The 144,179-nt window shown below is 37.6% G+C and overlaps 1 protein-coding gene across 1 annotated transcript; it reads right to left on the bottom strand.

Moving 5' to 3' along the window:
* Nucleotides 1-28,680: 28,680 nt before the first annotated feature.
* On the bottom strand, nucleotides 28,681-121,817 carry SLC15A5 (solute carrier family 15 member 5). Its single transcript, XM_007194804.1, is given in 10 exon segments — nucleotides 28,681-28,828; nucleotides 35,165-35,273; nucleotides 56,885-57,016; nucleotides 66,376-66,564; nucleotides 84,449-84,635; nucleotides 96,284-96,504; nucleotides 105,042-105,211; nucleotides 117,191-117,392; nucleotides 117,395-117,412; nucleotides 121,457-121,817. Coding segments are annotated over 10 exon segments (1,737 nt in total).
* Between the last annotated feature and the right edge of the window lie 22,362 nt (nucleotides 121,818-144,179).

The raw sequence follows: 144,179 nt of genomic DNA, 5'->3' as shown, positions 1-144,179 counted from the left end.
GTGTTAGTTTCAGGTGTACAGCAAAGTGATTCAGTTATACATATACATGTATCTATTCTTTTTCAGAGTCTTTTCACATATAGGTTATTACAGAATATTGAGTAGAGTTCCCTGTGCTATACAGAAAGTCCTTGTTGATTATCTATTTTATATATAACAGTGTGTATAGGTTAATCCCAAACTCCTAATTTATCCCTCCCCGCCCCAACCTTTCCCCTTTGTAGTTTAGAAAAAAATCAGGTAGTATTTCTGTCATTGGAGTTAATTCAGAGACACTGATGTGAATGATTAAGATTCAAAGGCTTTTATGAGCTTTGTCTTGGTTGAGAGTGATTCTAAACTGCTGAGAGTTTTGATGGTTCAGGAGTTGTGTCGATGAAGAAGTCATCTAATCAGGGTCCATGGCCAAGGCACAACTCTTGTCAATTGGCCTCAGCTAGCCCACTGAAAGCCATATTTTGCAAAAATAAATTCCCCCACATTGGGACCATGCAAGATGCTGCACGCAGCAAATTACAGGTTGTGTTATCTTTAAGATCCCTGGACCTAAGACGCAGATATGAGTTAAGCAAGAATTGGGGTATCACTGATGTTTTCCTTTTATGGAAACTAATACTGTATCTTCATTATAAGTTAGGTATTTTTACTCATTCCAGAAATGCCAATTGAAAAAAAAATGCTCAATTTGAATCAAAATAATGCCCTTGAAATTAGTTTTCCAGTTTTGATAATAAGCTTGACTTTATCTATCCAGACTGTTTCCCCACGTGCCCATGTTGTCTAGCTGTTTGTACTTTGGAAGAACACTAAATAAATAAGGAAAGGGTAGGAGTAAAACTGCCAAGCAAAGTTGGCTTTTCTGAGAATTGAACTGCAGTGTAATTAGCTCTAACTAGCTGAGCTAACCAATCACAAGAGTCTAAATGGAGCTCAGCCTTTGTGAGTATCAGAATAGGATCCTCTAAGGAGCTTGCTTAGAGCACAGTCTTGTGCTCTAACACAATTTTCATGTTAATTGAGGTTTCAATTCAGTGGATCTATGGTAGGACCCAAGAATCTGCCATTTTAATAAGTACTATTGGTGATTCATCCTCAGATGGTTCTTGGGCCAGACTTTGAGAACCAGTGGTAAATGATACCTGAATCATTTGAATTCACTGGAGACTAGTCAGGATGCTGTGAGGAAGGAAAGCTTTACTTTCTTTTTAGGGGAAGAGAGGTGATAAGAGGCAGAGAAACTGAAGGGGAAAAGGGGACAAAGAGGAAATGAAGTTGGCCAGGTGTCTGTAGTATTGCCTGCCACAGCCGTACATCCTGGGAAATGTATGAAGACCTTTTTTCACCATTAGATAACTACTACCCATTGTCCACTTAGGACTGTGGACCACACATAGTTTGGAGGGTAGTGGGCCCAAGAGCATGGACTCTGGGACCAGCCTAAGGTTGACTTTTGGTTCTGCCAATTATTAGCTGTGTGACTTTGAGAAAGTTACTTAATCTCTAAGTGCCTCTGTTTCCTCATCGCTAAAATGGGAATAATAATACTACTTATGCCATAGAGCTGTTGTGAGGATGACATGAGCAAATACAAGTAAAAGTACTCTGAAAATGCCTGGCCCTTAGTAAGTTATTGGCAAAAGTTAGCTACTACTACTCTTCGAATTCCATGCTTGTCTGGGAAGGAAAGGGGATACAAGTGAAGTTGGAAAATAAAGCAATAGGAAGAGGTCACTCAGAATAGAAGGAAAAATGTAGAGCTTGTGAGGCCTTAAATTGTTCCAAGCCTTTTGTGACTAGACTTTAGTTATTTTAAGATAAGATATCTCTATCTTGTAAAACTTGTCTGTCTTTGAACTTCTACATTTTCAGTATTTTCTTTTTATTTTCATTTTGCTTGGCTTCTTAGGAAAGTCCTGTATGAAAAATTGTAGTGTTGATGTAAAGGAAAGAATGCCCTAGAGCATGAATTTTTCAACTTGAGGGAGTTTTTGAAGTAAAAATTTGACCATATGTACTTAAGTGTATTTATGGATATAAGGTAAAAAAATTCCCCACTGAATTCTGTGAGAGTACTGAGACACCAAAAAGGTTAACAATCATCCTCTGAGAGCCAGCTTACCTGTGGCCTCTTCCTGACCCCACTTTCTATGCCCCTAGATGAGTGGTTTTCAATCAAGGGCAGTTTTGTCCCCTTCTCTGGGGGCATTTGGCAATGTCTTGAGATATATTTGGTTGTCACAACTACTGGGTTCTACTGGCATCCAGTGGGCAGAGGCCAGGGATGCTGCAAGATATCCTACAGTGCTTGGGGTAGCCACTTAAAACAAAGGATCGTCTAGCCTAAAATGTCAACAGTGTTGAGGTGGAGAAACCCTGCTCTAGGGGTAATTTCAGCAGAAGCCGGCTGAGACTGAGGGCAGATCTGGTGAGGCTGGGCGCTTAGTGAGATGTGGCAGAGCTGTGGACAGGGCACCACTCCTTTCCTTCTGCGCTGTTCCTTTAGCAATAGCATGGGCTTCCTTTCAGTGTTAAGCCAGATGCCAGTGGCAACTAATCTTTGTTTATGTCCAGAGGTATTCCTACCAACACTCTTCTTCGGTCTTCAAGGCTTGGTACTTTGGGGTACACTTCCGCCACGTCGAATCTTAGTACATATCCTACTCATAGGTCAGGTGTTAGGCTCACTTAGAATTTGGATATTTGATTGAGAAGCAGGCAAATTTGAATTTCTTTTTCTATTGCATAGCCTTTATCAGGGGAGACATTTCCTCACTTGGGTAATGGAGTCCCTATAATAATTAGCATTAATTGAGATCCAGGTAGGCAGCTTTACTAGAAAGGCTGACAACGAAATCACTCATGGTGATGACCTAGGGGACTGGTCTTGCAGGTCCTCATTCACTCACATGAATGAAAAAGAGGGAGGCAGAACTGAGTGAGATTATTAAGTTAGTTTTCAGGAAGCATATTCAGTATAAACAACCAGCAAACTCTTTGGGCTAAATGCTGTGAACCAAATACACACACACACACTTCTCTCAAGGAGAATCTGATCTCTACATAATTATGGACAGAGATCAGAGAGTTAGTAAAATTATTCTTTGAATAATACATAGGTTCTGTCTAGTGGCCTGGGGACAAGATCACCTGTGTCCCAGTTGTGTCCCTAGAGTGTCTTTGTGTGACTCTTAACTTTTCTTCAGTTTCTCCATCATTAAAATTACCTAAACCTTTATTGTTTTCTGTTCTGTGAAAACTCTTCTGTACCTTTGGAGAACTACATTTGGAGGTGAGGCCAACATCAGAGCTGTGAAATTTAAAGAATTGTGAGTTCATTAGCTTTCTAGAATTATGTCCTAATTTTCTGGGGAAATAGAGAGGGTCTGTGAGAGAAAAGATCATTTAGACAAGAACATTCCTTTTAAATGGGTCACAGATGAGAAAAAAAAAATCATTGTAAAACTGGAAGAGCCAAGGTACCTGCTATGGAAAATAAGATGTAAGACTTTGGCTTTGTCATATAGACCTCAGGAATAGATGCCATTCAGAGTTCACAGGACTTTGACAGTTTCTCTCTAATCTTTCTCATGAGAGTACAGAATAAGAAGTGGTCTGGATTATATGAGGGCAAATTTTCCATAATCCAGGACAAATGTGGCAGATGCCAAAGCTTTAAAAGTGTCAGTAATCTTTTCCCTGTTGTTCTTGTGATTTTTTCCATGAGGAAATAAAACAAAGAATTATCTGGATTCTAGTTCCAGCTTTGTCACTCACTAGCTGAAAAAACAGTTTCCTCAAATGCCAAAAAGAAGGAACTGTACTAGATGACATCAAAATTCCCATTCAGAGCTAAGTTCCTATAAAACCTGTCTCTGTGATGTGTCAAGAACACTGCATTCAATTTCAAACAACTCTCTATCACAGAAGTTTCTATGAGAAACAGTAATATTTCTGTAAGCTTTACCTCCAGAACTCCCCGATTCTGAACAAGATCTCAAGCTCGGACCTTATCCTGACCAAATTCATCATGAGAATTAATTTACTGCTAGTGAGTTCCAAGCTTGAGTTTAAGCTGCTGTCACCCTAGACAGCTGGACACGTTCACTCCTTTTGACAAAACCAAGACAGTGAGGTCATCCGCCAAGAGCCTGTTTGCACAAGGGACCTGTCAGCATTATGTATTCTCTGTCCAGGAAAGAAATTCTTGGAGAAGAGAGTTCCAGGTACCCAAGCTTGCTGAAACAAAACCCTTGAAAGGTTTTGAATTTGAATACATAATGGTGTCCATTATTTCTGTTTTGCTGTTTCCACTAATACCTCCACAAGACCTAAAAGTGCCTGGCTAGTCTGCTTTGGTATTTGTGTGGCAGAGAGGAGCACAAAATGGGCAAACCCTTTGGCAGGGGAAAAAATGTGGCTTCAGCAAGCTGAGGGCTTCAGCATATAGAATCCCAAAGCCTCTATCAGAGTTACAATGTCAGGAGCTGTCAAGATACCTAGGGGCTCTGACAAGGGTGTCTGGCAGTGTTGGCACCTGGGGGGTCTTGGAAGTATCGGGAAGCAGAACCCTGATGGTTGGTGGCCTCACTGCGAGGGCACACTGCAGCTGTGCCAGTGAGATCCTCCTGAGTGACTCTTCAGGGAGTATGTGTGTGGGGAGAGGTGTGACACTGCAGTGGGTACTTACTCCATATGGGGTGGAGAAGGCTCTTCCATGAGAACTTGCGAGGCCTCCCTGGGGCGAGATTTTGAGTAGGGCAGAAGCTCCAACAATCACAGGTCCAAGGGGAAATCACACAAACATAGTGTGTAACTATACAACTGTGTATAAGCGTGACCCTGTTTTCACTCTTCATCCTCTACATCTAACAGCACCCTCAGTCCCCAATCTCCTCCCTCTGACCACCCTCTCCCCACAACTGGTGTCTTAAAACCCACTCAGTCAGAAGTGAAATATCATGAGAAGGTCTGAATAGAACAGAGCTACTAAAACAGCTGCAGTGCTGGGTACTGCTGCAGTGTTTGGAAGCAGTTCTTATATAAAAGTTAGGAATACAAGTGATTTTGGGGGGTCCAGGATACCTTGATGGTAAATTTGGGATGATGCTGGGAAAATGCAGGGAAAATGCTAAAAGAATTATCCAAATAGACTCTCCTGGAACAGAACTTGTACACATACCGTAACTCCTTGGAAAACAGCTACAGCATAAGGTGTGCTGTACAACCTTACCTGCTGGTCCTAGCTTGGAATAGAAAAATAATCAACCTAGGTTCTGTGACCTTTCCAGCTCCAAAATCATTGCTTAATTGCACTAAGCTTCCTACTCTGACATCCTAGATCGTGGAAATAGTCTCTGACTTTTATTTTAGTTTTGCTTCCTGGCATCCATTTACCCTACTTTTGGAGACTGTACCCCAGTTTTCCTCTGAAGACTACTCTATTCCTGATGTTCTATCCATGTGCTTCATTCCTAGGAAGTCCTCTCCATCTCCAGCTTCAGAGATGGGCAATGGGATAGAGCCCTGGGTAGCCGGAGAAGGATATTGCTCTGGTCACAGTGATTGGTTCAAAAATGGGCACCTGCTCCTTTGGAATCTATGAGATGTCCTGAGACAATAGCTAGGACTTTTGAGAAAGAACTCTAGCTAGCTTGTTTTCTGCAGCCATCAGATAACCATGAAATAAGACCCTGGCTGAGAATAAAGCTGACATGGAGGCGAGTAGAGACAGATAACAGAAAAAGAGACACTGAGTTCGGATGCTATCATGAGCTTTCCATAACATCATATCCAGGGACCAGGACTGGTTTCATGGGTATATGTCCTATGTGGTTGCACAGGGTCTCGTGTTCAGAAGGGCCCTGTGCTGCGATTAATGCGCAGCTGTTGCTGTTCTCAAACATCTTAACATTTTATTTTTGAACTTGCGTTTTGTAAAGGAAGTCTAATGGGACAATGGGTCATGCAGGTGAGCAGAGTAGTACAAGTAACATGTGTGTCTGCCACTCCCTGCTACCCCGTTTGCACAGAGCATTCACGATGACCCAGAAACACAGAATTCCAATGAACCCCGCCATGTGTGGAGGTTCATTGAGACTCCAAGTGAGTACAAGGTGAGCCTGTCAGGTCGCTGGCAGGGTAAGCGGGATGCTGGCACTCCTGAGAAGCCATACTTTCCCTTTGAATCAGAACTTGCTTCAAATGCAGAAAGAAGGCAACTGCCTTGCAAGAAACACAAACGAACAAAGAACCCTGGCAGATCCTCTCTTTTTTGAGTGCTACTTCCATGTATGAGTCAACCATTTATGCTAAAAATGATGACATCGAAGGAAAAGGAAAGAAAGGACAACCTTCAGTTCCTTTTCCTTTCTGTCCTTCCACACTCATCAATAAATACATACAGGAAAGAGAGTGTCGGTAGAATGTGTGTGTATCAAGAAGTAAAGTAAAAACAGTTGAGTTAGTTTCTGCAGCATTTCTACCCTTCTGATAACAATGGTCTACATATGCATCTAAGGGGTATGAAAGATGAATTGTGCAATTTGGGTGATTCTGCATGTGAATTAAGTGCTCTTATATTTGCGTTCGAAACTGCCATTGTACAATAGAGAGATAAATGGTAAAATTCATGCTAATAATTTAACATTTTAATTTTCCTTTGCTCGGAATCACCTAAAATAGCAAAAACAAACAAACAATCAAAACCCAAAACCCCCAAACAACAAATCACCAGAAGTCAAAAAAAGAAGAAGGAAGAAGGGGAAAAAGCCTAATGTTTTAGTATCTTTAGTGGCACTTTTTTCCTGCTTTTTAAACCAGGGTACCACATTTTCATTTTTCACCAGGCCCCTGCAAGGGCTACTATAATAAAACACCAGACTGGGTGGCTCAAACTATAGAAATGTATTTTCTTATAGTTCTGGAGGCTACAGACCCAAGATGAAGGTGCTGTCAAGGTCGGCTTCCTCTGAGGCCTCTCTCCCTGGCTTGCAGATGGCCACCCTCCTGCTGCCTCTTCATTCGGTCCTCCCCCCTTGCATGTGTACCCTGGGTGTTTTCTTGTGTGTCCAAATTTCCTCTTCTTATAAGACCAGTCAGATTGGATTAGGGCCCACCCATGTGACCTCATTTAACCTTACTTACCTCTTTAAAGACCCAATTTCCCAAACAGTCACATTCTGAGATACTGGCAGTTATGGATTCAACCTATGAATTTTGAGATAATACAATTCAGTCTGTAACTAGACTTTTCAATGGCATAAGCCCATAACTTCTGGTTGCTTTATGTAATTTAGGTTGGCTTTATTTTTGTCACTTAGGGTTTGAATCTGAGACGGCTTCCCAATGCAACCTCTCAGGTCCTGCTCCTCAATATTCTGTTCTCCATGGACAAAATATTTTTAATGCTGTTAAGAAACTTGGAAATGAGGGAAGAGAGACAGACAAAGTTGTCATGAAGTACAACTAGATGCTTATGACAATATACCTTCACACTATGTCCATGAAACCTGAAAATATTAGTGGCAGTGGAGATCAGGTATCAGCCCTTTCATTTTCACAGAAAATAGAAAGGGAGCTTGAGGAAGTCCAATTAAATCCACAGAGCTTGTGAGCAAATACTAGGACCCACATCTCCTATGCCTAGATCAGAATTCTTTCCATCCTTCTCCATGGTATTTACTTCAATTATCCATAGTACGGAGATAAAGGGCATAATTTTGATCCCCGAATTAACTCACCTGTGTGATAAAAAATTCACCTCCTAGGTGATCTTTGACTACAAATTTTTTTTTTTTTTGGCTGCGTTGCGTCTTTGTTGCTGTGCACGGGCTTTCTCTAGTTGCGGTGAGTGGGGGCTACTCTTCGTTGTGATGCACAGGCTTCTCTTTGTGGTGGCTTCTCTTGTTGTGGAGCACGGGCTCTAGGTGCGCAGGCTTCAGTAGTTGTGGCACATGGGCTCGGTAGTTGTGGCTCACGGGCTTAGTTCCTCTGCAGCATGTGGGATCTTCCCAGACCAGGGATTGAACCTGTGTCCCCTGCATTGGCAGGTGGATGCTTAACCACTGCGCCACCAGGGAAGCCCCAGCTGCAAATTTTTTAAAGCAAAGTATTGTTTGAATGAAATATGCATCAATATACCAAGATCCCTGACTAAATTCAAACTGGCAAAATATATATGATAAAAGACTCTTTTCTCATTTGTAAACAAAGTCTTTTATAGAAATAATGCAAATAAATGCACTTTTCATTCAGGAAAAATTCACAAATGCTACAGTCTAAACTGGGATCTTTGTAGATGTGACTTCATTTCCAGTATGTGAGAGGTAATCAATAATTATAGAAGGAAACTTCTCTAAGGCAATATTGGGCTTCAGAACCAGGACTCAGATTTGAAATTTAGAACACCCTCTACCTATCCCTGGAGTCAACTACACGTTCAGGGCATAGTCTTTGGTCTCAAGAATGAACAGGGAGCAGAAAAACACTATTTTATTTGCACAATTTTCTAAAGAGGAATCACGTACAGGGTGGATGGATATTTTTTATTTATTGAATGTACTCAACATTTCTCATTGGTGTCTCTGAGCAGCAGAACTAAGATCAATAGAAAGGCATAAAGGGATAGCCTCATCCACCAGAGGGCAGACAGCAGAAGCGAGAAGAACTACAATCCTGTTCCTATGGAACAAAACCACATTCACAGAAAGATAGACAAGATGAAAAGGCAGAGGGCTATGTACCAGATGAAGGAACACGATAAAACCCCAGAAAAACAAGTAAATGAAGTGGAGATAGGCAACCTTCCAGAAAAAGAATTCAGAATAATGATAGTGAAGATGATCCAGGACCTTGGAAAAAGAATGGAGGCAAAGATCGAGAAGATTCAAGAAATGTTCAACAAAGACCTAGAAGAATTACAGAACAAACAAACAGAGATGAACAATACAATAACTGAAATGAAAACTACACTAGAAGGAATCAATAGCAGAATAACTGAGGCAGAAGAACGGATAAGTGACCTGGAAGACAGAATGGTGGAATTCACTGCTGTGGAACAGAATAAAGAAAAAAGAATGAAAAGAAATGAAGACAGCCTAAGAGACCTCTGGGACAACATTAAATGTAACAACATTCGCATTATAGGCGTCCCAGAAGGAGAAGAGAGAGAGAAAGGACCAGAGAAAATATTTGAAGAGATTATAGTTGAAAACTTCCCTAACATGTGAAAGGAAGTAGCCACCCAAGTCCAGGAAGCACAGAGAGTCCCATACAGGATAAACCCAAGGAGAAACACACCGAGACACATAGTAATCAAATTGGCAAAAATTAAAGACAAAGAAAAATTATTGAAAGCAGCAAGGGAAAAATGACAAATAACATACAAGGGAACTCCCATAAGGTTACCAGCTGATTTATCAGCAGAAACTCTACAAGCCAGAAGGGAGTGGCATGATATACTTAAAGTGATGAAAAGGAAGAACCTACAACCAAGATTACTCTACCTGGCAAGGATCTCATTCAGATTCGATGGAGAAATCAAAAGCTTTACAGACAAGCAAAACTTAAGAGAATTCAGCACCACCAAACCAACTCTACAACAAATGCTAAAGGAACTTCTCTAAGTGGGAAACACAAGAGAAGAAAAGGACCTACAAAAACAAACCCAAAACAATTAAGAAAATGGTCATAGGAACATACATATAAATAATTACCTTAAACGTGAATGGATTAAATGCTCCAACCAAAAGACACAGGATTGCTAAATGGATACAAAAACAAGACGCATATATAGGCTGTCTACAAGAGACCCACTTGAGACCTAGGGACACATACGGACTGAAAGTGAGGGGATGGAAAAAGATATTCCATGCAAATGGAAATCAAAAGAAAGCTGGAGAAGCAATACTCATGTCAGATAAAATAGACTTTAAAATAAAGAATGTTACAAGAGACAAGGAAGGACACTACATAATGATCAAGGGATCAATCCAAGAAGAAGATATACCAACTATAAATATATATGCACCCAACATAGGAGCACCTCAATACATAAGGCGACTGCTAACAGCTATAAAAGAGGAAATCGACAGTAACACAATAATAGTGGGGGACTTTAACACCTCACTTGCACTAATGGACAGATCATCCAAAATGAAAATAAATAAGGAAACAGAAGCTTTAAATGACACAACAGACCAGATAGATTTAATTGATATTTATAGGACAATCCATCCAAAACCAGCAGATTACACTTTCTTCTCAAGTGCACACAGAACATTCTCCAGGATAGATCACATCTTGGGTCACAAATCAAGCCTCAGTAAATTTAAGAAAATTGAAATCATATCAAGCATCTATTCTGACCACAATACTATGAGATTAGAAATGAATTACAGGGAAAAAAACGTAAAAATCACAAACACATGGAGGCTAAATCATACGTTACTAAATAACCAAGAGATCATTGAAGAAATCAAAGAGGAAATCAAAAACTACCTAGAGACAAATGACAATAAAAACATGACGATCCAAAACCTATGGGATGCAGCAAAAGCAATTCTAAGAGGGAAGTTTAAGCTATACAAGCCTACCCCAAGAAACAAGAAAAATCTCAAATAATCTAACCTTACACCTAAAGGAACTAGAGCAAAAAGAACAACCAAAACCCAAAGTTTGCAGAAGGAAAGAAATCATAAAGATCAGAGCAGAAATAAATGAAATAGAAACAAAGACGGCAATAGCAAAGATCAATAAAACTAGAAGCTGGTACTTTGAGAAGATAAACAAAATTGATAAACCGTTAGCCAGACTCACCAAGAAAAAAAGGGAGAGGACTCAAATCAATAAAATTAGAAATGAAAAAGGTGAAGTTACAACAGACACCGCAGAAATACAAAGCATCCTAAGAAACTACTACAAGCAACTCTATGCCAATAAAACGGACAACCTGGAAGAAATGGACAAATTCTTAGAAAGGTATAACCTTCCAAGACTGAACCAGGAAGAAATAGAAAATATGAACAGAACAATCAAAAGTAATGAAATTGAAACTGTGATTAAAAATCTTCCAACAAACAAAAGTCCAGGACCAGATGGCTTCACAGGTGAATTCTATCAAACATTTGGAGAAGAGCTAACACCCATCCTTCTCAAACTCTTCCAAAAAACTGCAGAGGAAGGAACACTCCCAAACTCATTCTATGAGGCCACCATCACCCTGAAACCAAAACCAGACAAAGATACAACAAAAAAAGAAAATTACAGACCTGTATCACTGATGAATATAGATGCAAAAATCCTCAACAAAATACTAGCAAACAGAATCCAACAACACATTAAAAGGATCATACATCATGATCAAATGGGATTCATCCCAGGGATGCAAGGATTCTTCAATATACGCAAATCAATCAATGTGATGCACCATATTAACAAGTTGAAGAATAAAAACCATATGATCATCTCAATAGATGCAGAAAAAGCTTTTGACAAAATTCAACACCCATTTATGATAAAAACTCTCCAGAAAGTGGGCATAGAGGGAACCTACCTCAACATAATAAAGGCCATATACGCCAAACCCACAGCAAACATCATTCTCAATGGTGAAAAACTGAAAGCATTTCCTCTAAGATCAGGAACGAGACAAGGATGTCCACTCTCACCACTATTATTCAACATAGTTCTGGAAGTCCTAGCCACGGCAATCAGAGAAGAAAAAGAAATAAAAGGAATACAAATTGGAAAAGAAGAAGTAAAACTGTCATTGTTTTCAGGTGACATGATACTATACATAGAGAATCCTAAAGATGCCACCAGAAAACTACTAGAGCTAATCAATGAATTTGGTAAAGTAGCAGGATACAAAACTAATGCACAGAAATCTCTTGCATTCCTATACACTAATGATGAAAAATCTGAAAGAGAAATTAAGGAAACACTCCCATTTACCATGGCAACAAAAAGAATAAAATACCTAGGAATAAACCTACCTAGGGAGCCAAAAGACCTGTATGCAGAAAACTATAAGACACTGATGAAAGAAATTAAAGATGATACCAACAGATGGAGAGATATACCATGTTCTTGGATTGGAAGAATCAATATTGTGAAAATGGCTATACTACCCAAAGCAATCTACAGATTCAATGCAATCCCTATCAAATTACCAATGGCATTTTCACAGAACTGGAACAAAAAATGTTAAAATTTGTATGGAGACACAAAAGACCCTGAATAGCCAAAGCAATCTAGAGGGGAAAAAAATGGAGCTGGAGGAATCAGACTCCCTGACTTCCGACTATACTACAAAGCTACAGTAATCAAGACAATATTGTACTGGCACAAAAACAGAAACATAGATCAATGGAACAAGATACAAAGCCCAGGAATAAACCCACGCACCTATGGTCAACTAATCTATGACAAAGGAGGCAAGGAACTACAATGGAGAAAAGACAGTCTCTTCAATAAGTGGTGCTGGGAAAACTGGACAGCTACATGTAAAAGAATGAAATTAGAACATTCCCTAACACCATACACAAAAATAAACGCAAAATGGATTAGAGACCTAAATGTAAGACCGGACAGTATAAAACTGTTAGAGGAAAACATAGGCAGAACATTCTATGACATAAATCACAGCAAGATCTTTTTTGATCCACCTCCTAGAATAATGGATATAAAAACAAAAATAAACAAATGGGACCTAATGAAACTTAAAAGCTTTTGCACCGCAAAGGAAACCATAAACAAGACGAAAAGACAACCCTCAGAATGGGAGAAAATATTTGCAAATGAAGCAACGGACAAAGGATTAATCTCCAAAATATATAAACAGCTCATGTAGCTCAATATTAAAAAAACAAACAACCCAATCCAAAAATGGCCAGAAGACCTAAATAGACATTTCTCCAAAGAAGACATACAGATGTCCAAGAAGCACATGGAAAGCTGCTCAACATCACTAATTATTAGCAAAATGAAAATCAAAACTACAATGAGGTATCACCCCACACCAGTTAGAATGGGCATCATCAGAAAATCTACAAACAACAAATGCTGGAGAGGGTGTGGAGAAAAGGGAACCCTCTTGCACTGTTGGTGGGAATGTAAATTGATACAGCCACTATGGAGAACAGTATGGAGGTTCCTTAAAAAACTAAAAATAGAATTACCATATGATCCAGCAATCCCACTACTGGGCATATACCCAGAGAAAACCATAATTCAAAAAGACACGTGCACCCCAATGTTCATTGCAGCACTATTTACCATAGCCAGGTCATGGAAGCAGCTTAAATGCCCATTGACAGATGAATGGATAAAGAAGAAGTGGTACATATATACAATGGAATATTACTCAACCATAAAATGGAACGAAATTGGGTCATTTGTTGAGACGTGTATGGATCTAGAGACTGTCATACAGAGTGAAGTAAGTCAGAAAGAGAAAAACAAATATCATGTATTAACGCATATATGTGGAACCTAGAAAAATGGTACAGATGAACCAGTTTGCAGGGCAGAAATAGAGACACAGATGTAGAGAACAAATGTATGGACACCAAGGGGGGAAAGTGGCCGGGGGGTGGGTGGTGGTGGTGTGATGAATTGGGAGATTGAGATTGACATGTATACACTGATGTGTGTAAAATGCATGACTAATAAGAACCTGCTGCATAAAAAAAATAAGTAAAATAAAATTGAAAAATTAAAAAAAATAATAAAATAAAAAAAAGATAGGCATAAAGTTGCAAGATGGGAATGAAAAATGAGATTATGAGTAATGCTTGTAAAAATGCAAAGATACCTGTGTGAGAGGCAGCGGAGGAAGTATGACCCAGACACTCTCAAGCTCCCCTGTCTTCTTGTGTGACAGCACTGATGTCATGGCCCTCTTGAGAAAGCCCTTTCTAAAGTGTGGAGAAATATATGGCATGTGGAGCTTGAGACAGTGACAGAGAACGTGCAATTGCAGGAGAAATGACCGTTCAGTCAAAGTTGAGATTTTCGTCACTGCCCTAAATACCTAGGACTTTAAAATAATGTGTCTGTGGGACTTCCCTGGATGTCCAGTGGTTAAGATTTCACCTTCCAATGCAGGGGGTGCAGGTTCTATCCGTGGTCGGGAAGCTAAGATCCCACATGCCTTGCGGCCAAAAAACCAAAACAGAAAACAGAAGCAAAATTGTAACAAATTCAATGAAGACTTCAAATAATAATAATAATAAAATAATGTGGCTGCTTTTTTGGGTTGATTCTTGTTTTCCACAAATATACTAATACATTCAAATGAATGTTTTCATTCGAAATAGTCACCTGATAGTACATGTATTACAATACAGTAGCCATTGCTCAAAACATCTTTGCCATTGCTTATTTTTGCGTATATTCAGAGCTAATAAACATACGTCTGTTGAATTTTGGAAACTACCAGAAGCCTGCAAGTGCCATGTTTGGTAAATAAAACCTTGATTTAAGTGGATCATTTTTTTCTCTTTCTTTCTTTTATAATTGATAATCAAACATGGAGAGTAAATATAAACTAATGAAATTGATTTTCTTGTATGGTTTATAAAATGATGCTGAAGGCTTATGAAAGAGTTGAACAATGACAACACCATAAATAGAACCTCCCAAGGTGGCTATTCTGAAGGGTCCAACGTTCAAGTACATTTGGCTATGTTTGTAAACACACACTCACACACACACACAGCTTGTGTACAGGTGGCAGTGTTTTCAAGTGTCTTGGTTGTGTGGAAAATAAAACTTTATTTTATATAATTCAACTAAATATGCGTTCAAAGACACTATTACTCTCTGGTTATAAACAACACAATCTAAGTCAATTCTGAGTTTTCCCTATTTCTGGTTTAAACTCCATTAAGTCATAGTTTCTCCTTCTTCATGGGACTAATCTAAGCTCATAGCACAGTCTCATAGCAATAGTGATGAGACAGTACCTACTCCTTGGTCTTTACCTGTCCTGCACTTGTCTCTCCTGAGATAGACAATTCTCCCATTTGGTCCTCCACGCTGCTTTGTGCTTCTGTGACCCCTCATCGTGACCGCAAAGTGCATTTGGGGACACTTGTTTGCTCTTTCTCTCTCCTTTCTTTCAGAGCTATAACTTCTGTATCCTGAGAGTTGGGGAAGAGGGGGGTGCTGGAGACTTGCAGATATCTTGGGCCCTCTGCCCCAGACATCCCATGAAGCCATTCATCTCTGCTGCTGCCTTGCTTTAGTGCTATAAACAATAACAAAAAGCCCTGTACAGATACGCCTGGCACACAACGAGGATCACTCTGAATGTTTGTTGATTGGCTGACTGAATGTATGCAGATGCTGTCTCCCAGACTTCCAGAAGAACTCAGAGTTCTTTTGGATTCCCCAAATCATCCCAGAATTCTATTCTGTTCTCCACTCTCTTTGAAACTAATCCTGGGATGAGAGTGGAGAGAAGAGCCTGAGGCCCCTTCTATGAGACCTCTTAAAAATAATTCTAGATCTCCAAGGACTTCATGTATCTACACAATCACTTGAGGAGGCTGCCAAGTGTCCCCTCCCCCATTGTTTGGTTATATTATCCTCATCTTTCAGGGTTTAGATGAGACCTACCCCTTGATTCTTCCCTAGACTGTATGCTCCATGAGGGATCTTCTCTGTCTTCCTCACCTTTGTAATTTTAGGTACTATACTGGGCATATCAGCAGTCAGTACATATCTTTGAAATAATGTGAATATGAATAGTTGAACTATTTGAACCAGGCTATTTTGACATTTCAGAGGGTTGCTGGTGTTTTCTAGATTTTGCTAGTTCAGTTATCTCAGAAGAATAGAAGTATTGTCTTAGCTCTGGGTGCATCTTTGCAAATCTGGAGATAGTGGGTTAAGAGGGAGAGGTTACTATTCCTAAGTAAACATCCCTTATACAGCCCCCAATATAAGGAGATAATTGGGTTTTAAGATGTCATTTATCTAACTTTTCAGATAGATGGTTAAAAATTTTTTTCTGCAGACATTTAAGGTCCTATTAGAGTGCTCTGGGACAACTTGAGATCTGACAAAGTCAGTAATCACATGTAAAATTTTGGTTATATGACCAACAGTCGATTTCTTACTGTTCAGATTCTTCAGTGACCATAAATCACTTTGAAAGGAAGAGTAATCCTCATCAACTAGTAACAGGGAAATCTCCAAAGGACACTTTGCACATTGAAGATTAGGAATGGCTGGTAAATCTTTAATGGACAATTGGCTCCACTGTTCATGGGTTTATGAGAATACCAAACTAACTAAATTGAAATGTTCTGTATTCTGCTGAGAAGGGTCAACTTTTCTCTTCCTTTCTTCCTCCCTCCCCCTCCTCCTCCCTTTTCTCCTTCTTTCATTTCTTCCTTCCTTCCCTCCTCCCTCCTTCCTTCCTCCTTTCCTTCCTTCCTTCCTTCCTCCCTTCCTCCCTCCTTCCCTCCCTTCCTTCCTTCATTCCTTCCTTCCTTCCTTCTTTCCTTTCTTCCTCCCTTCCCACCTCCCTCCCTCCTTCCTTCCTCCCTTCCTTCTTTCCTTCCTGCCTTCCTTCCTTCCTTCTTCATTTCTTTTTATTTTTCTTATTACATTTCTAGCTACCATGTCTTTAGTAAACTAGTTTTGCACAGAAGTAATTCCACCTATGATCGGCACATGTGAGGGTGAGAAGAGTGCTTATTTCCACTTGTTTAAACCTCATCCATATCCAATTCAGCTGTACCTAGGAGCTAAATTTTTTAGGGATGAAGAATAAAGTCCAAGGAAGATACTAGTTGTCTGGGATTTTCTCTGGACATATGCCTTCCTTCTGCAATCTCTCCAGAAATGTAGTATTTCTTTTGGTTTACTGTTTTCCTATGTGGAGGCAGTTCTAATGTGTTCCACTGGCCTTTCCAACCATAATAATCCTCAATCTATAGGAGAGCGAGCCAATGTGGAAATTGTGCCAGCTGCTAAGTATGTCTATTCCAATTATGCATTCTGGAACTGGGTAAATAACCACAGGGTGGGTTTGGGAACACACTGGACCCACTGTGAATTAGACTTGAGCTAAAACTCCATTGATCACCTGGCCTTCATAAGTCCCTACTCTGACTTCTGGGCCATAGTGATGTTTTGGGTCTCCTGGAATCAGTGTCAGTTCAGAGCCAGTATCCAGTAGTTCCCAAAAGGTTTGATCATTTCCTTATCCCCAGTGTACAAGTACTCTGGTAAAAGGCAGTAGGTACCTTTTGGGGGGGCCTAGGAGGAAAATTAACAGTATATTTCTGTAGTGTACTGGGGTCCTTTCTCAAGGGGACCTTCCCTGCACCCACTTCATCCAAGTGGTTCTGGGTCTGTAAGGTGGCTCAAGCCTGAAAATTGTTCAGATGGCTGTGACTCTCTGTTTTTATGATTCAGATTAAACTTGTGTCCACTTGACCTAGAACTTTTCTGCCGATACACATTAAGTAAGAATTTAGCATCTTATGTCTGGGAACACAATGATCAACTAACCAGTGCCATAGGTCTGCATGAGTCAAGCTATGCTGATTGCTACTTTGACTCTGCTGTCCATTATGGTCAGAAGGCTCACCCTGCCTTTGGTGGTGGAGTGCTGTCGCTTGGCCTCCGTCACTCTGGGATCCAATCACTCCCATTGCATTTAGGTTTCCCAATTCAGTGACTGCAGTTCCCAGTGTAAGGTCTGGCCTACACAGAAGAGTGATCACAGAGTTCTTCAAGGATGCTGGGACTCCATCACTAACTTATTTCTCATAGTATTGGTGAAAGGTATGTCTTCCGGGCCCTTCTAGTGTGGGTGAGTAGGTCTTAAATGACAAATACACACTAACATTCCAACCTCTCTAAGCCTTTGAATCCCTTCCTATACTTTAAACCAAGGCAGGTTGGGATTTTCCAGTTTGCTCATTGTGGGCCACTCTTTGGTCCATGTTTCAGCCAACCAACTGAACAAACTGTTAGAACCCTTTCTAACTCCCTGAGCTGTAATATTTAATGTATAATCTGGTTTAGTGAAACCATATTAATAAATTCTGCCTGATCCAACTTTGTATTTCTTCTACCTTTATCTCATATTCGTAGTATTCATACCCACCCATGTTCCCTGTTTTCCTGACTGTATAAATGAGAAAACTCATGTCGTTCTTCTAGAGTGTAGTCCATCACCTCCCCTTTAGGAGTCTACTAGGACTTGAGTCCAGTTACAGGTCTAGAGGCGAAGAGGGATGTAGGGGTGGGTCCTGAGGATACTCAGCATTGTCTTGCTTGGCAGCTGCCTCAGGGAAAGGCCCTAACAGTCTCCTCAGGCAATGCAGGGTGAATCCCCTCAGACCGAGATGGAAAGGTCTGGAGAGGCTAGTTCCACTGGGGGTGGGGGGTGGGGACACCTCTTCCACTGACAAAGACTCATCAGAATTTAGAGGCTCCATGTCTCCAGCTCCCTCAGGGTCTTCCCACATGACCCCACCCCAGCTTCCAGGATCAATGCCCTGACGTTAACAGTAGACACCGTGAGAAGCTAGGAGTTCAACTTGCATTGTAATTCATTCACAGGATGATTCTGCATTGATTTTCAAATTTTCAGCCCTGCAGCTACAGGAAACAAGAGTCTCCTTCAGGACGTACAAAGAAACTCTTAGGTTATTTATATGGTGCTTGAACTGGGAATTTAGACCCCTGAGTTCATCCTTTTCTTACACTACTTTGTCCAGCAACATTAGAAGCAACCAGTCAATGTCATTATATTCATTCGCTTTTAAAAAATGAAAGTATCATATGTGGTACACAGAGTTACCTAGCTTCTTGATTCTTATAAGTGGTTGATTAGGAGTGCCCAATGAAGATGTTTTGCATATGTCTATTGCCAGATCATGCCGTGGATTGTCAGCCCTCTCTTTACTACCAGAAAGAGTCATTAGCAACTTTAAATCTAATCACATTAGAGAGCCAATTCCATAAACTCTGGAACCAATTCAGAAAACTCATTCCTAATATTCCGTTCTTCTAGAACCACACTCAGTACCAAAACCTGTATTAGTCAGGGTTCTCCAGAGAAAAAGAACCATTAAGATATACATGTGAAGATTTATTATGAAGAATTGGCTCACACAATTATGAAGGCTGAGAAGTCTCATGACCTACTGTTGCAAGTTGGAGACCCAGGAAAGCCAGTGGTATAATTCCAGTCCAAGTCTGAAGGCCCGATAACCAGGGGAGCAATGATGTAAGTCTCAGTCCAAGGGCAGGAGACCAGTGTCCCAGATCAGTAGGCAGGTAAGGAGGGAATGAATCATCCCTTCTTCTACTTTTTGTTCTATTCAGGCCCTCAGTAGATTGAATGATGTCCACCCCCATCGTGGGGGGACAATCTACTGAGTCTACTGACTCAAATACTAATCTCATCTGGAAACATCCTCATAGACATCCATAGAAATAATGTTTAATCTGGGCACCCCATGGCCCAGTCAAGTTGACATATAAAATTAACCATCACAGTTTCTTTCCATCTTATATAGTGTTTATCTGTATGAAGCTCTAACTCATTTATAATTCAATTATGAGTACCAAGGAAGAGGAAACTTGTTAACTGTGTATCTGGAGAAATTCCAAATTCCATGAAGACTTGTTACGATGAATCAAGGGTCTTTTTCTTCTCATAAATGAGATTTCTACTTCTCCATCTCTTCTAGTGCCCAAATTGGAAGAATTTAGGGTCTGGCATCAAGGTGATTGGTATTAATGCATAAACATTTTATTTAGAGTAAAACAAATAGGAAAGACTAAATGCTTTTTATTTTTCTAAGAGTGAGAAATAGAATATTAAATAATATATATTTGAGAGTAGTTCGGGGAATATAGAAGATATCCAATGAGTATTTGCTGATTGAAGAGGAGGTAAAAATAGCAGGTGACTAATTTATATTGACTATCATCATGTCTCAGGGTTTTTGCCACATGCATTATGTATGTTGATGTACAAAGTCCTGTGAAGTATATGTTCTTACTCTATTTTGCAAATGTAGAAACTAAGCCTCAAGGAGATTAAATAGTATGTCAAAGGCTGCCCAGCTACTGCCTGATGGATACTTAGTTCAAATCCAATTTTGCTTGATCTCAAAGCCTATGTATTTTCTACCCTACCAGCATCTCCAACATATAGCAAAGAATACCAGTGCTGAGAAGTATTCTCTGAGCAAAGGACTGAGTGGCCACATGAATTTAGAAAACACTGAATAGCAAATGCATTTCTTAGCAATTCCCAATATATATAATAAAGCTTCTGAGAAGTCCTGAAGACATGGAACTAAATTGTTTGTTAAATCCAGCATTTGACTACGGAGGCTTCTTCCCTAATAATTCTTTGGCGAATCCATACTCCACAGAGCCAGACTGAGTGTCAGAACTCCTGGAAGCTTTACCAGCTAAATAGGTGTTTCTCTGTGGGCAAATTGCATCACCTTTCTGGGCCTAGATTTCCTCATTTATAAAATAAAAATTTGGTTAGAAGTTCCTTAAGGCCCTTTTAAGTATAAATGTTTGATGACTTAGATTCATTTCTTTTTTAAAAAAATAAAACAGTAATAAACATTTACTGGGTGCTTACTATGTTCTTGTTGCTTTACATATATTATCTTACTTAATCCTCATAAAAACCTTGAGGTCGTAACTGAAATACCCATTTTACAGTCGGGGTCACTGAGACTCAGTGAGGCAGCATATCTTGCCCCGCAGATTAGAACTCTGGCATTCTCATGTCCATTTCCTATATTGCCTTTGAAGCTTTCCCTTGTAAAACACTTGCACTGTGGGCTATGAGTTTTTCTCTGGCTTCTTCCAAAACCTTTGTATTATTCCATCTTCTCTTTTCTTTATCCAAATCCTCATCCATTTTGAAGATCCAGGTTATACCTCCTCAGTAAAACATTGTCCTATCACCCCAGCCTATCAAGATTTCTTCCTCTTCTGGATCCTTATTTTACTTTCAGTTAAGGTGGAAATTAATTGTGTGCTGACCTATGACATCTTTCATAGTATTGTGTCGAGTTGCTATTAAAATATTTGTTTAATTTTACTTGTTCACATCTAATGTCTCCAACTAGATTCTTAAACATTGGATTCATTTCTATATGAACAAAACCCATCATGCCTTGTGTAGATCACCAACAGGGTGTTAGAAACCTCCACTCAACTCCCTACACACACCTCAAATTCATTATGTACAAACATGTTTACAGCCTTTCCACCATCCCAGTCCCCCATCCTCCTGTATTTCTTTCTTTAGTCGAGTGGCATTAACAGTCACTTTGTTGCTTGACTCAGAAACCTGGTGATGATCTTGGGCACTTTTTCCTTTGTCAACACCACATCCAATCAGTACAGCTTAGTGATTAAATGTGTGGGCTTCCACGTTGGACTCTATGAATCCTAGTTCAAATTGTGGGGAAAATGGGTAAGTACCTTGCCTTCTCTCTGTTTCAGTTTCCTAACGTACAAAATAAAGACAATAATAATTCCCAGATCATAGAGTTACTGTGAGAGCTACCTGAGGTAATTAAATGCCCAGTGGAAATCCAATAAATGGTTTCTTCCTATTATTCTGCCTTTGAAGCTCCTATGTTCTTCCCCTTCCCATCCCCATCCTGCTATCCGAACCTCAGACCTCATTATCTCTTACCAATATTCACTTACACACATTCACCATCCTGAGCTAACTTCTGCCTAGCCCCTACCAATGTATCCTCTACATTTTTTTGACTGAGTGTTCTTTTTGAAACACAAATCTGTCATATTATTCTGCCCTTGAATCTTGTGCTCCAGTCAAACAACTGCTCCTGTCAAAAGTCCAAGCAACTTGCAGTTTGCAGAATAAGCTGTTCTGTTTCACGCTTTGCCATGTTGCCTATGCTCCTTCCTAACGTTACCTGAAATGCTCCTGCCTCTGCCCTTTGTTTGTCTAACAGACATCTGTTCCTCTTTAGACTAAAAATGTCCACAGCAACATTCGGGGTCCCAAGTGAATTTCTAGAACCTTGCTATTTCTCACGAAGAGATGGAGCCGGTTTCCCCTCTTTAAGTCTAAACAGGACTCTGACTGCCTCAACAGATAGAATGCAGTAGAAGTGATTCTGCATAGCCCCTGGCTAGGTCACAAAGACAGTATTGTTTCTGCCTGGCTTTATTTCTTTTGGGGGATACTTGCCCTGGGGTACCAGCCATCAAGCTTCCAAGAAGCCCAGAGTAGCCCATATAGAGAGACAACATAAAGAAGTGTTTATGGAGAAGCACAGTAACATCAGCTACTGACTCTCCTTCTGTACATGTAAGTATACGTATATGTATATGTAAGTATACGTATATGTATATGTAAGTACATATGTGGAGATGTAGATCTCCACGAAAATCTCTGTCTTCATGGACCACATATTCTCTATTACCTTGTGGCCACATGTAGGAAATAAAGATCCTGTAGTAAAAGAGGTATCTTCAGTGAAGCAAGAAGAGAGGAAAGTATCCTTGTAGCCTGACTAACTCATTAATGTGAAAAATCATTTACGATGTAGCGTGAATCAGCAGAGAAAGCTGGAAGGAGAGAAGCCCTTGGATTTTTTCCACCTGCTCATCTAGCCAGTGAACTTCGGGGACAGTTATGCAGTCAAGCGTCCTGGTAATTTAAGCCTTCTCTTGTGAGCTGCATATGGTGATCTGGGCCGGCCGTCTGGGATGCGACTCCTGCTCTGAGAGTAACGATAAAGTTTCCAGCACTCACTGTCATTGTGAGAGGCAGACTGTTGTCGAAGTGTTATTATTAATGAGAATTACCACTGGACAGCTTGAACTAGAGGATAATTTATTCTCCGTGAACTTCCAATTGCAGTAAAACGGTTCATTCACTGCCACACTTGTCCGTCTTGTTTGTTCCTGTCTTTCAGGCGCGGTTGGCTGCAAAGAAGTAAGGCAGAACTGTACAAGCTGCATGAAGACAGAAGTCTGCATTTCTGGAGATACCGTAGAAACTGGTCAGGAAGGTTTCACTCGTGTAAGAGAGGTGTGGGAATGTGGTAAGAAGCATAGGGTCTGCTCTAGGGGGGTCCTAATCAATTCATGGGAATCCAGGCACCTACACTGTGCAGTGTATCACACCAAAATGGGAAATCAGTGTTTCCAGATGGCCTCTCACTGCTCTGGCTTCTGAAGCTCACACTTCCTCTCTGGCATTTCTGACAGAGAGCTCTTTCTCTTATTTTAAAATTTAGCATATTCTCTCGACTTGCCTTCTCATTTTGCTTCCAGAGATTGCTTTGGGAAAATGAAAACTGACATGATGACGACATGTGTGCTTTCTTGGTAGTTTCTTCAATGTTATGGTGACTTCCCCCTGATTTTTGCCAAATTTCTGCCTCCTGTTGATTCCATTTTTCTCCTTCTTTTATCCCTGGTAGGAGTGTTACCTTGCTCTTTGCATAAATGTCATTAAATGTGCTCCTGACTTGCTCCTACCATGGTAATAGACACTTGTCATAGGCTCTTGACTCATTACTGTATTTATATGAGACTTGGTCACTTGTGGTTTAGCAAGCTTAAGCAACAACCTGATTCCCAGCCAGTAAATGGATTCAAGCCTGTCTAAGATGGGTGATAGATTAAGGTTTGGTTGCTATTATTATTTAATAATTAGTAAAGTCTCTGAGTAGACTAGTGACGATGTATCACTTGGGGAAAAGATCTTGGCTGTCAAATAGCATCCATTCTACTGTAGACAACCTCAGTGGGACACAGAGCCAGAGAGAGAGAGAGCGCGAGAGAAAGAGAGAATGAGACAGAGAGACAGAGATAGGCAGAGAGAGACAGAGAGGCTGGGTCTTGTCATCACGATCCTCGATTATCTTTGACACTTCCACTAAGCTCACTGGAGAACAGGGCTGGAGGAATCCCAGGAATGTCTGTGGAGAGGCTAAGGAAGTGGAGAAACTAGTTGACCTAAGGCTCCATCTTGATCTAATGATGACTGTCATTTGAGGAACAGACAGCTTACGTTGTGATTTAAGGAACACCCTACAAGGATCCCTACAACAGTTTTGAGATAGAAGTACCCACTCACTACCATAGAGTCTGAAATTCTGCCCTTAGAGTCATGCCTTTGGGTGTAAGCAGGAGAACAATAATTATTCACAAAAAGGGAGGGAGGAGGCACTACCTAGGGGTGTTAAAAGTACCTGTTGTTTCCATCAGCAACGACTGATGGAAGAAGTCACATTCTTTTGTGTTGGGACAGAAAGAGACTGAAATCCCTTGGGCTAAGGCATTGTCTTCCATGGAATTGCCCTGAGAATACATACAAATCTATTGTAGACAACAGCTTTACTGAGAGGCAGTTATATAGAGAGGGCTAGCCCCTGGAATTTGTAATCAGGATCCCTAGGTCCAAATTTTTACTCTGTCTATGCTGCATGTATAACCTTTGGAAAATTATTTATTTTTTTATTTTTTGGCCACACCGCACGGCATGTGGGATCTTAGTTCCCCGACCAGGGATCGAACCCGTGCCCCTGGCACTGGAAGCACAGAGTCTCAACTACTGGACTACCAGGGAAGTCCTTGGAAAGTTATTAACTCCTTTGTGCTTCATGTTTCGTATCTGTAAAATGGGGTCTACAATTGTACTTGTAGAGTTACTGTGATGATTAATGAGTTAATATTCAATAAAAACACTTAGAACAGTGTCTTATACTCAGCAAGTACTACAGGAGTCTTCACAAATATTAGTCACATTTTGGGGGGTGAATTTCTTAACCCGTTCTTTCCTAAGCAGTTTGGAATTGACTATAGCACATCTGAGGGCATTTTGTTGGAAGGGGAAGGAAAGGATGCTTTTGAGCCCAGGACCCTCCTTCCCGACCCCAGTGTGGTCAGTCTGGGCAGGTCTTTTCAGCGGGGTGCTTCTGACAGCCTAAAGTCCAGATGAGGTTATTGCCTGGCAACACAGAGGAAGCTGAGGGCAGGGTAAGAGATGTTAAAAACATGCTGTTTTGGGTAACCATTTTGTCAGAGTCTCTGACCCCAACGTGGTCTTTCTTTTCATTCTTGTTCCCTTGTGGATTATATAGAGAGCATTTCACCTAAGTGGCTGGGGATGATCCAGTGTTGGTGACATTATGAGTGTCATTTGTAGAAGGGGCTGGCTCTTTAGAGACAGAGGGACCAAGCTTCTAGTCCTGTGACATCCAGTATCTCTGTGACTCTTGATAACTCAGTGTCTCAGAGCTGCAATGTCTCATGTACAAAATGGGCATGCCAAAATGTGTCTACTTCCCAGGAGTGGTGCCAACCAAATGTGACGATCCATGTGACAGCAACTTGTAAACTGTAAAGGGTTGTTATTATGAGTGGGTCCTTTCATTTCCCTGTTCTCTACAAGCAGACCTGAATGTTAGCAGCACCTGTGTGCTGTCATCACTTGGCTGTTGATTTCACTTAAGAACCTTGCCCATAAGCCTGTGACCGGTAATTGTATGTCAGCTTCTCTAGCAGTGGCGAGGGGCTATGCCCACCGCCGGACTGGTTCACGGTCCTAATGCTGAAGCTCTTTGCTCATCCAACAAGGGATCCTGACAGTTTTCAGAAGGGGTGATTCTCCCTCCTTCAATTTGTAAATCACATAATATTAGTAGGAGACTTTTTGGAATCATGAGCTGTATTTTGGTGATACTTGGTGATACTGTTACTCTGATAGTCAACAAAACACTTTCAGAAACCAAGAGAATTAGAGGTGGGCCAGAGTGGAATGAATGCTGTGGAATGAATGCTATATATCAAGATTACCTAAAGGAGATATGAGAGAGAAGGGATTAAGCTGAGTAAAGAGATGAGGGGTAATATCCCAGAAGCTTGAAAAAATTTACCAACTCCCAGGAGCAGATTTCTGAGTGTTATTTTAAAAAGTCCCTCTGATGGAAACATTTTCACTAGCAAATTTACATAATAAGAATATGGTTTTCTTGGGGCTTCCCTGGTGGCGCAGTGGTTGAAAATCTGCCTGCCAATGCAGGGGACACGGGTTCGAGCCCTGATCTGGGAAGATCCCACATGCCGCGGAGCAACTAGGCCCGTGAGCCACAACTACTGAGCCTGCGCGTCTGGAGCCTGTGCTCCGCAACAAGAGAGGCCGCGACAGTGAGAGGCCCGCGCACCACGATGAAGAGTGGCCCCCACTCGCCGCAACTAGAGAAAGCCCTCGCACAGAAACGAAGACCCAACACAGCCAAAAATAAATAAATTAATTAATTTAAAAAAATATATATATGGTTTTCTTAATTTTGTATACAGGCTCAATGCAGTGACTTTTGGCTGCATTGGATTGAAGCGTTACAAGAAAAAAAGAAAGAGGAAAGAGATGTGGACATCAGTTATGGGCAGAATCAGCTGGGGTCAGATCTGTGCTCTGCAGGTCACAGAAAACATTTTCAAGTGCCTTGCCTTTCAGGTCTCCACCGTGGACAGAAATAGAGCACAGAAGATGCTTCTTAGGGAAGACTTCATTTTCCCAATCTTTTACAACTGAAAAACGGAGCAAATGAGTGGCTGGGTACAGACCCTTGACACCAAGTGACTGGGAGTCAATGGAACACTGCAGGGACACAGAACTTCGCCAGCCAGTGAGCACATTACTGGAGAAATACAGTACAGAACCCAGCAGTCTCCGGCAAACAACGCATCCCTTTAAGTTAATTGGTGTTACAGAGAAGCTGAAATGCTCCGCTTATTTACAAAGCTACAGATTTATGTAAAGCAAAACCAATTACACTTAATGCCTAAACTATTCCAGGTGCTCAGTGATAATGTTGCTAAGCACTAGACAAGAAACTAGTGCGTGAATGCATCCTGTTTCCAATGGAAGCGCGTGTAGTTCCTGCAATTCAGCTAATCATGGGCGTCAGCCCCGATGGGAGAATTCTAAGCTCTTTTGGTGTTCGCTTAGGGTCATCTTTATAATTCTGTAGCTCTCTTTTCATCTCTAAGGACGAGTGAAAGCGTAATGAGCACCTTTTTCTATTATGATGTAGAAATTAAGGAGAGGAAGGCAAATTTGGGGCGGGGGGGTGGAAAACAACAAAATAAGGCAAACCCTTTTTCTAATGGTGAGAGGGACCGTTAGAGCTTCTGACTTGTACTGAGACGAGATGTTTAAAGGTTTCTTGATCTTTGGGGTGTTCATTAAACCCAAATCGCAAACTTGGCATTTAACGTTTTGCAGCAAAGAAGGATTCTAAGGCAGATCAAGGATTGGCCTCACTGTTTCGTCAGAGAACAAATGCTGAAAAAAGAAGGATTCGAAAAAGTTACAGGGCAAGAATTTTTGTCTATAAGAGTTTGTCTTTTCATTTGTCCTCAGAACAAACAAACAAAAAATAGTTTGAGTAAGAGAAACACCTGGTGCTTTACAGCTGTTCTTTTGCAATTAAAAATGCATATCACACCTAATCAAGATGTGTAAACCTTTTATTCTACAGATCTAAAATATTTTAGGTCACAAGGGAGGTGCTTAACTGCAGAATCATTTGCAATCAACTGATAAACCCCCCTCTCCTATCCAGCTTGAACTGTCCCGGAAAGCAGCGGTGCTCAAATTTCAGGGAGAGTAAGAAGACTTGGGAAGGTTTGTTAGAACTGCCGATTCCTGGAAAAAGGTTTGGGTTAAAGCAGTCTGTGGTAGGGGCCAGAAACAGTTGCCTGAACCAGGGGGTCCTTAACAAAACTTTGACAAGCACTGCTACAAAGATTTGGGACACTAGTTGTATTTGCCTTTTTTTTTTTTTGGTTTAAATGAGTTTTTTTCACATTTCTTTGCTTATACGGGAAATATCTCTTTTAGAAGATAATTTTCTGAGTGCGTCTGAACTGGTAACAGTGGAGACTAAAAGACATCCTTTGGACTAGGGAATCTCTTTATGCATCCCTGATTGATTTGATCACTTGCCCTTCCCCCAACACTCATTTAACCTTCCTTAATTTTCTTCTTTCCTTCAATCGCAATAACTCCATCATTTACATTTATATTACAGTTTCTTCAGTATGTGAATATTCTCTTTTTGTTAAGGACCTCTATTTTAGTAATGCTGCTGTTTGATTCAGAGAAAATTTCCTTAATTCATAACTTGATAGTGTAATAGCAAGATGAAGTATAGTGAAATTGTGTATAGGTTTATTATTTACTCTGACATAGACAGTATATGATCACTATGCCTGGCATGCAGTAAGTACTCAATAAATGCATTGAAAGAAAGAATGTTAACATACTGTTATTTTGATTCTAAGGACACATGAAAACTTAAAAATGTCATATAGGTTGCTTTTAACAGCCGAACCATTGTAAAAAGTTATAAAATATTGTAATGTATAGGAAATATTAACTTTTTGTTGTCATAATTACTTAGACTTTGAAATTACTTCATTAATTCAAAGGCATAACATGTTAATACAAAAGCGTAATAGTCATGACTAGAGGAGTCATAATTAGTCTTTGTAAAGTACACAGATAATATTCATAAGGCCACCCTCATACATATTAGCTCTAAAACTAAAATGCATAGTGTCTAGCCGAAGAAAACAGTGAATACTCTGCTCTTAAGACAGGTTGAGTCAAACAGAGTTTCATAGGGCTGTTTCCCAAAGATCAATACTCAGAGAAAATTCCTGTGTACTGCCATGAAATTTCAGGGACTTTTCATGGAGGGGAAGTGTTTCTTCAAGATTACTTCCACTGATGTTCTGGGCATTAAAATGATTTAGATTACAATATCTAAAAAAGAAAGAAAGAAAGCTTTTTTTAGGACCAGATGTAGATGACTTGATAAATCATTTGCCTTCCCCCTGTGCTTGTCTTCCTTTTATTATAGGTCCATAGATACTGGCACAACAGTGATGATTATTTAAGAGCACTGCTCACCAGAACAGTCTTTATAAAATGACAAAAGGAGCTTTAGGACATATTAAGGTGTCTCATGAGGACCTTTAGATGGCGCTCTTTTACAACCTGCAGTGAGTCTGACAGTGAGAGAACTGGAAAGTCTGGAATTATCAACCTTGTAGATTTCGTGGCGGCAGGACTCGAAAGATTTATCAGATGCACTGAAGGTTTGTAAATTCGGTGCTGAGACTGTGTGGAAAACACCACTGTCAAAGAAAAAGTCCATGAACATATTCCTAAAATGTGTGCCCTCTCTCCTTGACTCAAGAAAAATCTGGATTTCCCATCTTCTAAGTGCCAGGCAGCATGCTACGGCCCAGTGCTGACCCTAACTTACCGAATTCTCACTGTAACCCTGGAAGGGTGGAACCATCCCCATTTCACAGACAGAAATACTGAACTTCTAGGAGGTTAAATAAGTTGCTTAAGGTTTGTATGAGTAATAGTTGGCAGAGCCTGGGTTTGAAACCAGAACTCTCTTATTCAGAGTCCTGGCCTTTTCCCTCTATGGCATGCTGCCTCTAAAGGCAACTTATTTCTTAAATGTTTTTGAAGAAGTTCCAGGAAGAGAGGAATTTCAGACTGCTTTATTCACTGCTGTATTCCTAGTACCTTGACCAGTGCCTGGTACATAGCAGATGTACAATAAATATTGGTTGAATGAACAAATGGTCAAGGGCCATAAGTTCAATTTTATCAAATGCACCTAAGTCTCTGAGGTCAGACATTTTTTCTTTTTTCTGATTTGTGGAAGTTTCCAATGCTAGAGAGTTTTACCTTCTTTTCCTTCTTAATATATTGCTAGCGATAACTGTAAGAAAAGGATATGCTTGAATGACTGGTCATTTTTCTCTGATTTACGTCTCTTTCAATAATCATTGCAGGTTATGCACAAAAGATTACTGGTATCATTAACAAAATAAGCACAATGATATCAACTTTATAAGATGTGTTTTACAACATTGGAGGGACAGTGGTGTCAAGTTGTAATAACAAATACGCTTCTGCTCTCTCCCCCCATAAGCATCTGTAATATCCTTTATTTTAGCATTTGATGTAGGATGCATAGTTATAGTAAGGACTGTAGAGGTGTTTGTATAATACTTTTCAGCAAGGAAAGACATTTCATCCACCTACTTCCTTCACCCCCAACCTGGAGAACCTCAGGTGTGTCATGTCACCATTGCCCTATTTCAGATTTGATTGAGGAGGACTCTAATATAGACGGAGGCAGAGGCAGGGGATTGTTTGCCTTTTTTTTGGTTTTTTGTAGTAATGGAAGGTACATCTGGACTGACATTCATGGAATATTCCTAATTATACTCAGTTAAGTGTATCCTACTGACCCCTACAAGATTAGTTTGGTTCTAGGACTTACACCAGGATTGTCGCACACTAATATAAACTTGATGGTAGGATGCCCTCAGGTGCTAACACAAACCTAATTCCACGTGTATGTTAGTGAGGCTGCTGTTTCATCATTAATCCACTGGTCTCAAGATCTTGGGGTCAGGAATAACTTGGGACTGTCCTATTCTTGATAGATTTGTCACCAGTATCTGGCTCTGAACAAATACACCTTTGGGTTTGGTAAAAATTGGATTGTGATTGGAAGTATATTAAGATCAAACACCGTCTGCCTCATAAATAATATGTTTCAATAATGCTGTCCCTGGGATGTCTGTGTTTTCTCCTGTTTCTTTGCATCCTTATTGTTCGTTAGTGTTTGACAGAAACAATCAGTATAGAAATAAGCTGGAATCATGCACTTCTCACTGCAGTGATCCGATGCCTTGGATTCCAGAGAGTTTCTTGGTTAACCCTTTTGGTTTGGCCCCTTGGATCCCAGTGGGAAATAGCTACCCAAGGTAATGCGTGCCTTTGAACTAATGTACTTGGTTCTAGCTACTTAATCTCTGCAGGCAAATTTTCCAGATTCTCCTTTCTTCTGAAACATGACACACATTCTTTTCTTGTGAAGGCTGATCAGCAGGTGGTGGTGGGTATAGTTAGTTGACCTGAAGGGACTGGGTTCCTCCCCCACGAGAGTTAAGGGGCCGTCAGGGAGCAGGAAAAGGGCTCCTCTATGGCACTTAGAAGCAGCATAGTCTAGGAGAAAGTGTATGGGCTTTGGAGACAAATAAACTAGGGTTTGAATCCTACTTGTGTGAACTTAGTCAATTTACTTAGATTTTCACTTTAGTTTTCTTACTTATGAAGTGGAATGGTACGATCTCCATAACAGGGAGGGGGACAAACCTGCTGCTTAAGACAGAAATGCTCAACACAAGGAAAATTAATTTCTTTCCTTCCTGCTTTGTTTCACCCTCTCTTTTTCACCTTCCCTCAAAAAGTATGCAGGAGAAAAGAAAGTATACAGGAGATGGAGAAGATTTGGTAAGAATCCAATTTCTTTCTGAATAAACCCTACATTATCCCTTAGTTCCTTTCATCTTTGGTTCCTCCAACCTCTGGTTCTTTGTATTTTTTATTCTTGCCTCCTTCTCTGAACCCCAACTCCACCATCTCTCACTTTACAGTAACTCACTTGCTCGACAATCACAGAAGAACCATACTTAAATATTTTGAGTACTAGATGCCAGCTCCATGTAGACCAGTACTTTGTTTTCTTTGGTTTTATTTTTCTACTGCTTGGAACAATGCTTAACATGTTGGTTAAATGAATGGATAAATGAATAAATGAATCAGTCCCTGAGCTAGTAGGTTTTTGGTTCCAGCACTAGTTCTACCTGAATTCAGCCCACAATCATGGTCATCTTAGCCATATCTCAGCATGAGTCTAGGTAAAGAATAAAAAGAAGGGAGCATAAGACAACATATGAGGCCATTATTATTACTGCTAACACTTTGGCCATTTACTCATCTTCACAGCAACCTTATGACACAGTTACCATTCTTATTATTTCCTTTTTACAAAGTAGAAATTGAGGCTTAGCAAGGTTAAACAGCTTAAAGTTTGTGCAGCTAAGTTGTGGGACTGGATTCAACTGGGCTGCCTCTGGAGACTGCCTTTTAAACTACTTCATGAAAGACAGGGTCAACTCTTACAGTGGGAGAGTAACTGAAATTGAGAAACAACGCAGTTTTGTGAGAATTAGTGGATGGGCACCACTCGTGTTTGGAGGCGATGGACAGAGGGGAGAAAGGTCTTGCCTTCAATTTCAGTTTTTGTTGCCGACACTTTTTGCTGCAAAGCTAGGGACATTTCTGTTGAATCCTTCTGCAAGAATTGACTTTCTAATTTGGTTTTCAATCTAAGAATGAGACAGGCATTTTAGGGAAATTATGCATCCTGGAGGGTCACTTCGATAATATACACTTTGGAAGGTAAGAAATTTTAAAATTCAGGGAGCCATTAAGACTTTTGATTTTGTCATTAATTCTGTCTTGCATGAGGTTTAAGTGCCTCTCTTATATTGGACCATAAGCTCCATGAAAGCAGGGACATAGGTGACACTAAATATTTACTGATACTGACTTTATGTTCTTCTAACTTATTACAGTGCCTATCACATGACTGATGTTCCAAAAGAGAATTATTAGATGAACAAAAGAATGATTCAGGCAAGGAAAAAGTGGCAATAGATGAGATACTAAATAGATAAATGAATGAAAAGAAGTGAGGAAGATAAAAATCTGTTTAGTTCCTGCTATGTGGCAGACATCGCACTTGGTCCTTTATCAAAATTCATCTCCCTACAAAGCCCACAGAAGGTTGGAATTACTGTCCTTATTTTACATGTGTGAAAACAGAGGCTCAGAGAGGTTAGAGAATTTGCTCAAAAGAACACAGCCATCCAAGAATACGTCAGTGAGAGGGAGACAGGCTGGCAATGGATGGATGGTAGATAATACATATTAAGCCACTGAATGATCTCAGGTGACTGACTGGCTAAATGATTTTGCATAGTTTGTTATTGACCTTGAAATGGTCACTGCTGATTTAAAGGCCTGAATGGAATCCAAATCTTAAGCATCATTAGATTTCTAGCTATTTGTTTAATGATATTTGCTTTTAATGATAATGACTCATTCGTTCTTATTATCGATATGGTTATTTCTAATTCTAAAATGGTGCTATGTGGTGGAGAAAAAAAATCTTGTTTTAGAATTGAGCAAAGAACTATTTTATTATAAGGACCAATGGAAAAAGTGAAGTCTATACTTGCACAAAAACAGAAATATAGATCAATGGAACAGGATAGAAAGCCCAGAGGTAAACCCATGCACATATGGTCACCTTATTTTTGATAAAGGTGGCAAAAATATACAATGGAGAAAAGACAGCCTCTTCAATAAGTGGTGCTGGGAAAACTGGACAGCTACATGTAAAAGAATGAAATTAGAACACTCCCTAACACCATACACAAAAATAAACTCAAAATGGATTAAAGACCTAAGTGTAAGGCCAGACACTATAAAACTCTTAGAGGAAAACATAGGCAGAACACTATGACATAAATCACAGCAAGATCCTTTTTGACCCACCTCCTAGAGAAATGGAAATAAAAACAAAAATAAACAAATGGGACCTAATGAAACCTAAAAGCTTTTGCACAACAAAGGAAACCATAAACAAGACAAAAAGACAACCCTCAGAATGGGAGAAAATATTTTCAAATAAAGCAACTGACAGAGGATTAATCTCCAAAATTTACAAGCAGCTCATGCAGCTCAATATCAAAAAAACAAACAACCCAATCCAAAAATGGGCAGAAGACCTAAATAGACATTTCTCCAAAGAAGATATACAGATTGCCAACAAACACATGAAAGAATGCTCAACATCACTAATCATTAGAGAAATGCAAATCAAAACCACAATGAGGTATCACCTCATACCAGTCAGAATGGCCATCCTCAAAAAATCTAAAAACAATAAATGCAGGAGAGGGTGTGGAGAAAAGGGAACCCCCTTGCACTGTTGGTGGGAATGTAAATTGATACAGCCACTATGGAGAACAGTATGGAGGTTCCTTAAAAAACTAAAAATAGAACTACCATACAACCCAGCAATCCCACTACTGGGCATATACCCTGAGAAAACCATAATTCAAAAAGAGACATGTACTGCAATGTTCATTTCAGCTCTATTTGCCATAGCCAGGACATGGAAGCAACCTAAGTGTCCATTGACAGATGAATGGATAAAGAAGATGTGACACATATATACAATGAACTCAGCCATAAAAAGAAACAAGAGTTATTTGTAGTGAGGTGGATGGACCTAGAGTCTGTCATACAGAGTGAAGTAAGTCAGAAAGAGAAAAACAAGGGCTTCCCTGGTGGCGCAGTGGTTAAGAATCTGCCTGCCAGTGCAGGGGTTCGAGCCCTGGTCTGGGAAGATCCCACATGCCGCGGAGCAACTAAGCCCATGAGCCACAACTACTGAGCCTGTGCGTCTGGAGCCTGTGCTCCGCAACGGGAGAGGCCGCAACAGTGAGCAGCCCGTGCACCGCGATGAAGAGTGGCCCCCGCTCGCCACAGCTGGAGAAAGCCCTTGCACAGAAACGAAGACCCAACACAGCCAAAAATAAATAAATAAATAAATAAAAATAAATTTTAAAAAAAGAAAAAGAAAAACAAATACCGTATGCTAACACATATATATGGAATTAAAAAAAAAAAAAGGTTCTGAAGAACCTAGGGGCAGGACAGGAATAAAGACACAGACGTAGAGAATGGACTTGAGGACACGGGGAGGGGGAAGGGTAAGCTGGGATGAAGTGAGAGAGTGGCATTGGCATATATACACTACCAAATGTAAAATAGCTAGTGGGAAGCAGCTGCATAGCACAGGGAGATCAGCTCGTGCTTTGTGACCACCTAGAGGGGTGGGATAGGGAAGGTGGGAGGGAGACGCAAGAGGGAGGAGATATGGGGATATATGTATATGTAAAGCTGATTCACTTTGTTATAAAGCAGAAACTAACACACCATTGTAAAGCAATTATACTCCAATAAAGATGTTAAAAAAGAAAAAGTGAAGTCTAAATGGAAATTTCTTGCTCTGAATATCTGTTAAATTTCTCTAATATGCTAATTGGTCCAGTCATGGAATACAGGATTCCCATTGGCTCAGTGATGGCTCCCAGATCACTGTTTCATGGACTCAGAAATTGTTCATCTTACCACACACTTACTTACCTTTGTGAAACACTCCAGAATCCCAGGACGTTCAACAACGTTAATGATGCCAAGAAGAAGAAGAAGCTTTCTAAATTGCCTTTGTTTAATATGTTTGGAAACCAATTGCCTGTTTGGAACAAATGTAATTGTTATTCAACTGTGGAGTTATAAGTTTCTGTGAATATTTTATCATGCCACAATTCATAGAGCTTTATTCGCTTGAATAATATCTACAAAGCAAAAAAGCACATCTGAAACTCATAGTTAAAATTCATTTAATTCTGCAATTAACAGTAAAATAATAAGCAAGGCAGGCCAAATGTTTTGAAGGTCAAAAAAACTTGATTTGCATAACACAACATAGGTGTCAGAAGAACTGGGTTATAAAAGTAACCCTGATTATGCTATTAATTTGCAGGAACCACATTTGTCTTTTTCATCCTTATATGTCTAATATCTAGAACAGTGCTTGGCACTCCCATAGGGATTGTTTGATAAATATACATTCAATGTATGAAAAATATTTACCATCACCAGATAGCTGGTTGCATGTGCTAATTGTAAGGCTAGTGAGATAATAATATATGTAGATGTCAGATATTACTTTATTTTGATAACTTAGATAAGATAATCCAGTGTTACCTTATTATAATATCACAGACCCTATCGGTCAAATACTTGCAGTCTCCGGTTGATGTGAAGATTTTCTTTTAACCTGATGAGTAATCCCTTCAGTTTAATACCCCTAAGTAAGGAATCCTCACTTCCTTTTGATGTCCAACTGAGTATATATGAAACTAATTAGGATTCAGGTAATTTCTTTTACTTTACTCCTAAGTTGTGACTTTTGCTTTGATCTTTGCTAGAACTCTCTTTTCATATCTACACCTATGTATCTATATCCATATTATCTCTATGTGTTACACACACATTCAATTTTTTTTCAGTTGGTTTTGAGATATTATTATTAAATACATTATATGAAATACGATGTATTATATCATATATATTATACATGCAGCACTTATTTTTTACACAATACTTTAGAAACAGCAATGGAATCTTAGTATTAACAAATATATCATACATATATAGCATTACAGAAGTTTAAAAGATTGATTAAAAGGTAAAATCTATCTTCAGAGAGAGAACTTAAATTCAATTGCTGTTCTGAATGGGCAGAATATTTCCCCTCAAAATGTTATGTATTATGAGAGCAGGAATGGATCATCTGTGAGCAGTCAGATGCCAAGGTTCTTGGCACTTCCTTGCTTTTTTACAGGAGCAGCTCCTACATTGGGTTGTGAGCAATCCGTCTACATTCCAATAGACTTGATTTTCAGTGTCATCTTTCGCACATGGGTTATGGGTTGCTTCCTGAACTAGAATATGGTTCTTGGCCTCTCCCTTGACAGTGTATACTTTTAAATGGGGTTTGAATTAAATGCTCTGTTCAAGGTTGATAGTCAGCAAGTGCATAAGCATGACAGCTGTGAATAATTGTGCCATTTCCCATTTAAAGCTGCTTCTCTTCTGTCATTTAACTTCCCAATGACTATTATTATGGACAACCATGAAAATTAGCTTGTGTCCATTATAGTCTGGGACCTATAATGAAATCTGGTATTGAGTTTAAAGCTATATTGTAAGTTCTACTTCCCCATTTTATTAATTTGTGTTCCATTACAATAGAAATTTATGGTTTTATTGCTATATTGACATGCTGCCTTTATCTGATATTTAGCAGAAATTTCCCTGAATGTTTCCCTCTATGTCTGTCTGTCGGGTATTGTGTAACCCTCTTAATGTGTGTTTGTGTACAGAAACTAAGCATATGATTGTACTTGAATGGGGGAGTCAGGGTAGAAATGTCAAGGTACGGTGAGATAGCATCACACTTATTTTCAGGAAGAACTAAGCCATCCTGCTAAGCCTATTCAAACAGTCCTGTTTCCTTATTTCTCTTGAATTAATATCCCACTCATATTTTTGTCCTTTTCATTTCACATAAGCACTTTGCATGTCATGCGATTATACCATTTTATCACCGTGTTTCTCTGGCTAGAGTAAGAGGAGTTTGCACAGAGTATGCAAAGCCTCAGAATGAACATGGCATTAATTCTTCCCAGAGCATGCATTTTGGTCCATAACAAGGAATTGGAAAGACTATCTTTATTCTATAACAAAGTCAGCTGAGGGAGAAGAATATCAATTTTGTAAGATCTTTAAAGGTAAAACATAATATTTCCAAGAAATTGTGCAATTACAGCGAATACCAGCCTATCAGGAGATGGTGCTAGATCCCCCGGGCATGCCGGTGTGCTTGTGCCTCTGTCACTGGGCATGCTGGGGTGGGCACGCATGAGAAGCACTGTGACTTGGCATTATGTGCATGTGGGGTGACAGGAGGATGTCCTACTAGAAAAGTTAAAGGCAGTGGAAATTGACGAGTAACACAAGATATTTTGGGAGCGGAATTATTTTAAAAATAAAATGAAAGAGTGCCATATCACCTGGTCAGACTCCTGATGATACTCCTCTATTTCTTCTTTATTTCCTTTTTAAAAATTTTTATTGGGGTATAGTTGAGTTACAATGTTGCATTAGTTTCAGGTGTACAGCAAAGTGAATGTTGTACATATACATACAGCCACTCTTTTTTAGATTCTTTTCCCATATAGGCCATTACAGAGTATCAAGTAGAGTTCCCTGTGCTATACAGTAGATCCTTATTGGTTATCTATTTTATATATAGTAGTATTCTTTCTTAAATACCACTTTTGTGTTCGGCTTTCTTCCTAATGCTGAGCTCATTCCAGCCCCATATTTTGGCCTTCTTTAGCTATAATTTAATATTGACTGTATAGCTAATTTACATGGTGAGCTTTGTGGTAAAGAGAACCGTCACCTGAATTGATAACATGGAACAAACACTAGCATCAAGTTGGAGAGAGAGATTCTTCATGAAGCTTAAATTTGTTTTATATGTATAGAGAGACTGTGTCTATGTAAAGAGATAGCATTGGGTATAAAAAGATATACCCAATGGAAATAGTATGGGCTTTGGAATCAGAGAGACTTTTGAAGTCTCTATTATTTAATAGTTTTGTTGTTGGGCATTTGCTCCACTGGACCCCTTCAACCTTGGTTTCTCCTCTCTAAAATGACAGCAGTACCTCTCTCACTGAGCTGTTAGGAGAAGTAAAAGAGATAATAGAAGTCAAGGGTTAGGCACCCATAAGCATTAGGCTATCACCTCTCCCCTCTTTAGAGATGCTCATACAAAATCATGTAGCCTGAGCTTGATCTTGGGCCCATTTCCTGTTAGATATTTCTTCATGTTCTGTGTGCCTTTTTTTTTTTTTTTTTTTAATCATTATCCCAGGACTGGTTGTAAAATGTTCCATTTAACATTGTCAGTTGACTCAGCTCTTAGGTACTATAACTTTATTTTAGGAGCTTATAAACTTTTATTGTCACAATTCACATTTGTGCCATTTTTCATCTGACATTTCTAGTACCTGATTGAAATCAGGAGTATCCTTGCAAAAGGAGACAAAGTGAAGACTTTAGGTCTCGAATGGGACTAACTAGACTTCTCTAGATCTTAGCTGGGGTGGACACGAAGGTGAACAACATGAAAAGAAAATAGCCACGTAAAGAGTCCAAGGAAAGACAAAGTGCTATTTGTTAATGCTGACAGTGAGCCCTAGTTACGTACTTTAATTGTATAACCAGCTAGTTAGTAATGAGTGTTAGGCTGTTGAGGTAATAGAACACTCACAAAATGTTTGGCATTGTTCACAGTTTCCTCAAATATCTCTTGCTCAGCTAGATTTATTTGTTCATTTGAAAATCATTTGTTAAGAAATTTTTATGTGCCAGGAAACGGGCATTCCAAGTTGCTTAAGAAAAGGAGCTCATGGATTAGTAAGGGAGACACGCACACCTCGTTTTATTGCACTTCACAGATACTTCATTCATGTTTTACAAACTGAAGGTTTGTGGCCACTCTTGTCAAGCAAGCCTATCAGTGCCATTTTCCCAATGGAATTATTTTTTAATTACCGTATGTACGTTGTTTTTTTAGACATAATGCTATTGCGCACTTAATAGACTACAGTACAAGGAATGTACAGTGTAAACATAACTTTTATATGCACTCGAAACCAAAAAAATTCACGTGACTTGTTATTGCTTTATTTGCTTTACGAACCTGCAGTGTCTCCGAGGTATGCCTGTAATTATTCTCAAGCATTAGACTTTATAGATACTAAATAAAATGTTTCTATTTATCTTAAATGATCACGGTCATTTTAGAGATAAACAGACTATAGACTTATCTAAGCTAGTTCTTGTATGTTATTGACTAAAGGGTGAAGGCACAGAGCGGTAAAGGGAATCATCACTCAGCAGAACCCTCATTTCTTACCCTCACCACTGCACGAATACAGCCCCCTACTGGCGCTAACAGAGCTACTAATTTTAGGACTTTGCTTAGCATCTCAACAGTTTAAAAACGTCTGGACAGCAGTCTTTGACATAGCTTACCCCAAATACCGTTTAAAATTCCTAAGACAACATTTCCACCTAAATCCTGGGATTGACCTATCGTGAGACTCAACCTATCGTGAGACTCTTGGGGTAATTTACACTAAATTTAAGGCTTTTGGAACGGGATTGAGAAATACATACGGTGACCCACACATGCTCTGAGGCTATAAACAGCACAAAGCTGCTGATGTAAAAGAGGAACATACTTTATTCCTGTCCCATCTTATGCCCTGTATTATAAGGCCTAACATTTCATGTGCTGCCTTTATGTCTTGAGTGTCACAGGGCCCCAAAGGCCTGACCGCACATTCCCCTGCTTCGTTTGTCAGATATGTTCCCCACAGGGGGATATTGTCCCCTCCTGGCTAGTTCCCTATTAGCCAGACCAGCTGCACTCCGCCCGGTCCTCAACCTAACAGATTTCACTTCCTTACCAGCTTTCAACATTATTCAGACCAGCAATCACATCCTCCTGTAGGAACCAGAGATCACCTCACTGCTTTGTTGCTACAGACCCTGCTTGTTCCCTCTCTTCCTCAGTGCAATCCCACAGGGCCAGGCATGGCATGCTCTGGTCCTCTGGGCTGTGGGCACAGGTGATGAATAAACTGCTGTCAGTCTCATCTGCCCACGTATTCAGCCTTCTTATGCTATTTAGGGGGAGGATTCTTCCCTCCCCAATGGGGTGAATAGGAGGTGATCAGGAAGTGCCCGTACCACAGAAATCAAGGTCAATTCTAGACAGAATTATAGTATTTGCTGTTGATCTAATGCGTAAGTACTGTTTTGGGGAGGAGAAGTCCTCCCCTACATGCCTCTAACCAGTACCCAGCGCCAAGTATCTCTGCTGCTAAACTATTGATACATCGGGGAGTGGAACTTCCATAAACCCTGAGACAGGAAGTAACGGGAGCACGGCATTGTAGTTCTTAGAAGGAAAGCATTACAGATGAACGTGAGCGAGAGTCAAGTATGCTTGAGACTGCAAATTATAATCACACTGTCTGATCAGAGTGATGGAGAACCAGAAAATGGTATAGATAACGTTCTCACTTTAGCTCAGCAGTCTGCTTGCTGCAGTAACTTGGGTTTTAATGGGGCACCTTAACAGAAGATTTTGGCAAAAATATGGAATGTGACCAGAGGTGAGGAAATCCATATACATTCTCAGTTAGTAGATACTACCTCTCAGTAAATCTCTACCTTGAAGATGAGTAAGTAGAAAAAAAAAATCCATATGAGGGAGGAAATGTGATGATAATATATATTATTACTGTTGCTTACAAAACACCCCAACACAAAATGACAAAGGTTAAAATAATAATAATAATAAAAATGAGAAACTCATAAGGCAAAGATGAAAATAAAATAGCAGAACATACTGATTTCAGGAAAAATTGAATTCAAAGGAAAAACTATTTCAAAGGGATATCAAGGATCTTTTTATATTGGTAAAAAGCACAATTCAAATTGAAGATATGTCAATGAATATCCCTTAGGTAATGAAACATAACAAAATCTGTTGGAAACACAAATAAATAACAGGTAGATAATTCTTGTGAATGATTACATACATCACACTTTGATCAATTTTTGATAGAATAGGCAAAAAGGAAAAGAATGTAGAGAATTAGAATAATGTGATTGGCACTTTGCTGTACACCCAAAACTATCACAATATTGTAAATCAACTATACTTCAATAAAAAAAGAATAATACAATCGGTAAGAATTTAATTAAGACCACCACATTGTTTAGTAGAAAGAAAAAAGTTATAGAACTTATAGAAGTTTAGGTAACATCAACGACAAACCAAATTCCTATAAATTGAAGATTCTGCTCCTAAATAACTAGCTGGTCGAAGAGGAAATGAAAACCACAATCACAATGTATTTAGAAAATAAAGAAAATGAGAAAATTGCATTTACAGATTTAGGCATACAGATTTAAATCCTGTTAAGAGACAGATTTAAAGGCACACTGTTTTCATTTTTAGAGTAAGAATGAGCATACATGAATTAAACATTCAACACACACAAAAAAATCAGAAAATAAATTTTAAAAAATCTGCGGAAAGTAAGAGGAAGGAAATAGAACAGAAAGTCAATATCTTAAAGTATATTAAATAGTTCTAAGAGCTGATTCATTGCAGGAAAATGTAACAACAGTAACAACAAAAACCCTGACAAATCCAATCAAAATACACAACAAAAGAATCAAAAGAGATAACAATGTTTAGTTATGAGTATGCTATGTTAGTGTCAAAAAATCTTATGCAAGGAGGATGATTATCTAGGAAAACATTAATTGCCAAAATAGAACTAAGACGAGATGAAAAATCTTAATGGCGGCAAATAGCAGGAAAACATTACAAAGAATGATTCTCAAAAGAGATATTAGGTCCTGAATGCACCTTTTAATTTTCATGGAAGAAGTGAATCTTTCCCCGGGATCTTCCAGAGCAAAAGATCATCAAGTATTGATGTTATTGAGGATTGTTTATCCCATGTATGTTAAGATGACTTCATGTTGAAAAATCTATTAATTAAATATACCATAATGTCAGGAGCAGTAAGAAAAATCAAAAGGTGATCTCAAGAGCTGTTTAACAAGCATTCAATAAAATTTAACCTGATTTATTTAAATCTTAGAGAACAAGAAATAGAAATTTTCTTATGATAAAAAACATCATTTAAGATTATCTTTATAAACCTACAAATATGCTTAATAGAAAACTGAGAAAAATTCATATTAAGATCATGAGCAAGATAAAATGTGACTGTCTTCTGGTATTAACATTGCCCTGGAAGTTCTGTGTCCTGATGAGGATGCAAAGCATAGGAGTTAATATTGAAAATAAGGATAAAAATTATATTTATCTTAAGATTAGAGAATACTGCTGTAAACTTAAAAGGATCAACTAAAATATTCTCATAAATTTACTAAGAAAGTTTAAGAAGTTGGATGCAAGATGAAGACATAAACATTAATAATCTCCCTATATAATAGTGATTATCTCAGTGAGCTGTAATGAGGGAAAATGATTCAGTTCATAACAGCAAAAAGATAAAGAGCATAAAATGCCTACAATAACTCTAACAAGAAATGTTAAGGATATATATGAAGAAAATCTTACTGAACTAAATTTTTAAACATTGAATAAATTTAAAATGTTATACACTTAGACGGAACACTATTGTAAAAGCTTTTATTTTTTTCCCTAAAATTAGCTAACAACTTCTACTTATTTTATTAAATAAAAACAGGAATTGGGGAAAACTAAAAGAATGATTTTAAAATTCATATGGAGGTATAAACCATAGGGAATATGATTCTTATATTTATTATATTTTTATAAATGAAGAATGACCATAAGAAGTATGATTAGTAATACCTAATATGTATTATATATCATAAAACTGTAATAATTGAAAAGAGGGTGATACTAAGCTAAAATCAAGAGGCAGCTAAAAGGAACAAGATGCAAAGATAGCCCTGAAACAGTCCTAAGATCACCTGAGCACTAAGGCTATATTAAAGTACACATCACGGGACTTCCCTGGCGGTCCAGTGGTTAAGGACTTCACCTTCCAATGTAGGGGGTGCAGCTTTGATCCCTGATTGGGGAGCTAAGATCCCACATGCCTCGTGGCCAAAAAACCAAAACATAAAACACAAGCAATATTGTAAGGAAAATTCAATAAAGACTTTAAAAATGGTCCACATCAAAAAATATCTAAAAAAAAAAAAAACAAATAAAAATAAAGTACACATCATTGACTAACCAGAATCATTTCACTTATCCAATGGTTGTGGAGTATTTCTGGTTTAACTAACCTTTCTCAACATATATCAAACTATGTTGTGCAATTTTTTTATTTGAATCAAATAAGTGTTATTTTACTTAACACGAAAATTAAGTCCACATGAATGAGAAAATTCTATTCAAACTATTAATCTACTAAAATTCCATAACTATAGCTAAATGCAATGAAATTAATCACAGTGATAAAGGTTGATAGACTTGATTACATATATCAGCAAAACACATAAAAAAAACTCATCTATAAAATTAAATGTTTAGTTAAACCCGGGAAAATATTAGCAATAAATGACGATAATAATATCTCTAAAGTTTCAAAGACATAGAAAGCAATAAGAAAAAACACAAATAGACCAAAAGAAGAATGGGCAAAGAATATATGTCATTTTATGAATGAAGAAAAGATAGCAATGTTCATAACATTAAAAATTTCAATTTCCTGTTCTTAAAAACACAAATTAAAGTAACAATGGAATATAATTTTTGCTAATCAGATTAACAAAGATTAAAATAGTAATATTCTCAGGGCTGAAATTAATACATTGAGACAAGTAATATCCTACCACACTGGCAGCATAATTGATGTAGCCTTTTAGAAAACAATTTGGCTTTACTTCTCAGGAGTCTTTAAAATATTTAACTTCATTGAAAGCAATCACATTTCCAGGATTCTATTCCACGGAGACAATAAAGTGATGTACTTTAATATTATATAAAAGATGCTCACCTTAGTAATATTTGTAGCATTAGAAAATGGGAAACAACCTAAACATTCCTCAAGAAGGGAAAGGCAAATTAAATTAAGATATATATTCATCCATGCAATGAAATATATCAAGTAATTGTTAAAAGTGAGCTTTTATTCTTTTGGAGAGACATGGAAATATGCTCTCAATATTTTTAAAGAAAGAACAAAAGGTGGGTGCTTGATACAAATTTATTTATTGAGCTTTCAGCAGGATTAATTTGGACACTAATTTTGCTTAAAATATATACCCATATAAATTTAATATCTACACACACAAATAAAAATAAATTTGGAAGAAAATTTACCCAAATAATAATTGCTATTATCTTTTCAAAGTCTTTTTTTCTCCCTTCTTATATACTTTGGATTTATTTCATCATTTATTACCTTTATGGCAGAAAATAATATTTTAAAACCACTTCATCAAACATACTTTTGAAAAACTTTGACTTCTAAAAATCATTTCTGATTTATTATAAAAGATCAGAATTGGCTGGGTTTCAATCACAACCAACTCTTTTTCAGCAGTCAAAGTACAGGATAACAGCCTCAATATTGTAACCTGCAAGTTACGTGCTATTTACGAACCTGTCCTAAGATTTTATTTTGGAAATTATAATACCTCAAGTGACAAAAACTGGTCGATTCTGAACCCTTCAGTGACATTTCACTGTATTCTCTATTGAAATCCTAGATTTACCCAATACCTCAAGTATACATGGCATTATTTTAAGTGCTAAAGCATATTGTTTTTGATTCAAGGCAGACTTTGGCTGTCTCTTTTTGGAGGAAGAGGCAGTATTTCCCCTTTTTACTAACTACTGTTTTATTCTGAAGGTAATGGAACTGTGAGAAATCTTTATTTTTTTATTTTTAAATTTTTTTATTGAAGTATAATTGATTTACAATGTTGCGTTAATGACTGCTGTACAGCAAAGTGATTCAGTTATACATATGTATACATTCTTTTTTTAATATTCTTTTCCATTATGGTTTATCATAGGATAGTGAACATAGTTCCCTGTGCTCTACAGTAGGACCTTGTTGCTTATCCATTCTATGTATAAAAGCCTACATCTGCTAACCCCAGCCTCCCACTCCATCCCTCCCCCAAACCCCTCCCCCTTGGCAACCACAAGTCTGTTCTCAATGTCCATGATTCTGTTTCTGTTTCATAGATAGGTTCATGTGTGTCATATTTTAGCTTCCACATGTAAGTTGTATGGTATTTATCTTTCCCCTTCTGACTTACTTCACTTAGTATGATAATCTCTAGTTGCATCCATGTTGCTGCAGATGGCATTATTTCATTCTTTTTTATGGCTGAGTAGTATTCCATTGTATATATGTATCACATCTTCTTTATCCATTCATCTGTCATTGGACATTTAGGTTGTTTCCATGTCTTGGCTATTGTGAATAGTGCTGCTGTGAACATAGAGGTGCAGGTATCTTTTTGAATTATAGTTTTCTGGATATTTGCCCAGGAGTGGGATTGCTGGATCATATGGTAATTCTATTTTTAGTTTTCTGAGGAACCTCCACACTGTTTTTCACAGTGGCTGCACCAACTTACATTCCTACCAACAGTGTAGGAGGGTTCCCTTTTCTCTACACCCCCTCCAGCATTTATTATTTGTAGACTTTTTAATGATGGCCATTCTGACCAGTGTGAGGTGGTACCTCATTGTAGTTTTGATTTGCATTTCTCTAATAATTAGCAGTGTTGATCAACTTTTCATGTGCCTATTGGCCATCTGTATGTCTTCTTCGGAGAAATGTTTGTTTAGGTCTTCTGCCCATTTTTCAATTGGGTTGTTTGTTTTTTTGTTGTTGAGTTGTATGAGCTTTGTATATTTTGGAAATTAAGCCCTTGTCAGTCACATCATTTGCAAATATTTTCTCCCATTCTGCAGGTTGTCTTTTCGTTTTGTTTATGGTTTCCTTTGCTGTGCAAAAGCTAAGTTTGATTAGGTCCCATTTGTTTATTTTTGTTTTTATTGAAACTTTGAAAATCTTAAAATGTGCCTTTTGCAATTTTTCAAATGATAGTTGGACACAGGGAGCAATTATTTACCTCAAACTTTGTTAGACTTTTTTAAAAGTTATTTTATAATGGGGATCATCTAGCAAACATCCAAAATTGTTGAGACAAAACTGAAATGGGTTTTACACCTTACTTTATTTTAGGCACATCTATCACTTCACTATGTGCTTTTTGCTTGGGAGCCAAGAAGTATGCAATTAAAAAGATGTAACCATCATTTTCCAGGGTGGACGTGCTTCTGTGTCCAGGGAAATAAACCCTGTGCAGTGAAAAGCGCTTTGGAATCAGGGATCCACCTTGGCTTTATGATTTGGGCAACTTGTATAGTTTTCTGAGCTCATTTTCTTCTTATTCATGGTGGGGCTACAAATATCTACCCCCAAAGAATTGTTGTGAAGATTTAATGAAATAATATCTTTGTGAAATGCATACAGCAAGGTCTGCATATAACTGACACTTAATAAATGTTAATTTCTTTCCTTCCTCCTTTCAGTAACCTGATTTAAATGCTTCATTTGAGATTCATAGCTCTCCTACCTGAGTTAATTTTTAAAACACATTAATTTTCATGATACCTGAAGGAAAAAATGCCTAACAACTATATTCTAACTTTGGCTTTTCTACCACTTTTTCATATTTATCTAATAACTACTCAAATTATTATTACCCTCAAATTACAGACAAGGAAACAGAGGCACAGAGAGGCTGAACTGTTTGCATAAAGTCATGTAAAGGAGACAGAATAAATATTTGTTGAATGAATGGGTGATTGGAGATTGGGCCCTGGATCTGCACATGCTCAATACTTTGTTCTCATAACAATGTCTGCATCGAGACTAAAATTTGCATTTCTACTTCTTGGGAATTGTGGATAAAAATGAAATCAACTTGCTGTTTCCAGGAAGGGACACAGTGTCTTTCAAAATTGTTGAGAAATCTCTATGCATTGCTCACCTGAACTGCAGGAGAACGGGCCTGGGTGATATTTGGGATAACAAGCTTTCTTATAAGGGTGATTTCATTCTCTTGAAGAGCATTGGGAGGTAAAAACCCATCAAGATAGTGTGTTCTCATGATGATTTCAATGAATTATCATGGAAATGAGTTTTAGAAGAGAGGCAATGCTTTGTGATAATAGCCCGATAATGCCATTAGCTCTGAACTGTAATTGTAATAGCATTAGTCAAATGAATATATCTGATATTAATTTGAGTGTCAAATATTTCTATAAGGTTCTTCTTGTTAATTAAACATCAGCCATGGTATTATTAATTCAGTATCTAGCCAGTTCTTGCACATAGTAGGAACCTAATGTGTTTTTGTGGACTGAATTAATAAATCAAGCTCTAAGTGGAGCTATTTCAAAGACTGAAATATTGAATTTAAATAACATCATGGATATAGCAGGAACTGATTTTTGCCCCAAATCTGCTTGCTTGTACAGTCTGTCCTTTCATTTGCACCTCCAATTAGCTAATGGTGTAGACTTATTAATATCAAAATTTGAGAAGAAAGCTTTTCTCATTTTTTGCATATTTATAAGGAAATAGCCTATAAGATTTACCCTAAATTACTTAAAATCAGGAATAGAGTTTGTGCCTTTCATCTTGTGTCTTATGGTCTTTAGACTATTTTAAAATCTACCAGACAGTTTCATGCCTGCCTTGAGCACCTGAATAGCACTGGGCAAAGTCATGCTTTAGGTGGTTTGAAATCACCCTTCATGATCACCAGTGTCAACTGGGTCCTCAACACTGCCACCCTTCTTAACATTTCTCTTCTAAATCATCTTTTCTAGCTCTCAAAATAACAAATTCCTATCCCTCTGTCTTTCCTACTCTTTATTCTCATCTTAAGCCACTTTTGCTTTCATGAATAGTTTGCTGCCTACTTTATAAAGAAAGTTGGGAGCCTTGAAAGGAAGGCTCCAGGATATTTCTGACACCAGAACTACACATCTGCTTGCACCTGCACCCACGCTCTCCTTTCTTCTGTTTCAGTGCAGGAAAGAAGTATCCACCCTCTGATAAGAAGTCAACCTCCCTTTGTCTCTTGCATTTTTAACTTCTCCATTTGTGCCAGATAATTTCATCAGTTAAACATGATCAAGTATCTCTCAAAATTAAAAAAAAAATATATCTCGAACCCACATCTCAGTTTCCCAGGTAAAACACAGGACTCACAGTTAAATTTGAGTTTCAGAACAACCATGAATTATTTTTTTAGAATAAGCATGTCCTAAATATCACACACATAATTTTGTAAAGTATAATTTATGCAAAGTACATCCATAATATTGCATGGGACATACTTATTCTAAAACAAATTTAGTTTACCTGAAATTCAAACATAATTGGGTGTCTTATATTTTTAAGTGCTAAATCTGGTAAATCTACCCACAGCTTCCTCCAAACCACCACTTTATTTCTTAAATCTTCAGAGAAAGTTCTTCAAAAGAGTTGTTTATATGTGATGCCTTTATTTCCTCACTTACTAGATATTTTTGACCCTACTCCAATCTGGTTTTCTTTCCCTTCTCACTGCTGAAATGACTCTTGCTAAAGTTACCAGTGATGATCTCTTGTTAAATCTATGGATACTTTCCATTCCTCACTCTACTTGATCTCACAGTAGCATTTTACACAATTTATCATCTCCTGTTTGAATCAGTCCTCTCTCTTATCTTCAGTACACACACACACACACACACACACACATGCACACACATGTATGTATGTATATATTTCCCTCCACCCTCTGGCTGGCCTTTTCCTTCTCTGGCTGGCCATTTCTCCTCCATTTAACCTCTATTATTGAGGCTTTTCAGGTCTAGTTCTTGGGGTCCTTTTTCTCCTTGTTCTTAATATTCACACTAGATAATTTTATTCACTTCCATGGGCTCAAATGCTATTTTTGTGCCAAAGATTCTCATATTTATATATCTAACCCAGATCCTTTTTCTGAGATCCAGCTATTTCCATTTGGATGTCTCACAGGTAGGTCAAACTTAATGTGTTAAAAAATGAATGGCTGAAAAGTTTTTCAACCTCTTTGTCTTCTAGTGTTCTCCATTTAGTAAATAGAATCTTTGCCCACCCAGTTGCTTTTGGCAGAATCTGGGATGCTTCCTTGATACCACTCCTCTCTTCTGCATCCTACCACCTCCTGACTTTATCAAAACCATCACTAAGCACTATTGATTCTACCTCTGAAATCAAGCTTATATCTATCCATTTCTCTCCATCTGCCTACTTCCTCACTAGTTCATCACCACTAGACTTGCCTGAGTTACTTCATTTGAACCCTTCCTGCTTCTCCCAAGCCATTCTTCTTTCCTTTTCAAATTACATTGCATCCACAGTGATCTTAAAACACAAATAGCTCATGTCATTTGCTTGATGCCTTTATAATTTCTTATTGCTTACAGGTTTTAAAAAAAAAAAAATCCCTGTAAGCCAAAGGTCCTGCATGATTTTACTTCTACTTTCTCAATCTGACTTCATGTGATACTCCCTGAATATTTTCAGGTTACTGATCTTCTCTGAGTTCCTCTGATGCACCAGGTGATTCCTTACTTCCAGACTTTGGTATATGTCCTTTCTACCAGAAATTCTTCACTCTTATGCTCACCAAGCCAAATACCACTCATCTTTCTAGTGTCAACTTCAACACCGTTTGCAGGCACTCTTAACATGAACATGGATGTGAATCTAACTCTATCTAGACATGTAAGTTTGCCATGCAAAGGGAGCACCACTAATGGCATGGGTCCATGAGGCCAAGAGGAATCTCAGAACGTGGCTTTATTTCATCTCATCCCAATCTGGTCCTGGAATTGAAGCTGATAGGACACCTGAGCTCTGCATTTATGGGACACATTCTTTTCTGAAGAATTATAAAAATGCCAAACCAGAACATCATGCCCATGATAATCCTAGCCCACTTGGAAAATGTTGAGATCCCACTCAAATTACAATAACAATACAAATCATTATTTTTGTGCACCTTTACTGATCTGGTGCTTTATATCTATTTCCTCTGGTCCTCATAGATATCTTGGAAATTGTTAGTGATACCATTTTAGAGAAGGAGAAATTGAGACTCAGACAGGTTAAGTAATGTGCAGTCAGGGGTGAAAAAAACTTTCTTCTGTCCTTCTAGGTTCTTCTGGCTTGTCTAAGAATGAAATTGACATGAGACAGATTGACAGGAGAAAATCAAATTTAATTTTGTACTTACGGGGAACCCCACATACATGAGAGGTTCAAAAAAAGAAAGATAAAATGAGGTATATATACCATCCTGATGTAAGAAATGGGATAGGGACGTGGAGCTTCCAAAGAAAGAGGGTAATTCACAGGATAATAAGAAAAAGAGCAGATGTTTGGTAATTAGATGTTTGCCCTGCCATAGAGATGGGGCCACTTCGGTAAAATTTATCTCTGGTGAAAACTCTTTTTCCGGGAAAAATTCCCAGTTTAAATTTTTCTAGGAAGGTAAGGGAGGGGCAGTAAAGTCTCCACTGACTTTAGCTCAAAATAATGCAAACTTTAGCTCAAATAAATAATAGGCCAAACCGGCACATCTTGGGGAGGGCTGTTCTGAACCCCTAGTGCTCAAGACCTCACAGTTTATCAAGGGCTGAGTTGACTTTGAACTCAGGTTGGTCTGACTCCAAGTTCCTCCGTTTCTACCTCTCATGAGCCAACAGCAATGGATGCTCCTGTCCCCATGTGAAAAGTATTTTGCGCTTTGCCCTGATACTGTTATGAACCCTAAGGCCTCCGAGCAGCTCTGAGGGTCTCTCTGGAGCCAAAGGTTGAGGGTGTAGAATAAGTTGTTTCTGGGATATGTAACCCCATTGGATGAGGGGGACTCTGCACCTGATTCTGACGGAGGGTCAAGAGCAGCTTTGCCCGTGGAGCACTGGGGGCATGCCATGTTAGCCACGGGAAGAGTGGCACGACGCCAGTTGACGGTCAAGTAGAATATGGCCTGGCTAAAGGTGAATTACGGGGTAGCAGGCCACTTCTTTTCCCTTCTGGGTCTAAAAATCTGTCATCTCGAAACCCATTTGTAGTTAGACCTGAGGCATTGATGTGAATTTGAAGAAACACATCTCTAAGAAAATAGGCACGGACCTGTGAAATCCAGTTGAATAGCCTTCCAGATGCATAAATACTTTCTTCTTTCAAGTTTACTGCAACTGCAAATTCCTGTTTCAAGAACGACTCCTTGATTCATGCTGAGATGGCTGTCAGTGGTCTCAATAATCATAGATATTTAAATGAGAATTTTAAAAGATCACTATTCTAATTTAAAATGCTCTTGGTGGGAATTAAACAGCTAAATTCTCTGCTTCTTTCCTGAACTCTGAAGGGGAAGGGCTAACAGGGGCAAGAAGATGTATACCTTGACCTCTTGATTCTGCCCAATTATCCAGTTTCTCTGAGACATTTTGCTTTGGATCTTTCAATCACCTACACATCCATAACTAAGATGTCACTTTTCACTGAATTCTATTTTGTTATTTTTGTCAAAAGGTAAGCTCGCGCTCATGTGTGTGAGAAAATTGATCTGGTTGCTAATGGCATAGAGTCGAAATAAGCAGTTTGACTGACTTCTTCACTCCCTTTTATTAGCATTGCTACTTTTAGATAAACTATTCCTGAAATGATTAGTGTAGGAGGATGGGTTTAGTCTTGTATCTTCTTTAAAGCACTCAGAGTTAGAGATCCCAGAAGGATCAGTTTTCTCACTTGTACTGAAAATGTCATTCTAACAGTTATCTGTCTGCACAGTCAAGTTTTGAGAAATCTTTTGAATTTACCGCATTCACACCATTCTCCATCATGGTTCTAAAAATGACTAATGCAGCTTGGAGACTGTGATAGCTGATCATCTTTTCCAATCATACGCTAACACTCACACACACACTCACATACACACATGCTCTGCTGACATGAATCCTTAAAGGTTTAAAATGTCCTATATGCTAAATGGAATGTGGAGGCTTGTGGGATGCTTAAGCATAGAGCTATAGTGTTCTTTTCACTATGGTTGGTTCTGTCAAAGAAATTGGTCTGGTTGTTTGATTAAATAGACCCATCTTATTTCTAACCAAATGTGCGACTATAGCTTTATCTTATATTTAAAATAATCTCTGGCATTAAAATTTCAAATCCATTACTTAATTTCATCCTCCCATCATCTCTGAGAAAACTGAAGTGCAGCATTCTCTTTTTTTACGTAGGAGGAAACAGTCTTAGAGTGATGATGACCTACCCAAAGTCATGCAAAAAGTCAAAGGATCACCCTCTCTTAGGGGTCCTAATTAGTCACCATACGCCAGTTTAGGGTCACTAAAACAAATCATCTAGATGAACTTCATTTCCTTTCTTGACGAATGCTAATCTGATGGTTAAAGGGACTGTCACAAACTCAGATATATCCTATTCCTAGAAAAACATGTGACAAAAGTCTCCTGTGATGTCATTCTGGGGATGATGGAGAAGTGTGTGGGCTGAATGATAGTAATTAGGTGAAGTGGGAGATGATTATATCCAAAAGGGGAGGATTAGTTGATTGTCATTAACTTGCAGTGAGATCTCTAGGAATTTTCCACAAGGCTTTGGTTTTGGTCCTGTCCAGTTCAACAATTTTATCAATTACCTGGAAGAAGTCTAGGAACTTGCTTACTAAATTTGCAGATGACACAAAGCTGGTAAAAAAGTAAAGATTAGTAATTCACTGGATGACAGAATCAAGTTTTTAAAATGTCTGTTATTTAGAATGATGGGTTGTCATTTATTAAGGATAGAGATAAAGTCCCCCATTTAATTAGGAAAAGAAATTGTGATAAGATGACTGGAACTGAATTGAGAGAAACTGCCAAAAATAAAAAAAAGCCTCGGGTTTTAATTTACTATAAGTGTGATGCAACTACTGAAAAAGTCACCACAGTCTCTGTTGGCATTAAGAAAGAGAGAGAGAAGGTTGATAAAAGTAACATATCTATCTTGATGTACCCATTTTGAGTATTGCGATTGATTCTGGAAACCATATTTTAAGAAAGATACTGTCAAGTTGTTGTTTGTTTAATGGATGGAAGGGTTTTGATAGTGAAAAATCAGGGAATCATGTAACATGAAAAAAACTGGAGTGGTTTGTCTATAAAATAGAAGGGGATCATAATAGCTGTCTTTATTGAGCCCTTATTGTGCATATTAATTACTTAATCCTCTCAGAAACATGATGAATTATTTATTGTTGTTGTTTCTGGCATGAAAACTGAGGACACACAGCTAGACTACCTGGATTGGAATTCATATAGTTTGACTACGGGACCTACTCTTTTAAACATTGTACCACATTACTTCTCCAAATATTTATCAAATGTCTGAAGAGTTGCTATGTGGATAGAAAACTAAGCTTATCCTGTGGAATACAGTTATCAACAGATGAGTAGACTCAGGTTACTTCTCAAAGTAGAGAATCTTTCTGGGCACTGGGAGATGATGGTACATCTCCTAGTTTTGGGTACAATGTTAGACTAGATTACCTCTAAGGTGACATCCAACTGTAAGACTCTAATTTATTGGGATGTGATTTGATGTAACACGGTATCACTATAAACAGAAAAACAAATTTTCAAAAGTAAATCAAATCAATCATCAGTAATTTAAATGGTGTTCTTTTGAACATAAGTTTAGAGAATCTCCCCTGCACATCCCATGTTGCTAAGCTGTCCTCACCATGTGTTCTTGGTAAACCTCCTTGCATGGGCACCAAACTGCCAAAATTATATAAACTTTTAAAAATCTATCTTTTACTATGTCTAGAATATTATCAATAATATCCTCTATGCAGACCTCCATCCAAGGAGATTGTATTGCAGAAGTAAAAAGCCCTTACACTGTGTGAATCTTAGTAGCTGTTTGATGCACTAAAATCAACATTGGTTGCAAATAAAGATCCTATATGCCGCAACGAAGATCCCATGTGCCACAACTGAGACCTGGCATAGCCAAAATAAAATTAAATAAGTAAATAAATATTGAAGAAAAACATTGGCAGTGGTTTCAGAATGCTGGGAGGGTCAGAGCTCTGTCAGATACTAGTGGTGGTGACTGGAGCACTTCACTTTTCTTATTTCCGTCTTAATTATTAAATTTCAAAAATGAGGATAGTAATATCAACTTTATAAGATTGCTGTAATAAACCCAGTAATGTATATAACAGGTCCTACCACACGATGCAGATTCTCAATAACAATTTAGGTTTTCAGTGAAATGTATTTGCAAGAATAGTTGTGCGTGATAAAGAAATTGCCTGGTCTTTCTTCCTGGTTCCTGGGAGATAAACTCTAAAACCATTGAATTTCCTAAGTGATTGAAGTATGTTTGTTATTCATGGTTGGCCTCTTAAGCCCCACCTGATGGTTTATGTTAATGACATGACTCAGAATGGGAGCTGGCCAGCCAGGAAGACCAACCATGTGATTAGAGGGTTGGGGTTTTGAGCCACAGGATATCAGCCCGATCTCTTCAGAGAGAAGAGAGGCTGGAGATTGAGTTCAACTACAATGGCCAATGTTTCAGTCAATCTGCCTACCTAATGAAGCCTCAATAAAAAGTCTGCACACCAGAGCTCAGGTGAGCTTACCTGGGTGATAATACTGTGCGTCTTGTCACACACTGATGTACCAGTTGGGTACCACATCTCTGAGGGTGAAAGAAGCTTCACTTTTGGAACCCTCCCAGACCTTGTTTTCTGCCTCTCTCCCTTTATCGCATGCCCATTTGTATTCTTTTGCTATAATAAAGCTGTAATCCTAAGTATTGTGCTTTCTAGCAAATTATCAGTTCTGAGGGGGAGTCTGTGGGGAATCTCCATATTTATAGCCAGCTTATCAGAAGTGATGGCAGCCCTGGGGACCTCCAAACTTGTGGCTGATGACTAAAGTGAGAACTGCCTTGTGGAGAACTTAACTTGACGTTTGGACAGACTCTGGCTCATTTGCTTAAGCACGTATATGAAAAAGTTAGACTTATATAAAAGGTAAACTGGTAGTAATGTTTGACCTTGCAGTCTTTCTAGAATATGTCAGATGTAATTTGATTATAGACCTTTGTTTTTAGCAAATTTTCAGAAACATCTTCACTGAGTAATGTTGAAGAAAATAAACATGTTCAACAACTAAGCTGTTGAGGTAGAGATATAGGTAAGAATTCTCCAAGTTATCTTATAAAATCCTAATACCAGTGCTTTGTTCTTTGTTTGCATTTAAAGAATCTAATCATCAGAGATGTCAACAACTCCTGTAGTTCACACTTAATTGTGACAGTTTGGATTTGAGCCCTTTGAAAACTGGAACCATATCTCACATAATTCCATGTAGCACAGGGCCTGGCACATGGTAAGTATTCAATATATACTTTGGCTTAACTTTCTCAGTCAACTAAGAAAAGAACAGGGTTTGATCTTAACAATCAAGGATTGTAGATTTGTTCCCTAGAACTCTACTATACCTATCATTTAATTCTTCACTCAATTTTATTGCTTCCCTACACCTCTGGAAATTTTGTGATGGTTTGGAAGTTTATTTTGCTTGCCATGGTGTTTCTAGTGCCCAATATGGTAATTGGAACAGAGTGGATCCTCCATAAGTATTTTTTGAATGGAAACCCTAGTGTTACAAGGAGTTTCTCATTCATAGAATTTATGTTTTCCATAATGTGAACGTAGGTAAGTAAAATTTATTTGTAGAGAATACAAATGAATATTTCTTTACATTATTTTAAAAGTATAACAGTAAGTATTTTTGAAAGCAGAGAAGAATAGGCATGCAGTATTTCCCATAAAATAAGCACAAGCAAATTTAATAAATTTTAAGCTGTATTAACCTCTCAGAACAAATAAAAGAAAAAGTCTGTAGATTTAAAAAACAGCCAAAGACATTTCACTGTGACAACTAATCTTTAATGTTATCCTGTTTGATTTTTCTACCAGCCCATATAAGAATAGTACTTTTTATGTTGCATGTGAATTTTTCAGATTGATTATTTCTCCTTACCAAAATATCTATAGGGAAAATTTTCCAAGATCAGTTGTCATTCAACTCACAATTTATCTTTGGTTGCACAGACACTATTTCTGGATAAAGGATCATCCAGATACCCTGTCCTCTTATATTTACACAGGACTTACCTTTTCTGAGGGTTACCTATGCCAGCTATGACACATTATGGAATACAGCCCTGTTGAAAGACCTAGTAAGAATATAAGGACCAGTTTGTTTTAAAATACACGAAAGAAAGACAGCAGACAGGGTCTCATGAGAAGTGACATTCTGTAATTACCTCCCCCTATCAAAAGAAAAACAATTCCTAGAAATTAATGAATACAGCAAGAGTCTATTTCCTATCTTAATTCTATCTTAATTGCAAAAGTGGATCAATTAAAAAAAAGACTACACTAGCAAAGCCCCTCTCTTAACGTTTTGTCTCTCAATTCTCTAGTCATCAAATCAATATATATATAAGCATACCATGAAACTGTTTTAACCTTCTGAGATGAGGTAAACCAACTCCACCATCAGAGCCCCCATGAAACAACCAAATCCATTGAACAGTGTCAAACAATTCATAAAGTTTCCTCTGATGGTACTTGGAACAAATCTGTGTGATATTACAGAGACTGAGAAGAAAAAAGGTCAGAATTTAGAACATTCTCTTTAAAATACTTTCATAGATATTCTTCAAATTAGTATTGATCATATCTCAAAGAAAGTTTACCAAAACAGGCAAAATTTCTGTTGGACTTTGTTAAAGTTACTATAGTAAGCTATATTATGATGTTACAATTTACAGATGTCTACAAGGAATAAAAAATGGCAAAATATATTGCTGTAATGGTACAAGGAAAATTTGATTACTGGTGGTTGAGTGTCCCAATATATTCACCCAGATTTCACCTCAATTTGTATATTTCTTATGAATTTTGGATTGAGCTAAGGCTTGTACTGAATAGTATCTTGACAATCTATCAATAAGGTCTATGATTCTGTACTTCTATATACATCATTAGGTTCCCTATAGAAATCTTGAATTTATCATAGAAAACTAGCATGGAGGTTAACAGCATAGGCTCTGGAGTTAGATAAGCTTATACTAAAATCCTGGGTCAACTGTTTACTACCTCTGTGATTTTAGGTATGTTGCTTAAACTTCCCAAGCCTCAGTGTTCTTCTCTATAAAATGAGAGTAAGACCATTACTCACTTGCTGGGGTGCTGTGACTGTTACTTGCTATAATATATGTAAAGTGCTTATTACAATGCTGAATAAGGTTAGCTATTTTTAAAAGTATTAATTTTACCAAATCAAATAGCCCCTAACTACTTGTGTAAGGCACTGTGCAAAGCCCTTTATATGCATTTAAATTATACCATTTAAGGAGAGACAATAGCTTAAGCATCGGGTCTCCAAAATGGTTATCTTTTTCCCCCCAAGTCATCGTTGGAGTAATAGTAATAATGGTGGTAAGAGGTTGAACGAAAATCACAGAGCAAAGTTTTTTTAAATTTTCGCTTAAAAATAATTTTTTCAATATCAGAAATAAATGAAATAAGTATATATAATTTTGTACATTCCATATCAACATAACTATGTTAAAATATGCATGGCAATCTAAGGGATAAAGCTAAAATATTTATAGTATTTATTATGATATGATATCTGCGATTTGCTTCATAATTATACCACAAAGAGGAAGAAAGTATGTGAATGAAGGTACAAATGAGACAAGTTTGGCCATGTGTGGAAGATTATTGAAGCTGGAACATGAATACATGGGAGTTTATTGTACTCATCTCTCTCTTTTGTATATGAGTGGCAAAATATTGTAAGTAAACACATTAAATAACATGAACAGTTTTAGCTTTGACTGGCTGAATTATTGGATTTTTACTCTTTTGAACTTTGCAAATTTTTCTACCGTGAGAGCTAGTAAATAAACACTAAAGCTCTTTTAAAAAAGAAATGTGGTGATAGAAAACCAATATACCGTAAACACTAAACTTTTAGTTTCCCTCTCTCTAAGAAGAATGAGATTTTATTACCTTCTCCCTTCCCTCTCAGGAAGACTTCACCCCTGATTTCTCTGTACTTTTACCTCAGTAAAACTCTGCATTTGTCCAGCACTTTTAAATGAACTTACTAACACCTAATGTCAATGTATTCATGTTCCTTCCTGTATTCATTGAACATTTCTGTTTTGCTTTCTGTGTGTTCTTCATGTGTTTTTATTTATCATTTGATAAACATTTAAAGGAGGCTCTGTGCTCCAGATGTGCTGAGTGCTGGGGCTGAGGGTGGGAAAAAGCATCAGTACATCTTTCCAGGATTTTAAGCTCTGGGAGGGCAGAAGGCAGAGATATGCACAATACTAAGGGCGGTGCTCACTGGGCACTTAATACCACAAATAGTTACTGGAGATGAAGGTAATGATGGTGAGAAATAAAATACTGTGAAGAAGGGCTTCAAATATCATCACCAGGAGGCCGTGGGTACCAGAGCTCTCTTGTGCAGTGCAAACCACCAGCAGGAGCCCGAGGCCAAGCTCGCAAGGTTTGTTCAGGAGGATCCAAAGGAGAGTACGAGGAAAATGCTGAAGAGGCTTTGGGAAGAAATAATTCATGGTTATAAAAAGGATGTGGCTTATGAACTTTCCTCTTTATAAATATGAGGAGACAAACAATGGGCAGAAAGATGAAGTAGGCCGATTTCTTTCACTGAGAAAAAGCAGAAACTCTACAAGCCCATTATTACTTTGCTAGTTAATTATTAATCCTGTGCTTTTCTCTTGCTAGAACTTCTGGTGCGGTATATAATTCATGAACACACTTTGCCAGCTCTCTGCCTGCTGGTGAATCTCTCTTTGGTGTCGTTTTCATCGTTTTGAAAGCCTCCGGTTCCCTTTTATAGGACTTAGCACTTCAAGTCCTCCGATCTCCAATTCCAGGCGTCTACTTGCATGTTCTGATCTTTTTCGACTTTGGTGATCATCAGCTTGATTTTTAAGGCTCCATGATACTTCTTTTGGCATGTTGTAGTATAGATATGATCAACAAGTCTGCCACTATTCTAAAATTCTCATTTTACTGTGAAGACACTGTAAAAAAATATTCAGTGTACGGGAAAGCTGGTCTTCTTGCCAAAGAGAGCTGAAATGTGTCTCCAGGTGGAGGGTGATTAGTGTTTTGCAAAGATGCCCCATCACAGCATACGCGGAATCTACAAACTATAGGACCAGAACTGCCTTCCTGAGGGACCTGGTACTAGGGACTCGTTGCTGGAAATTTCTTTTACTCCAATTGTTCTTAAACAGTTAAAATGTGTTTATTGCATTTGGTGAGGGGTTATTTTGAACATGTGGAGAAGCACCACAGACCTAGAAAATGGAACTTTATACTATTTCCATTTTCAGGTCATTTTTCCTTCCTCATCCCTAAAAAGCTTCAGCTTTGAATCTCATGTTACCCAGTTATATCACCTAATATTTCTCTTTGGTGCTGTCAGCCACCAATCTCTAAGACGTTTTCCTCTATTTTTCAGAGTCACCAGCTCCCCTCTAATGGTCACACTCTCCAGTTCCACTTCTGCCTTAATTCTCGGCAATTTTAACACACCCATACATATAGATCATCCTCCCGACCTTCCATCCTGCCATCTCTTGGTTTCCCAGTTCCTTGACCTCCTTTCCAATGTCCTTGTCCTCCACTTGACATCAGCCACTCACACCCATGGTCACACCCTGAATGTTGCACCCCAGACCAGGCTTGTTGAACTACAGTCAGGTAAGATCCAGCCTGCCACCTATTTATAAATAAAGTTTTATTGGAACATAGCCACACCCATTCACTGTATATTGTCTCCGACTGCTTATACACCACAATGACAGAGTTGAGTAGTTGTAACAGAGAGTAGAGTGTAAAACCTAACCATTTACTATCTGACACTTTTAAGAAAAAGTTTGCCAACCCATGCCCCAGAGTAATACTTGTCACCACTCCATAATCTCAACTTTGTGCCTTCCCCTCTGACTACCACCTTCCATCTTCCCAGCTTACTCTTGACTACTCAACCACCAGAATGCTTGTCCTCCTTCAGGACCTCCACTCCGTTACTCCTTTTATTATTTTCACCTCTTTCGTGCCCTTCATGTTCTCACTACTCTTTTTACTCAAGTTAAGTTCCACTGGATGAGTTAAGTTCAACTGTCAGAATCATATTCTTCCACATTCCCTCATTTCTTTGCCTGTCTCTTGCTTTCTGGAAATTGACTGGCAAAACAATTCTTTATCTGCTGTCTCTGCTCCTATATCCATGCAGTCTAATGTGGCTGGAGAAAACCTTATAACCCCGTTGACCAACCCATTTTAAATTCCTGCCCACAAACCTCAAATGGCCTCCTTATGCTCCGTGGTAACTTCTATATTATCTCCCTGGTTCCTGCACTCCCAATTGTTCTCGACAACGACCACACGCCTTTCCCCTCTCTTCCAACCCCCAAGATGTCCTCCTTTATCCTCAGCTCATGGCTTGGCATCCTACTTCACTAAAGATATCGAATCAGCTGGAAGAGAATTTCCATAGAATCTCCACACCATACTTACATACCCGTGAGTTTCTGCATCTACACACTCTGCCTTCCAAACTGTTCCCATTGATGAACTATGCTTGCTACTATCTAAGCCAAATTCTCAACTTGTATTTTCCTGACACCATCAACTTTCCTTTTCTGTTGAATCATCCCCACTAGAGTAATCTGTGATGCCATCATTTTTCTTCCTTAAAAGCAATACAAATAAAAAACCCTTTCTTAACCCCATTCCTTTGTCAGCTACTATTTCATTTCTCTGTTTCCCTTTGTAGCAAAGTTTTTCAAATGAATCGTCTCCAATTCCTCTTGTCCCGTTATCCCTTAAACTTATTCTGGTCAGGCTTTTGAACGTTCCCATTCTGGGCATACAAAAAGCTCTTGCCAAAATCACCCATAACCCACAGATTGTTTAATCCAATAGTCAATTCTCAGTCCTCAGCTTGTTTGATCCATCAGCAGCATTTGACACAGTTGATCATTCCCTCCTCCTGGATACCTTTTCTTCACTTGACTTCTAAGATGTTGCATTCTTGGTTTTCTTCTTTTCTCAGGTTCTTTTCTATCTCCTTTGCAAATTTCTCATCTTCTCCTGAATGCCTTCATAATGGAGTGCCTCAGGGCTCTCAGTTCTTGAATCCTCTTCTCTGTCTACACCGACTTCCTATGTACCCTGACTCCCTTGGTGATCTCAACTAGTCCCATTACTTTAAATACCACTGAAATGCTTATGACTGTCAAATTGCATCTGCCCCTACTTCAGTACCAAATCATAGGCTTGGATATCCAATGCCCTATTTGATATCTCTGTTTGAAAGCTCATCCTCAACATGTCCAACATGAAACTCGTGATCTTCTCCTCAAAGCTTGCTCCACCGGTAGCCTGTTATCTCTCCATAGATGTCAACTCCATCCTTCCAATTGCTCGGGTCAACAACTTTGATGTCATCGCTAACTCCCCTCTTTCTCTCTCACTCTAGTGGTCTGTCTTCAAATATGACTGAACTTTGACTATTTCTCACTACCTATACTGCTTCTTCCTGTTCTGAGACACTCATTTGTCTTCCTTAGATTATTACCTCCATGCATCTATCCTTTTCCTCACTATAGTATATTCTCTACAGCAGAGAGAGGGTTGTTTTTTTTTTTAAAGTGTGAGTAATATCATGTCACTCCTTTTCCCCTGTCACTCAGAGCCCAAGTTGTAGTCTTTACAATGGCCACTTTGACTCATCTCTTACCAGTTTCTCTCTTCCTCATTCCTCCAACTGCATGAGACCCCTTGCACTTTCTTGCCGGACACACCTCCCATCTTTGCATTTACTGACTGCTTTTCCAGCAATGATGTTCTTTACATATATCCATGTGGATGACCCCCTCAACTCTTTCAAGTCTCTGCTCAAATGTCACCTCTCACTGGGGTCTATCCTGACCAATCTCTTAATGCTGCAACCTGCTCCCTCCCTACTTGGCATTTCTGATCCCCCTTTTCCTTTTCTATCTTTTCTTCTTTAGCACTCATCAACTTCTAACATGCTCTATGATTTATTTATTACATTTATTGTGTATTACCTTTCTCCCCTTGGTAGAATATAAGTTCTACAATGGCAGAAATATTTTCTTTCTTTCTTTTTTTAAAGTTGATGTGTCTTAAGTTCCTAGAGCAGTGTCAGGCATATTGTAGACACCCACACAGTATTATTTGAATAAACCAAAACAAGTTATGAGATAGCTGGGGTATACACTGCCATGATTAAGACATAATTTGAAGTGTTTTCTTTTTTTTTTTTCTTGCAGATCATCTTCAATGTTCAACATGACCTTTAGTGGGGTAAAAAATGTCCACTGAAATTTGGATAGTGATCCACTGTGCTTGCTTTCTCAGTGCTAACAATGTAGGACACTGTCAGTAATTTGAATAATATATTTTTATTATACTCAAATAGAAATGGCTATAGAGTTCATTCATTCATTAGTTTATTCAATCAAAATATACTTATTTATCACCTACCATGTATGTGTACTTTTCAGGAGGGAAGAACACAGAAGAATACATAGATGAACAAGAAAGATCAGAATATGTACTTCAAGGCTGTACATTCTCATGGTGAGAGGCAGGTATACACTTATAAATAAGAAAATTTTTGATTCTCACAAGTGTTATTTTTAAAAAATGGAACAGGGTAATGGACTGGAAAATGATGGGATGACCAGGGAATCCTCTCTGACGAGATGATCTTTGAGAAAACTCAATAATGAGGAGAAGCCAGCTGCTTGAAGAGGAAAGAAAAGAGATTCTAGACAGAGAGAAGCAGTTCAAAGGCCTTGGGGCAAAAATAAGTTTGACACCTTAGAAACACAGAATGAAGATCATCAAATTTCTAGTGAAGCGGTCAGGGGAAAGAATGTTATAGAATGTGATTGGAGCAGTACACGGAGGCTGAATCATGTGGAGTCTTACTCACCATTTAAGGAATTTATCTCCAAATTCCTATTGTGGAATTTTAAGCAGGGGAACGATAGGACTGCTGTTTTAGAAAGAGCAGGATAGCTGTTAAGAGAATGGGCTCGGGCAGGAGAGGAAGCAGGGAGACAAGTTAGGAGGCTCAGAAAGAATTGGGATTAGAGGACTTCCCTGGCGGTCCAGTGGTTAAGACTCCATGCTCCCAGTGCAGGGGGGATGGGTTCAATCCCTGGTTGGGGAAGAACTTGCATGCCTCATAGCGTGGCAAAAAAAAAAAAAAAAAAAAAAAAAAGAATTGGGATTAGAGACCAGGTGGATAGCAAAGGAGATAGTGAGACAGAGCCAGATTGATTTGTCATTTTTTCATGTTTTAAAATTTTATTTTTAGTAAAGTACAGTTGATTTACAATGTTGTATTAATTTCTGCCGTACAGCAAAGTTTATTCAGTTATACATATAAAGACATTTTTTAATGGTTTTTTTTCCATTATGGTTTATCTCAGGATATTGAATATAGTTGCCTGTGCTATACAGTAGGACCTTGTTGTGTATCCATCCTATATGTAATAATTTGTATCTGCTAACCCCAAACTTCCAGTCTGTCCCTCCCCCACCCCCTCCCCCCCGGCAACCACAAATCTGTTCTCTAGGTCTCTGAGTCTGTTTGTGTTTCATAGATCAATTCATTTGGAGACAGGGCCAGATTTAGATTATATTTCAGAGTAAAGACAAAGACTTGCTGTTGGATTGGAGGTGAGAAGTAAGGAGAAGAAAGGGACCCAGGATGACTGGTGAGAAAGACACGATTCTGCTCACTTTCCCAGGTCTCCTGGTGCTCACATTGTGGAAGGTGTGGTAGAAAGAGTTATAAGCCGGACATCTGTGCTTGAGCCCTGAGTCTTGGACTATTAATTTATGTGAAAGATAGTAACAATAATAGCACACGTTACTGCTGCTAATACTGAGTGCTGTCTATATATTCGACACTCTGCTTTTTTCCTCTATGTGAAATATTTCACTTGGTCCTTACAATATCCCGTCCCCATTTTATAGATGATGAGAAAGGCTCAGAAATGCAGAATAATTTTTTCAAGGTCACACAACCAGTCAGTGGCTGAAGTGGGTTTGAATTCAGATCTGCCTGACTTTAAGACCATAGATATTAACAGCTATGCTGTACTGCCTTCTAGAAGAATGATTCTTGATTTTACAGTTCAAAACACCCTTTCACATTTTATGTCATTTAATTCTCAAGAAGTAGGCTTCATTCCCATTGACTGTTACACTGATGCTGTGATATAAGGAAGAATTATAATTATTTCCATTTTAAAGATCTAAAAGGTGAAGCTTAGTGGTTAAATGAATTTTTAAGGTCACATATGTAGTAAGTGACAAAGCTGTAAATCAAAACAAAGTCTTCTGGTCCCTACCCCATGAGCTCTATAGAGGATAAGTCAGTTGACTTAGTTTGACCTCAGTTTCCAGATGGGTAAATCAGGGATGGGTGGACTAAATGATTTATACTATATGATCTGCCTTTTTAAGTCTATGGTTGTAAGTGCCTCTCTGGCTTTTGTGTGTTGAACCACAATTGCTTAGCTGGTTGGGGATTTCCTGACTGTGTTCACTCATCACCTTCATACATTACCTTTCTTCACATCTAGCCTATAAAATTCTGGCTGACTACTTCCAACAATTTTCTGGAAACATCAGGGAAGTCACAAATATTTGTGTGGTGGCATTCTTTTATACTTCTTTTGTATTCCTTGTAGTGTTAAACAAACAGTGATACCCACATTTTAGAATCTCATAAAACCTTTTATTTCATGTGGAATGAAATGACTTAAAATTATAAAAAACAAGTCTAACATATATATGACTACTCACACAAACAGTTTTATTTTGACTTTTTTCAAAGAACTGCCTTAGTATCATATATAAGTATGTGTATGTGTGCATGTATATATATAAAATATATATTTCTTTAAGGAATTTAAGAATAACTGAAGATAATAGAATCATTGAAGATTTTAAACAAGTGAAATGGTTAGAATTGTCATTTAGGATAATTACTCAAAAGGTTGTGAATTGAGTAGCTAGAATGGGCGAGATGTTAAAGGTAGGAAGAGTTAGGAAGTTATAAAAATAATCTTGGTAAAGTATAATTGGTGCTTGAGTTACAATCAGGATTCCCCGTACAGGGAACTATAAGGAAGATAGAAATATAGGATGCAGTAGATCACACTGATAAATACACACACACACATATTTCTGTGCAAGAAGTCACAGAAATATTTTGATGAATTTTAAAGTGGCTAGTTTAATTAATATCAGCCATCTAGATATGCCAGAAAACGCTTGATTTTTAATAAAGTTACTTTGAACCTGTCTTATGAAACACTAGTGATCCCACTTAATTTACTGTAATTTAATTTAAAGACATTGAGTTGTCTGGAAAATTGACTCAAATTTTCATTGCATTTGCATGCTTATATACTCTCAAAGTACATTAGAAATGTCATTTTTGGACGGAGTATATATGTGAGTTTATCTATGAATGAGAGGGAACAGGGTGGGAAGAGGGAAGGGAGAAGAGGAGAGTTTGCATCTGCATATATCAGCTGTGTCTTCTAGATTTTAGCAAAGTTTTTCCTCCTGTCGTGTATCTGACCAAATGATTACTGCCTTTAACCAGGTTAGTAAATCTTCCGTTCCATTCTATCTATATTCAGGTAGAATTAATCATAGTCTGTATGTAGTAAAGGAAGGAAGAGTAATTATACATTTTTTAAAAATGAGGGTGATGCATAGGCTTGTTCTGAAGCATTGCAGGAAATCTCCAGGGTGGGACTAGATCTCCAGCTGCTTGAGGTGATGTGTTCTGTGTGAAGACTCAGTATGTTCTAACAGGTGGTGAAAAAATTGTTACACACGGGCTGGGTTGACCAGAGTTTCACCCACTCCAAGTAAAACGTATTGAAGAACCAGGTGGAAACAGGGCACGGAGGAAACGGTGACAACTTTGCCTGAAAGAGGCTGCTCGAGTGGATGGAAGTGCTTTCTGTGTATTTCAAAGAAGCCAGCTACCATCACAGACAATGCAGCAGAAAGATTGCCAGCAACTGAAGAAAAAGAATGAAAACGAAAAAAAAATTTAAAAGAGCCCCCAAATCAGTGTAATAGGCTATAGCATTTCTTACACATGGACAGTAGAGGATGTATCCTCAACATCTGTTGTTTTTGCTGTTGTTCTGGGGATATCCAGATGCCAGCTAACTGTGTTGTGTGATTTTCCTGTGCTCAGGCTCTGGTCGCTCAGAAATGGCTACATTAGTTCCCTATTTCCTGATTTACTGGTTACACGGCCTCAGTTATTTAACCTCATTATCTCTTTCCTCAGCTCTAAGATGGGGTTAAAGTCACTTAACTTTGTAGGATGGCTATGAGATTTAAAGACAATGTACAGTTGTTATTGTAACGGTTCCTGGTAGCAATTAGTAGCAATTATTATTGAAGTTAAAGTAATGGTTTTGGACTTTTATCAGATAAGTTATATTATTCTGATAACTTTTTAAGATATATCTGAATCAAAAATGATTTGGGAAAATTTTAAATAAAATGATCTCTTTATAAGATTTTAATTATTATTGAAAAACAGTTTTGAAATAACCTGTGAGCATTATCAGTCCTCAGTTTTCTGACATTTCTCTAATCTTTTCAGAAAAAGTAAAGCAGCTATTACAGAATTAAAGACTAGAAACTTTTGCTTAGGTAAAAAATGTTAAAGGTGAATTAACTAGGAAACAAATATAAATGGAAGCAATTATTCAGATAGTGGGTCAACTTTTCTCTTTTACTTTTAAGGAATTATCTAGGAAATTTTGGTTGAAAATGAGTAGAGATTTTGTTACAATTTTGTTACAGTTTATATCTACTGCAACCATTCCATTTCTCAATTTATCATTCATATTACTGGACTTAATCCCATTGTTAGAGCAGAGGCAAACTTTAGCTTGATGGAATTTACTTGAAATTTAGAGATAGTCACCTTTTGCTAACTTGCATAAAATTTCAGATAAGGCAAAGCTTTCAATTCAGAAAAATCAATCTAATGTTTAAATAGCTTAGTGTTTGTTTTGGTTGATAGAGAAACTGGTAGGTAAATTTTTTGATTGTATCTCAGCATTTAAATGTATCCATAAAATCTGCTCTTTACTGAGACCTCAAGAAATAGAAGGTGTAAAAAAGGAGGAAATATGAATAACATAAAATTTGAGGAATTTTAAAATTTACTACTACTTTAAATTAGACTCCATGAAGGCCCATTCATAATGAAGTAGAGATTTTGGTTCTGTTAACAGTTCATATTTAAAAAAGGAATTTTAATATTATCTACCTTTAAGATAAAATTCATCACAGGATTTATCTAGATTACTTGGCACATTAAGACTCACCAGAAAGAGACCTAAAATGTCAATTCAATTTAATATATACTCTGTTTCTGCTATATGTAAAGCAGTTTGCTAGGGCAGTTGGGGGGTGTAAGATAAAAAATACTTGTTCTCAGTCATTTCAGACTCATATTCAATTCTATAAGAAGAAGAATTTACTTCTAGCTGGAGAAGTGAGATAAATCATTTCATGCTTGAAAGAAAGAAGTGTTTCAGTAGGACGTGAAGGCAGTACAAATGGCCTGAGCAAAAACACAGAGTTGTGAGGGTGTCAGAAAAATTTTCAGAATGGTGAGAAACTCAAGTTATTTGGGCATCAGGGGAGAAGATAGATTGGGGTCAGATCATAAGAGGCATTTAATATATTTTTAGGAATTTGGAAATTACTCTGAAGATAATGGAACCATTGAAGATATTAGACACAAGTGAAATGATTAGAATTGGAATTTAGGGTGATTACACTAAAGGCCATGTGTGCTGGTTGACAGAATGGGAGTGATATTGAAGGTAGGAAGATAAGGAATTAAAAAATAATCTTAATAAAGTATAAAGGAGTTTAGAGTTACAATCAGGGGTCCCACTTCTAGGAAATATAGATGGCAGAAACATAAGATGCAATAGATTCCACTGATAAAAACCATAGCAACTGAAGCAGGGATCAAGGAGGAAGCAGATTTCAATGTTGACTATGAGTCTAGGGGACTGGAGAGATGCTAGTAACAATAATAAAAATAAGACTCACAGTAGATATGGAGAAAATAAATTTGATTTTGGGTTGAGTGAGAGGTGCAAAGAGATAATCTAAAGAGAAGTGGTCAGAAAACAACCAAAAGTGTGAGTTATAGGTCACATTGGTTGAGTCAAGAGAGGAAGGTTTATGAAACCATCTACACAGAGTTGGAATTTAGGGTCAAGTGAAACTGAAAGATAATTGGGGAGAGAAAGAAGAGAACATCTAAGCAATGTCTTCATATTTGCATTTGGGGGCAAGAAAGAGAAGTAAAACCACTGAAAGAAAAGTCAGAAAGATAGGTCACTACACTTTGAAACAAACACAACATCGTAAATCAACTATACTTCAATGAAAAGAAATAAAATTTAAAAAATCACAAAAAAAAGAAAGGTAGTTCACATCTAAGGGAAGGTTTCAAAGAGGATACTCAAAACAGACCTTTTTATCTTTTCCCCTAATTCTTCTCCTTCATTCTTCTTCAACTCCTCCAGTACCTTCATGTACTCAGAGCAGAAATCTGGGGTCCCTTCTCTTTCCCCCAGCCTCTAAATATATTATTAAGGTCTCTGAAAATTATTTCCAGAATATATTGTGAATCAACCTGCTTCTTTCCATAGCCACTGCTATCATTCTAACCTAGGTTATTAACCTTTTTAACCAGACTGTATGCAATACCGTATTAGCTGGTCTTTCTGTTCCCACTTTTGCCCATCTGTAACCTACTAAGCACCTAACAGTCGGTGATCTTAGATAAATGCAAATTCAATGTTACTCTTCTGCTTGACTTCCTTCTATAGATTTCCACGCCTTTAGGATGAAATCCAAAATCCTTAACATGGCTTGTATGTTCTTGCCTGTGCTCATCCCTGCACTTTAACTGCTTGCTGCTTTCTCATCTCTGAGCACATTTCAACCACATCCATCTTCTTTGTTTTTCTTGACCACCTTAAACTTTCTCAACTCAGAGCCCTTGCTTTGTTCTTCTCTCTGAAACATTTTCCCCTACTCTTCACCTGCCTATTTATCCTTCAGGTGTGCATTTCATAATCTAAATTAGACCCTGCCTGTTAATCTCTCTATAATACCCATTTAATTCACCACACTTACCACAATCCGAATTTAAATAATTTTGGTGGGTCCATTTGTACCATGATTGTTTCAGTGACTTTACTGGAAGCTTCATGAAACTAAGAACCAAGTTTGTTTTTCTTACCAATTTCTTGCTACCAAGAAAAGTGCCCTGATTCACAGTAAGTAACATACATATGTACACTCATACACAGATACATATGGATGCACATGTGAATAAATAAATGACCATACTGTTAAATATGTTGAGATATAGAGGATAATAAAACATGTGACAAGTCAACTGTATTTTTAAATGGATTATTGGTTATCTTTTAACTCAACAGAACTCCTATGATGGAATCAGAAAGCAAGGACTTGATGAATCAATGGGTAGTAAATATGTGTAAATGGTGCCATCCATTCTTTTAGGAAGTTTGGTGTGCAAGAAAGGAGAAAGCTAAATAAGTCGCTGGAGAAGTTAGCAGGATCACAGGGAGCTATTTCATAGACATGGAAGGCTTGACCATGTTTGTATGCAGAGGGAAGGAGCCACTGGGGGTGGGAAAAATTAAAGCTATAAAAGCAAGAAATAAATAATATAAAAATGTCCTGAAGTAAATGAGAGAGGAAAAAAGGATCATGGGACCAAAAAGTTTCATAGCAAGGAGAAAAAAGAATCATCCTTTAAAAGAAAAGAGAAAATGTATAGAATATTTAGAATACAGAGAATGTTGAGAACTAGAAAGGTGAATTCGAGGATATATATGTACCATATGACTTTACGATTGCAAATTAGAGAGGCCAATCACTTGCTAAGAGTAAGTGGATGAGGATGAAGTTGAGGGAATAGAGGGGAAATGTTTTCAGTAACCACTGTTGATGGATTTAGCTGAAGATGGAATGTCTATGGCATTAAAATTAAAGTTGGTGGTTGTGATTTGCAGCTTATATTAGTGAGCCTTTTTTGAGATGTAAGCTTAGGTTATTTGATCTTTTTTCTTTTTAATGTAGGTGTTTATCACTATAAACTTCCCTCTTAGTACTGCTTTTACTGTGTCCCACAAGCTTTAGCATGTTGTGTTTTCCTTTTCATTTGTCTTGAGACACTTAAAATTCCCCTTTGATTTCTTCTTTGACCCAATGGTTTTCCAAGAGTGTGTTAATTTTCATATATTTGTGAGTTTTCCCATTTTCCTTGTGTTATTCTTTCTAGTTTTATTCCACTGTGGTAAAAAAGATACTTAGAATGATTTCAACCTTCTTAAATATCACCTCTCAAGGAGCTAGAAAAAGAAGAGTAAACTAAGCCTAAAGTTAGAAGAGAGAAATAATAGATTACAGCAGAAATAAATGAAATGGAGAATAGAATATTCAATAGAACAGACTGATAAAACTGAGTTGTTTTTTTCTTTTGAAAAGATAAACAAAATTGAAAAACCCTCAGCTAGACCAATCAAGAAAATAAGAGAAAAGACTCAATTAAATCAAATCAGATATGAAAGAGATGTTACAACTGATATCACAGAAGTATAAATGATCATAAGGCACTATTATGAACAATTATACTCCAACAAAGTGGACAACCTAGAGGAAATGAATACATTTCTAGATAATAACAACTTACCAAGACTGACTCAAGAAGAAATAGAAGGCCTTACAGATGAACCAGTTTGCAAGGCAGAAATAGAGACACAGATGTAGAGAACAAACGTATGGACACCAAGGGGGGAAAGCGGGGGTGGTGTGATGAATTGGGAGATTGGGATTGACATATATACACTAATATGTATAAAATAGATGACTAATAAGAACCTGCTGTATAAAAAAATAAAATAAAATTCAAAAAAAAAAAAAAGCATTCTTTGCCCCTACTTCTAAATAGACATCCAGGCGTATTAATTCTTTTGATGCATATTGCTAAATTGCTCTAGAAAGGATTATACCATTTTGATATCCTGTCAGTACTATCGGAGGGTGTATATTTATCTTCATCACATTTAAATTGTCATCATTTTTAAAAGTAAAACTTGTTTTATAATAAAATGCAATACTTTATTATAAATAAATTAGAAAACTATTGATTAAAAATAAAGAAGAAGGGCTTCCCTGGTGGCGCAGTGGTTGAGAATCCGCCTGCCAATGCAGGGGACACGGGTTCGAGCCCTGGTCCGGGAAGATCCCACATGCCGCGGAGCAACTGGGCCCGTGAGCCACAACTACTGAGCCTGCGCGTCTGGAGCCTGTGCTCCGCAACGGGAGGGGCCGCGATAGTGAGAGGCCCGCGCACTGCGATGAAGAGTGGCCCCCACTTGCCACAACTAGAGAAAGCCCTCGCACAGAAACGAAGACCCAACACAGCCAAAAAATAAATAAATAATAAATAAATTAAAAAAAAAAAAAAAAAAAAAAGGGCCTTTTTAAAAAAAAAAAAAAAAAAAAAAATAAAGAAGAAATAGAAGGCCTGAATAGACCAATATTAGTAAGGAATAAGGTAATAAGAAACCTCCCAACAAAGAGAAGCCCAGGACCAGATGATTTCACTGGTAAACGCTACCGAACATTTAAATTCTTCTTAAACTCTTACAAAAAATAGAAGAGGAAGGGTTACTCCCAAACTCATTTTATGAGTCCAGTATCACCACAGTACCAAAGCCAGATGAAGACACTACAAGAAAAACTTCAGGCCAATACCCCTGATGAATATGGATGAAAAACTCCTCAACAAAACGTTAACAAACCAAATTCAATGGCACATTAAAAGGATCATACACTGTGATTAAATAGAATTTATCCCTGGGATGCAAGGATAGTTCAACATCCATAAATAAATAAATGTGATACACCACATTTACAGAAAAATAAAAATCACATGATCATCTCAAAAGATGCAGAAAAGGCATTTGACAAAATTCCACACCTTTTACGATAAAAACTATCAACAAAATAGGTATGGAAGGACTTTACCTCAATATAATAAAGACCATATAAGAAAAGCCCACTGCTAACATAATACTCAATGGTGAAAAACTGAAAGCTTTTTTTCTAAGATTTGGAACAAAGCAAGGATACCCACTCTGGCCACTTATATTCAACATATTCCTGGAAGCCCTAGCCAGAACAATTATTCAAGAAGAAGAAGTAAAAGACATCCAAAGTGGAAGGAAAGAAGTAAAATCATGCAGATGACATGACCATATATGTAGAAAATCCTAAAGAATTCACCCAAAAAATTTATTAGAACTAATAAACGAATTCAGAAAGGTTTCAGGATTCAAAACTAACATACAAAAATCACTGTTTCTATTCACTAACGACACACTATCTGAAAAAGAAATTAAGAATATAATCCCATTTACAATAGCAACAAAAAGAATAAATACTTAGGAATGAACTGGACCAAGATGGCGAAAGACTTGTACACTGAAAGCTCTAAAACACTGATTGAAGAAATTAAAGCATATATAAATAAATAGAAAGACATGACATGCTCATGGATTGGAAGAACTAATATTGTTAAAATGTCCATGTTATTTAAAGTGGTGTATAGATTCAATGCAGTCTCTATTAAACCCCAATGGCACTTTTTACAGGCAGAAAAAAATAATTGTAAAATTCACATAGAGTCATGGAAGACCCTGAGAGCCAAAACAATTTTGAGCAAGAAGAACAGAGCTGAAGGCATCATACTTCCTAATTTCAAAATATATTACAAAGGTACAGTAATTAAAACAGTATGATACTGCATAAAGGCAGACATAAAGACCAATGAAACAGAATAGAGAGCCCAGAAATAAACTCACACATTTATTATCAACTGATCTTTGACAAAGGTGCTAAAAATACAATGGGGAAGGATAATATCTTCAAAAAGTAATGTTGGGTAAATTGGCTATCCTCATGCAAAAGAATGAAATTAGATCACTATCTTATACCATTCACAAAAATTAACCAAAAATGGATCTAAGATTCAATTGTTAAGACCTGCAACTGCAAAACTCCTAGAAGAAAACATAGGGTAAAAGCTTTGGTCTTGGCAATGCTTTCTTGGATATGACACCAAAAGCACAAGCAACAAAAGCAAAAATAGACAAGTGTGACATCAAACTAAAAAGATTCTGCATACAAAGGAAATAATCAATAAAATGAAAAGGAAACCCACAGAACAGGTGCAAATGTTTGCAGGCCATATATCTGATAAAGAGAACTCCTACAACTCAGTAGCCAAAACAAACAAACAAAATAATCTGATTAAAAATGAGCAAAGGAACTGAATAGACACTTCTCCAAAGAAGACATACAGATGGTCAACAGGTATGTGAAAAGGTGTTCAACATCACTAATCATGGACTTCCCTAGTGGTGCAGTGGTTAAGAATCCACCAGACAAGGCGGGGGACACAGTTTCGATCCCTGGTCCGGGAAGATCCCACATGCCACGAAGCAACTAAGCCCCTGCACCACAACTACTGAGCCTGCACTCTAGAGCACACATGCAACTACTGAAGCCTGCATGCTCTAGGGCCCACATGATGCAACTACTGAGCCCACGTGCTGCAACTACTGAAGCCCTCACACCTAAAGCCTGTGCTCCACAACAAGAGAAACCACTGCAATGAGAAGCCCACACACTGCAATGAAGAGTAGCCCCCACTCGCCGCAACTAGAGAAAGCCTGCGTGCAGCAACGAAGACCCAACAGAGCCAAAAATAAATAAAAATTTTTAAAAACTCACTAATAATCACGGAAATGGTAATCAAAACCACAATGAGATATCACCTCACTCCTGTCAGAATGGCTATTATCAAAAAGACAAGAGATAATAAGGGTGGTAAGGATGTGGCGTGAAGAACTCTTATACACTCCTGGTGGGAATATAAAATGGTGAGCCATTATGGAAAACAGTATGGAAGTTCCCTCAAAAAATTAAAAATAGAACTATTATATGATCCAGCAATCTGGGTATGTATCTAAAGGAACTGAAATCAGAATTTTGAAGAAATATCTCCATTTACATGTTCATTGCAGCATTAGTTACAATAGCCAAGACATGCAAACAACATAATGTCCATCAATGGATAAATAGATAAAGAAAAATGTGGCGTATACACACAATGGAGTATTATTCAGCCTTAAAACAGAAAGAAATCAAGCGATTTGTGACAACATGGATGAACTTGGAGAACATTTTGCTAAGTGGAGTAAGCCAGACATGGAAGGACAAATACTACATGATATCACTTTTATATGGAATATAAAATAATCAAGCTCATTGAAACAGAGAGTAGAATGGTAGTTGCCAGGGGCAGGAGGAGGGAGAAATGAGGAGGTATTCATCAAAGTATACAAAGTTTCTGTTATACTAGATGAATAAGTCCTAGAGATCTACCGTACAGCACAGTACCTATAGTTAATAATATTCTATTATATACTTAAAAAATTTACTAAGAGGGTAGATCTTATGTTGTGTTCTTTTTTTTTTACAAATTTATTTATTTTATTTTTGGCTGCGTTGGGTCTTTGTTGCTTGCACACGGACTTTCTCTAGTTGCAGTGAGCAGGGGCTACTCTTTCATTGCAGTGCGCGGGCTTCTCACTGCGGTGGCTTCTCTTGTTGCAGAGCACGGGCTCTAGGCATGCAGACTTCAGTAGTTGCAGCAGACAGGTTCAGTAGTTGTGGTTTGCGGGCTCTAGAGCACAGGCTCAGTAGTTGTGGTGCACGGGCTTAGTTGCTCCGCGGCATCTAGGATCTTCCTGGACCAAGGCTTGAACCCACGTCCCCTGCACTGGCAGGCGGATTCTTAACCCCTGCACCACCAGGGAAGCCCTATGTTGTGTTCTTATCACACACAAAAAATTATAAACTATTTGTAGGTCAATCATACCTCAATAAAGGTTTATTGTTGTTTTTTAAAGAGACTTATTGGATTATTTAAGGAGGGTTCAACAGCTGATCGATAGGAATTGACAAAAGAAATACAGAGAAAATGAAGGAGAGGAAATTATTTTTTAAAAATAACAGAACATTTCTCTGAATGAAAGAGTCCACCTGGTGAAGAGTACAGTGGTTGAAAAGACCTTCACCAGGGCACAATAATATGACATTTTGGAATATCATAGGTAGGAAGAAGAGTGTTCCAGTTAGGAAAAAGGTCATAAACATAGGAATGAACATCAGAAGGGCACTGGGCTTCTCAATAGTCATTCAAGTCCCTGATGATGATAGAGCGATGGTTTTAAAATTCTGAAGAAAGGTGATTTCAACCAATTAATCAAGTATGAGGGTAAAGAAGACTTTGTAGTCACATAAGTACTTGGAAATTTTACCTCCACATACCCTTTCTTAGAAAGCTGCTTAGAGATAAAGGGTAATAAAAGAGGGAGTAAACCAAGAAAGTGGAATCAAGGTAAGCAAGAGACCTAACAGAGGCAAGCACCGGCAGCAGATCTAGAGTCGAGATAGAGAACAAAGATGTGGAAGTCTGCAAGATTTCCAGAAGAAAAGGGGCCATTAGTACATTACCCTATATGTGTTAGTACTGGGAAAAAGCTAGTGGTAACTGGTAGAGCAGTTTGCAAATTTAAGGAAACTTTTTAATTAAATAACTGGTGGGAATTTCCTGGCAGTCCAATGGTTAGGACTTCATGCTCTCACTGCCAAGGGCCCAGGTTCAATCCCTGGTCAGGGAACTAAGGTCTCACAAGCTGTGTGGTGAGGTCAAAAAAAAAAAAAAAATTGGGGAAAATCACCTACTTATTAAGTGCAGAAAAAAATTCTTTCTTTGGTTTTGCAGTGATATATATATGATTATTGTTTAAAAATATTTTATAATCATATTCTTTAGCAATATTAACTTAGACAAATAACACCTAAAATTTAAAAATGATTTACCTCTGGAAATTATGACTGGATGTAGAGAAAGCAGGGGTCAGACACTGTTACTTATTGTTAAAAAACTTTCAGTACTATTTGTTTTCTGACCTACCACACTTCCCTGAATCTCAGATTAATTTAACTATATGAGGAAACATTCTTATGTACCACTGAAAAAGGAAAAAATGCTGCCAATCTAGCATAATATGCAACCCAATTTCATACACACACACACACACACACACACACACACACACACAAGCGACTGAATTGTGTTCCTTCAAAATTCATATGTTGAAGCCCTAACCCCCAAAGTGATTATTTGGAGACAGAGCCTTTAAAGAGGTAATTAAGGTTAAATGAGGTCATAAGGGTGGGGCCCTAAGCCAATATGACTGGTATCTTTGTAAGCAGAGGAAAAGATACCAAGTCTGTGCATACACAGAGGAAAGGAAGGGTGACAACACAGCAAGAAGGCAGGCCATCTGCAAGCCAAGGAGAGAGGCCTCAGGAGAAATTAAACCTGCCAACACCTTAATCTTGGACTTCTAGCCTTCAGACTGTAAGAAATAAATTTCTGTTGTGAAAGCCACCTAGTATATGGTATCTTATTCTGATAGCACTAGCAAACTGATCACAGATATGTTCAGATATTACATACAAATTAAATTGTTCAAATTATGCAATTAAATTGTAGGATAGTCCCATGAACTTTAAAGAAGGTGTTAAGGTAGATAGAAATAAGTTTTCAAAATTTCTTGGCTTTCTTGTTTCAGAATTTGAATTCTATGAGTATCTTCTATGATACCTCTCATTCTAACTAATTTAGTGTAAATCGAGATAAAAAATATCATGTCCACCCCCCCTTTTTTTTTTAGGTTATCACCTGTCCTATGTAAAAAGGCTTATATTGATATTTTATCCAGGAATGTTTATAGCATTAGAGGCAATAGTTTAGACAAGAGATAAGCACATTTTGTAAAAGGCCAGTAATAAATATTTTAGTTTTTGTGGGACAAAAGGCAACATTTTGAAGATATGTAGGTACTTATGTTACAAGAGATAGAATAAATTTCTACAAATTTTTTTATTGATGAAATTCAAAATAATAATTCTTTTTGGGAGGGATGCAATTTCACTTCATTGGTATTCAAAGTTATCGTTTCTTTTTTTTTTTTTTAATTTTATTTATTTATTTATTTATTTTTATTTATGGCTGTGTTGGGTCTTCGCCTCTGTGTGAGGGCTTTCTCCAGTTGCGGCAAGTGGGGGCCACTGTTCATCACGGTGCGCAGGCCTCTCATCATCGCGGCCTCTCCTGTTGGCGGAGCACAGACTCCAGATGTGCAGGCTCAGTAATTGTGGCTCACGGGCGCAGTTGCTCCGCGTCATGTGGGATCTTTCCAGACCAGGGCTCGAACCCGTGTCCCCTGCATTGGCAGGCAGACTCTCAACCACTGCGCCACCAGGAAAGCCCCAAAGTTATCATTTCTTATCAAATCAATTGCAAATGTTCATCTGTGAAAACAATTCTTAGTTTGCAAACAGTGCAAAAGCAAATCGTGGGCCAGATTTGGCCCATGAGTGTAGTGGTTGGCCAAACCTTGGTTTAATCATCAGTTTTTATTGCCTACTGATGAATTTTAGCTCTGACTTGATGCAGAATTGTGGCATTTTTACCTGGGCCTCTGTTTCCTGTACATAGGCATGGAATGTGAGAGAGAAGTCTCTTGGCCTCTTGCTCTGTCCTTGAAACCCAAAGTATAGTCCCTGATCAACAGCTTCGGGATCACCTGGAAGCTTGCTAGACATACAGAATCTCAAGCTTCATCCTAGAAGGACTGAATCAGATCTGCATTCAACAAGATCCAAGAAGATTTCTACACACATTAAACTTCTCTAGCATAGAGCACTATGAGACCTGGTCTAGGAAAATCCAATGAAAGATAGTTCTCCAGACAATTTCAAGCAAAGCACAAATATTTAACTCATTTACCTAGATATTTTAGGGCAAAGTGTATTTTACCTGAAGCATCTAGGTAACTACATTTGCTTTTTATTTGCTACTGCAGTCTGGTGCAAGTGAAAAATGGCTTTTTAAAAATTCATAACAAAGTTGGATTCCAACCTAAATTTAATCTGCTCCATTTTTATTCCTAACTTCTATTAGATCATAACTCGTCCAAAGCAGAGTGCAATTTATCAGAATGTACACATTTTACACCTCTAGCAGATCTGTATTTACAAGATAAAGCACATGGTTCCAAAGGAGATATTATATGCAGATAAATAATGTATGTTTTAATATTGGCTGTGTGATTGTAGACAGGTCTATAAAAGTCTTAAAGCTCTTATAGTTTATTCTATTATCCCACCATGTAATAATTTTCCAAACTAGACCACAATGAAATTTTTAAAAGTCAGAATTTATTCAAACATTTCGGTTGTACTTGCCATTTCCTATTGAAGCAGAATCTAATACTACAATATAGATATGTTAAGATTCTTCCATTATTGGCTAAATTTACCTCACTGAGAAAACTATGGGTTTTTTATGTGCAGTTTGATGTATGAGTCTCTGATATGTAACATAACAGTAAGTATGGAATTCTATTGAGTCCTTGAGAAATTGCCCTTGGATCCATGATTTTGGAAAATTCTGAGAATATGAAATTAGCTAATGTAAGAATATACTGGTGTCCATAAAACATTCTTATAGAGACAGCTGTGATTTTATCATCATACATATCTGCTGCCTTTGTGGAAGATCTTTCTCACCCACTATTAGAATGGCATATGTTTTTTGCTTTATTGTTTCTCCTACTAGTGGTATGTTCCTGTATTTGAATTGAGCTTTCCATATTCTGTCTTTCGTTTCTCTTTAGACCACTGGGAACTCATTTCCGGAGATTCAGCTTCAGTTTGTGTTTTAACTTCTGAATCTGGAACAGGTAACTCATTTACATGGAGATCAGTTATACAAATGTATCTGTAAGCATAAATTATTGCTTCAGATGGCTTACTAGATGGTCTACTTCACCTCAAATTTAATTCCAATGTTCATGTCAATTTTAAAAGTAAGAACCTGAGAACATTAATGTGCTTTTATTAAACAAGTGAACAACCAAATGAACGAGTTATTCAGGCTAGATATTTGCATGTTACTTCTTTTAGTGTTTATACACTTCCTCTTGCCAGGTATTTTGCGATGGGTAGACACTGTGATGTTTCTTGGAAAAATGTCACAGTTCTAAAAACTATAATAGAGAAAAAGTAGTTTTGATGAAATAATCCTACTTTCAATGAAGGTGATTGGATCTCTGACTTGGTTTTTAATTTATCAAGCATTTTGATTCCAACCAAAAAGAAATTTTATATTACTGCCAATTATTAGAACTAGTAGAAGTTAATGGTTATACAAAAAGGAACCAACACCTTGGCTGTACCTATATCATAAAAGACTTTAAGTTAGAATTTGAATTTTCAAGTTTTATTTTAAAGAGGAAGGTCTGGCAGATATTTGAATATACTTCATCTGCATTTCAATATCAGTGCTACTTAAAAGCCAAGATAATTGCTACCTACTGTGTTGTACACTTCTGCTTTGTATAAGGCTTAATAACAATCTTAATTAGGCTAATTTTAGTCAGATTAATGCTTGTGTGTGTCAGCACTAGCTACTAAATGCCACATACTCCAGGGCTTTAATTAATGGCAAGGAAAGGAAATACTCATGGTGTAAACATTTTTGAACTGAAAAAGGCTAAAACAAAGGATATCCAACGATGACAGAGGATAAATCACAATATCACTAATTCTAGATTTGTAGTATATTAAGGTTGACTTTTAAACAGACAAATCTGTCACATGTAACATTAGGAAAATACAGTCTTGATGAAACACTGAGCGTATCAAACCTTTGCCTTTCACAGTTCTGGAAGGTTTGGAGATTTTTTATTGTTGGTACTTTGGTACACTTGTTGATTTCTTTAGCTGATAAACTCAAGAATGTCCTATCTTGAATAAGAAACTCCTCTTTCGTTGCATTGTTTATGAGCTAGATGAAGGAAAGTGAGCTCATTTTTTTCCCTTTATTAAATTTCTAGTTTGACCAACTGAATGAGATTTCTCTATCCCTCACTCTTGGCCTGGGCTGTGATTATCCATGTCAAACACTAGGCATCGTCATTGTCTATACCATCTGCCTCCTTAAACATGATGGGGAATGACTGAATGTGAAAGGGAGTGGGAGACTCCAGGAGCAACTACTCATTGTGATGACAAAAGAATTTTTCATTCACTTCATAGCCTTAATTGGAAATAGCAGTCAGGTTTCCAAATTAACACTGATAACTTCTATAATCTAAGAACTATGTATGGCTGGTAAGTGGAATAATGATAATGATGATTATGATGATGATGCAATGGGCTTAGAATTAGAAGGTCTGAATTCAAATAAGACATTATCTTTGAGACCCTTGACCTAGTAAATGATGAATTATCATGAAGTTAAGTGGGGTATGTATATGAAGGTGCCTAGGTTCCAATTAGGAATTCATAAATATTTGTATGTTCATAATTTATATATTTATATACTTCACTCACATTTTCAAGGCACTTGGGTTCAAAGTGAAAGTAAATTTTAATGATAGGTTAATTCAGTTATGTAAATTACTATCAAAAAGTACCCTAGGTTTATGTTTATATGTCCTGATAAAACTTATTAATCTTCCATAATCACAAGCAGAATATGGAAAACTTAAGCAAACATTTAGTTAAAAAGATGCATACCTCTTTATATTCCCATAGCAAAATATTATGCAAATAAGTGAACAAATATGTAAATGAACAAATGAATGGAGTCTGGCTTAGAAACAACTGAATTCAGTATTCTGTATGCAGAAGAATATAGCTCAGTTTTTTTAGATGAATCTAGTTTTTTTCTTTTTCCTGCCCAATAAGTCTGTTACCAACCTTCACAGGGAATATTTAGTTCATTAACATCAAACAATATGTTAGATAACTCTGTCTAACTTTCCTCTATCCAGAAAAGCACACACACTTCTTTAAGAATAGACATAATTTCAAATATGCAAGAGTGGAGAATTGTCCAAGAGAAAGTTGCTCATATTTCAAGTGAATTTAAGATTTCTTATTCTCAGGATTTTTTTTTGGCTGCACAGCATGGCTTTCGGGATCTTAGTTCTCCAACCAGCAATTGAACCCGAGCCCTCACTTGGTCAGCAGTGAAAATGTGGAGTCCTAACCACTGAACTGCCAGGGAATTCCCAGGAAGGATTTTTTTTTTTTTCTCTTTTTATTTATTTATTTATTTATTTATTTATGACTGTGTTGGGTCTTCGTTTCTGTGCGAGGGCTTTCTCTAGTTGTGGCAAGTGGGGACTACTCTTCATCGCGGTGCGCGGGCCTCTCACCATCGCGGCCTCTCTTGTTGCGGAGCACAGGCTCCAGACGCGCAGGCTCAGTAACTGTGGCTCACGGGCCCAGTTGCTCCGTGGCATGTGGGATCTTCCCAGACCAGGGCTCGAACCCGTGTCCCCTGCATTGGCAGGCAGATTCTCAACCACTGCGCCACCAGGGAAGCCCAGGAAGGATTTTTAAAGTAGTTCTTTCAGCCATGTTGTATACCATATTTCTCTAAAGTAGCCCAATTAAAATTTTTTTTTTAGTACTAAAGCATAATTTGGAAGCTTAGACTGAATTTTCATGATTCTGGACAGGACTGCCAAAGTTTCTGGGATTTTGCAATGTAAATTTACCCCCATTTTTTTCTGCATTCAATATATTAATAGTACACTTGCTGTGGGTAGGTACGATGTCTTACTTTTCTTTTGTATCCTCAAATACTGCCGGGCATTCACTAATACTGTTTTGGATTTCACTGGCAGACAAAAAAAGCACTTTTTAAGATTTAAGAACTGTCAAAACCTATTAAGGTTTATAGTTTGCCTAAACCTATGACAATAAAGAATGTCAGGGTTACTGGCTTATGGAATAAATCAAAACAGAATATGCACTAAAGACCTCTACAGTTGAAGATAACAAAATAAACTAAGGAGAGTTTAGTCACTTTGAGTTCTTTCCAAAAACAAATCTACTTTGTGATGTGATCTGGAGTGATCTTGTTGATGGCTTTGGTAAATAGGAAGCACATACCCTAAAATGTAACTTATAAACAGAGAAACAGCAAAATATATAATAATGGGTTACTAGAAGACTGCTTGGTCTTCACAGATCTCTACAAAGGAGGAATTAAGAATAACAACTGGTTAACCAAGAGAAAAGAATCTTTCAGTTGCTTGACCTTGGCTATTTCAATGAAATTATTTCTCAAGTAGACGATAAGACATAAGGTTGCCATTGCGTGCTATTTCTTAAGCGTTTCAAACTCCCTTTGTTTTGTGTTTATACTCACCAAACAATGAGACCTGCCCCTTGCAAATGATGACTCAATATTAGTTAACATTTATAGAGCTTTCACTCTGTGTCCCAACTGGGCTCCAGGTACTGATGTCACCCTGAATTATTTCAAAAGTCTTACAGAACAAAGGAACCCAAAATTTATCTCACGCATTCCCCTCAATAAAAAAAATAAGTGAACTAGAAGACAAAAAAGGTTAAGTGGCTTTTCCAATTCACCCAGGAGCAGCTCAGTAGCTGAGCAGGGGCTGAGACCCCCCCATCTCTGGTCGTTAGATTGAGCCTGGTTTTCCTGTACCATCGTTTGTCCTCTTGTTCCATGGCAGCACCTGAGGGACCACAGCAAGGCAGAAGAGAGTGTGACCTGAATGCTCCTCCTCTCCCATTTCACTGGCAGAAATTTTATTTTACAGTCTATTGATTGTGTTCTGAGTAAGAAGTCCTACATTTTTTTTCACTTTAAAAAATGGGAGTAGACCAAATAATCCGCCTGCCAATGCAGGGGACACAGGTTTGATCCCTGGTCCAGGAAGATCCCACGTGCCGCGGAGCAACTAAGCCCATGTGCCACAACTACTGAGCCTGCGCTCTAGATCCCACGTGCCACAACTATTGAAGCCCGTGCTCCTAGAGCCCGTGCTCCACAACGAGAGAAGCCACCGCAATGAGAAGCCCGCGCACCGCAACGAAGAGTAGCCCCCGCTCGCTGCAACTAGAGAAAGCCCACAAGCAACAATGAAGACCCAATGCAGCCAAAAATAAATAAAATAAAATAAATTAATTTAAAAAAATAGGAGTAGACCATAACAACAACAAAGCTGTAATTATGTGAGGTAAAGGATGTGTTAACTAACCTTATTGTGATAAATATTTTGCAATATGGACTTGCATCAATTCATGACACTGTGCACCTTAAACTTATACAGTGTGTCAATTATATCTCAATAAAGCTGGAAAAAATGTTTGAAAATTATTGTTATACACTTTACTATTGGAAGAAGTACTATATTAAAGCTGTGAATACAACTAACTTTTAATAAATTTTTCTGCTGGTTCAGAAGTTAAAGCCTCCCAAGTATAGCCCAGCATTATTTTTTAGGTCCATTACCTGTGTTAATTTTAAAGAACATTCTCAGCATCGACTTAGGAGTAGAGACTGCTTTACTTGAAGAAGAAGAGGCCATTTGGTGGCACTGGAAGTTGCACCAAGTCTTTATGTGTGTCTTCTGAGGAAGCATAAAAGGATGAGAAGAAAATGGGACACTGATGTCTATGTAGAGATTTGAGGAGCTGGACATAATCACTCTCAAATTCACCTTCTTCCCAATTTGTCAAAATCAGACTCTACTCCAGAGCATATAGCTAGCTTAGATCCTAGTACAGTGTTTTTTTATTTTAAAAGTTGTAAACCATTCACTTGAAATGGTAAGTTGTACTTACTAATGCATGCCAACAGAAATGGGCCATCTCTCTTAGAGGGAAATAGGCAGGTGCTGAAATACTCCATGAAAGGAGCTAGAATTAGTAGTGGTAGGATGCTGACGACATTCATTACTGCAACTGGCAGAAGAAATCCACCCAAATTCAGGTTGGAATTCATGGTCTGCAGATAACATCCTGAAGGAATCTGTATTTGAAGGGGGAAAGAGCCATTCAGTAAGACAGTGGTTAAAGTAACTTTGGAGGAAGTGTCCTGTGGCAGATGCCTGTCCCTTGCCAGTACTCTGTGACAGATGAGCTGGATGTTCCCCGGGTCTTCAAGGTCATGATTATGAACTGACAAAGGAGAGTAGGAACTGTGTTTAGTCTATTGACAATTCTACTGATTCTTTATGGACGAATATTTTGTCATCTAGTCTATCTTCTTAATTTTCCTTGGAAAAGTAAAAGTGACCCTAATTTTGTGCTTGGGATGACACATAAGAAAGCAAGTAACAAATTTTGCATATAAGCAAATAAGCTTTTTGTTTTTCCCAACAATAAAGCAAAAGCCAGTAGAAAGTATTAAGACTTTCATTTTCACCTGGATTAAAAAATAGTTTGGGGCTAGACTAGATCCTTTAAATAGCATCGAGTTTGATGGCAAAATAGGTAAGAATGATTTTTCCCTAAGAAGAGGGGACCCAGTGAGGAAACACATTACTTGTTGTAGGCTGTCTTTATAGGCTCCCTGGATTGGCCTTGTTTTTAACATTAGCCAAGTAAAACGAGAAAAGGGAGAGAAAACATACTTGTGTCTATACTCTCCTTTTAAACTAATTGTGTGGCACTAGAGGACCAAAAAGGGAACTCCATGAAAAAAGTTGCACAATAAAGTAGCAGAAATGAAAAAACAAAAAACAAAAAAAACACCAACAACACCTCTACCTCACTGGAAACCCTCAAAGTAGTGTTAGAATTTCTTCATTTTTAAAAAAACCCTAATACTAACTAAAACTCTAACATTAACTTGGAGTCTCTTCAAGTATTCCTAACCTCTCATTAGGTCACAACATCAGAACTAAAGCACAATGTCACAGGAAAAGGGGCATCTCCTCACTTTTCTAGTTCCTGAGCTGTGTTGCAATAATCACATCTTTGTCATTATCTTTAGTAGCACAGAGTATTTCTTTAATTCCCAGGGGCACACAAAGCTACTGAGTGGCTTGGCGAGAAAGTCAACCCAAGTCTTGTCCTTGAGGAATGGATTCTCCATTTTTTCTTACAGTGCGTGAACTACATTAGGATTCCTGCCTTACCTCCATCCTGGAAGAGCAACCCGGCTCAAACATCCAGATGACAACTTCTTGTTTGAAACCTTCACTAACTCCTTCTCTATTATCAATTGTGCAATTCGAGAAGGTATAAGGAGAAGCAGAGTCATAAGTCAGTACAGCTGCTAACCAGCCCGCCAGTTGTAAAATGAGCCTATTGCTATGTTAACTGCCTAAATCCAGGAATGGACCACATTTTCACTGAGGTTCTTTCTATCTCTATAAAATATGTCCTGGTGATAATTTATCTTCCAATCTTTAATTTGACCCTTGGGATTGTAAACAGGATTGTTTTGGCTGGGTACAGATGGCAAGAGGGAAGGGAGTATTTGCTAGTTCTGCCCTAGTTCAATCAAAATATTAAGCATGTATCCCCAGTCAGAGGAAAATGAAGGATGGTTTTTAAAATAGTGCTGGCAGCAGAACTACTCTAAGACTGAAAGGATCTCAGCACAACTTGGAAGTTTCTGTTACTGATTTCAAGCGAGAATTATTGTTAACAGGAATAAAGTTATTATCGGCATGAATCACAGACACAGAAACCTGTTAACTTAATAATGTGGCAAATGTACTATTAATCTTTAGTGAAGCAATATTAATATATTGCATAATCTAAAAAAAGGCCCCGATGTCTTGAAAGCTTGAAATCATTTCTGCTTCTGCCTCAAGTTCTGAAATCATCTCCTTTTAAAATTTTAAATACTTTTATTTCATACAAGCCTCTGAGAATTCAGGAATAACTGCTGTCAATATAGATTCATTTTCACCTTTGAATGTCCAGTAATGTCAAATGGCAACATCATTGGCCTTAATATCAACATATTTTAAATGTATGTCTTGGAACTGAAGGTCAATAATGGCTACTAAATTTAAAATATGGAATTCGATGATGTTTTATTCTTGGTATTTTGATCGCCTTTATACTGGTGATTATTTCATCTGGAGGCAAAAATCTTATTCCAGCCTATCCCAATGGAAGTTTCCTCTGCCTCCCTTGAGCAGTACATTCTAACCATTTGCTTTGAAGTTTCTGGTATAACATTACTGCATATGATTTTGGAGCCTGCATAGTCTGTACCAGGGATTTTTAACCCAGCTACAAGAGAGGCATAGTAGGTAACAGCAAAGTGTGGGCATTGATACCAGTCTGGGGTAGGAATAGCCACTCTGCCATATGCTAGTAGGGTAACCAAGAACAAACTGCAAGTCACTTAATGTCTCTGAGACTCAAATTTAAAATAATAAAATCTGCCCTCTAGGCTTGCTTTGGGGGTTAAATTAGACACTGTGAAGTCATCTTTTAGGGGCTCTGACACATATAGGTGGTCAATAAGTATTAGTATTTGTTCTTTGCAATAAACTAGGCATCTAGATTTGGTGATATGCTTAAAAATTAGCTTATCAAAATTTATTCTAATTTATGTTAAATTAAAAAATATGTAACAGTTTGCAGAGAAGACTCGAACTTAGTAAAAAAAAATCAGGTGGCACTACATTATGAAGGTAAGAATCAGTAATTTGTGCTATTTGCACAGAAGGTTTGAGGCGTCCCATGGAACCATTAGTAATTTTGTACTCATGATTAATTTCTCCCTTCTAAGATGTTTTCATGATATTTTAAAAAATTTTAATACATTTATTTAACCCAATAAAGTAAAAATATTTTAGCATGATCAATATAAAAATTATTAATTAGATATTTACATTTTTTCTTCATATTGAGTCTTCAAAATCTGGTATTTTATACGTATAGTATGTTTCATTTTGGACAAGGCACATTCCAAATGCTCAAGAGCAAGTGGCTACCATATTGAACAGTACAGTTCTAGAACAATATGGGAGACAGTGAATAAAGTGTGTGGGATGCAAATGGTGATATGTTTTAAAAGTTCACCTGTAGATATGCACACCTTATCTGCTCACCTACACTACCCTAGAACTAAATAGGCATCATGCTTTTACTTGTGTGTCAAAGCTGTGGCTTAGCGTGTCTATCCAAGCTTACAAAACTACCATCTTTCTCCTCCCCTTCTGAGGTTAAAAGAATACACCCACTACCAAAGCTTGAAGTCTAACCATCAACAGTTAGCAAAAGACCTTAGCTGGTTGAGGGCTCTTATGATTAAAAGTTAGGGAAGCCCATCACAACTCCAGCATTATGTAGCAGCTAATAAATAGCAGTTGTTACATTTACTTATTGCAGGAACAAGCACCCAAAGTTTAATGTGGATTCTCTTAGTTCAGTTATGTTAAAATAATCCAAATAATTTCCAAGCAGTTACTCTATCATCTGAAATCGCTGTGTTTGAATACTCCTGGCATATGTTAGAAACAGCTAACCTGGATTTACAAACTGTTTCTACCCAGTAGTGATAAATATGTTTAAATGAGTTTCTTGGAATGGAAGGGGGAAGTTAACATGAGAATAGAGGCTACCAGATCAGACTTCAGCCTCAGTGAAAGTATTTCCCAACACCAAGTCTCTCTGATACCATTGCTGAAAGTTTGTTTTGTTTGGCAACATGAAGTGAAATATTAACTCCTGTGAAGAAAGAGTTTTTGGAGTTGAGGTTTTAGAAAAAGCTGATTCATTCGGCTTGGCTTTACTTATATTTTCTGTGTGAATATACTGTAATATTTTCTGCGGCCTTTTTCTTTAAGAATCTGAAAACCCACTTAGTAGTAGAGGATGGATGTTGGTTTCTAGCATGGGTGACAAACCAGTCTCCAGCACGTGAGGCAGACTGCTTACTTGGAAGAAGTCAGAGGAGCACATCCCCAGCTTCTTTCAGAATCTTGGATGTAGCCCCTCTAGATTTTTATTTTTTTTTATACAGCAGGTTCTTATTAGTCATCAATTTTATACACATCAGTGTCTACATGTCAATCCCAATCTCCCAATTTATCACACCACCACCCCCACCCCTCTGCCGCTTCCCCCCTTGGTGTCCATACGTTTGTTCTCTACATCTGTGTCTCTATTTCTGCCTTGCAAACTGGTTCATCTGTACCATTTTGCTAGATTCCACATATATGCGTTAATATACAATATTTGTTTTTCTCTTTCTGACTTACTTCACTCTGTATGACAGTCTCTAGATCCATCCATGTCTCTACAAATGACCCAATTTTGTTCCTTTTTATGACCGGGTAATATTCCATTGTATATATGTACCACTTCTTCTTTATCCATTTGTCTGTCGATGGGCATTTAGGTTGCTTCCATGACCTGGCTATTGTAAATAGTGCTGCAGTGAACATTGGGGTGCATGTGTCTTTTTGAATTATGGTTTTCTCTGGGTATATGCCTAGTAGTGGGATTGCTGGGTCATATGGTAATTCTATTTTTAGTTTTTTAAGGAACTTCCATAGTTCCATACTGTTCTCCATAGTGGCTGTATCAATTTACATTCCCACCAACAGTACAAAAGGGTTCCCTTTTCTCCACACCCTCTCCAGCATTTGTTGTTTGTAGATTTTCTGATGATGCCCATTCTAACTGGTGTGAGGTGATACCTCATTGTAGTTTTGATTTGTATTTCTCTAATAATAAGTGATGTTGAGCAGCTTTTCATGTGCCTCTTGGCCATTTGTATGTCTTCTTTGGAGAAATGTCTATTTAGGTCTTCTGCCCATTTTTTGATTGGGTTGTTTGTTTTAATATTGAGCTGTGTGAGCTGTTTATATATTTGGAGATTAATCCTTTGTCCATTCATTCCTTTGCAAATATTTTCTCCTATACTGAGGGTTGTCTTTTCATCTTGTATACAGTTGCCTTTGCTGTGCAAAAACTTTTAAGTTTCATTAGGCCCATTTGTTTATTTTTGTTTTCATTTCCATTACTCTAGGAGGTGGGTCAAAAAAGATCTTGCTGTGATTTATGTCAAGGAGTGTTCTTCCTATGTTTTCCTCTAAGAATTTTATAGTGTCCAGTCTTATATTTAGGTATTTAATCCATTTTGAGTTTATTTTTGTGTATGGTGTTAGGGAGTGTTCTAATTTCATTCTTTTACATGTAGCTGTCCAGTTTCCCCAGCACCACTTATTGAAGAGACTGTCTTTTCTCCACTGTATATCCTTGCCTCCTTTGTCATAGACTAGTTGACCATAGGTGCGTGGGTTTATCTCTGGGCTTTCTATCCTGTTCCATTGATTTATATTTCGGTTTTTGTGCCAGTACCATATTGTCTTGATTATTGTAGCTTTATAGTATAATCTGAAGTCAGGGAGTCTGATTCCTCCAGCTCCATTTTTTTCCCTCAAGAATGCTTTGGCTATTTGGGGTCTTTTGTGTCTCCATACAAATTTTAAGATTGTTTGTTCTAGTTCTGTAAAAAATGTCACTGGTAATTTGCTAGGGATTGCACTGAATCTGTAGATTGCTTTGGGTAGTATAGTCATTTTCACAATATTGATTCTTCCAATCCAAGAACATGGCATATCTCTCCATCTGTTTGTGTCATCTTTGATTTCTTTCATCAGTGTCTTACAGTTTTTCTGAGTACAGGTATTTTACATCCTTAGGTATGTTTATTCCTAGGTATTTTATTCTTTTTGTTGCAATGGTGAATGGGATTGTTTCCTTAATTTCTCTTTCTGATCTTTCATCATTAGTGTATAGGAATGCAAGAGATTTCTGTGCATTAATTTTGTATCCTGCAACTTTACCAAATTCATTGATTACCTCTAGTAATTTTCTGCTGGCATCTTTAGGCTTATCTATGTATAGTATCATGTCATCTGCAAACAGTGACAGTTTTACTTCTTTTCCAATTTGTATTCCTTTTATTTCCTTTTCTTCTCTGATTGCCATGGCTAGGACTTCCAAAACTGTGTTGAATAATAGTGGCAATAGTGGACATCCTTGTCTTGTTCTTGATCTTAGAGGGAATGCTTTCAGTTTTTCACCATTGAGAATGATGTTTGCTGTGGGTTTGTCTTTTATGGTTTGTCATATATGTTTATTATGTTGAGGTAGGTTCCCTCTATGCCCACTTTCTGGAGAGTCTTTATCATAAATGGGTGTTGAATTTTGTCAAAAGCTTTTTCTGCATCTATTGAGATGATCATATGGTTTTTATTCTTCAGTTTGTTAATATGGTGTATCACATTAATTTATTTGCATATATTGAAGAATCCTTGCATCCCTGGGATAGATCACACTTGATCATGGTGTGTGATCCTTTTAATGTGTTGTTGGATTCTGTTTGCTAGTATTTTGTTGAGGATTTTTGCATCTATATTCATCAGTGATATAGGTCTGTAATTTTCTTTTTTTGTAGTATCTTTGTCTGATTTTGTTATCAAGGTGGTGGTGGCCTCCTAGAATGAGTTTGGGAGTGTTCCTTCCTCTGCAATTTTTTAGAAGAGTTTGAGAAGGATGGGTGCTAGCTCTTCTCTAAATGTTTGATAGAATTCACCTGTGAAGCCATCAGGTCCTGGACTTTTGTTTGTTGGAAGATTTTTAATCACAGTTTCAACTTCATTACTTGTGATTGGTCTGTTATATTTTCTGTTTCTTCTTGGTTCAGTCTTGGAAGATTATACCTTTCTAAGACTGTGTCCATTTCTTCCAGGTTGTCCATTTTATTAGCACGGAGTTGCTTGTAGTAGTCTCTCATGATGCTTTATATTTCTGCGGTGTCCGCTGTAACTTCTTTTTCATTTCTAATTTTATTGATTTGAGTCCTCTTCCTCTTTTTCTTGATGAGTCTGGCTAAAGGTTTATCAATTTTGTTTATCTTCTCAAAGAACAAACTTTTAGTTTTATTGATCTTTGCTATTGTTTTCTTCATTTCTATTTCATTTATTTCTGCTCTGATCTTTATGATTTCTTACCTTCTACTGACTTTGGGTTTTGTTTGTTTTTCTTTCTCTAGTTCCTTTAGGTGTAAGGTTAGATTGTTTATTTGAGATTTTTCTTGTTTCTCGAGGTAGGATTGTATTGCTGTAAACTTCCCTCTTAGAACTGCTTTTGCTGCATCCCATAGGTTTTGTATCATCATGTTTTCGTTGTCATTTGTCTCTAGGTATTTTCTGATTTCTTCTTTGATTTCTTCAGTGATATCTTGGTTATTTAGTAACACATTGTTTAACCTACATGTTTTTGTATTTTTTACCTTTTTTCCCCTGTAATTGCTTTCTAATCTCATAGCATTGTGGTCAGAAAAGATGCTTGATATGATTTCAGTTTTCTTAAATTTACCGAGGCTTAATTTGTGACCCAAGATGTGATCTATCCTGGAGAATGTTCCACGGGCACTTGAGAAGAAAGTGTAATCTGCTGTTTTTGGATGGAATGTCCTATAAATATCAATTAAATCTATCTGGTCTATTGTGTCATTTAACGCTTGTGTTTCCTTATTAATTTTCTGTTTGGATGATCTGTCCATTGCTGTAAGTGAGGTGTTAAAGTGCCCCACTATTATTGTGTTACTGTCGATGTCCTCTTTTAGAGCTGTTAGCATTTGCCTTATGTATTGAGGTGCTCCTACATTGGGTGCATATATATTTATAATTGGTATATCTTCTTCTTGGATTGATCCCTTGATCATTATGTAGTGTCCTTGCTTCCTCTTGTAACATTCTTTATTTTAAAGTCTATTTTATCTGATATGAGCATTGCTACTCCAGCTTTTGATTTCCATTTGCATGGAATATCTTTTTCCATCCCCTCACTTTCAGTATGTATGTGTCCCTAGGTCTAAAGTGCATCTCTTGTAGACAGCATACATATGGGTCTTGTTTTTGTATCCATTCAGCGAGCCTGTGTCTTTTGGTTGGAGCACTTAATCCATTCACATTTAAGGTAATTATTGATATTTATGTTCTTATTACCATTTTCTTAATTGTTTTGGGTTTGTTTTTGTTGGTCCTTTTCTTCTCTTGTGTTTCCCATTTAGAGACATTCCTTTAGCATTTGTTGTAGAGCTGGTTTGGTGGTGCTGAATTTTCTTAGCTTTTGCTTGTCTGCAAAGTTTTTGATTTCTCAGTGGAATCTGAATGAGATCCTTGTGGGGTAGAGTAATCTTGGTTGTAGGTTCTTCCCTTTCATCACTTTAAGTATATCATGCAACTCCCTTCTGGCTTGTAGAGTTTCTGCTGAGGAATCAGCTCTTAACCTTATGGGAGTTCCCTTGTATTTGTCGTTTTTCCCTTGTTTCTTTTAATAATTTTTCTTTGTCTTTAATTTTTGTCAGTTTGATTAGTATGTGTTTAGGTGTGTTTCTTCTTGGGTTTATCCTGCCTGGGATTCTCTGCGCTTCCTGGACTTGGGTGGCTATTTCCTTTCCCATGTTAGGGAAATTTTTGACTATAATCTCTTCAAATATTTTCTTGGGTTTTTTTCTCTCGCCCTTCTCCTTCTGGGACCCCTATAATGCGAATGTTGGTGTGTTTAATGTTGCCCCAGAGGTCTCTTAGGCTGTCTTCATTTCTCTTCATTCTTTTTTCTTTATTCTGTTCTGCAGCAGTGAATTCTACCATTCTGTCTTCCAAGTCACCTATCCGTTCTTCTGCCTCAGTTATTCTGCTATTGATTCCTTCTGGTGTATTTTTCAATTCAGTTATTGTATTGTTCATTTCTGTTTGTTTGTTCTTGAATTCTTCTAGATGTTTGTTCTTGAATTCTTCTAGGTCTTTGTTAAACATTTCTTGCATCTTCTCGATCTTTGCCTCCATTCTTTTTCCAAAGTCCTGGATCATCTTCACTGTAATTATTCTGAATTCTTTTTCTGAAAGTTTGCCTGTCTCCACTTCATTTAGTTGTTTTTCTGGGGTTTTATTGTGTTCCTTCCTCTTGTACATAGTCCTCTGCCTTTTCATTTTGTCTATCTTTCTGTGAATGTGGTTTTTGTTCCACAGGTTGCAGGATTGTAGTTTTTCTTGCTTCTGCTGTCTGCCCTCTGGTGGATGAGGCTATCTAAGAGGCTTGTGCAAGCTTCCTGATTGGAGGGACTGGTGGTGGGTAGAGCTGGGTATTGCTCTGGTGGGCAGAGCTCAGTAAAACTTTAATCCACTTCTCTGCTGATGGGTGGGGCTGAGTTCCCTCCCTGTTGGTTGTTTGGCCTGAGGCAACCCAGCACTCGGGCCTACAGTTTCTTTGGTGGGGCTAATGGTGGACTCCGGGAGGGCTCACACCAAGGAGTACTTCCCAGAACTTCTGCTGCCAGTGTCCCTGTCCCCTCAGTGAGTCACAGCCACCCCCCGCCTCTTCAGGAGACCCTCCAACACTAGCAGGTAGGTCTGGTTCAGTCTCCTATGGGGTTACTGCTCCTTCCCCCTGGGTCCTGATGCACACACTATTTTGTGTGTGCCCTCCAAGAGTGGAATCTCTGTTTCCCCTAGTCCTGTGGAAGTCCTGCAATCAAATCCCACTAGACTTCAAAATCTGATTCTCTGGGAATTCTTCCTCCTGTTGCCAGACCCCCAGGTTGGGAAGCCTGATGTGGGGCTCAGAACCTTCACTCCAGTGGGTGGACTTCTGTGGTATAAGTGTTCTCCAGTTTGTGAGTCACCCACCCAGTGGTTATGGGATTTGATTTTATTGTGATTGTGCCCCTCCTACCATCTCATTGAGACTTCTCCTTTGTCTTTGGATGTGGGGTATCTTTTTTGGTGAGTCCCAGTGTCTTCCTGTTGGTGATTATTCAGCAGTTAGTTGTGATTCTGGTGCTCTCGCAAGAGGGAGTGTGTTTTCATGCTATGAATGACATATATACAGGTAGTAATTTTGTGTTTTTGTTCCATCTACTATTGTGGAGTCAAGAGAGAGGTTGAATCTGCTAAATCAGCCTAGCTTTCATGCATTGTTTAGAACAAGGGTCAGCAAACTTTTGTGTAAAAGGCCAGATAGACAATATTTCCACGTGTGGATTCTGTTGCAACTACTCAGCTCTGCTGTTTTCATGCATAAGCAGACATACTATGACAAACAAACAGGAGTGGTTGTGTTCCAATAAAACTTTATTTATGGATACTGAATTTTTTTTCTTTTAAAGAAGACGTTTTTATTCTGTTTGGTTAGAAGGACAGGATCCTTCTAACCAAACAGAAGTTCTATACTTATCCTTTTCTAACAATTGTACTTTTTTCCTTTTTTTCTTGAATTTAATTTTATTTATTTTTGGCTGCACTGGGTCTTTGTTGTTGTGCACGGGCTACTTTCTTTTTTTTAATTGAAGTATAGTTGATTTACATTGTGTTAGTTTCAGATGTGCCGCAAAGTGATTCATATATTCGTATATATATATATATATATTCTTCTTCAGATTCTTTTCCCTTAAAGCTATTACAAAATATTGAGTATAGTTCCTTGTGCTATACAGTAGGTCCTTGTTGGTTACCTATTTTATATATAGTAGTGTGTATATGTTAATCCCAAACTCCTAATTTATCCTCCCCACCCCCCCTTCCCCTTTGGTAGTCATAAATTTGTTTTCTATGTCTGTGGGTACAGACACTGAATTTTGAATTTCATATAATTGTCTTTTGCTACAAAACATTTTTCTTCTTTTGATTTTTTTAAACCATAGAAAAATGTAAAAACCTTCTTACCTTGCAGGACATATGAAAAAGGCAGTGGGCTGATTTGGCCTGCAGGTAATAATTTGCTGACCCCTGGTTTAGAGAAGCAAGCATTGTACTAAGAATAAGAAGGTAGATTCTGCTTTTCCTTCACTACTATTCACTGTATGACCTCCTTATCCCCTTCAAAATCACTTAATTTTTCTGAGCCTCAGTTTCCTCTTCAACAAATGAAGCAGTTGAATAAGTTAATCTCTAAGTTTTTTTCCCAGCTCTATTATTCTATGATTTAAGAATATAACTCACTCATTAGCCATCTAATTCCAAGGTAGAGGTTAGTAATGAAGAGTCCCAAATTTCTTCAATTTCTTATAATCATTTATATTTCTTCATAAGTAAGTGAATCTTTGACCATTACGACATTAAAATTGTATTAAAATCACATATATTTATAAAGAGTACTTTGGACTTAGTATTTTCCCCCTGATTTCCTCATAGCATAGGGACTGATTCACCAAGGGAACTAAGAATTGGTAGGGAAAGAATCGTTTGCTGATTAGTATTTATACTTAAGAGTACACTGGGGAGTGGTACTCAAATCAGCCAGTTTAGCTACTTGTTAGTACCAGTTTTTAAAGGCTTGGTCAAGGAGGAAGGCAAAACCTTTGGAAGGAAGTAGTTGGGTAATTATCCATAGATCTCATATTTTTGTGCATTACTCTTAGGCCTTATGACAAATTCTCTGAAGTATTGTCTGCACCTACTGACACACATTCATAGTTGTATAGGGGAAACATTACACCCAGGTCCTCCTCAGGTATGCCTCTGTCTGACCCCACTTAGCTCTTAAAATTAGAGCCTGTAATGTATTTATATGATAACAGCCTAATGAAGTATATGGGAAGCGCTTGTTGGGGTGAAAAGAAACGTTTACTTGTTATGTTAACATGCAATCATTTGGTTGTTGGTAGGGGTAGTATTAATTACCTTTCCTCACCTGCATAATGCACATTCTGTAGAGGAGCTGAAAAATGAAGAGAGGGAGAAGGGTGAAGAAAAATTTTGTGTCTTCCACATGGAGCTCACTATAGCGGCCACCATTTTTTTCCTTGGCATGGTCCAACCAGCTTGTCACACCTCCGCCAAGGTGGCAATACTGCAGACAGCATGTTTTTAGTGCATTAACAAACATCCCAAAGGTTGTCAGGAGGGAGCAACCTGCAAGCAATTGGAAATATTACATATTAGTGAAGGAACTGTTCTTCAAGTTTCCAAAATGTCAATCAGAAAGATGACAATTGTAAGGATGAAAAGCAGTAAAGTGATTGAGAAGATTTTAGCACCCAAGGGGTTGAATTCAAAGGAGTAAGCTTCTGACAAGGGTTCTGGCATCCTGGTGACCAGCCCAAGGTGGTGCCTGACAGATGATGTTAAAAAATGAAAAAGCTAAGATCAGTGGAAGCATATTAAAAAGGGAAGAAAGGTGACAAAATAAAGCACCAAAGTAAAAGATTTCAGAATCTCTCAGAAGCCTCTAACTTGAACACATTAATGAATAAGACAACCTGAAGTTTTATTTACAGCCTTAACACAAAGAACTGGTACTATTTTTTAATGTAAATAGCCATATAAATAATCCTCACTTTCCTCTTTCCTTGTTAGGTAGAAGGGCGGTTTCTTATTTTGACATGTAGATGAAAGGAAATATTTTCTCTGCTTTGACTTTATCCTTGAATTTCAGACATAAGGTTAAACTTTGAACTCTTCAAATGACTTTATGTATGTTGATAGTGTCACTAAAAGTTCAGATTAGATTAGTTGGCTTTTGACTTTTCCAGTAGTTTCCTCTGGGTTTATATGGCTGTTGCTTTAGCATCAGAAGTATTTTATTGCTTTAGATGTTTGCAATCACTTACTGCTAGTGATTTGCAATCTCACTGTTGCTTCTTTTATGATCTTTCAGATTTCACCTTTTCTTTGACTCCATTAGGACTTCCTGATACAATGACAGATAAGAGATCCCGGTTTGGTTAGCAGTTCAGCTGCGCCATCATGATACAACTCTTCATAGCACTCCTTTTGACCAGATAAACCCTTTCACAAATTACCAAGACACCAAACCATGGTTGCAGGATAAACGATAAAATAAATATAAAAATGTTTGAGTTTCTCCAAAGAAAGCTGCTGTAGAAACTCAGATAATAGTTTGATCATCATTTTAATTATGTTCAAGATTCCTATAGTAAAATGCTAGGTGAAATGCCTTCTAACCAAGTTCATTTAAACGCCACAGAGTATTGGTTTTTATATTTAAATAAAGGCTATTTATTAATATTTCTTTTTATGGTTATAGAGTGATGATGATAGTGATTTGATCTGGTCTTTTCTTTAAGAGTCGTAATAGACCTATTATGTCAGTCTTTGATTAACTGAGGAAGCTGGGAGCCTGGTAATTGAATATGGAGCCTTTCACCTCTAAGTCACTGAATCCAATCCAGCCCAAATTGGTAATGACCAAGAGTGATTACAGCAGAGGCCTCTGTGAAGTGTGTTGAGGTCAAGTGGAAGTATGTCGGGATAATTGATGGCAGGAGATAGGCTCATATCTACAGTCACTACTGCCTCTTAGTCACTGTGGCCAGACCGGAACTGAGAAGGCCAAGGGAACAGAAGCACCTGTGAGTGACCAAGGTCTGTGTCTCTTAACAAGAAAGTAATTGGGACATCTCTTTACTACTGGAGAAAGAACTTCTCTATTAGGAGAGTATTCCCAGCTATTTCAATTAGTTTACTTAAGATTTTGGTAAGATGAAAGCTGAGAATGTCTTGGTGAACAGTCTAGAGACTGAATTTGAACAGGTCTGGGCTAGGAGGCTTAACTTCCTGACATTTCCTTCTCATCTTATCTCTGTTGCTCATCAACCTGTTCTCTGCTCAACTCTTGTGAAACAGTACCACGTAGACAGGAGGGTCATTACTGGCATTGATCCAACTTACTCTGTGCTTTCAAATAGACTTTATTATTAAATGATAACTATTTGCAGGATGAAGGGTTATTTCAAGAGGTATTCTCCCCAATTTCCTTCCTATGTTTTAAATTCAGGACTTTATTGAATGTAATATGTTTTAAGCTCACTAGTTCTTTTCCGTATAAACAAATCACTATTTGTCACAAGATAACTTGGATCTGCTTTTATGCATGACAAATTGATACCTCCAGTCTTATTAAGTAGTTAAATACCACTATCATATTATTTCTAAATAAAGGTAGTTCAGATTAGCGCTTCTGAAACTAGCTGTGTTAAAAGATAAGTTTTAAAAAAAAATTTCTCAACTATCATGGTCAATATATTTGTGAAATATGATAAAATGGAATACCTAAAAAATAAAATAAAAACAAAGATACAAAATATAAAACCTGATCTTTTGATTATTAGATTCAACAGACATATGATATAATTTTCTGTAATATTTCTACATGTTTTCTCTCAGTGTCTTTATTTTCTATGTTGCACACCAGTAACAGTTTATGATCAGCACTACCCCATGGACCAAGATTTGAGTAGCACTGCCTTGAATACACACTTTGAAAAATTAATTTACTTAAACAAGTAAAATTGTATCTGATATGGTGATATGAAGCAACAAAAACAAAATGGTTAAGAACAAGAAATGATTAGGTATGAATGAGGTCTAAAATTTTAGCCCTCTAAGTGTGCATAATTGATGCCAAACAAATGTGAATGCAATCATTCATTCATTTAACATATTTATTACGTACTTACTATGTGTCGGGGACTTTCCTAGGCCTTAACAATATAGTAGTGAACAAGATCTAGAGATCCCTGAGAAGACACTAAAGAATCAGGGAAATACTAGGTGAGTTTAATGATGAAAACAAAATGAGGTGATAAGATAGAGACTGATTGTGGGTAGGGTGTAGAGGACACCTAAAGAGTTGAAATTTGAACTGAGGATTGAATAGACTGGAAATAGGCAAAAAGACCTGGAGGAAGCATATATCAGGCATGTCATGAAGTAGAAATGAGCAGGGAGAAGCTCAGGAAGAAATTAAGAAATTTTATGCAGAGTGAACATATGATGTATATTTTTAAAAAGTTACTCTGGAACTCTGGTAGTTGTGTGCATAACGGATTTTAAGGAACAAGAGAGGAAGCTGGAATACAGGTAAGAAGTCGTGGTGACTTGGACATAAAACAGCAAGAAGAGAAGTGAACAGAATGGGATGTGTTGTTAGAGAATCAGTAGGATCTTCCAATGTGGGGAGAGGTTGAAGAAATGAGAAGATTTGAGGATGTTACTTTCCTTCCCCTTAAACCACTGGGTTTCAGTCACTTACATGAAGATGGAGAAGAGAAGAATGGAATCCGTTTGCAGTTGGGTGAATCAAGAGTTGAGTTTTGGTCAGGTTAAATTTAAGATGACCACTAGATAACAAAATCAAAATGTTGAATAGGAAGTCGTATATATGAGTTTCAAGGTGAGGACAGAGGTCAAATGAAATTGAGCGTTTGGTGTATAGTTGGCATTAAAAGCTGTGGGACTAGAGGTTACTTAAGGAAAGAGGGTGAGAAGAGTGGGGTCCCTAGAATAAATCGGAGGGCTCCCCATTAGGACACTGTGAGAGGAGAAAAGGGACCCAAGAGTGGACAATGAACTACATGGGTTGTACGTCAGAGAGAAGAGGAAGTAATAAACCTAAATTGATCAGCTGGACTGAGAGGGAGCCAGTAAGTTAGAGAGGTCAGGAAAAGGAGCTATATGGTAATCTGTCTATCCAAAGGGAGCGCCCATTGTCCCATCCAAAGGTAGTTATCCCGAGTGTTAGGAGGGATGTCCCCGTGAAAACATCTACATCTAAACATCACACCACCTTCCTGGATTAATCTATTAGACTTAATAGAAAACTCATGCCTTCTGTACAAATAATTTTGTGTGTCTTGTAGACTCAGCCTTAAAAAGAAAAATCCATTGTCATTATAATCCCCGAATTGGTTTTCTGCATCAGGAGCAGAAATGGGAAGTTGAAAAAAAACCTGAAGTGAAAATGCAACCGAAACCTCAAGCTCCAGTTTAAACATGCGTGGCAAACACACCAGGCGTGCACATTTTAAATAAAACAGATGAGCTATTTTAAATGCTTTATTGAAAAACTTAAAGATTGTAGCCATTACTATTAAAAAAAAAAACTTTAGAAAGTAATTTTTCTATTCTTTGTAGCTTTAAGTTCTTAGCTCTGATGTTCTGCTCCTCTGACCTTGATCTAATCATGAATATCTATGCTACCTAATTATAATAAAAAAAAAGCCTCCATTGCACTCTAGATGGTAGATGCACATTTTTTTCTTCTTTGGTCACCTGCCAGTTCTCAAAATTATAGCAGTGGGAAGAAATGCAAATGAAGGCCATGCTTGACAGCTAAACATAATGGAATGCATGGTCCACATTTGAAAAGTTACCTTAAAATAAAAGGTAGCATATAAAAAATCATTTCTTTAAGGTCACCTATGGCTTTGAATTACAGCTTTGAAGAATTTCCAATTTAGTCATCAGAGAGGAAGAAGCCAAAATAAGGATTATATACTTTTCTAGAGGCAAGACAGAGTTTTACTTCATCATAATTGGGTGATCGTATAACTTGGAAATAGAAAACAAAACAAAGCAAAACAACTCCAAAATATTCATTTGATATAGTATTGTGTAAAGTAAACCACTGGTGAACATTTTATATTATAATTTTACTTGCAGCTAATAGAGTTTCTTTCTTGTAAATGTCCAAAGGAAAGTTACCTTATCACATGTTAAAATAAGTAACATATGGGCTAGAGTAGGCTGGCAGTAAACAGAGGTGATCAGATAGATTTGTATTACTTGAAGAATTGTAATTCTTTATTCAGATGAATATATTTTCAAATAGGAGTTTAGGAAGCAAATGGTTGGATGCCAAATAGTTATTTAGAAAATTTGAATATGAAAATTATGTATACATAATTAGTCACAAAAAAATCAGAATTATTTGATAATTACATACTTTAGAATACGTCAAAACTTTGATAAAAGTTTGATAAACTTTGATAAAAGTTTATACTTCCTTTACATTTTCCTCTTTTTTGCCTTTTTGGGGCGGACAGAGAGGATCTCTCAGACTCTTTTTGCATAATGAACCCATTCCGCAGACTACCAGGGGGCTGTGTACAGGAGGCTGTGTACTGCCTAGCTGTGACCCACAGAACACAGAGCTCTGAGAAACAAGGCAGAGGCTTCTGGGGATGATGTTTTCCCTGTTTCACTGCTTCAGTATGTGGTGTAATAAAACAAGCTCTAGCCTGAGAAAAGGTAGGCCTGGGTTCTGGTTCCACTTCAGCCACTGCCTGTGACATCTTGGGCAAGTCATTTAATTCAAGTATGTCTCATTTTCTGTACTCAGTTTAACAATAACAAACACTGAGCATTTACCATATTCCAAGTATGTACACAACACAGGAATTTCTAACTATATTCAGAAATAGATCATTTCAACACAACATGGTAGGTGAAATGGTAAAGATAGCTCAGGATGGTACAGGAGCAGAGGCATAGGACATGGAGTCTAGTCTGTAAAAGGAAATATGGGGCCCTTCTTGCCTACCTCACTGGTATGTGGAGAAATGAAGTAACAACAGTGAATTTTTAAAAATATAACTTATTGCATTGCTATTAGTGGTAGTTGTATAGGTAAGTGGTAGAAACAGTGGTAGCAGTCAAAGTACTACTAAAAGTAAAATGTGTTATTTAGAAATAAAGGTCAGAGTTAAACAAGATAGATGAATATGAATATAGGTAGACTGACTAACCAAAGGAACAGAACAGAAACTCTAGAAATGCAAGTGGCAATGTACAAGGAAGGTGGCATCTCAAATTAGTGGGGAAAATACAAACGTTTTAATAAGTGAGGTTGGATAATGTGACAGTCATATGGGAAAAAGATAAAATTGAGTTCACTCATAAAACTTATTCTAATATAATTTCCAAATGGGTCACAGATGTAAAGGTAAATATATATACCAAAAGAAAATATGAATGAATTCCTTTATAATCTGGGAATGAGGAAAACTTTTTCACCATGAATCAAAATCTAGAAGCAATAACGGAGAAGACTGATAAATTTGATTACAAACAAAAACCACACAAAAGACAAAACGAATAAACAAACAATAAGTGTTGTGCATGGATAACAACACAAGAAGCAAAATTAAAAGATATATGACAAATGGGGAATAATATTCACAACTTTTATCGTAAACAAAGAATATCTTCAGTGTATAGAAATCTAGAAATTGAAAAAAATTGGAGAGACTGTAGGGAAATAGTCATTGTCATACATTTTTGGTGGAAATACAATATGGTATAACTACTATAGAAGGGAATTTGGTGATATATAGCAAAATTATCTGTGGATTTACTTTTTGATTTAGTAATCCAATTTGTAGGAATCTATCCTAAAGATCTGCCGGGGAAAAAATGCTAAGAGAGGTATGCACCAAGCTATTCTTTAGAACCTATTTAATGTGACAGAAGTAAAGAAACGAACCAAACATCCATCAATATAAGACTGGTAAAATAAACAATGGAGTACTATCCAGCTAGAAAAAAGTCTATACTTCCTCTATACAATGAGGAATATTGTTATATACAGTTATGAAGCAATTCCTAGGTTATATTAAATGAAAAAAGCAGGTGAGAAAAGTGTGAATAAAATGCTACTGTTTATAGGAGGAGGGAAATACATACATATACATAGAGATACATACACATATATACAATTTTAGTATTTTCCTTTATTTAAAAAATGGAAGGATGATTCTTTAAAAATATGCAAATGGACACCTAAAGGAATAGAGGGGATATAGGAATATAAGTAGACCTTGTTTGTACATGAATTTTAGATCCATGAAATTATTTATGATTTAAAACAAAATTAAATTTTTAAAATGCTTCCAGGTATTTAAAATTTTCAAATTTTAAAAATACCTCAGGATTTTTAAAGGATGAATGAAATAGATGAAGGAAATTAAGAGGTATAAACTTCCAGTTACAAAATAAATGAGTCACAGGGATGAAATATACAGTGTGGACAATGTAGTCAATAGCAATGTAATATCTTTGTATGGTGACAAAAGTGGTCAAAGGGTATAAACTTCCAGTTATAAGATAACTAAGTACAAGGGATGTAATGTACAACATGATTAATATAATGAACACAACTGTATGTTATAGATGAAAGTTGTTAAGAGAGTCAATCCTAAGAGTTCTTATCACAAGGAAAAATTTTTTAAATTTTTTTCTTGTATTTTGTATCTATATGAGATGATGTATCATCACTAAAATTGTGGTGATCACTTCATAACGTATGGAAGTCAAATCATTATGTTGTACACTTTAAGTTTATATAGTGCTGTATGCCAATTATATCTCACTAAAACTGGAAGAAGGAAAAACCTGATTTATGCAGATATGTAATTGAAAAGTCCAACATGCAAGGCTTCACAGTGTAGCTCAATAAGATCTCCAAAGACTTGTGGGTCCTTCAAAGATATAGGAAGTATTGTTACTATGATTTAAGGGGGATCAGTGCTGGATGTTAAACAATATATGCCTATGACAGGTTTATATGAGCTATTTAACAGTTTTCACATTTAGCTTTGAGTGGGCTAGACTGAGTATAATATAATATAGAAATACTTTGGATAGGAGACTTGTGGGTTCAGAGCTACTAAGATTCTGTGATTTTTTCCCAATTTATTAGGAATGGTCTGGGTCCAGATTTTAGTAACTATTGTCTAAATCTTTACATACAAAAAGTGAATTTTAACACTATTTCCTATTGTTGATATGGTATTAAATGAGATACAGGATGTAAAGTGCTTAGCACAAAATAAGAATCATATTACACTCTATCAACAACTAAAAAAAAAACTAACCTCACAAATGGAACAAATGAGCTTAATTGTATTTAAAATTAGTGGCATAACCAAACAGAGAGGAACAATACCAAGTGACTTTAAAACATAATCATCTTAGTGTACATTTCCAGGGATTATACCATAAAGAAAAAAACTGTAAGAAGAATTTTGAGACTGTCAATAATCATTGTGAACTGGGATTTTGGCATGGGAAGAAGTAGAAAAAAACTTGAGTTTGATAAGGTTAAGTAAAAATCCTGTAGTTCCAGTTTTGATTAGGGTATTCGTATAGTCCAAAATGTATGTTATCTTAGAGAAAAAAAAAGGACATTTTCTAGGTCTGTGCATTGAAAAGACCGAGAAACCGTGATGGACTAAGTAGCGATGAACATCTCCATCACCAAGACTGTAGTCTCTAAATACCATTATATATACAAGAAAAGGAAACAGTTCTTTAAGAAAGAGATGATTCAAAGTTCAGGGAAGAGAATGATGACCATAGAATATCTTGGCATACCAGAAAGCAAGGAAACATTCAAAGACAGCACAGGCTCGTCTGAAGGACTCAGGGCCAGCATGAAGAGTACATCACTGACCAAACATGGAACAATTTGATCAAAGAAGATAGAGATTATTGATATTCTTGAAGAATCTGTTGCTCTCAAGTATAATAACTGACAGACTCTACAAATTCTCTGAGTTGAAAGAGAAGTTGTAGGGAATCCGAGAGGAAGATGTGTTGAAAAAACCATAAGAACCAAAAAAAATCAATGTAAAGTGTGATTTGCTTACATTTTTCTGGCTGATAAATCAGGTTATAGTGCATCATATGAAGGGTTATCAGAGCCATAAGTGTAGACATAAAAGGAGTAAGTAAGACCAGGGGCCAGGCCGCCGAGTGCTGGATATAAGACAGTCCCAGAAAGACAACAGTTGCATTTAGGCTCATGATCCAATAAAACCTGGGGTACCAAAACAAAAATAAAATTACCATTGAGTTACTTAGTATAACAATTGCTAATTTTAATGATTTTAATAAATATAAGCTGCAACTTAGCAGCATGTTAGCTGAACTAGATTTTACAAATGTTGTTTATCAGCTTTCTTTTTTTAAATTTCATTTTAAAAATTTTTATACAATTTTTAAAGGTTACTCTCCATTTATAGTTATTACAAAATATTGGCTATGTTCCCCATGTTGTACAACTCATCCTTGAGCCTATCTTACACTCAGTAGTTTATACCTCCCACTCCCCTACCCCTATATTCCCCCAACCCCACAAGCACTAGTTTGTTCTCTATATCTGTGAGTCTGCTTCTTTTTTGTCATATTCATTAGTTTGTTGTATTTTTTAGATTCTACATATAAGTGATATCATACAGTATTTGTGTTCCTGTATCTGACTTATTTCACTTGACAAAATACCCTCCAAGTCCATCCATGTTGCTGCAAATGGCAAAGTTTCATTCTTTTTTATGGCTGTGTAGTATTCCATTGTGTGTGTGTGTGTGTGTGTGTGTGTGTGTGTTTGTGTGTGTGTGTGTGTGTGTGTGTGTGTGTGTGTATCACATCTCCTTTATTCATTCCTCTGTTGATGGACACTTAGGTTGTTTCCATATCTTGGCAACTGTAAATAATGCTGCTATGAATATTGGGGTACATGAATCTTTTCAAATTAGTGGGGTTTTTTTTCAGATATATACTCAGGAGTGGGATTGCTGGGTCATATGGTAGTTCTATTTTTAGTTTTTTGAGAAACCTCCATATTGTTTTCCACAGTGGCTGCACCAATTTACATTCCCCCCTGCAGTGCACAAAGGTGCCCTTTTCTCCACACCCTCACCAACATTTATTTGTGTTCTGTTTGATGATAGCCATTCTGACAGGTGTGAGGTGATATCTTATTGTGGTTTTGATTTGCATTTCCTTGATGATTAGCGATGTTGAGCATCTTTTCATATGCCTGTTGGCCATCTACATTTCTGTTTTTAGCTTTCTTAATAGCGCATACACATCAGCTATGTCTTATCAGTTTCGTTATCTATGTTTCCTTTCTATTTAGAATAGATATAGGAAGAATGTGTTCTCTTTTCTCTAAAGCAGAAGTTGACAAACTTTTCTGTAAAGCGTCTGATAATAAATATTTTAGGCTTTGCAAATCATATGGTCTCTACAGCAACAAGTCAACTCTGTTGTCTCTAGAGAAGCCATATGTAATACCTCATTGAATATGCCTAATGAACCTGGAAAAGATTACACGGTTAAAGAGTTGAAACTTATTTATTCCACTTTTCAAAGTATGGGAAAACTCAGGAATACTCAGGTTATACCTAGACCATGGCATGGGTAAACCAAAGAAATTAGTATCATTTGAATAAAACTTCCAGTGTCTCCTCCTAATAAACAATATTAAAAATAAGTACCTAAGTAGAACCTAAATACCTAAGTACCAGTAGTACGGTTTGCAAGTTCTGGGGAAATAATCTCTACCTCTCAACCTTTCACTGGGTCTAAATTCTGCTGCTGGAATCCCATTGCAAAGGGGGTGTCTTACAGCTACTGAAAGTGGGGTCTGAAGGCTCACCGCTCAAAAGCCAATAAAGAGGCAAGTTTGGTGGAAAGGAAAGTTTGCTTTATTTTGGATGCCTGCAACTGGGGCAGGGGAGGGCGGACTCCCGTCCAAAGGCTTACTCCCCTCCACTGACAACCAGTGGGCAAGAGCTCTTATTGGCGGAGGGAGGGGACTACGTGTAGAAACAGTACAGTTAGTTCTGACAGTCATCTTGAAATTGGTCATATGGTGGTCTGACGAGCATCCTTTTGATTGTGTTAAGTACAGTTAATCTTCAGTTGCGAGGTCAGTTTGTTCCCATTTCCTTGAGGCCAATTCTTGGAATTGTGGCAGCTTATGTCACGGCTACAGTCTGGTCATCATGTAGTTAACTTCTTCCACCTGGTGCGGGGTTTCAGTATCTACAAGATAGCTCACAGGATGTGGCTCAGAATATTATCTACAGCCCTTGAGAAGGAACTAAAGGTCCTTGACTTCGCTTAGTGACTAAACAATTATTGTTTTGTCCTGTTTGACTGATTTTCTTTGCTTCTGCATTTTCTTACTTCTCTGATTAAATTCATTCTTTGGCTAAAGTTTTTCCACAGACAAAGGGCAGGCTGAGGACATAGGGAGCAAGGACCAAAGGGTCCTACTCCATTTCATTAACATTAGCTTAAAAAATTATTGAAGTAATATTGAATATAATAAAATTTACCCATTTAAGAATATGGTTTTATGGACTACTATATTTAAAATAGATAACCAACAAGGACCTCCTGCATAGCACAGGGAACTCTGCTCAATATTCTGTGATAACCTAAATGGGAAAAGAATTTGAAAAAGAATAGATACATATATATGTATAACTGAATCACTTTGCTGTACACCTGAAACTAACACAACACTGTTAATCAACTATACTCCAATGTAAAATAAAAATTAAAAACAAATAAAAATTTTTAAAATATGGTTTTATGAGTTTTGGTCAATGTTTTAGTTGTGCAAACTCTAATAGATCTACATTAGAACACTTATATTATCACTAAAATATGAAGGGCTTACCTAATTAGATCAGGCACACCCAGGATACCAGGATAATCTCCCCTTTGATTAACTCAAAAGCAACTGATTAGAGAACTTAATTACATTGCAAAATCCCTTAACCTTTGCCATATAACATAAGGAGGGGGTGATATATCCTATCATCTTTGCCATGTTCTATTCAGTAGAGTCAGGTCACAGGTTGTTCCCGTACTCCGGGACATGGATCTGCCAAGAGTGTGACCCACTGGGGGTCATCCTATGGCATTTCCCATACATCTCCCTCCCTCCCTCCCTCTCTCCCTTCCTTCCTTCCTTCCTTCCCTCCCTCCCTCCCTCTCTCCTTTCTTTCTTCCTTTCTTTCTTTCTTTCTTTCTCTCTCTCTCTCTCTCTCTCTCTCTCTTTTTCTTTCTTTCTTCCTTTAAGTAAAAGAAGCAGAGTGAACAGGTAAGACTGGCTATGAGAAGGGGATATTGAAGGTTTGAGAAGAAAGGAAAAGGTTAGGAACAGTCATTTGAAGGAGGAGGAGAGAGAATGATTGCATACTGTACACCTGAAGGGTGATGGTAAGGGTTCACTTGAGGTTGGCCATGTATTTTGTGCGAGCATAGCATGATTTTACATTTTTCTCCAGACCTGTTTGGCTCTGTGAGTACAGTAATAGAACAAGTAAAGAGTTGAATTTTAACCAGGATTGCTTCCTTCATTCCTTAGGAGAGTACTGCAAAGTGTGGGGAAAGAGAGAGAGGAATTGTGGATGTGGAATTAGATTAATTGAAGACCAGCCTCCTGACTCTACTAATTCCACTTGCTGATTTACGGTGGGGTTTGGCTCCCTGCTGTGCTCAGCTGACATTACCCAGGAGGGTGGATTGGTACACGACCTGCTTCTGCTGGGCAGAGGATTGAAGACCAGTTCCTTACTTGGTCCCACCAACATACCACTCAAGCTGGGGAATCAGAGTGTCCCTGCCTGCTTTGTGTGTGTGTGTGTGTGTGTGTGTGTGTGTGTGTGTGTGTGTGTGTGTGTGTGTACGTACATTAGATTCCTCTTTCCTGCTGAAACTATGGAGCCAGAGTAGGAGGGTGGGGCAGTTTTTCCACAGTGTTTGCCTGAAGTAGGGCAGGTATTATCAAAAAGATATTTTATGTTAGGCTACCCTTTCCCTGGTACTTTACCTGAGGGCAGCAGGCTTTTCTTGGAGCTGCCCTCTCCCCACCATGCCTGTGGACAGTTCCAGGCTTCTCCACTGTTGGCAAAAAGAAAACCCAGAAATCTCATTGCTCTCCTCTCTCAAGTTCCAAGATCTCTAGCTAGAGTCTGTCTTCTTTCCACCTTTCAGAATCTTCCTATGTTTGTTTGTTGTGTTATGTCCAGGGTTTTTTAGATGTAAAAAAAGGAGGACCTGGAAGGAATGGGGCTACTGTCATGGCCTGTCCTGGAATCCCACTATGATTTTTCAACTGGGTAGTTTATCTTCCTATTATTGATTTGTAAAAGTTCTTTATATATTCAGGCTGCATGTCTTTTGTCAGATATATGTTCTACAAATGGTTTCTCCCAATCTGTGGTTTGCCTCGTCATTTTCTTAGTTAAATCTTTTGATAACAGCAACTGTTTTTAATTTTAATAAATTTCATCAGTGTTTTTAATTGGTTCATGCTTCTTGTGTCCTATGTAAAGAATACTTCCTAAATGTAGGTCACAAGTATTTTCTCCTTTTTTAAAAAGCAGTTTTATGCCTTTAGATCTCTATGTTAGGTCAATGATCGGCTTTGAATTAATTTTTTAGTCAGGTGTCATGAGTAACTTTTTCTATTTGATATCCAGTTATTCTAGCACAATTTATTGAAAAGATGATCCTTTCCCCATTGAATTTTTGGCACCTTTGTTGAAAATCAATTGACCTTATAAACGTGGTTCTTTTTTCTGAATTTCAATTCTGTTCTACTAATCTATCCTTATGCCAAAACCATACTATCTTTATTACTGTTGCTTTTCCTCTTGTTTTTTAAAACAATTTTATTGAGATATAAGTGAGATACAATAAACTGCATGTGCTTAAAATGTGCAATTTAAGTTTTGAATATGTATGCACCCAATAAATGATCACCCCTTTCAAAATCATGAACATCCACTCTCCATAACTGACCTGGAAGAGTAATCAAATGTCAAACATGTCCATGCTGAGCAAACTGATTGACTGTAATCCACTGATAGCAATTTATTTATCACAGTGCGGGGCGGGGGGGGGGGTACAAAGTTAGAATTTTCTAGGACAATGGGGTAGAGTCCCTAGGCTCAGCCTCAGGTCATCCCTTCGTGCAGTTGCAAGCTGCACACTTGAACTGTGGCTGTAACAACCAAGAGAGGCTGGAACTGCAGAGCAATGTTATGGTCCTTTCCATCTTTAAGAAACCCTTTTTTCAAATGCTAAGTATTGCTGAGAAAAAAATCCAAGAGGACACTGTGTGACTCTTCAGTACACCACAGGGGGATGTAAATGGAATTGCTCTAAAGAGGGTCAAGGAAAATTACAATTCTTCCAAGACTTACATCTTGTGAAATATAGTTATAAACCAAAGAATTATAGTGCTGAATATCTCTGTATCGGGAGAGATTTCACATAAAGTACTAAATGTGTTTTAACAAATGCCACCCAACCTATTTGATTGCATAATTTTCTGAAAGAATTACCTAGTACAATCATGTTTTATATAATCTTTGTTGATCCATGGACAGGACAAGCCATAGATAATTAAGGGTGAAACTGTATATGTATCAGCTGTAAAAAAATAAAAGAAATAAAAATCCACAGTCTTCAAACTCACCATTAAGACTCCTTTCATCTCATAGCTCACCAGCAAATTGAATATATAAAGCAACTCTCACACAGAAAGTCAGAGAGCAAAGCACTAAAGCAAAACAAATACCAGTGATTAAGGAAAATTGAAAGCAGCAGTAAAAATATGTTTCTTTAGTCTACTTCTAAATACAGACTGGGAACTGCAAATAATTGGGGGTATATATAAGTGGTAATTTTTTTTTTTTTTTTTTGGTCTTCATGATTCTATGGTGTTGAATACAAATAAGGGGGTAAAACCCCTATTGCTGCAAAATTCAGAAAACCTTTTGAGATTATTTATTTTAAACATTCACCGTAATTTATTTAGTAATAGTTTTTATAGTCACTCAAATATTCTGTCACTTCTTAGACTGACCAATTTTGACATGCTTCAGACTTATTTTAAGTGATTATAAGAGAAATAGTTTGAAATGGGCTTTCCAACCTACTTGAGAAGGTATTGAAGAGGGAAGAAAAACTTCTGGGTCTTCATAGCCTTAGTGGACAATTTTAAGAGTTCAGACAGAATATTTTATTCTGCCTCGAACAATATTGAGATAATTCACCAGGGGATTTGTGGTTCTTCAATGGGCTAAAATTGAACTGTTTAGAAGAGTCAATGAAACACTGGGGCACTGATTTCATGGTGGATGGCTGTTGTCAATCATTGCTTCTTTTAGCATAACCACTGGCCCACTGAAGTACTTCAAAGAATATTCTAGCTGACATGAATTTGGAGAAAGAAGGACCAGAAGGAAATTTTGCATTTCCTTTATTAAAAAAAAATTTTATTGGAGTATAATGATTGCGTTAGTTTCAGGTGTACAGCATAGTGATTCAGTTATACATGTGCTTATACTCATTCTTTTTGAGAGTCTTTTCCCATATAGGTTATTACAGAGTATTGAGTAGAGTTCCCTGTGCTATACAGTAGGCCTTTGTTGATGATTTTATATATAGTAGTGTGTGTATGTTAATCCCAAGCTCCTAATTTATCCCTCCCTCCACATTTCCACTTTGGCAACCATAGGTTTATTTTCGAAATCTGTGAGTCTGTTTCCGTTTTGTAAATCAGTTCATTTATATCATTTTTTCCTACTTTTTATCTATAAATATTTTCTAACAATGCTATTAAAGAAAAGATGGCTTAATAAAGGAAGATCATTGATTTTGGTGAATCGACAGCACGATTAAAGTAAAAGGTTTATTTTTAATTAAGAAATTGGGGGGAATGCTTCACTCTCTTTCTCCTGCCCTCCCTGCCTCTCTCACTCTTTTAACTTGCTCTCGTTCCCTTTCTGTCTTTGTTCACCTGTCTTCTGCCAAATCCCAATTTTAACAGTTGTTTATGTTGTTGAAGAGAAAACCACAGGCCCCAAATGGCATCACTTGTGCTAAAGTCCATGATACCAAACCTAGACTTAGATACAGGACTTAATTGCAGTTTCGAGCTTCTCCAGAAATGTAATCTTAATCAACCAGTCTGGAATTTTCTGGTCAGCATCAATGAGGTCATCTATCATGTGGGCCCTCTCCATCCCCCAGAAGAAGAGGCAATCTACGTGGTAAAACCCTTGCCATTCCCTCGCCACCCCACCTCCCCAAAAAGAAGATACCCTGGCCTAAAAATAATGCTTCCTTTTCTTTTGCGAATAGCTCCCTTGCCCTACCCTTCTTCCTATAAAAACCTTCCATTTTGTACAACCCCGCAGATCACCATTGTAGTTGCTGGATGGGATGCTGACCAGTTCATGAATCGCTTAATAAAGCCCACTAGGTCTCCAAATTTCTGCCGTTGAATTTTGTTTTTTTAACAATGTGTATCATTTTCTCATTTCCTGAGTTTAAGATCTTTGAACCACTGTGTGTTTATTGATAAAAATAAGTCCCTGCTTATGCACCTACCAAGCTTAAAAGCGACCAAGCAGGGCTTAAGAAAAAGCAGCAGGCTGCAGGATCAGTAAGAAGTGTAAGAAATATTTTTTTTTCTTTCCTCAATACTTTTTAGTTTACATGGTTATATGGTGGAGAGGTATTCTGAGTGTATTTTCTGAAAGTTTACAATTCTGGCCAAGATAATGAAGGAGGTGCCTGTTGTAATTGGGGTGAGTGGGTAGCATTTGTTAAACTGGGCTAGAGCCCATGAAAATAGAATTTTGGAAGGTCTAGTGATTTTTTAGAAAGCTACTTACAAGCTATTCCTCAGTATGCAACTTAGAGGATATTCTGAGTGCAAGCATACCTCAGAGATACTACGGGTCCGGTTCTAGACCACCGAGATATAACAGGTTGCACAAAGTTTTTGGTTTCCCAGTATATATAAAAGTTATGTTTACACTCTATTGTAATGTACTAAATGTGCAATAGCATTATGTCTAAAAAGATAATGTGCATGTCTTAATTAAAAATACTTTATTGAAAAAAATGCTAACCATCATCTGAGCCTTCAGTGCATGGTGGTAGTAACATCAAAGATCACTGATCACAAATCACCATGATAAATATAATAATAATGAAGTTTGCATAGTGTGAGAACTACCAAATGCTTCACAGAGACACGAAGTGAGCAAATGCTGTTGGAAAAATGGCGCTGATAGACTTGCTGGACACGGAGTTGCCACAAACTTTCTGTAAATTTTACAAAATTTAAAATTTATAAAAATTTATAAATCTATAAAATTGAAACATTTTATCACTGTGAAGCACAATAAAGCAAAGCAATTATGCTTTGAACAAAATTCATATTTTGTTTCTCTTCTCAAGGATTAGGTAGAATTTCTCAAACAGGTAGATTTCTAAGTGTGGTAAAAAATTGTGAGGAATCATCAAAAATTTCTGAAGCATCCTGGTACAAAATAGGCGCTTCCTTCAATGTTTAGCTCCATTTCTTTTCAAGAATATTTCTAGACCACGTTTGGAATCCACTTTCCTTATGTCTCTGGAACTGTTTTCAAAATTCTGAAGCACTTGATAAAAATGCACGTTTGTTCCGCAGCTATGCTCCCAGGAAATTCTGATCTAGGGGGTTGGGGGTAGGGCATGGGAAACGTTTTTTAACAAAGTCCTCAAGTGATTCTTAAAATCATGCAATGTTGCTTGAGAGCAGTGGTTCTCAAACTTGACTACTTAGGCAGCTTAAAAAAAAATCCTAGTCTCTGGTGCCCACGTCAAATCAACATAATCAGAACTTCTGGTGGTAGGACCCAGGCATCAGTATTTTTTAAGGGTCCTCAGGTGGCTTTCTTGGACATCTAGGATTGAGAATCACTGCTCTCAAACAACACTCAAGTAAATATTAAAACAGCTTTGGAAAAAAGGCTGTGGGATAATAATTTTTTTACTTCTAGTGTTTTCCCAAGATAAAAGATATTAAATTTGAGTAAGTATTTTAAAATCAGAACACTTTAGTATGAAACAGATATTATGTAGAGTCAAACTGAGTACCAGATATTCAAAATTTCTGGGATGGAATAAGTCAATCTCTAGACTTTTTCAAGAAATTTACCAATCTACTATTTGAGCCTTTAAATCATGTATAATTCAGTCTGGTAACTGGTTAGCGACAGACTATGATATGCAGATGGGATGCAAATTATCAGGTGAAATAAGTAGAGACATGAGGAAGCAAGATTTAAGGTTAATTGTGGTAGGATTTAAAATTATGGTCATGAACAGACTTGATTATTCACCATTCATTTTGTTTCCGGAAAAGATTCTGCACAGGTGTATTTACCTAGATGATCTCCAGTATGGTAACTCTTATTGTACACATCAGATTTTGGAAAATGCTGAAAGAGCCAGGTTCCGATCTGGATGATGGCACAAAGAGATGTTGGCAGATTATCATGCCTCTTGATTTCAGGGAGCTTAGCTTTATCCTTTCAGTTAGGTACATAGTGGAGGAAGATCCAGTACCAGATGGTGATGTTGGCTGGGAGGGGTTTTCTCACCTACATTTGGCAGCTCTACTCGGAAGTGGTGCTTTCAGTGCTTTAGACTGCCAGTCTATACTATTTCTCATGATCATCGGGAAGCTTTAGGTGGTAGAGATGCAATGACACATCTGATTAAGGGTCCCGTAACTATGAACATCTGACATCTGTGCTGAAAACAGAACTGGATGCAGCCTTCAAGTGGTGATAGGTTCAAGTGCTGTGTTGCTTTTTTAAAGACACTGCTGAAATTCATTATATTAACCAAGCTTGTAATTTCTAGAGGCATTTTTGACTTGGAGAAATAGATTATAAATCAATGGGCTGCTCATTTTAAAGATGGCCTTCTCCTAAATGGCCTTCCTCTTTCCCAGAAGTTGGACAATGATTTTAGCTGATGACTTATTCGTCATTTAATAATAACAGTCATAGTTACCCTGATTTGAATGCCTATAATGTGCTAGGATACTTTGTGTAAAAACTCCACAACAGCCCTCCAAGGTATCCCCATTCTGTGCTTTGAGAGGTGAAGGAACTTGCCGAAAACCATAAGACTCCTAAGTGACAGAGCCAGGATCCTGCCAGCTATCTGGCTGCCCAGCAGGGGCTCTGTGCATCTTGCCACCAACCCCTGCGGTATGTACAAGAATAGAATGAACAGTCATTTCTATAAAGTGCAACAAGCAGCTCTTCATAAAAGTTTAGTATTTGAACTGAGAAAAAAACCAACCATATTCAGCCTTCAAGGAGCTTATTATTTCTACAGTCTCTTATCACATTAAAGAATAACACCCTGGTTCTTTATACACATTTCTCGGTGCTTAACTTTAAAAAATATTGCATGATTCCTTTATCAGAGATTTTAATGAAATCAGGAAATAATAAGTAAGCAAATCGAAATGTGTTCATCCTAAATTTGGCCTGGCTACAGGAATTCATTTTCACCCCATTCCTCATCCCCGCCTTTCCCATGTCCTAAAGCACGAACCCATTGGGTGTCCCCTCCGTTTCCCCAAGGAAATATTTCATTCATATAATGTCTCCTTTGTAATCAACACTGAGAAATGTCACTTTGATTAAACACGACTCTGAATGACTAAGACCACAGTACAATAAATTCTCCAGAGCTATCTTTCAGAACAACTGATTGCTCTTTAGTCTTAATCCTCCAGAGTCTTATTTAATCAAAATGATGTTGCTAATTAAGGATTAAAACCTCCGAATAGAATAAAAAAGAAGGATTTTTCTTTCTCCTTTGGGCAGGTCAAGGAGGCAGAATTTGCTGTAAGGAAGTAAAAAGTCCCTTCCACCTTTGGTAAAACTGCATTATTCTCTGACGTTTGGACTTAATCCAAAATAGGCCTGAGTGCTTTGTAATATTAATATAATCGGGGGATGGGGGGAAGAAGGAAAGAAAGAAGGAAGAAAAGAAAGAAGAAAAGAAAGAAGAAAAGAAAGAAAGACGGAAAGAAAAAGGAACTGTCTTAGATAGCTCTATGTACCTAGATAATATTTATTCTAAATTTTTTTCATTTAATGCTTTTAATATGAATTTTCTTTAAACATTTTGTCTGATGCTGTCTGTGCATTGCTTTTATCCATTGCTAACATTGATGGAATGACAGAATATTTTAGAAAAATGATGCTAACCCATTTCACAGAGAAGAGGAAGCAAAAGACAATATATCTCCAATATATTTGACATCAACTGGTGAATGCCAATAACAACAACAGGATTCTCTACTAAATGCTGAAATACTCTATCTTAAGATCAAAATCTCAATTTTTCCTTGAATTTGCATTCGATAATAAAAATTGGTTCCTTGAAAACACATAAAACTGTATAAGAACTCACTAAGAGAGACAAAGATGTATAGAAATGTAGTTTGATTTCCATGGAATACAAATTCTTTCAGGTGCTGGGGGTGAAGTGGATGTGAAATAGAGATGCTGGTTGATGTTTTAATGAATTGTAAAATACTTCTTCCATCCTTTTCATCTTCTCTTTGAATTTATAATCTCGGCCGTGTTAGTCTATTACAATGTAGACATAACTAATAATATCTACTGCTTATTGATTACCACTATGTGCCACATTCTCTGCCAGTAATACACATATTATTACCTCTAATAAAACCCAGGAAGAGGTATTATTATAACCCTTCAGAAATGGTTAAACTCATAAAGAAGAAATGACTTGACCAAGGTCAGGCAACTGTGTGAAGTAGAATTGAGATTTCCACCAAGGCCTGTTTGGCTCCAAAGCCACGTTCTATTCAATATGACATGCCATCTCACACTTGTTTACTTGGAGGATAAAGTCATCAGTGTGTTTCAAGAAGGTGCTGGTAAACTGTGTTGGTCTATACCTGACTCATAGGCTCCCAGACTACTGGCTGAATCATTGTCAAAGGTATTGTCCCATTGTCACCCAGCCCAATCAATGACAAAGGCTGAACAACCATTATCAAAACGGGACCAGAGAGCAAACAATGAGAAATGCCCAAAGGGGGAGGAATGTCTGTTCCTGAGAATGCCTGTTTTCTCTCCTAGCCAGTGCTACTTGCCAGTTAAAAAAGGACATTTGTTTCTGGGATCCACACTCCTGAAGGCTGTAAGCGCCCAGTGGACAGACGATGGGCTTTATTCCTCCTGTGCCGAGGCAGATGGCCACCAGTGCTACGTGAAACAGCCTGGTCTGTTCCTTTTCTGGTATGTTGTTAATCGTATGGTGAGTGCCTATGTAGAAACCCTCCAAGGGGAAACAGCCACAGATAACAAAGCAGAGCCTATAGATAGAGAAAAAAAAAAAAGGAATAAATATGTATAGACCACTGACTCACCAAACCACATCAGAAATAGGTTTTTCCTCTGAACGTAGCCTCGTTATGCAATTGTCTTATTAAAATATTAATCATGGCAATTCTGGAGGTAATACGATTTTCCTAAATGTAACTATTTCCCTCAATATATGTTTTTAATGAATCCAAATTCCTAGTTGTTTTCCCCTCAGACTTGAACTGTCTCTCAGAGAACGTACAAGCAAATCGTGTCCATTTTAACAAAGTTAAAACAATTCAGAAATACCTGATGTGAGACACTAAAGGTGTTTGCAGTCCCACCCCCAGAGAAAAACCACCGTTCACAAGGGTTATTTGTTCTTAATCAACAGAGTGAGAGAAAACGCGATGATCTCAGACATCTCGGAAACCTGTTAAAGAAAACGTTTTAAGAAGAACGTTATTGTAGTTAGAGGAGAACATAGCCTCTCTTTTCCTTTTCTACTTCGTATTTTCCTTTTAAATCCCTTTTATTTCTCTCATTTCTCCTGCACTGGCGTGGAGCCTCCTTTGCCACACACATAGGTGAGAAGGCTGGGGACGGGTGCGAGGTGAGTAATGCAGTACAAGTGGGAAGGAGGGAGGAGAGAGTGACAAAGGAAGGTTGAAATCACTTTGCTGTACACCTGAAACTAACACGACATTGTAAATCAACTAGACTTCAATCAAAAACAAAAACAAACCAACAAAAAGAAGGTTGAGCCGCCTTCTCACTTCCATCTTGAAGGGACCAAACTTGAAGACTTTCCTTGTCTAATAATTACCACCCAATTCCATACTTTTGAGAAGCTATTTATAGTTTGCAAAACATTTTTGCATACTACATTGTTTGACCTTGGAAAAACTTTGTGATGTCAGAGGATAGATTTTTTTTTTTAATTCTGATATTTCAAAAAAGAAAGAAAAAGAAAAAGAAACAGGTTTGTTGAGGCTAAGTGACTTACCCAATGTTACGGAGTAACCCAGTTGTAATCTCCCTCTTCTTGAAATTCCTGTTATCACATGATCAAATCATCAATTTTTTTTTTTTGGGTCAATTTGATTAGGGAAAAATGGCTTCTCCATGTTAGTTTTCACCTGTTTTATTAACTTGGCATTCACACTTTTTGGTATAAATTTTTATATAGTCATTTTATGTGGTTAGTTTTCTCAATTAGACTATAAGGGTATTAAAGGCAAAAATTGGGTCTAATGTTTCCATCTCCCATACAGTGACTTTTGCAATGTGAAGAATGCATGCCCTTAATAGTTGTTTGGTAACAGATTGATTTGCCATGAGGGTGGGCCGTTTACTGAGTTTGAAATGTTTCTTGTTAAGGTGAGCCAGATGTGCAGGTAACTTCTCTCTCTCTCTCTCTGCCACTCAGTCTTTATCTCTGGAAGTGTCACGTGAGGCCTGGCTAGGCTAAGGGTTATCCAAAGAGGATGGACAGAAGAACTGCTTCTTGTAGCAGCCATCTATTTAAAGACAAATTCTTTTAGTGGTACCTTTGTGTAAATATGAAAGGCACTTTACTTCCATCTTTTGAAAAACGTCATAATACACTGATTGCAATAGGTCAAAACTTTATTTCTATCTGCTGTAAAATTGATGTAATAAAAATACAAGTCATTGACATATAAGATAAAAAGATTCCTTGTTGATGTGTGCTATTGTGCAGTGCACGGTCCGCACACCTGTACTAGGTAGCTCTGTATAAAGCACCATGATGTGTCATATCCCTTGCTAGGTGGTGGGGGTCTGGTGGTTCCTCCCATCAGGAGCTAATGCATCCATTGGAGAAGGCACACATGCAGGTGGACAATTATAATGGGGCAAATGCAATCACTTGGGTATGATCAGAGTGGGGCTGAGCACGGAGGAGCTAGCAACGAACACTACATGAATCTTGAAGGAAGGGCCAGGAGTTTTCATGTCTCAGATATGGGATGGAAAGATAAAGGAAGATGACAATTTCAGACAGAGAAAAGAGCAGATGTAACATTAGAAAAGTAGGGAAGCCCGCAAGGAGAAGTTCTGCCTGATTGGGGTCGTGTACTGAGACAGAAGTCTGGAGAGGTAAATTTGGGACAGGTTCTAAAGGTTCTTATAAACTAAATTGGCTTTTACATTTTAGATAATAGAGCCAATGTATAGATTTATTCTTTTAGGAGGTCAGTGTTTTTTGGTAGAAACAGCATTGGGGTCACACTGATGACTGACAGCCAGTAAGCAGGCCATTGTAATGGTCAAGAAGATGAAGGCTGCATTTTTGAGCTAAGGTTGTAGCAATGCAGACAGAAGACACATTTTTGATAGAACCTCTGATACTTAGTGACTGGTTGGAATTTTATGACAGCCATGAGTGGGGGACACCAGGAAACAACTTCGAGTAGGAAACTGAATGGTCGTGGAATCGACTTGCCTTTTGTTTGCCAAATTCTAAGTTGGGACTTCAGTCCTAGTCTGATGACTTACACAGGAATTTAGACTGACGGGAATCACCATGTTAAACAAGAAGTTACCTAATGCTACTGGCATGGCCTGTTACCAAGTGAAGAAGAGTAAATCATGCTTAAATGTCTCCTCATCAGAAAACATTCCCTGACACAGAAGAGCCACCTTGTCACTCTCTAGCCTATCCTGTCCTCTTCCCCATCTTTTTTTTCATCATCACACATTACCACCCAACATAATAGCTATTTATTACTTGATTTTCTCTCTCCCCACACCAGAAAGTCAACTTCATAAGAAAAGAGACTGCTTTCTTCTCTGTTGCATTCCAGATCCTGGAACAACATCTAGCACAGAGTAGTCAATAAGAAACACTTTTGGAATGGTGAACAAATATTTGCCATGCAGTGACTTAGTTTTTATTTCATGGAACTGAAACAATGAAGAAGTTTACAAGTTTGAATCATGCTCTGATCGATTCAGTGAATGGTACTTTACCATCTGATTGGAATTGTGTGTAGGTTGAGTACCTGATACCCATCACTTCCTCATTCACCTCCCCTGTCCCCCAAAACTGCATTTCTGCTGCACTGGTCAGTTTTGATGAACTGCCTACCTAAGTTCCTCAGCTCAGAACTTGGAGTTAATTTCTGTCCTTCCATCATATTTGTGCCCTCACATACTTGACGAGTTTTTATGGTTTTACTTTCTTTCCTGGATTGACACTTCTCCATCACCTAGACCAACATCCTGAGATTTTCTGTCCTCTCTCTAACCTCTCACTGTGATTTTCAATCCTGTTTATTGAAGCATTTCACAAATGTGTTCATAATATCTTCAGTAACTCCTTCTCGTCTAGAAGAGCAACCTGAACTTTCCAGCCTAAATTTCTAGACTGTTCATCAACTTGATCTCTATGCCATATCAAACAAATTTGATATTTCCCCAACATTGCTTGCAATCACTCACTCCCAAACTTTTGTAGATCTATTTCTTTTTTGTTATGTAAAGAAGCACAGTGTAGAGTTAAATCCATTCATTTTTTAGCATGTAGCCATATGTCATAATATGGAAATCACGTCTTCAAGCGCAATCTTAATTATTATATGACTAATTAAAAGACCACCTTTTGATGAAAACGTTTCTCAATTATTCTACATGAACTTCAAAACAACTTTTTAGCACATTTCACTTTAGTTGTGAAGCAGATTAACTTCATATTTCACATAGAATTTGTCACAAATTTTGGCTTGTGGTAGGAAGGGGGGAAAGGAGGGCATTCTTCAGAGTATAGAAAACAGACATTTAAAGAGATAATTATTATAAAATATAATCAGTGCAATGATAAAAGTATCAAAGCATCCTCTAACACACACACACACACACACTTAGTAGTCTCCATCAAATAATACAGAGAATAAACTAAATTGAAACAACATTCTTAGCTCATTTATTACATCTTATGCTAAAAACAAAGTGGGTACAGCATAAATCAAACGTTCTAATAAAAATCCACTAAAATAAGTTGTAAAACAATCCAGTCAGAAGTGGACACTTACCTAGAAAATGCAGAAATAAGCAAACCTGTACCAGTTTGTTTCTTCCTAGACATGCATCAGCAAGCCATCCTGCAAACACCGGGGTAAGGATTTACGTTCCAATAAAACACAAGTTCAAAATGGCGGCCTGGTAATTGTGATAGCCAAGCTTGACCGTGCAAAAGGGGATCATATTGCAGACGACCTCAAAGAAAGTGGACCTCTCACACAGCCCCACCAGAAGCAAACAGATTCCAACTTGAATTTTTTTCACACAGTGTGATGAAGACAAATAACCAATATGTCTTATGGTTTTCTCCTTCTCAATGCTGTGATTTAAGGGTACTTTCTCATCGGTGTTTTTAAAGCCTGTAACAGACATGACTACCCTCCTTGAAGACTACTTATGCTAGTGGTTTGAACTTGGTGATTCTTGCTCCCACTCCTCTAATGAAAAAAATAAGATCTTTGCTTTGAATTTCACAACTCCATGCTAAATTTCATATGGTTTTTTTGCACATTAATGTTCATTTTGATGACCCAAGAGCACAAAAGAGAAAAGACATGAGTATTTAAACCATGGTAGCTCAGTGTAGCCAAATCTGATTTGTTCGTCTAATTACTTAGAGGCTAAATTAGGCTCTTTCTCCAAAATTATATTGAATTACATGAATCCAGTTGCATACGTGTGGAAACTCATCTGCCTCACACTGATAAAGTTTAAATACAGAGGCAGAAGAAGCAGTTTTTCAGGAGAATTTGAGCACTAGATCAAGAAATAATTTGAGTCTAATAATTTCTGATACTTTAATTAAACAAGCCAGAACAGTACCAAGAGATAAAGCGCAAAAGGAAATCTGTTTTGAGGGGGCAGGATATCTTATCATTATTACATTTCTTGTTATTTTTGGTTGGAATTCTGATAAGAAAGCTAATTAGGTAACAAAAGTGCTAGTACATTTAGGTAGCAAGTAGAGTTTGCAAGAAAGTAATTTAAGTGCACTAATGAAAAAAGAAAATATTAAACAAAACCCGTCTTCCTTTAAGTTGACCCCAGGCTTGTAGAACAGCCTCTCGGAGGAAATCAGAACCAAAGGCACTATTTGACTCATTATTAGTCAGCAACAGGGGTACAGCAACTATCCTACACATGCTTTGGGGAATATTGCATCTGGTATCACCCTGACCCTTCAGCTGGTGAATGGATGTTAACATTCTGTTTCGGAAAGCAGAAGAGCACGAATTAAGCTTAAAAAGCAGCCGTAAAAGGGAACATTTTAACAGTTAGGGGTTTAGCAGCAAGGACATAGTAAGACAAGGGAATGGAATTATTGGGTCAAAGTCATAATAATTCAAAACATAGGGGTTGAGTACAGGAATGTTATTTTCATGTTGGAGTCGAAAGCAAAAGACTGATAAAAGCTTTTGACTCTGATTCTTATCTTTAACCTGAGAGATTGGGTGCAAAACACTTTGTGTTGACCTCTTCTAAGAGTCTCATTGTAATGGCGGCTATTTTCATCCACTCAGCATCACTTCTCCCCCCTTTGGTAACAATGCCCTGTTTTTCCTTTGTATAGAGTGATCATGCAATTTATTATCCAAACTTGGACACGTTTGTGAGTGAAAGTGATGCTACTTACAGTTATTCCTAAAAAACAGATACACACTGGGATTGTCTAGGGCAAACCCCAACCTGTAGTCATCCTACCTTTGGGAAATGACATCCGTCTATACTTGAGACCCTGGTGGGACTTTCTACTGGCAAAGGGGATCAGCACATGGTCTAAGATAGTACTTTTGCTGTTTTTCCACAGGAATTTTAATCATAAGTGGAATGACAAGATTAGACATGGTAGAAGCTGAGTCAGATGGCCTTACCAAAAAGGGATTGTCCACGTGGCCCTGATGGAGAACTCAGTGCCACCATGGTCCTTATCCTTTAAGGAGACATGATTAGTTTTTCCTTCTATAAAGGACTCAATTTCCAATCAATTTTGGTTTAACTTAGCCCTATTAGGTTTCTGTGACTTACAAAGAGTCCTCAGTGATACTTTGTTTTTATTTGCTGCAAATGGAAGGGAAAGTTGGTCCCCAGACACTGGTTGATATATTTAGCCAGTATCTGACGAAGGTCTCCTGCAGTGTGATTTCCCAAGCAGGGTAGCACCGCCTCTTCCTGGGGCCTGATGATGATTATGTTTGAATCCTTGGCTCCTCTGTGCATCCTTGCCCAAGAACATGACACACGTGGTGGAGACCTGTCGTGTGAGGGTGGTTATTCAGGGACAGCAACAGTATTTGCTGAGTAGTGTTGAAACAATAGCAAAGCACCTCTTTCTTATTGGTATTTCTCAATACCAAGCTCAGAATGAGTTTAAAGGACAAGTTCCAACTTCACTTGAGAATAACACTTGGCAGGATATATTGCATACCATCTTTATCAACACACTTGAGCCCTTAAGTGGGAACTTAGGCATACTTTAGCTTTAGGCAACCCTATCCTACCCCCAACACCCTCGGGCTTGTTCTCTGCCCCTCCCCCTCTGTGCCACCCTTAATAAAGTGACATTTTTCCTCCATTATGAAACAGGTATGCACATTAGATACAATTTGGAAAATGTCTAAAAATAGAAAAAAAAAAAACCAAACTGAATGTTTTTGAAGCATTTCTTTTGATGTTGTCCTCTCATAGCTAGTTTTTATTAGTAGGCTTTAAATATTTAAATTGTATAATTGTATAAAATTACTGTATAATATGTTTTCTACCCCTTTTGTAAGTAATGTTATAGGCACTTTAACATGCCATTGTGAACTTTTTGTAAACATGAATTTTTATGGTTGCATTAATAGATAGATACATGGCTCACTTAACTATTCCTCCATTTTGGGTTAGTTACATTTGTCTCAGATCAGTTATAAGTCAGTCTTTCTTTAACTTTGGACCATGAAACCACATTTAAAAGAAAAGACAACTTTATCAGCAATACTTTAATGAATATTTGTGCTTAAAGCTTCCCATTCCCAGATTATATCTTTAGGGTAGTTTTTCAGAAAAAATATTACTGGGTTAAAGTGTGGGAAAGTTTTTAGGCATCTTGATATATAATGTCAAATTACAATGCAAATTTCAGGCATTTTTTAAAATTAAAAAGCCTGTATTATTTTTGGAATGTAAAAACTATACTTATCACTAGAATTTTTCATTGGAAAGACAAAAGTCATGTCAACATGTGGGGTAATAATGTTGACCTTACTTGTAGATATTGAAATATGTATCTTATTTATTAGAAAAAAATTAGTCAGAAGCTTATTTGATGACCTAATGACTACCCATGATTTTTACTGAGCACCCAGAACCTGAATGTATCCGATCCCATAAGGGTTGCATTGGGATCATACCAGAAATGTAAGCCCTGCTTTTAAGAAGCCTATTTTTAACAATGCAGGATTAAAAAGCATTTCTATAAAATATCTCCAAGTTGATTATGAATTTTGAGAAAACTGTAGTGTCTTCCAAAATGATTTTACAGCGTGTTGCTGTAATACTTTCAAATTTTATGTGTACTTACAGGATAACTTTTCATAGGTCCTCTAAACACTTAATAAGTGTTTTTTTTTAAGACAATTTTTTTCAAATAAATTGATTTATTTATTTATTTTGGCCGCATTGGGTCTTCGTTGCTGTGCATGGGCTTTCTCTCTAGTTGTGGCGAGCAGGGGCTACTCTTCGTTGTGGTGCGTGGGCTTCTCATTGCGGTGGCTTCTCTTGTGGTGGAGCGCGGGCTCTAGGGACACGGGCTTCAGTAGTTGTGGCATACAGGCTCAGTAGTTGTGGCTCGTGGGCTCTAGAGCGCAGGCCCATTAGTTGTGGCGCATGGGCTTAGTTGCTCCGCGGCATGTGGGATCCTGGACAAGGGCTCAAACCTGTGTCCCTGAATTGGCGGGCGGATTCTTAACCACTGCGCCACCAGGGAAGTCCCTTAATAAGTGTTTTTAAGGGAAGATTTTTCTAGCTCAATAATTCTCTGTAAATGGTATGCACAAAGGTCAGTGGAAGATATTTGTTCTTTTAGGCCTATCAATTCCATTTAATTCCATTGACTATGAGGTTTCGTAGCTTATTTGAAAACAATGTCAAGAACATGGGGATTGGTCTTACTATAATTTAACTATTAAAAACTGTGCATCAAAGACTTGTTGGAGGGCAATTTGTGCTTCATCGTCAGGTTGTAAAGTGGAACTGGAAATGTACACATTGGGCTATGGATTCGTTTTGCGAAAAAGACATTCTCTGTGTTAACCCCTACTCCTCTATTATAAAGAGGCTCCGGCAGTTGTATAATATCTATACCTAGATCCTTCTGTCAAGTGTGAAGGATCCCCCACAGATCATAGCTGCACCCCCAAAGATCATAGCTCATACAGTCCCAAGAACATAGAAAATGTACCATCATTCTCCTTTCTCTGAGGATAACTAAGAATGAAGGCCATTGCACTCCTAAGGGGTTTTTCCTCTACTGTGCAATGATTATTATGAATCTTGCTGTTGCATTGAAGTCTACATAGAAGGTGAATTTGTATAAAGTAAGTAAGGTGGGAATGAGTTATCGCATGTACATTGTAATAGTTAATCTTCTGTGTCAACTTGGCTGAGCCACTTCTACCAAGATATTTGGTCAAACGTTATTCTGGATGTTTGTGTGAAGATGTTTTTGGATGCCATTTATTAATACATTTCAATCAGTAACTTTGAGTAAAGCAGCTTGCTAAATCCAATCAACTGAAGACCTGAGTAGCGCAAAAGGCTAATTCCCCCAGAAGAAGAAGAATTCTCTAGCCGATTGCCTTTGAACTTCACCTGCAGCATTGGCTCTTCCAGATTTTCCAGCAGACTACCTATGAACTCGAACTCTAAATCTTTTCTGAGTCTCCAGCCCGCCAGCCCCGTCGATCAGATTTTAGACTCAACAAATCTCCATAATCATGTGAGCCAATTCCTTAAAATGAAACTCTTACTCTATATTTGCACTTCCTATTGGTTCTGTTTCTTTGGAGAATCCTGACTTCTACAGACACCACCCTTAGTGCCCCTATTTTTCTTCCTGCTTTGATCAAGCACGAAAGAGAAAGACAAGCTTAAGAATAGGGACTTGATAGCTCTCAATTCTGTATGTTTAACTGAGACATCTCTCCTGGGTTCCTGGTAAATGGGTGGACCTCTCCATTTGGATTTCTACTGAAAAGGCAAACTCATCACATCCTAAGCTTAACTCATAATCTTCTTTCCAGATCCTTCGTCTCTTGCTCTACTTTCTAGTTCATGAATCAAATATTTAAACTAGACTATGTCTTAGACTCTTTATTTCTTCTTTATCTATTATATCTACCTTTTCCCAGAAAGTTTTTATTGAGTACCTACCATGTGCCAGGAACTATCCTCGACTTTGTGGGCAGGGAGTGCTGTCAATCCAACCTGTTAAATATTTCACAAATCCATCTTTTTCCTTCACCATTTCTGCTTTATCTTAGCTTGAGCTCTTAACCTTTCTCCTTGCACCACTGCTCCAACATTGCCTCCTTCTACGTCAAACCTCAGTCATTTGTACATCACTGTCATCAATTTGTGTACTCTCTTGCCCCTCTGACTGTCCTGAGTTTTGCCATATTGATACTAATTACTTAATAGTCATTTAAAATGATTTACTTTCAAAAATAAAGTAAGCCTATTTAACAAGGAAATTTAAAATGATTACCATAAATGGAATCACTTGCCATAAATAGAATCACTTGCCATAAATAGAAGGTAAAAATAAATATTATAATGCTAATTTAAAATAACAGTTAACATTTATTAAGTGCTTTTTGGGTCATGCTCTGTTCTAAGCATTCATTCACTTATCTTTGAAACCGTCTTAGGCGGTAAATACTATTTTCATGAAACCTCTATTATAGTAATGGAAACTAAGGTACAGAATGTAAATAACTTATTCTAGATAATTAATATATAGGAGAGCAGGGACTTGAACCTATGTGACCTGACTCCAGAGCCTACAGTCATAAGATGCTTTTTCTTTTATGTGATAAAAAATATTGGAAGATAATGCATAAGCAACCACTTTTCACAGGATTCCATGTTATTTAATGCTCAATCCACATATCACCTAAAATCATTTCCAATTCCAAGATATTGGAAAACACTCCTGTATTTAAATCTCCATAAAGGCCCCGGAGATTTTTTTAAATCTGAATTTGATCAATTTGATCTTCTGCTTAAGGTTTGAGAACAACTCCTTTAGACTATGGAATCACATTACAAATTCTTTGCTGGCGCATAGAGCCCTTTATGATCAAGTTCCTGACTTGTAACAAGAATCTCCCCTTGCAGTTCTGCCACGGAGCTGGATCACATACTCACAGTTGCACAACTATGGCGTGCTCTTTTATCTCTTCATGCTTTTTCACATGCTATTTCTTCTGCCTGGAATACTTTCATTTTCCATTCACACAGGGAACCTCTTCATTTTGTAAACCGCAGCATAAGTATCACACTCTCAGTAAAAGTTCTTTTGATTCTCTGGCCATCATTAAAATGTCTACAAATAACAAATGCTGGAGAGGGTGTGGAGAAAAGGGAACCCTCCTACACTGCTGGTGGGAATGTAAATTAGTGCAGCCACTGTGGAGAACAGTATGGAGGTTTCTTAAAAAACTAAAAATAGAACTACCATATGATCCAGCAATCCCACTCCTGGGCAGACAAAATACATATCCAGACAAAATTCTAATACGAAAAGATACATGCACCCCAAAGTTCATAGCAGCACTGTTTAGAGTAGCCAAGATATGGAAGTAAACTAAATGTCCATTGACAGACAAATGAATAAAGATGTGGTATATATATACAATGGAATACTACTCAGCCATAAAAAAGAATGTAATAATGCCATTTGCAGCAACATGGATGGACCTAGAGATTATCATACTAAGTGAAGTTAAGTCAGAAAGAGAAAGACAAATACCATATGATATCACTCACATGTGGAATCTAAAATATGATTCAAATGAATTTATTTACAAAACAGAAACAGACTCATAGACATAGAAAACAAATTTATGGTTACCAAAGGGAAAAGGGGGAGGGATAAATTAGGAGTTTGGGATTAACAGACACAAACTACTATATATAAAATAGATAAACAACAAAGTCCTACTGTATAACACAGGGAACTATATTCAATATCCTGTAATAAACCATAATGGAAAAGAATATGAAAAAGAATATTTGTATGTGTAACTGAATCAGTTTGCTGTATACCAGAAACTGACACAACATTGTGAATCAACTATACTTCAATAAAAACAAATTTTTCAGAGTTCTTTTAATTCTCAAAGATAGTCTTCTCTGTGTTCTTAAGACATTGTGTACATCTCTCTTAATATGTAGTTTTCAATTAGTTTACATTTTCTTCACTGACCATGTGTTGAGAGTAGGGGCCGTTTCACGTTTATCTTTATACCCCACTGCCTAGAACAGTGCCTGGAATGTGATTTCAGTTTGTGTCTAGTGGCTGAGAGTGGCTGTGATATACCCAGACACAAATAACATTCACTCACACAGAGTTCTACAAGAAGTGTTGCTCATTTAGTTGTTGTTTTTTTTTTTTAATCTGCTACCAGGATCTTGACTCTAATACTTGGGTAGAAGCCACTTGATGCCTATATATGAAAACATTTTGAATGAATAAATGACTAATTGACTTCTTGAGTGAATAAATGAAAGATTAGTTTAGGATTAGATGTTCTTAGGAATATTGTGAAGGAAACAACAGCATTGTTATGCACCAAGTGGACCCTATCTGGCTACTAACAGTATTTATTGAGCACCTAGTAGCAGCCAGGCCCTGGGGAGCCCATGATGACAAAATAGCAACCTTGGCTGGATGGGGCTTACCACATAGTGAGAAATAGCAACAATTAAGCAACAATTAAGCAAGAACTACAGTACAGTGAGTTACATGCTATGGTGGAGGAAGAAGAAAGTGCAGCAGAACTTATAGCAGTGCCTGTTTCCCAACCTCAGAAAGTCTACAGAAAGATTTCCATGGAAGCAATACACATGCTTGGATCCCTTAGAGGGACAGAATTCAGCCTTGGGAAAATGTATAAGGTGAGGCTTCTTCCTAACAGAGGACATGCTCTCCATAATATAGAGCACTTTACCCTTTAAGGACCAAAAGAAGTTGTTTTTAATGGTTCAAGGCAGAAGCAGATTCAAAAGGCCTGTGTTGGGGAGCTCCAGGGGTGTGGGAGAAAAGAGTGAGGAAGCTAAAGAGATAAGAAAAAACCTAGATCATAAATGGCTTTATAAGATGGAAATTTAACTGAGTCCTGAAGTCATTCCTCTTTTATATGTTGGACCTGTCAAATAGAACAAATTTCTACAATAAAGCAGGGTATAAAGGACTAAAGTCTTTCATACCAAATCATTTTTTCCCACTCATGATCAGAAGTTTGGGCACAAGTTAAGAGGTATTGACAAGACTCAGTAATTCCTAGCTACTTCTTTTACTACCACCACTACCCAAAGTACTAGTGTAGTAATGTAGGCAAGAATGAATGGAAAAAAATAAATGCTAGGATTTGCTAGAAAATTGGAGGCAGAGTCTTTAGGACTAATTGGATGTGTGGTACGAGGAAGTAAGAGTATCAAGGATGATGAGTAGGACCTAGAATAGACATTGCAGTGGATAGAGGTGCTATTCAACACTAAGGAACAGAGCTGGGGTCAGGTCATCTTTACCATTTGACATATTGAATTTGAGGCACCTGTGGAATATCCAATCGGTGATGAAAGAGGTGAATCAAATACCATTTGAGTGTACGTGGGAAGAGTTACTTCCTGCTTTGAGTGGAAGTGAAACATAACCCCAATGACACTTTCTGTAACGATATTAAACATTCCAAGGCAAAAGCATCTTAGAACGTTACTATTTAATCGCCTCCACTGAATACCATGTGGATTTCATGAGAATTTATGGGACACTATGTAATACCTTTGAAAAGCACCTAGAGAAGACTATAGTAGACCATAGTCTCTGCTAAACATACCCCAGAACAATAACCTTCAGATAAGCTTAAAGTTTTTATTAAGGTAGCAAAATGGATTTGTTTTAGTTGTTTTGAAATTAATCACAGAACAGTAATCTATTTTGATTTTTTTAAATAGCTGAATGGCCTTTATGTTATTTTATTTTTGTATTTGTTCCACTCGCTCCTTATCCTTTTATTTTATTTTATTTTTAAAAATTTTTATTGGAGTATAGTTGTTTTACAATGTTGTGTCAGTTTCTACTGTACAGAAATGTGAATCAACTATATGTATATATATATATCTCCTCTTTTTTGGATTTCCTTCCCATTTAGGTCACCACAGAGCATTAAATAGAGTTCCTTGTGCTTTACAGTAAGTTCTCATTAGTTATCTATTTTATACATAGTATCAATAGTGTATATGTCAATCCCCATCTCCCAATTTATCCCACCCCCCTGCTTTCCTCCTTGGTATCCATACATTTGTCCTCTACATCTGTGTCTCCATTCCTGCTTTGCAAATAAGATCATCTATACCATTTTTTTAGATTCCACATATATGCGTTAACATACGATATTTGTTTTTCTCTTTCTGACTTACTTCACTCTGTATGACAGTCTCTAGGTCCATCCATGTATTTTGATTTTAATTTTAATGTTTTGAATCACTTCTTTTTTTATTTCGTGGAGTAAACTAAACAATTTGGCTGTTATTTTTAACACTAGATTATATCTTCACTAAAAGAAAAAAGTAAGCAGATGAATCATATACTATGTTAATCAGTGTGAAGGTAAAACTAATTTCTTGTCATTCACCTCAGTTTTGGGTTTGGCCTGCACCAATTTTAGGGAAGATACGTAGAAGGAAATCATTAACCTCTATAGTACTGGCCTTGAAAACTTAAAATGTTGATGAATGCTAAAGCACCCACTTTTAAACCAATCATTCCCTTAGAATATGAGCTTGGTCATAAACTTACAGATGTGTTTTGAAAGAATGATGGCTTGCTTAAGGAAGGCATCTTACCATAGTGAGGGAGGATTGGAGATGTGGGTACAGGGGAAGGACTGGTGACCTCTAATTTTTAAAATTCATCATTTTAGATCAACTAGCACCTAATGTCAAAATTATACAATTTTAAATCTGGAAGAGGGCATTTTGGCCAAGCTCCTTGTTTTACAGTGTTTTACAACGGAAGGTCTGAGAGGTGAAGTGATTTGTCTAAGCTAACTTAACTAATTAACAGTCTGTCCTACAATAAAATTCATGCCCCTTTGTTGCCAGTCCAATTTTATTTCTATAGCATTGTAGTTGGGTAAAAAATCTGTTGTAGAGCTCTGAAGGTTGAGTATCTTGAAAATTAGAAATTGACCTGGACCTGTAAAGTTTATGCTTAATCAAGTCCATAATATTGTAGAAATGCTTTTAGACCCAGTTCTCCTACTAACTACACATATTTGTACAATAAACTTAACTTCTCAGGACCTCAGTTTCCTTATATGGTGACCAATGGCTTTGGATTACATGATATTTAAGGCGCTTTCTAGTTTTCTGATTCTAATTTCCCTTGCTAAAGACCCTGGAAATTTATAAGAAATATATCTTTTTCACAGTAGTAATAGAATTGCCTTTCTATAAATTTTACTTTTCATATATGTAAACTCTGCACAGGGCATAAGTAAGATTTAACTATTATAAAAGATGCAATTACCATGGTTATGGCTAGATTTCTATCTTGGTAGTACTGTCCCTGTGGATCCAATTTGAGAAGTGGGAAGGTAAAAAGCAAAGGAAGAGCTACGTATCTCTCTCTCACTCCCTGGACCCAAGAATTAAAAAATTATCCCTGTCCTTTCAAAATTTATGCAGGAGAAAAAACAGAAAATTTAAAAATATATAATTATAAATGGCACTTTGATTCTGATTTCATTGTTTCTTCAAACTCTGCACATTTTATTCTGGGGACTTTATTCGAACACATGTAATTACCTAAGCTAAGCAGTTTTTCATACTTTCAAAGCTCTTGCATTATTGCACCTGTATGACGGCTTTATAATTCAGTAGTAATTGAACAGCAATTATTTTTCATGATGCATGTACATTTTTATATCAGATTGTTGGCAGATATTCTTTATGATGATGTCGTTTTCACTAATGAGGAAATTAGAGCGAGTTATCTCATAGAGTGAGATGTCTTTTTCTGACTCTTCCTAGCTCTTGATATTGGATTTTAGAAAGTTTTTGAATTGCAAAGCAGCGTATACAAATGGGAAAGATGTTATCTCTGAATCCGTGGAGCACAGGGGCTGTGGTGAAATATTTTATGGGGCTAGTAAGATCCTGTCTATCTTGTCCATGTGATGGACTCGGATATTAAGCTTATATATGCATCTAAGTATGTATTTAGATTGTAAAAATCTCAAGAGAACAAAGACCAAACCTTTTAAGCTTTTCACAGTGCTTTGCCCAATATACGTCCTCAAATGACAGACTGACAGCTAACCTACTCAGTAGTGTGCATAGGAAAAGAGAGCAGAGGATTGGCATGATTTTCCAATGAACTGAGGCACCAAAATCAATCCATCTAGGCCATTTAGGACCAATAAAAATTCAACACTTATTAGGCACATGTTGTGTGTCAGGCACTCTGCTAGGATGTTAGGGAGTCAAAGGTGAATAAAGTCATCTTTAACTTTCAATTTCCTCCAGTAAGTATATTATATATTTTAGATATGCTTTATACATATACATATAGCTATGATAAGATTACTTCCTTCATTCAAAAAATATTTATTTTATATCTGTTGTGTGCTAGAAAGCTGTAATAAGTAGGGGGTGGCCAGAGAAAAAGGCAGAGATTTGGCCTTCAAGGAATTCATAGTCTGATGGTAGAGACCAAATAAAAATACAATTAGGAAACAGTGACAGTTATTTTCGTAGAAATATGCACAGGGCATCATGGGATAACAGGTGAAGTGCACCTGAAGGAGACTGTACAGAAGAGACTTTCTGGAAGAGGTAATGCCTCAGTGAAATCTCGAGGTGCAAAGGGTGATCCAGGTCAAGAAGGAAGGGAAGTACATTCTGGGAAGAGGGTGGAGTGGGCCACAGCAGTCCAGTGTGAAACCAAATTGAGAGTCTGAGAACTGCAGATATTTTGATAGTACGAGGGCACAGTGTGAAGAGGAGGAGGGGTGAGAGATGAGTGAGATGGGGCAAAATTGTGGAGGGTCTTGTGTCATGATATAGAGCTTAGATTTTATGCTGAACTCAGGAGAAAGCCATCAGAATTTCCAACTGTGGGTTGATGGAGTCAGAACTATATTCTAAAGAGCCACAAGGGGCATCTTTCCAGCAGCAATGGGAAGAATGGATAGGAAGCCATAGAAACCGGCTAGTAAAGGCGTAAACAGGGTGATAAATGATGACAGCCTATTTATGGGTGTTTTAATGAGGGTAGAAGGCAGGGTACAGATTAGTGAGTCATGAAGGAGGAAAACATTACAAAAATTTCTGACTGATTTAAATATCTGTGCTAGGGTAGGGAAAATCAATCTCGACTCCCAGGTTTCTGGCTGGAGAAATTTCACAGTGCTATTTGCTGAGACACAGATGAGTGGAAGGGTTTTGTAGCGGGAGAGTATGGGGGGATGAAGAAGATAATGGACTAAGTTTTGATATATTGCTTTTGAGAACCCAGAGGGACATACTGAAATAGACATCCAGAATATTCATATCTGAAGCTGAGGAGACAAACCTGGACCAGAGATACAGATTAAGAGTCATGTATTTACCGTGGCTAAAAGGAACCATAGAGTGGTTGAAGCCATTCAAGGAGTGTGGGGAGAGTAAAACAAAGGCAGAACAAGGCAGGTAGAAGAATTTCAATATTTAAGTCAGAAAAAGAGTTGCTTATGTGGGAATGTAGGAAGGAAATGGGAGTGGTGGCCGGGGTGGGATTGCCCAGGAGATTTTGGAAGAACTGAAGAGTCAAATGTCAAGTTAGATAAGAAATAAACTGTACCTATGTAATTTAATAATAAACAAGGTATTGGTATCTTTGGTGAGGGACCAGTTTCATTGGCACATTAAGTGCTGTACTGAACATGTTTTCAAAGGGCTCAGAGCATGTTCCTTAATGCCCATATAAGACACCTATATAAGAGGAGGGATTTATTCCCCTGAGGTGAGGGGACAATCAGATGATATTTGAGTTGGCTGTGAAGAAAGTGGGAATTTGCCTTGTGGAAAAGGTGAAAAAGTGAACCCTACGTAGAGAAACAGTGTGAGCAAAACCCTGCAGCCTGGTAAACATGGAGTATTTGGGTCCCTGTGTGGCTGGGTATTCCTGGACTGTCACCTTTCTCAGGCCTCCAATTTTCCACATGTGCACAAGCCCCGTCCCCCAACTGATCAAACTGAAGTAGAATCCAATTGGTAAGGGAGCTTCAGAAACAGAGTTTTCAGAGGTCAATCTCCAGTGATACAGAGCAAAGTAGGCAAAAGGCCCGAATGAACCTGAGAAAAAGTAGTACTGGAAATGGATAGGAAGAGATAAACGAATAGACATGTCCTAGATACTGATGCCTAAGTGTGCTGATTGGATGGAATGGGCCAGGGATACTGACCCCAGAGGGATGTATGGAAGGTGACTTTATCCCCTCCCTCCCCAGGTCCGCACACACACTTGGGAGAATGACATTTAACTGGGATGGAAAATACGGAAGAAAAAGTACATTTACCTTGAATTTGGGCATATGGTTGAAGTTACCAAGAAACATTCAGATATTCGGATATATAGAAATATTGACCTGGGACATGAGAATATGAGCCATAATGATGGTGACCTGAGAATCATCAATGTGTGGATAATCATTGGAGCCAATAGCATAGATGAGGTCATCCAGAAAAGGTGTGTATGGTAGGAAGAGAAGACCACCAAAGACTCAACCCTGTGGGGACTTGACAATTCTGGATTAGATATTGATAATGTCTGTTTTCCTCAATCTAAATTCTAATGTCATTTTCTCCAAGGGTATCTATGTTAAAGAGGCAAGTGAAGTAGAAAACTGAGCTTATTCTGAATATTGGTAAGTATTCTAATAGTTCTTTTTAAAAAGAACTTCTACTACTGAGAAAAAGAGTTTGGATAGTTTAGGTTTAATTCTTTGTTTCCTTTTGCATTTTTATTCTTTTTAACAACAACAAAAACCACACTAATGATTTGGGTTGACTCACTTCATTTCATCATCTAATTTCCAAATTCTTCCTTTTGGGGGTTTTGCTTATAGTCATACCCAGTTAATCTGCTTTAAAAAAATCCTACTTTGTACCTTACTTTGGCCACCTCTACTGAGAGAAATCAGTGACTATTTCCTGAATCTCTTTGTGCTGTGCCGACAGTCCTCATTTAACACCCAGATAGCACAGAACATTTAGTTGTTGCCTTCCCTTACATTTGCAATTCATTCTCTGTGTCAATTCATGTGGTGGATATTATAAAAATCATTTTAAACCTAGTTTAACTTTTCTTTTTTAACGTTTGGCTTATTCATAATTTTATGAGCTATAAATTTTATTGCATTGTGAATTGCCTTTCCCATCTGCAGATAACTCTGAGGAAGTCCTTGGAGAAATTGCTTAGGATGTAGTAAAAAATGAAAAGAAAGGGACTTCTGTTGCGATGTGGTACATGTTAGGCCAAAATGTATCCTTGAGTAGAAAATGACCAGGGGGGAAAGACTTGGGGTGTGTAAATCCGGTTTTATTTGAAGTGTTCACTCTGGCTGAACAGGTAAACTCTGCCCACGACATGCAAAATGAATATGAAATTTAATGCAATTGCATGGTTTGCTGAAACAAGAGCTTTAATGAATCCATATAAAGTCCTTCTCAGCTAAAGATGTTCTTCAGTGTGAATTATCCCAATATGCTGTCAACAAGAACTAAAATAATGTGAACGTGCAAGTTCCTGTTTTTCTTGTGAAATACTGACTTCGTCTTGGTACGGAGAAAGGCTGGGGTTATTATGGTTGTACCAAATACTTATGGAATGTTTTAGGATTCCCACACTCATATTTGATTATTAAGGCAAAGGCAGAAATATGCAGAAGAAAAATTACGTTGATTGGTTTCACGTTGGGCTTATTTATATTGACAAAGTCTAAATGACTCAAAGGATATTAAAGAACGGCCACAATGAATTGGGGGTTCAAGTTCTTCTGGTTTGTTGATTCAGCACAAATATAATGTTATCCATTCTCTAGCTATTTAAACTTATTGTTTTTATATTTCCAATAATGTGAAAGTATTCCCCTTCAGAGTTTGGAGAGGTCAATATCAGAGTTAAGTAGAAGATACTGCATTTGAGGACTGCTCTTTGGATTAAAACTTCACTCTTTTAATTTTGCTGTCTGGGGTCCATATTTTCACTATGTCCATACACACCAAACACGTCCTCATCGTAGGACCTTTTCCTCAGCCCTTTCCTCTGTCTAGAATGCTTTTCCCCCAGATAACCACGGATCCACCTCCCTCACCTCCATCAAGGCTTTGCTCCGATACCATCTTCTCAATTAGGCCTACGCTAAGCTTCCTCTTTAAAATTGCTTACTGGTCCCCGCTCTACACTCTGGGGACCAACTTGTCCCGGTTTGCCTGGGACCTTCCTGGTTTTAGCATTGCAAGTCCCACAGCCCACGAACCCCCTCATCTAATATGCCTTACTCTGCTCAAGTTGTTAATTTATCTATCTATCTATCTATCTATCTATCCATCTATCCACTCCTCTTCATATACACCACACATATACACACACACATTTAATTGAACGTTTCCCTATAGTAGAATTAAATTTTCTAACAGCAGGATTTTTTGCTCTTCCCCTCCCCCCCACAGAAACATTCAAGGGCCTCAAAATAGTGCTCAATAAATACTCATTAAATGAATGAAAAAATTTATGTCAGAGCAGATTAGTAAAAATTAGAATAGAAAGGCCACGTTAGTGTCTCATCTGTCCGAACAGCTACCAAAATGATGTTTTGATTTTTATCATTTTTCTCTCTCATACTTACAGGTAAGCGCTGAATGAGTCAGAGATTCCAAATGGCAGGAAACGTAATGCCTTATATACTGGTCATTTGAACGGAAAATTGAGATTTATATAATGAAAATGCTGATTCATATCAGAATTGTGCTGCAGGATGATCAGATTGGATAGTAACTTTCAGTCATGCTTCAGTCTGTTAGAGACACTAATAGAAAAGTAAAGAGAAGAGGAAGAAACGATGGGCCTAACAGAGCATTCTAAAACTAGCTTGGCATCTTATTTGAAAGAAGGCAAGGCACAGTGGGTACTAGAACATTTAGATTCAAATTCAATCAGCCAAAATGTGTGTAGGCACTTCTACATGTAGCATACAGATATATGTTATCTAGTAAAAAAAAAAAACAAAAACCGAAAACCAAATATAATAGATCTGGATGTGTTATTAAATGACATCAAACCAAGTACTACAAGTAGAAATAAGGATGTTAGCCTAGGAAGGTGGTGTGGTTTACCAGGATTACTTAGGAACTCAGGATGACTCCCTACAGGTCTTTATGATGGTTTCTTTCAGCTTCTGTCCTGGCTAAGTCTCTTGTTACCTTTCATTATCCTCCCTTCCCCTTTCTCATTTAAGCTTCTGAGGCTTCTTTCACTAGCCTTCACATCCAGTCAATGGCTGTACCCACTTTGTTTTCAGATATTTTTCAGATCGTCTCCTCTTTTCTACCCTTAATGTTCTTATTCAGTGTTCCCTCGTGATGCCTTGCCATAATTACTGTAGGAGACTTCCCACTGATCATCCTGTCTCCACTTTGGTGACGTTATAATCCCCTCTCCATTCAGCTGCCATAATCCTCTGTTTACTGTGTCACTCCCCAGAATGAAGCCCTTGCTCCTTGAGAAGACACAGTGCTCACCGTAATCTGGCCTCTCTCTGTTTCTCATCCTTCAGCAACTCTCTGTGCTTCATCGACACGAAACTATATACAGTTCCCACCACAACTCTGGCCTTAGTTTCTTTCCTCTGGCCCATGCTGTCTCCTATTTCATGAATACTAACTTCTCCAGTTGGCTAAGTTTTATTCGTATTTCAAGATTATGTCAGGTTTCCTGACCTCTAGGAAGATGTCCCTACACTTCATTCTATGGAAAGTGACATGTTCTTTCTCTGTGCTTCTATAACACTGTGCTTCAAGATATCACTTATCATTATCTATTCATATCTCTTTTCCCCACTTTGTCCTTCTATCTTGCAGACACGGATGGAGTATTATTCTTTTTCAATTTGACAGCATCTGGCAAAGTACTTGGTGATAAAACTATTTTTTGAATGATTGAATAAGTGAATGAACGAATGCTTATAGGACCTCACTGTTACCAGCATTGCATCAGTGGACACACTCAAGTCATCTACTGATCAGCAGACAACTTCCTTTAACTCTCTTTTCAAGGTATCTCTTTTGTTTCTCTCATGGAGAATCCTCTTTTACTTCAACACCTGACAAACGAGCCACACCTTAGCTGTAATGAAATTTTCCTCCCACTGTCAATCCTCTGTTGCTGATGGAAGGATCCATGTTAAAACTTTTTATTTTATTCCCTTTGGACTATTGTAATGGTCTTTTGGCTGGTGTCCCGGCGCACGTAATTAACAGACTTCAGTTGATATGAAATGTTGCTGCTAGAATCCAACCCAACACTGGATCAAATAAGCACATAACTGTGGTTTTCGTGTCATCAAAATTAGAGATGGAAAATTATTATTAGCTCCACATAGACCCTGTTCCTCTGGGGAGTTGAGGCAAAATTGCTCCCCTCTGGTGTTTTGTCCACTGAGTTTAAGTGAATCAAGCAACAGGTCATCTACTATTTCCCTTGGGAGATTCTTTCACTGTCAAATAGAAGTGATTAAAAAAAAGAAGAAAAAAAGAGAAGAAGAAAACCTCTTCAACCTATATTAGGTTTTCTTGACTGTTTTCTTTCTAGCCTCTGCTCAGTGGAATTCTGAAGCATCTATACATGATGGAGTGTATTCTTTGGCCAAAAGGTTTATTTTCCTCTGTGATGCTCGTTGAAGGCATTGCCTTTATAATGACCCATTTAATCCCAGTCACTTGGAAATGAGTTAAATGCTACCTCCTTCACACAATCTAAATTGGTTTAACATCTTTCAATGCAAGTTATTTGTGTAATTCCCTGCACGTGCTAATGTATACACCTCAGTCTGATGACATAGACATCAGGTCCAAACAAATGATTTCAGGGGCCCAGGAGCGAATTACTGTATTGATCTATTAAACAGACCTAAAATGCTTGTTTGGATTTGGAAGTCACTTGCAATCAGCAGCATTTTAGTGAAAGGCATAGGCTGTGAATGACTTAGTAGGAGGAGGCAAAGCCATGTTGCCTGACTACCCCTAGGGATTGGTACTCCAGGAGGTTTTCCGAAAGGCTTTCACTACTGACAGGCTTTACTTAGGCTGGATGTCAGTTTCTCCATTAAGATCAACCTTGATATTAGATTATGGTGTCAGGGAGGAAGAAATTTTCCTCTACCTCTCTAGGTTCTTCTGATTGGTCTAAGGATTAAATTGATATGAGACAGATTAACAAGAGAAAATCAAAAGTTTAATAACATGTATAACTGAGAGAGACTCAAGAAAACTGAGTAACTCACCAAAGTGGCAGAAGACTTCACCTTGAATACCATCTTCAGCTAAAGACAGAAGAGGATGCTGGGGGCAGTGGTTTGGGACCTCAAAGGGGAGCAAGGCAATTTACATGGAGATGGAAAAGCAAGTGTTTTCAAATGTTCCATGGGCCACGCAGAGGTCATGGGACACAGAGAGGAATTTTAACAAACAGACTTTGTTAGGTTCCTCCCTGTCTATGCACTTAGTTCATACTATAGTTATCCACGGTGACATCTCCCTTCCTGGAACAGGTCCTCTGTTTGCATTCTTTCAGGCAGTTAGAGGGAAGGTCAACATTTCTTCCTGAGTCTTTTGGGCCTTAAAAATAATCGGCCTATATTAATCCTCATGCCAAAGAAACACAATTTGGGGTGCCAAAATTTCCTCCCCTACAGCGGGGAAAGGGGAAAATTTTCCTATTCTACCTCTTCACAGTTATATACTACATTGATTAGGGAGGATTTAACACAGGGGAAAGAAAGCTTGCTGGGATTTGAAGCCAGATGGACTTCCATTCAAATACCGATTCTTCTAGCTGTGAAACATTTAAAAAGTTATTTGCCTTTCTAAATCCCTGATTTCTCATTTATAAATTGGGAATAATAATACAATACTCATATGATTGCTGTGGGGATTAAATGAAATAATGTATGTAGTATGTGTTGGCATATGGTAGACACGCAATAAAATTTTGGTTTATGTCTCCCCTTATCTTTTGTGAAGAAGACTATTCTACTACACAAATCAATGAGGGTGTGTTGGAAAATGTAGGTGAACATCTGGTATGAATTTAACATGCATTTTATGGAGATAGGAAATCAAGGTATACTGTATGCTTAATTATTAATAAAATACCATAAATGACATTAAGTAAAAAGTTCTATATAAGTTCAAGATACTACTGCCACTAATATTTTTATCCACTTAGTGATTGGTCACATCCCTTAACAGCTCTCCCTTGACCTGTAAAATGCTTTAAACTTTTTTTCCAAAGTGTCTTTCTATATCCTCAAATATTATTTGGGGCACCTCAGTCTTGCCTGTTTGTGTCAATAGTATATAAATGTATCCTACTAAAAAGTTATTTCATATATTCTGGAAGCCTTTTTTCTCCCTCTTGTTTACAATCAATTGGTCAATAATATTAATGAAGTTCTTAGAGCAAGCAAAGTGTGATATGTGTGTGTGTGTGTGTGTGTTACATGTGGGCAGAAGTATTGAGCAAAAAGTGAAAGAAGCTTTATGCCATTTGAATGGATCCAGTCTCCCAAGCTTCCATCATTTTCCAGGCTAACTTTTGAGGTCCCAAAGCTTTATCATTTGTCTTGTAATACTGTATATCCTACTTTGTTGCCTAAGTAACAAAGGCAGTGGAGTCTGGATTCAGGATGTAGATGTGATATGAAGGTCGAACAGGACAGTGCCAGCCTCACGGGTGGATTTCTTGCTAGTCCTGGCTAAACCTGCAGGAAGCCAGCTTGATCGAGGTCCTGTAGGAACCCAGGAGAAGATGAGGTGCTACAAGAATTGCAGTCTTGAACAGAGTAGCTGTAAAAAAGTTGGTGTTGACAAGGATTTCTAGATTGTGTTTCAAGCTATGTTATGATTCAGTAAAAATAATCCAATCTTTTTTACCCTCTGATTTGTTTTTCCAAAAACATGTTCTTTGTTGCCTTAGCATTTGAGCTGTGTATTATGTTTTGAGAGATTTTCTAATTTTTAAAAATAACTCTTTATGAGACAGATCAAAATCAAACGTGGTTGAAAAAAATAGTTCCTAAAGGCAGATGTTTAATTTATTTCTATCTAGAACTAGGCTCTAGTCCCATTAAAAGAAGTGCCAGAGCAGTATTAATTTGGTTATTTTTACATAAATCTGCATTAATGTCCAAGAGACCCTACTCCAGGTATGCAAAATAAAGTAGCATTAATTAATTAGTGCTACCTTTGTCAACTATATTCAAGCCCAAGATTCAAAACAGGAAGTGGCTGGGACACAACAGGTATTTAAACCAATCAGTGCTGATTCATGCTTGGAGGAGACAAAAAAAAAATCTCCCAGATCTGCTCTTCTTTTTTTTTTTTAAATAGATCTTTATTGGAGTATAATTGCTTCACAATACTGTGTTAGTTTCTGTTGCACAACAAAGCGAATCAGCCATACGCATACACATGCCCCCATATGCCCTTCCCCTTGAGCCTCCCTCCCACCCTCCCTATCTCACCCTTCTAGGTCCTCACAAAGCACCGAGCCGATCTCCCTTTGCTATGCTGCTGCTTCCCACCAGCCAACTATTTTGCATTCCGTAGTGTATATATGTCGACGTTACTCTCACTTCGTCCCATCTTCGCCCTCCCACACCATGTCCTCAAGCCCATCTTCTATGTCGACCTCTTTATTCCTGCCCTGCAACTAGGTTCATCAGTACCATTTAAAAAATTTTTTTAGATTCCATAAATATGCGTTAGCATATGGTATTTGTTTTTCTCTTTCTGACTTACTTCACTTCGTAAGACAAACTCTAGGTCCATCCACCTCACTACTAATAACTCAATTTCATTTCTTTTTATGGCTGAGTAACATTCCATTGTATATATGTGCCACAGATTCTTTATCCATTCATCTGTCGATGGATATTTAGTTAGGTTCTATGTCCTGGCTATTGTAAATAGTGCTACAATGAACACTGTGGTACGTCTCTTTTTGAATTATGGTTTTCTCAGGGTATATGCCCAGTAGTGGGATTGCTGGGTCATATGGTAGCTCTATTTTTAGTTTTTTAAGGAAACTCCATACTGTTTTGCATAGTGGTTGTATCAATTTACATTCCCACCAACAGTGCAAAAGGGTTCCCTTTTCACCACACCCTTTCCAGCATTTATTGTTTCTAGATTTTTTGGTAATGACCATTCTGACCAGTGTGAGGTGATACCTCATTGTAGTTTTGATTTGCATTTCTCTAATAATTAGTGATGTTGAGCATCTTTTCATGTGCCTCTTGGTCATCTGTATGTTTTCCTTGGTGAAATGTCTATTTAGGTCTTCCGCCCATTTTTTAACTGGATTGTTTGTTTTTTTGATATTGAGCTGCATGGGCTGTTTGTATATTTTGGAGATTAATCCTTTGTCTGTTGTTTCATTTGCAAATATTTTCTCCCATTCTGAGGGTTGTCTTTTGGTCTTGTTTATGGTTTCCTTTGCTGTGCAAAAGCTTTTAAGTTTCATTAGGTCCCATTTGTTTATTTTTGTTTTTATTTCCATTTCTCTAGGAGGTGAGTCAAAAAGGATCTTGTTGTGATTTATGCCATAGAGTGTTCTGCCTATGTTTTCCTCTAAGAGTTTTATAGTGTCCAGTCTTACATTTAGGTCTTTAATCCATTTTGAGTTTATTTTTGTGTATGGTGTTAGGGACTGTTGTAATTTCATTCTTTTACATGTAGCTGTCCAGTTTTCCCAGCACCACTTATTGAAGAGGCTGTCTTTTCTCCACTGTATATCCTTGCCTCCTTTGTCATAGATTAGTTGACCATAGGCACGTGGGTTTATCTCTGGGCGTTCGATCCTGTTCCATTGATTTATATTTCAGTTTTTGTGCCAGTACCATATTTTCTTGATTACTGTAGCTTTGTAGTATAGTCTGAAGTCAGGGAGTCTGATTCCTCCAGCTCCATTTTTTTCCCTCAAGATTGCTTTGGCTATTTGGCGTCTTTTGTGTCTCCATACAAATTTTAAGATTGTTCTAGTTCTGTAAAAAATGTCACTGGTAATTTGCTAGGGAGTGCACTGAATCTGTAGATTGCTTTGGGTAGTATAGTCATTTTCACAATGTTGATTCTTCCTATCCAAGAACATGGTATATCTCTCCATCTATTGGTATCATCTTTGATTTCTTTCATCAGTGTCTTACA

This window comes from Balaenoptera acutorostrata, chromosome 11, assembly GCF_949987535.1.
Source record: "Balaenoptera acutorostrata chromosome 11, mBalAcu1.1, whole genome shotgun sequence".
In the NCBI taxonomy this organism is placed as follows: Eukaryota; Metazoa; Chordata; class Mammalia; order Artiodactyla; family Balaenopteridae; genus Balaenoptera; species Balaenoptera acutorostrata.
The sequence above is the reverse complement of the archived record's forward strand: the minus strand, read 5'-3'. Positions and strand labels throughout refer to the sequence as shown.